At 36.1% G+C, this 122,792-nt stretch overlaps 15 protein-coding genes and 1 long non-coding RNA gene across 42 annotated transcripts in view; 8 read left to right on the forward strand and 8 right to left on the reverse strand.

Annotated features, from left to right (window-relative positions):
* LOC108975818 (intraflagellar transport protein 140 homolog) overlaps positions 1–4,459 on the reverse strand; it is a 9,063-nt gene extending 4,604 nt beyond the window's left edge. Inside the window, exons 1-6 of the mRNA XM_018944553.1 lie at positions 4,354–4,459; positions 1,813–2,057; positions 1,158–1,753; positions 922–1,079; positions 444–518; positions 1–375 (exon numbers count right to left, since the gene is read on the reverse strand). The exon at positions 1–375 is cut by the window's left edge and continues 2 nt beyond it. Coding sequence (XP_018800098.1) covers positions 1–375; positions 444–518; positions 922–1,079; positions 1,158–1,753; positions 1,813–1,959 — 1,351 coding nt within the window. The 5' untranslated portion in view covers positions 1,960–2,057; positions 4,354–4,459. The remainder of the gene's footprint in view (positions 376–443; positions 519–921; positions 1,080–1,157; positions 1,754–1,812; positions 2,058–4,353) is intronic.
* An 87-nt stretch (positions 4,460–4,546) lies between these two features.
* On the reverse strand, positions 4,547–5,939 carry LOC108975824 (translocator protein). Its single transcript, XM_018944562.1, has 3 exons — positions 5,480–5,939; positions 5,050–5,248; positions 4,547–4,955 (listed from the first exon to the last, which is right to left on the reverse strand). The coding sequence occupies exons 1-3, from the start codon at positions 5,795–5,797 to the stop codon at positions 4,945–4,947; spliced, it is 528 nt and encodes a 175-aa protein (XP_018800107.1). The 5' UTR covers positions 5,798–5,939; the 3' UTR covers positions 4,547–4,944.
* Positions 5,940–6,786: 847 nt separating this feature from the next.
* On the reverse strand, positions 6,787–11,435 carry LOC108975819 (mediator of RNA polymerase II transcription subunit 15-like). 3 transcript variants are annotated; one of them, XM_018944556.1, is made up of 3 exons: positions 10,852–11,435; positions 8,634–10,798; positions 6,787–8,576 (listed from the first exon to the last, which is right to left on the reverse strand). In XM_018944556.1, the coding sequence occupies exons 2-3, from the start codon at positions 10,744–10,746 to the stop codon at positions 7,282–7,284; spliced, it is 3,408 nt and encodes a 1,135-aa protein (XP_018800101.1). In that variant the 5' UTR covers positions 10,747–10,798; positions 10,852–11,435; the 3' UTR covers positions 6,787–7,281. The 3 variants fall into 3 exon arrangements, with proteins under 3 accessions (XP_018800101.1, XP_018800100.1, XP_018800099.1); XM_018944555.1 differs by having other exon boundaries at positions 6,787–10,788; positions 10,852–11,433; XM_018944554.1 differs by having other exon boundaries at positions 6,787–10,798; positions 10,852–11,433.
* Positions 11,436–11,684: 249 nt separating this feature from the next.
* Positions 11,685–12,564, reverse strand: LOC108975823 (GRIP and coiled-coil domain-containing protein C27D7.02c-like). The gene is made up of 3 exons (XM_018944561.1): positions 12,394–12,564; positions 12,036–12,334; positions 11,685–11,976 (listed from the first exon to the last, which is right to left on the reverse strand). Exons 1-3 carry the CDS (start codon positions 12,455–12,457, stop codon positions 11,800–11,802), a joined length of 540 nt encoding a protein of 179 aa, XP_018800106.1. The 5' UTR covers positions 12,458–12,564; the 3' UTR covers positions 11,685–11,799.
* Positions 12,565–12,696: 132 nt separating this feature from the next.
* LOC108975822 (protein Notchless) lies at positions 12,697–14,906 on the forward strand. The gene is made up of 3 exons (XM_018944560.1): positions 12,697–14,180; positions 14,233–14,710; positions 14,815–14,906. Exons 1-3 carry the CDS (start codon positions 13,214–13,216, stop codon positions 14,825–14,827), a joined length of 1,458 nt encoding a protein of 485 aa, XP_018800105.1. The 5' UTR covers positions 12,697–13,213; the 3' UTR covers positions 14,828–14,906.
* On the reverse strand, positions 14,748–17,597 carry LOC108975821 (pseudouridine-5'-phosphate glycosidase). Of its 2 annotated transcripts, XM_018944558.1 has the most exons (2): positions 17,077–17,597; positions 14,748–14,896 (listed from the first exon to the last, which is right to left on the reverse strand). In XM_018944558.1, exons 1-2 carry the CDS (start codon positions 17,347–17,349, stop codon positions 14,867–14,869), a joined length of 303 nt encoding a protein of 100 aa, XP_018800103.1. In that variant the 5' UTR covers positions 17,350–17,597; the 3' UTR covers positions 14,748–14,866. The 2 variants fall into 2 exon arrangements, with proteins under 2 accessions (XP_018800103.1, XP_018800102.1); XM_018944557.1 differs by having other exon boundaries at positions 14,748–17,597.
* A 94-nt stretch (positions 17,598–17,691) lies between these two features.
* LOC108975852 (COMM domain-containing protein 3) lies at positions 17,692–18,524 on the forward strand. Its single transcript, XM_018944620.1, has 2 exons — positions 17,692–17,902; positions 17,960–18,524. The coding sequence occupies exons 1-2, from the start codon at positions 17,779–17,781 to the stop codon at positions 18,421–18,423; spliced, it is 588 nt and encodes a 195-aa protein (XP_018800165.1). The 5' UTR covers positions 17,692–17,778; the 3' UTR covers positions 18,424–18,524.
* Positions 18,525–18,530: 6 nt separating this feature from the next.
* On the reverse strand, positions 18,531–19,904 carry LOC108975851 (methylmalonic aciduria and homocystinuria type D homolog, mitochondrial). The gene is made up of 5 exons (XM_018944619.1): positions 19,732–19,904; positions 19,417–19,663; positions 19,193–19,359; positions 18,964–19,128; positions 18,531–18,905 (listed from the first exon to the last, which is right to left on the reverse strand). The coding sequence occupies exons 2-5, from the start codon at positions 19,619–19,621 to the stop codon at positions 18,621–18,623; spliced, it is 822 nt and encodes a 273-aa protein (XP_018800164.1). The 5' UTR covers positions 19,622–19,663; positions 19,732–19,904; the 3' UTR covers positions 18,531–18,620.
* Positions 19,905–19,915: 11 nt separating this feature from the next.
* LOC108975850 (probable RNA-binding protein 19) lies at positions 19,916–23,276 on the forward strand. Its single transcript, XM_018944618.1, has 6 exons — positions 19,916–19,995; positions 20,135–20,332; positions 20,394–21,788; positions 21,863–22,698; positions 22,759–22,875; positions 22,940–23,276. Exons 2-6 carry the CDS (start codon positions 20,297–20,299, stop codon positions 23,256–23,258), a joined length of 2,703 nt encoding a protein of 900 aa, XP_018800163.1. The 5' UTR covers positions 19,916–19,995; positions 20,135–20,296; the 3' UTR covers positions 23,259–23,276.
* Positions 23,277–23,448: 172 nt separating this feature from the next.
* LOC108975848 (active breakpoint cluster region-related protein) lies at positions 23,449–35,395 on the reverse strand. Of its 9 annotated transcripts, none has more exons than XM_018944612.1 (14): positions 35,245–35,395; positions 33,934–34,449; positions 29,692–30,356; positions 29,011–29,629; positions 28,631–28,914; positions 28,440–28,560; positions 27,863–27,883; positions 27,398–27,496; positions 26,327–27,340; positions 25,861–26,244; positions 25,622–25,791; positions 25,422–25,561; positions 25,107–25,356; positions 24,837–25,026 (listed from the first exon to the last, which is right to left on the reverse strand). In XM_018944612.1, exons 2-14 carry the CDS (start codon positions 34,252–34,254, stop codon positions 24,837–24,839), a joined length of 4,278 nt encoding a protein of 1,425 aa, XP_018800157.1. In that variant the 5' UTR covers positions 34,255–34,449; positions 35,245–35,395. The 9 variants fall into 9 exon arrangements, with proteins under 9 accessions (XP_018800159.1, XP_018800158.1, XP_018800160.1 ...); XM_018944608.1 differs by having other exon boundaries at positions 35,232–35,395; XM_018944611.1 differs by having other exon boundaries at positions 35,214–35,395.
* Positions 35,396–35,833: 438 nt separating this feature from the next.
* LOC108975929 (60S ribosomal protein L7a) lies at positions 35,834–37,273 on the reverse strand. Its single transcript, XM_018944770.1, has 4 exons — positions 37,147–37,273; positions 36,879–37,002; positions 36,448–36,818; positions 35,834–36,253 (listed from the first exon to the last, which is right to left on the reverse strand). Exons 1-4 carry the CDS (start codon positions 37,159–37,161, stop codon positions 35,948–35,950), a joined length of 816 nt encoding a protein of 271 aa, XP_018800315.1. The 5' UTR covers positions 37,162–37,273; the 3' UTR covers positions 35,834–35,947.
* Positions 37,274–38,833: 1,560 nt separating this feature from the next.
* LOC108975777 (protein deltex) lies at positions 38,834–42,490 on the forward strand. Its single transcript, XM_018944494.1, has 6 exons — positions 38,834–39,017; positions 39,078–39,364; positions 39,420–39,594; positions 39,653–40,821; positions 40,904–41,046; positions 41,117–42,490. Exons 1-6 carry the CDS (start codon positions 38,834–38,836, stop codon positions 41,415–41,417), a joined length of 2,259 nt encoding a protein of 752 aa, XP_018800039.1. The 3' UTR covers positions 41,418–42,490.
* A 5,364-nt stretch (positions 42,491–47,854) lies between these two features.
* On the forward strand, positions 47,855–105,905 carry LOC108975828 (smoothelin-like protein 1). Of its 11 annotated transcripts, none has more exons than XM_018944570.1 (18): positions 47,864–47,944; positions 53,618–53,682; positions 71,646–71,985; positions 72,155–74,884; positions 74,940–75,128; positions 75,657–82,958; positions 83,027–83,223; positions 83,283–83,493; positions 83,556–83,822; positions 83,912–84,105; positions 91,617–91,730; positions 91,830–91,905; positions 92,686–93,147; positions 101,584–101,661; positions 101,744–101,849; positions 104,047–104,200; positions 104,815–104,966; positions 105,046–105,905. In XM_018944570.1, the coding sequence occupies exons 2-18, from the start codon at positions 53,626–53,628 to the stop codon at positions 105,167–105,169; spliced, it is 12,753 nt and encodes a 4,250-aa protein (XP_018800115.1). In that variant the 5' UTR covers positions 47,864–47,944; positions 53,618–53,625; the 3' UTR covers positions 105,170–105,905. The 11 variants fall into 11 exon arrangements, 10 of the variants coding, with proteins under 10 accessions (XP_018800116.1, XP_018800111.1, XP_018800113.1 ...); XM_018944574.1 differs by having other exon boundaries at positions 47,878–47,944; positions 81,399–82,958; XM_018944572.1 differs by lacking the exon at positions 92,686–93,147 and having other exon boundaries at positions 47,865–47,944.
* Positions 85,420–86,644, forward strand: LOC108975830. 2 transcript variants are annotated; one of them, XR_001993898.1, is made up of 2 exons: positions 85,420–85,502; positions 86,552–86,644. It is a non-coding gene; the product is annotated as an uncharacterized LOC108975830 (long non-coding RNA). The 2 variants fall into 2 exon arrangements; XR_001993897.1 differs by lacking the exon at positions 85,420–85,502 and adding an exon at positions 85,760–85,808.
* A 3,049-nt stretch (positions 105,906–108,954) lies between the features above and the next one.
* On the forward strand, positions 108,955–110,969 carry LOC108975791 (E3 ubiquitin-protein ligase MARCH7). Of its 5 annotated transcripts, XR_001993893.1 has the most exons (5): positions 108,955–109,542; positions 109,600–109,909; positions 109,970–110,203; positions 110,272–110,321; positions 110,384–110,969. XR_001993893.1 is itself a non-coding variant. In XM_018944517.1 (3 exons), exons 1-3 carry the CDS (start codon positions 109,297–109,299, stop codon positions 110,110–110,112), a joined length of 699 nt encoding a protein of 232 aa, XP_018800062.1. In that variant the 5' UTR covers positions 108,955–109,296; the 3' UTR covers positions 110,113–110,969. The 5 variants fall into 5 exon arrangements, 1 of the variants encoding a protein (XP_018800062.1); XR_001993890.1 differs by having other exon boundaries at positions 109,970–110,321; XR_001993891.1 differs by having other exon boundaries at positions 110,272–110,969.
* Positions 110,970–112,898: 1,929 nt separating this feature from the next.
* Positions 112,899–118,116, forward strand: LOC108975808. Its single transcript, XM_018944540.1, has 7 exons — positions 112,899–113,273; positions 116,020–116,378; positions 116,440–116,667; positions 116,728–116,829; positions 116,930–117,425; positions 117,498–117,675; positions 117,766–118,116. Exons 1-7 carry the CDS (start codon positions 113,130–113,132, stop codon positions 118,038–118,040), a joined length of 1,782 nt encoding a protein of 593 aa, XP_018800085.1. The 5' UTR covers positions 112,899–113,129; the 3' UTR covers positions 118,041–118,116.
* Positions 118,117–122,792: the final 4,676 nt, after the last annotated feature.

Genomic DNA, 122,792 nt, shown 5'->3' on the forward strand with positions numbered 1-122,792 from the left:
TGAGCACGTAAACGTTTGAAATGCAGTTGATCAGCATACACGGCTTGGCTAACTCATTGAATCCCCAGATGCATTGTTTAACGGCACCACGTACTGTTGATATGTTAGTCAACTGCCACGAGTCCTCAGGCACATCGAAAACGCCTAAACGCCGCTTCCAAGTGTAAATGTTGCCTTGATTGGTACCGGCGCAAAGAGTTTGGTTGCTTGTGCTGTACGCAAGGCAAGTAAAGAGCTCGTTTGTCGGTTGTATGAATTTATGCAATTTACGGCTGTTTAGTGTAGATGAGGACTTTTCGCTCGTGTCATTGCTGAAAACATTTGTACTGGCAGAGTTACCGTCGAGACTAATCGAGGATCCTAGTACGGAAATCGCTATAATCAGAAGATTAATGAAAGTCATTTGAAAGTTTCAAAAATATTTATGTATGAATTTATATCACCAGTACTAGGCAAGTCCATTTTCAGTAGATAGTTATCGCTTTTTTCGATATCCCAAATCCGTACGCTTAGATCACCTGCAATAGTAGTTTATAATACATTTATAGACCGTTAGCAGATATTGAACGTTTTAGCACATATTGTATAGAATATATATATTTTTTCATTCAACCGTTCTATCCAATGCTTAAAACTAATCGACGTAGCTGGAGGATTCTATATATCAAAACTATCAGAATGATCGGAAGATACACTTAATATAATGATGATAAATAGTTAAAGATAGCCTGCTAAGTAGAATCGGTTCACAATTTCACCAATGTAAATCTTCATTCCACCTTTTTATAATAAAGTTTTGAGGAAACATGTAACGATATCTCACGTCTTTAATTTGTAAACTTTCAGAGAATAAGTTCGTTCTCACTTTCTCCAACACAATTAAAAAATTATATGTCTGTCCATATGATTTATGCAACTCACCCGTTATAATTGCCAAGCTATTTCCCGCCCATGAAATAGCACCACCCTTACCAACTTGCCCGCTCAACTTAACTCGGTCCAACTCAGTTAATATACCCGTCGACTCCACCAAATATAAAGCAATTGTCATATCCTCCATCAAGCAAATAACGGCATCTCTAAAACAAATATACATAAGTATGTATTCAGATATTCTAGCAAAAATGCATATAATGACTTTTAAACCGAAATCTCACTTCTTAGGGTGCCACAGCATTTGCATGATGGGCACGGTGTTATTTTTGAGGACTTCTGTGCAGACGCCACCCTGATTTATGTAGTACATTACACCATTTTGCGTACCCACATAGAAACAGTGGTTATCTTTGACACCAGCGTGAATCATACTCCTCGCCGCTGTCCGCGGTCGCCAGTTGGTTAGCGTATCGAGTGCCGCATCATCACCTGCTACTGCCGCCTTAGCTAAATTTACTATTTCCTCACGCACCTCACTCTCAATGGTCCGTCGAAAGGTGATATGCAGCAGAACATCACGCAAATCGTGTGAAAACATTGTTAAAAATTGATACTGACCATCGCAACGCCAACCCGTAAGCAGACCCATCGAATCGGCGGTAACCATACGCCCACCTTGTTCGCTAAAGTCCAACAACACTATGGGCGCTTTATGTGGACCGTGAACACTAGCGAATTCACGATGGCCCGCAAACCAAACATGTATATCACCATTTTCCCAGCCGGTGGCCAACAAAACTTTTTCAGGATGCCAAGCTAGTGCTGAAACCTGCGATGTCGGATGTACCGGATAGGTGACATCGCGTTGAGGTTCACCCTATAATTTAATTGAGACGTAATATTGAAATAAAAGTGTAAATCGATATGTGTGCTCACCGAGTCTGTGAAAATGGTTATAGACCCGCCACGCTCCTGGCTGTAAGAAGCTACAGCAAATAGTGGTTCAGTGAGGTGCCAATTTCCGATGGTGCTAACTGCATCGAAGTCAAGAAATTCCACTTTGGTGTCAAAGTAAAGCGTCATTACGAGAGTTCAGAAACAAATTCCTTTTGGTGGCTAGTTTGATATTAATCGAACGATATAAAACGAACAAATTCGGTTGCCATGGGACCTCTGTGCTTCTAAATGGAAAGAAAACAAATATAAATACAGGATAAATGGAAACTCAACAAAAGCAGCTGACACTATAGCCTTTTAAAGGATGACTACATTTATTTCACATTTTTTATTTATTTTTACAAAACAAGTATTATTGATGAATTTGTTTCTATCAGAAATGTTTACAATGAGCAAAACATTTATAACAACTTAAAACTATAAACTAAATAACTTTGAAAATTGTTTAAGGTTAAATTCCCAGCTTCAGTTTGAGGATAAAAAGTCGTACAAAGAGTGCATTTGAATGGTATGTCTTCATTTTATATTATCATATGTATGTATATCATGTTACAAGTTTTTCTTATATATGCCTAAGTGAAATTCACATATGTAGATAATTTCGCTATATCAATTGCAGTTTAAAATACGATTCCGTTTAAAAAATAACTGTTGATTCAAAATCACAGTAGCGTCATCTATTTTAGACGAGTGGATTGAAAACCAACTTGAGTTCAATTTTAAACGTTATAAGCTTACAAGAAAAGGGCGAAGATACCAAAACCTAAAATAATATAATATGACGCAAGTAGGCTAACACCGATTTTGAAAAAGAATTTTAAGTCATTTAAAAATATATAAATAAATATCGTCAAATTCGTCATTACAGACAGTCCTTATACCCTTATTCGGACACTTCCCATAACCGGACACATTTCATGAAAACAACGATTATATTAATATTTTCATACAAAAACAAATTTTTTTAACCGGATATGAGTGCGTTCTAATGAAAGGACAGGAACACTAATATGTATATAGATAATATTTCGTTCAAATTAGCAAATATTAAATATGCTAAATATTATACACTTTTGAAATAATTTGCTAACGCTCAGAATTTTAAGTGGGTTTTAATTAGCTTTTACACACACTTTCATCGATACATACGTATGTATTTATGTATGTATAAGTGTAATATACATATGCATGTAGATTAATTTAAACGCTCTTAATTTATGCAAGTTATACAAATACATATACATATATATATATATATATATATACAAATGTTTGTACGTATTTTCGCATAGCCTAGCATAAATTGCACCGGTAAATACTATATATACATACATATGTATATGCAAATTTTCATATTCCTGTTTGAGAAGTGATCGACCCATTTGAGTTTAATTTTATATTTCACCACAACAGACTAATTGCTATATACATAACTTATATTTGCAAGAAATTATATAATATTTACATATGTTTGCATACATATAAATAAATGGCGCAGATTTCCTATTCCTGGAAATACAGATAAAAATATTTATTACAATAAAACAGACACAAAACAATAGAGAATAGTGTACCCAAGTACATACATAGGTATGTGTGTATATTAAGCACGTCATTTATTACTTATGTGTGTTATCTATTTTTTATCTATTATGTATTTTTTTTAAATGCAATGTGCTTTTTGATAATTACCGCTTTTAAATGGTTTTGATTTTGAAATTTTTCCGTACACGCAGGTAAGCAGTGAATGATTACTAAATGAGCGCTATACACATAATTGCAAAAAAAGATAAATATGTGTATGTATGTATATCTATTTAGTAAGTTAATATTTTCAGCTTCGCATTTCCTAAATTACTTTTATTTGTAAATTTTTTTTCGAAGCAATATTGAAATATTTAACTTTTTGCTTTATAGTCCATGATTGATTGTAGATCTGTTTAATTTTCGGTCATAGTTTATTACATACTGTAAACTATGGTACATAATAGTTTATAAAACTTTTCCAAGAAAAAAACGAAATTCGAAAGAATTTTCTTCACTCATGTTTTCATATATCTTTTGTAATCATAATATTTATATGTACATAATATTAAATTAATCTGTGTACGCACATGGTTAAAAAATCCACTTTCGAAAATATCTTATAAATCTATACACTTGTGGTCACAGCACCACTTTTGTAGGCGATCCTCAGCTTTAGTATGACTGTGAAACGAGAGATAAATTATTTTTATATGAAATTAGGTTGCACACTGTTCAGTTATAGTCGTGTTTTACACTATATGACCAACCATATAGAAATTGCTCTAATATTCTAATAGTATAAACAAATTACGCATGTGATCTTATTTGAATTATATTTGGTGATTCGTTTTTGTTGACCGCAAGGGTATGTATTTATAAAGATTTTATTCCAACAGAGTCCTCACCTCCACTGATTTATCAAATTTTTTTGTTAATTATAAATGACAATTTTTAAATTAATATATTATATATGGTAATATGTAGAATATTTACTATTCAGCAGGATGTAGTAAAGTTTCAACACGGCAGAATCCCGTAGACGCCAATACTAGCCGTTCATAAGTGTGTTAAATGTAACACAAACCCATTAACCGGTTATTTCCAAGATTCATCTTACATACCGAAGAATGACCAAACTTACACCTCGAATTTCAATCTTTGACTTAATTAATAAAAGGCTTAAAGGTGATTTTTATATCAATTATCTTTTATTAACACGTTTTCACAAAAATAAGCGATTTTCGAACTTTACAAAAATGTTGCTCTTTTAACATTCCCTGCTTAACATTTATAACATAACCCACATGGTATTAAAACACCGGCAATTGTAAGATTTTTTAGGCAACTTGTGTGTTATACATATGTACATATAAAAAAAAGTACTGGAATTATTTTGCGGTAGTGCGCATATAGATTTTCTTAATACAAATTGACATCGATCTTTTAACATGTTTATAGCTAATTGTTATTTTCGAATAGTTAAATTAATTATTTTAAGTTGTGGAACATGTGTACTGCATTAAATGCATTTGTGAATGAATGGTGTTGCCATAATTGCAGCGGTTGAGGCGCGGTAAAATGACATCATACGACATCTATGAATGTACATACTCATTTGCTTTAAAACAATTTATACTTGCATATGCAATAAAGTGTAGTTATTCATTGTGCTTGTATTATTTTACTGACCCTTTTTCTCCTCAGCGGCTGGAGCCGTCACAGCCTTACTCTCAGGATTCAATTTGTACATGGCATGATTAAGCACCGTTGCGAAGCTCAGCCAAGCAATGTATGGAACAAACAATAGACCAGCCACTTTATTTACCCTATAGAAGAGTATACCACAGGCTGTGGACGCTGCAGTCAAAGCAATGATATCGATGAGCCCCTAGGTGAAAAGCGAGAAACATGTAATTATATATTTTAGCTATGAAAATTATTAATAATGAGTCCAATCTTTTAGAAACCACTTTTTTGAACTGTATAGTAAATAGAAACTACTGGTATATGTTAAATGCGCACTTATAATTAGTGATATGCAATGTACAGTTCTAGAAAATGTTCTTTGTATAGTCAGTTAGACTTTTTAATACTCAATTTTAAACGTTACGCAACTTACGCCTTTGATATTACGTTGTCCAAAGAAAATTGGAGTCCATGCCCAGTTGAGTGCCAACTGTGTACCGTACGCAATGAGCGGTAACTGTGCCTCACCGCTGAAGCCGCCACCATCGCGCCACACCAGATATGAAGCATAGCCCATGCCTGAATAAAGCGATGTCCAGACCGGTGCAAATATCCAGTTTGGTGGCCGGTATGATGGAAAATTCAGATTCTTGTACCACGTTTGTATATTTTTTCGAGTTATTATGCCATTTATGACACCACCAACGTTTGGGAGCACAACTGCGCCTATGATTTTCAGCACATCACTCATTTTTCTGTAGTTTTATGAAATATTTTTGTTTTATTTGACACTTTTTTATATTTTTAACCTTAAGCCGCTTGTTTCTTTAGCTGCTTTTCTTTGCGAATTACCGAAGTGAACTAAACTATCAGCTGTCGGTTTCATACTTCACGCGGTGGGTTGTCGTTGTGATATGCCTACGAGCCCACCGCCCCGTCCCTCCATCTGATAAACTTGAAAATCTCGGTTTTTTCTCTCTCTATGACTGCTTAGTTGGTAAACATCTTCGTGTCTACATATATACATACATACATATATATGTATGTATGAACAACTCTACATACCAGAGATCGGGCCATAATGGAAAATGTTATAAAAAACGCTTATTTTGAGGCGCTCTCACACTGGAATAAGTTGAACATCCCTTTATTGCTGCTACGTACGAATGTCTATCAATGTACACGCTAACGGCGGACGCACCTTTTTTGCTTTGGTTTTATATTTCCCTACATACATAAGTATGTTGACACAAATTTATCGCCTATAATCTCAATAATAGTATTTTCCCGTTTGAAAAACGGGTTAATATTATTAAGAGCTATATTGCATATTCTCTTGTTTTTCTCCTGGAATGACTTTAGTTCAAATTCCACATTCCTAATTTCTTTAATTTTCAAGAGTTTGGAAATATAGAAAAATTTTAATAAATCTCCATATGTACATATCAACAATGCTTATAAGTTTGTATGCCTACAAAGGGTAGTGTTCTTGTCAATAAACAAAAATTATTATTTGTACATACATATGTCTGAATGTATGTAACTGCTCTTGTGTTTAAGCCGTTATTAATTTTGATAGCAACAATTAGTGTCGGATTAACATATAAAAAAACACTAAACGGCAATATTCTCTATACAAGTATGTTCACATTTTTTAAATCTAATGAAATCTTTCCACTCCAATCTATGAAGAACTTAAAATTTATGCTTAGAAAATTTATAAGCATATAAACACTAAAATTAGTTTCAGTAATACAATTTATTTTCAGTTATTAATTTAGAATTACATTTTGGTTCTTTACAACACCTAAAACTAAGCAAAGTATAAACAACCAAGCATAAATCTAAATCGATGTCCAAAAATCAAATAGATGAGGAATCCATTTGAAAACTATATGTTTCCTTCTTGCTTCGTATATTTACTGAAACATTTTCTTGTTTTTATTTTAAGAAACGCTAACTTTAAAACGGTGTTAGTGGTGAAAACTGTTTTATCATGAACATATTAGTATGAATATTTTATATGTATGTGATGTAAAGTCGTTTATGATAGCAGGTTAGTATAATATGTTGAAATAATGTTTAAGAATAAAATAAAAATTCACAAAATGCAAATGCAATAGCAAGTTAAAATATTCATTGAGAGTAATTCATAAAAGCATGAATGAAAGTAAGAACAATGCAACATAATTAAATTCAGCTAAAACTTCTCATCATATTGGGGAAGAAGTTTTACTATTTCGAAAGGGATGGTTTGTTCGATGTAGCAGTATTTTCAATTGTTGGTGACAAGGTTGGTGGCGTTGTTGGTACTGATTTCGTTTCTACCAAAGCTCGGGGTTGTTCAGCTACTGTTTGCGTACCGGACACCGTACCTTTCACATTCATTTTTTGCTGTTTTCCACCAGAGTTTGCATTTGTTTTACTTGCTGCTGGCGGTGTGTTTGCCTTCTTAGTAGTGCCAGGTGTTGTCCCGGTATTTCCAGTATTAGGTCGTGCAGATTTAGTATTTGCTCCCAATGTTGTCTTGGATTTTGCTGATGTATCCGTTTGTTGTTGTTTTTGCGGTGAATTTGCCTTTTTTGCTGCTGAATCAGGAGTCGCCTTTGAAGCGGGAATTATTGGGTGCTGTTTGTCTGTTGTTCCTTTTTCGGGTGACAACTTTGTCGGTGTGTTTGGCATTGTTGGCGTTATTGGGGTCGTTGGTGTAGATTTGTTGTTATTCGTTGACTTTGATTTGACTTTTGATGTTTGTTGTTGTTGAATAAGTTGTCCCGGTTGCGGCTTCGTTACTAACTTTAATTTAGCATCGCCTGCTGTAGGTGTCTTTGGCTGTTGTTTCGACGTTTCGTTCGAGTTCTTAATATTTGTGGTCTGTTTTGGCGGTAACGCCTTTTGTTTGGGGCTTATTGATATGGGCACAGGTTTTTCATCAACAATTTGATGCTGAACTGATACATTGCCAGTCGATGATGTTGATAGTTCGGGGGTAATAGATCCTTGGTCTTGAGGTTGGCACACTTTCTCCTCTTCGACGGTAGCGCTTGAATCTAACTGTAGTTCTTTTACATCTGCTTTATTCAATATCTCTGACTTCTGAATATCCTTCACTTCCACATTTATAGTATTGTTTGATGAGAATAAGACTGCAGCCGGTAGTGTTATGGGGGGTTGTGATTGTAGTTTTTCGGCCATTGATGGCTGCTTGCTTGCCGAATCTATAGCAATCAATTTTTCATTATTCACATCATCGATCTTATTATTATTGGCAGGTATTTGCGATGTGGGTAAAGGTATTGCCGGTGGCAGTGATTGTACTATTTCAGCCAATGTAGGCTGTTTCACTAATTGTTCACCTAAAGTGTCGCCCTCTGGCGTAGCAACATTTTGCGATTCAAGTATCTGCACATTAGGAATCTGTTCCACTACTGTCATACTTGTATCATTGTTTTCGCCTACTTTCGGAAGAATTTTATCTGTGAATGATGGACTGTCTGCAATGATCTCTTTTTCAGCACTAGGTAAATTTTCTGTAACAATAATAACACCCTTTACATCTGAAACTTTGTTTAATGACTCTACCTTACTATCAAGACATTGAAGAAATTCCAGGCTTGTTTTAGGCAATGGACTTTGGGACTTTTGATTATTCGTATTCAACTCTTTCTCTTGTGTTTTTTTAACAGATGTGTTTGTAGCTTCTAGCTCCTCAGTTAGCACGGATTCAATCTTTTTTTCTACCCCTTCCTGTTGGTCAGATGGAAGTTCAGGTAGCGTCTCCTTTTTAATAGTTTCCTCTGACAGGTTGTTCAAATTTTCTATTAGAATATCTTTAGCAATTTCATTTACTATCTGCATCATTTTCTCGCTAGATTCTAATGATTGTAAAGCAACAGTTTTGATGGATAAGTCTGGTGGTTGTATATCCGTTTCGGCTGGCTTTCCGGTTTCTATAGTGGGTTCTATAGATAATATATCTTTGTAGGTTTCTTCAACTTGTTGACTTTCAGGTTTTTGCTTATCTACCTCTTCATTATCATTAGCTACAGAATCAGATTGTTGTTGCTGATTCTCGTCCTGCTTAATTGATTCGGGAAGAGGTTCAGCTTTTTTGTATTCTTTGCCATCATCTGCCAAAACTGTCTTCACTTCTTGTGAGCTTTTAATTTGAGCGTCTGACTGTTTTTGATTACCTGAAGCCTCTTTTACATTTTTTTTGGTGCCTTCAGATTGTTTTTCACTCTTGTCAGCGGGCCTTTCTTTGGATGATTTTAATATTTTTTTTTCGTCCTGCTTACCTGATTTTGGCAGAAGTTCCGCCTTTTTCAATCCTTTCTCAGTATCCGTTTTTCTCTGGATTTCTTGATTTTGTTGTTTTTGTTGAGGCTGTTTATTTTTTTGTTTTATTGGCGATTCATTCTTTTGTTGTTGTTGTTGCAGGGGAAGTTTTTGTGCCTGATTTAAAATCGACTTGGTTGGTTGACTTTCACCTTGTTTTTCGATATTTTTGTCTTCGTTTTCTTCAAGACCTATTTGTTCTTGCTGAGAGTTTAATTCTGGTCCCATTTGTTTTTCCTTCACCTTTGTTGTAGTTGGTAGTTCTGGTTTCGCCGACAATTGCTGTAATTGTTTTGTTTGCTGGTTATCCCCATTATTCTTTACATTTTTTGATCTTTCAGTTATTTGTACTGGCTTTTCCGATTCGATGACATCAGTAACATCAACTTTACTAGATTCATCAACTTTTCTAATGCCGTCTAATTTTAAAGTTGAAGTTTTCGAAGAAATTTCATCAGGTTTCTTATTAACTTTAATGGAGTTTTGACTTTTATTTTCAAGCTTAGATTTTTGCCTGGAAAGTTCCTGTTTTTGTTGTGATTTGTGTTCATTCTTTTGTGTCCCTTTATTTCTTCCTATATCATTTGTTGATTTTATATTTAGCTTCTCAGTTCTATTTAAGTTTTCTTTTTCTGGATTTATTTCCTGTTTTTTAATATTAGTTTCATTTTCGTTCTGTATTTCCAACTTTTCGTTTGATATTACATTTAAATTTAAACTTTCCAACGGTTGCACATTGTTTCCCTTTTCATTATCCTTAGCTTCCGATAAGAGTGGTAACACTGCAGCCGATTCTCCTTTGGTTTCGGTTTTTTCAATTGCCGGTTTTTCGTTAGTAGTAGTAGTTTGCTCTCCCACTTTCATTGCCTCTATTTTAGCCACCTCATCGAAGTCACTCACCAACATAGGTACATCATCTTCCTCTACAACGCTATAAAGCATATTTGTACTTGCAGTCGCATCACTACCGTCCATAGTTCCCGCCGCTTTCTTTGTACCCGTCATTGAATTAGCGAACATGCGCAGCTGCACCACCGTCTCTTGACCCAGCTGTGGCAATATCTCCGGCAACATTTCTACAATTTTCTTTGTCTCTCCATGTCCGGTAACAGAGAAAGTATTTGCAGAGAGAGATGCTTGCGCTTTTGGATTATTAAAGTGAATAACGGTTAGATCGTCTTTAATTATATTCACTTCTTCAATTCCCGGTATGGTACTAACGGATAACTTTTTTAAAGAACTTTGCAACTTTTTATCATCCGTAGTGGCAGTCTGGTGCATAACCTTCTTCTTACGACGGGCTGAGCCCTTGCCTCCTATCCGCACTTGCGATTGCAGCCGCTTCAATTTTTCCACATTCATCTTATATGAATGCAATTTACGTTTGAATCAAGTTAATACAGTCTGAAAACGCCTACTTTTAATTAGGAATTACATAAAATCTGACATTTTTTCTTCCAATCTTACCCTCACACCAAAAATATTATTTTGCTGCTGTAAAACTCGTGGCTGCAACAACGACTGTGGTATCGACGACTATTCAGCCAAACTCAAGGCCCAAGCATGCAAATGGTCGAACATTTCGAATTTTGCATTCCTATACACACAGTTCGGCAATTGTTGCCGAACAATACATCTGCCTCAGAGTAGCAGGTATATTAATATCGCAAATTTCTTTGCAAAAGATATAAAAAATTCTCACATCACATAGCAGACATGCACACATCGTACCGTTGTGCGCTTAAAAATAAACATAAACCCCACCAAGAACGGAGCATTTTAGCAATTATTGCCATTAACCATGCGACTTATTACATATTGTGTCTGTTTGAGACTGAAAAACAGAAGCGACTGACAAAAAGTGCACCGCAACATAGGATAGAGTGGGTAGAAATATACAACAAAAGTATGTTTTAATGTGCTCATAGTGGAAAAGTGGAAGAAGACTTTTTGTTGCGTATAATGCAATTGCAATGTGAGAATTTTACATCTCTTGTAGATGAGTTGTTGCTAACTTTAGAAAAATGCACGCTTTATCTTCATGGAAACAACCTCAGTTAACGTGTTCGTGTAGAAATTTTTTCAGAAAACATTTATTTTTCTTTTTTGCAAATATTATTTGTCTTGTTAAAAATCTTCATACCAAATTCATATCTATGTTTCACCAGATCGACCTGGTGCACCATGCAGAGTACAGACAGAAATAAACTGTTCCCATAACCAAAAACTTTCAAAAACTAGTTGGGGAATGTTTTCTCTCACCTATACCTTCCCATTTATATTTATGGCCATTACTAATTTCGAAAAACAATTGTTGTGAATTATCAAAATATTTTTTTTTATTTTTCAAAATCAATGCCTGACTTATTCCCCAATTTAATCATAAACAGATATCATTAATTGCAAATACCTCTTCTATTGTTCCAAACTTTCAGTTTCTTTAGCCAAATGTTTTACCTTCTCCCATTGGGATTCCATTAATTGCAGTGCCGTTTGAATTTGTACTAACAATTTCTCTTCATTGTTCATCTCTACGCTTGCTTCTTCATATTTTGCATTTTCAATTTTCAACGACGCTATCATTACAGAGTTCTATTAGGAGAAATGAGAAATTCACAACAATATTTAAAGGAAATCAATATCCAGCTCACCTCAAGAAATTTTTGTTTCATGTCTGCTAACTCTTTGTCTGCATTCATTTCGTCTTCTTCAGTATATTGCTTGGAATGATCATAATCTGTTGCCAACAGGACGTAATCCGGTATAGAAAAATTCTTTAAGTCCATTTTTTCAATAGCAGTGAGTTTTTGTTCCATGTCACTAAGCATTTTACTTTTCACTTTTTCTTTCTGCTCTAGTAAAAATACGGTTGTATCGTCATTACCCATGGATAATTTGTTCACCATTGATTGAAGTGTCAGTGATAATATCTTATTCAAATAATGCCGCCCTGTATATGCATAGTTGTTCGATATGATCTTAATTTATTAAATAGATGGAAATACTTACTCTCTAACGAAAACTGTTCTACAGAGAAATTGAAATGCTGTATTTCATATTCGCTTTTTTCCATTTTGCGTTATTTTGTGAAATACAAATTAAATAAAAAACGTTCTTAATTTTATTCTTAAAACAACAACAAATCAAATGTTGTGACCGTTCAGTGGATGCAAAGATGAGGTTGTTTAGTTCAAGATCGATAATTGTTTGATATATGTATAAGAAAAGTTTCGCACATCTATAGATTAAAAATCTCAAATTTAGAGACTTGAGACTGTATCAGTAATTCTAAAATATAATAAGATCACCAATTGTTTTTTTCCAAAAAAATTCTCTATCTGTTAATATTTATAAACAAGTCAAATAAGTGGTACATAGAGTAGTCAATTCCAGATGAAAATACAAAATAACGAAAAATTAGGTTTACTAACATACTTATACGAAAATGTATGTTAACCACCAATCCAATAAGCGTATTGTTAGTTATTTTCATTTAAATGTTCATGATTTTTGGGGCCAATGTGGGAAACGTCGGAACCAAAAGAAAACAATCACAATATCGGCACTAATGTAATAGTTATATTTAATTTTATTGTAAATATATCAAAAAAAAAAAACATTCGAATAAACCTGTTCTGAGTTAACAATTAGTTTTCAACACGTCATCTTTACATTAGCGCACCCTAATGGCACTACTGAAATGCATATTATTGAATAAAATTATGTGGCATTGATGTTTTGAGTCCGCCGGCACGTGTTTGTTTGATGTTGACAATCACTCCATTGATGAATAATAAAAGTACAATTCGATTAATTGTTTTATAAAAATATGTCCAAACGACAAAAAATAGAGGAAGCAGCGGAAGTGGACGATGGACGTACAGTTCAAGCACGACTCGTATCAGACACTGGCGAGGAGGCAGGTCCTCCAATTGATTTACCTCTTACAGTCACCGTAGAGCAGCTGGGTCTTATTTGTAATGCGTTATTAAAAAATGATGAACCGACACCATACCTTTTCTTTGTGGGAGAAGAAGAGATTAAAAAAACTCTTAACAGCGCATTGGATTTAAATTCAATAGACACTGAAAATGTAATCAAAATTGTGTATCAACCGCAAGCTGTGTTTAAAGTTCGTCCAGTAACACGATGTACAAGCTCAATGCCAGGTCACGCAGAAGCTGTAATTTCAATTAGTTTTAGCCCAGACGGCGAACATTTGGCCAGTGGATCAGGTGACACAACAGTGAGATTATGGGATTTGACAACCGAAACACCACATCATACATGCTCGATACACAAACAATGGGTTATGTGTGTTGCTTGGTCGCCTGATGGAAAGAAGTTAGCAAGCGCTTGTAAAGCAGGAAATATTATATTATGGGACCCAACGAATGGCAAACAAATCGGTCGAACATTAGTCGGTCATAAGAAATGGATAAACTGTTTGAGCTGGGAACCATATCATCAGAATCCCGATTGTCGTCGATTAGCCAGTGCCGGTACGGATGGAGATTGCCGTATTTGGGACACCGTGTTGGGACATTGCATTCTAAATATATCAGGACACTCTAGTTCAGTAACCGCTGTACGATGGGGTGGATCTGGGCTTATTTACACTTCGTCTAAGGATCGTACAGTAAAGATGTGGCGGGCAGATGATGGAATACTATGCCGAACATTTTCTGGACATGCTCATTGGGTAAATAATATTGCGCTGAATACGGATTACGTTTTACGAACGGGACCGTTCCATCCGATAACTGATCGTAAAAAGAAATATTCAGAAATTGAGAGTAAGTATGAATATATTAAAAAAATTAAATGAGTGCAACCATATATTTTTAGAGAATGAATTGAAAGAAATGGCTTTACAAAGATACAATCAAGTGTGCCCCGATGGTGTTGAATCATTAGTATCGTGTTCCGATGACTTCACGCTTTATCTTTGGCGTTCAAAGCAAAATAAATGTGTAGAACGAATGACGGGTCACCAAAATGTGGTCAATGATGTTAAATACTCACCTGATGTGAAGCTCATTGCATCCGCCTCTTTCGACAAGTCTATTCGCCTTTGGCGCGCTCAAGATGGCAAATTTATAACTACATTCAGAGGGCATGTTCAGGCTGCTTATACACTGGCATGGTCAGCAGACTCGCGTTTGCTGGTGAGTGGTAGTAAAGATTCAACTCTGAAAGTATGGAGCGTTCAAACGAAAAAGTTGGCACAAGAATTGCCGGGTCATGCAGATGAGGTTTTCGCTGTGGATTGGGCTCCGGACGGGACACGAGTGGCATCTGGTGGCAAGGATAAGGTGGTGAAATTGTAAGTTTAAGCAAAACTTACTGTCAAACAGTAACAGTTTAACGTTGAATGCATACTTTATTATTCTTATTTTAGACCTTATAAATTCTATTTATTTTTTACAGATGGGCTTATTAGTATACATCCAGATGAGGTATATAACGTGTATAAATTGTCTTAATAGGAGTGTTCGTATCGTAGCAGTTTCTATAAAAAAATAAACGTTTTATTATAAGTTTAAATAAACCAAATAAGAAGTTTGTTAAATTATTTTTTACACAAAATCAATAATTTTGTTTCAAAGATGATTTTAATTTATATAGCTATGTCGACTCTTTAACAATGCACAAAAAGAAATGCTCAATTATATATGGATATTTACCCACAAAATTTTTTTAGAAGATTGATACATACTCGTATTTACATATTTTATATATTGATATAAATGTGATTATTGTTCAAGGTAAACGTTTTTTATGGGTATAAAAGTATGGCTCCCATAAATATGAGTTAATAACGTAAACTTACAACGACGTTTCCTTAAGGTTTCTTAAAACTGATTCTAAACTGACAGATTCTTCAATGTCATCACTGAAATAGCGAAACGGTACTGCCGCACGTGATTGCAGAGCCCGTTCTGCCGCCAGAAATCCCAACGCTACACAACTTTTCATGTCAAAGCCTCGTAAAAGTGCTGTTATGTAACCGCTTGTAAAACTATCACCTGCCCCTGACACATTTTTAATGTTTTCTACCTTAGGTGCTTTGTAAAACCGTAGTGCGTGAACATTTTGTTTACTTTCAATCATAGGTAAATAAGAACCAGTTTTTACATCAAACAGTGGTTTACCAGATGCAGCTAAGTCGCCATTCAAACTAAGTAATACGCCTTCTTGTCCAAGCGTTAGAACGATACAATCGAAATGACCTCGGACAAGTGCCAGTAGGTATTTGGCTTTCTCCAGTAAAGTCTCTACTGTATCACTGTTGTTAACTTTACTTTGTACTGGAGTTCCCGTGATAGCTTCTACAATGGTATGCAATTCATAAATATTTGGCGATATAATTCGAATCTGTTGTGTAAGACTCTTGGGTAGAGTAAACGGCTTGTGAGCAATTCGCATATCCGTTGGTTCAAAAAACACTGGTCGCCGATGTTTTTGAGCAAGACGCAGGACGCATGCCATTGCTTCAAAAGAGAGATTGCTATCTATTACAATTATTGGAGCGGAACTTATCTGCTCCTCATATCGTTGAATCACTTCTACCGTAATATTTTGATGAATCTCCATATTTCCTAAAATGATTTTGCAGTCACCAGTTTTATCAAAAAGTAGAGTGCAGAGGGAAGTGGCACATTCTTCATCGACCATTACAGAACTTCTTAAAGGCCTAGGAATCATTTTTAATAAACTTTTCCCGATTTGGTCGTCACCGACAATGGAAATAAAGTTTGCTGCGCCGTACAATTTAAAAATTCCCTCGGCAATGTTGCGGCCAACACCACCCGCTGATTCGGTTGGTTTTGCACAATACGTAGCTCCGTCTAGCACACTTGGAATTTCGTCGACCATAGTTAATGAAAGATCTAAAATTGAGGCACCAATCACTAGGGGAGAGGAGACGGATTCAGGTATAGATTCACCTCTCAACGTATAACTTTTACTTCTCCTGGATAATTCCCGGGATATTTGAGCAGCAACAGTAGCATTGTTTTTAATCAACGCAATATTTGCATCTAGACTTTCTCCGTGTGTTATTTTGGCTATTGCGGCTAGCAAATAAGGTGTTACTTGTTTGCCATAAATTCCCTGAAGTTTTGCTTCACACGTTGCCTGTTCGATTGCTGCTTCAATCATTTCTTTATTCGCTGCAAATTGCTCAGGTACAGGTACACCAATCAAAATTCCTGATTTTAAATCTAACTCTTTCAAAGCTTTTATTAAGTTAGCAGCTTCCAATGGCCCATTTAGGTTATATGGAACCTTGCATCCACTATTACGTGTATAAAAATCAGGAAAAGTGCAATCCTCAATTCCATAACTCGCAACACATACTCCTTGGGTCTCTAAGTACTCAAGAGTTCGAGGTATATCTAATATAGATTTAATTCCACTTGACACTACCGTAACTGGTGTTCGTCCTAACTCCACCAGATCTGCTGATATATCCAATGTAACATGTCCATCGCGGTGAACTCCACCAACACCTCCAGTAGCAAATATATCTATTCCCAACATGTGGGCTATGATCATTGTAGCTGCTACAGTTGTGCCTCCACTTCCCCCTGTAGCTACCAAATAAGGTAAATCACGTCTTGAAATTTTCATTATCTCATTATGGTTTTTCTTGACTATTTTTTCCATTTCCTCTGAGGTAAGACCTACCTTTATTCGACCGTCAATTATGGCAATTGTTGCTGCTAGCGCACCATTTTCAGAAACAAGCTGTTCCACCAATTGTGCTGTCTCAATATTTTGTGGATAAGGCATGCCATGCGTAATGATCGTCGATTCTAAGGCCACAACTGCTTTTCCTTGCTTAAGTGATCGTTGCACTCTGGGATGAACGTCAACCAGTGCTCTAAAGTTACGAAGCGAAGTTCGAAAAACATATTTTGAGCATACATGCAGAAATGGAGACGTAATGGCCAAAACCATTGTACAAAACACTTGTTTTCTATTTACTTCTATACAATGCTAAACAATTAATGTGCACAAACTTTTACGTACTACAAATACCCTTTATGCAGAGATTTTGTGGCTAGGAATATATAGACATTGTTCACTTTACCGCCTTCTGTCAAAGAAAGTTAATTGATATTTTACGTAAATTTACATTGAACAACCTACTACATCAATTTATGATCTTCATTAACCTTTAAAACTAAACTGTACTCTAGCACACTTGTTACTCCTTAAAACATTTTCAGATAATTTTGAATCTATTATTTATCGATAACATGTCTTTAAAGTCGGTATATCATTTATATACGTCAAAGTCAAAAGTYAACAGAAGGAATGTAAAAACAACTCGATGATAAAACTTGAACTGGAGAAATTTAAGTAAACAAATAATATTGTACAAAAATGGCTCTTAATCTTTCCGATCCTGTGATAAAGGGTCTTCAGCAGTTGGGCACAGATATAAATATAGACATTTCGAAAAAGCTAATAGCAAACACACTGAAACATACACTTTCTCCCGAAGCAAGTGAGTATGTATTACTTGAAATTTAACAGTATTTACGGAATGTTTTCTTTGATAAAGGTATTCCATCCGTACCAGATATCTACGTAACGAATGCAGATAAAGCGAAACTTAGTGAATATGCTGTAGTAACATTACTAGCGATAGCTACTAAACACGGAACTGATGCTGGGAGTTTGCGAGCATTTTTGGAAAAATGTGAAATCCAATCAACCATATTAGAGGAATTGGTCCACACCTATGAGGATCATCGAAAAGAGCTAACCATTCGTCAATTGCAAATAGGAAGTGATTTTCCACATATTACTGATGTACAATGGCGCATTATGTCGGATGTTCGTTCATCTACTTCTGATTGTAGTTCAGGCGAAGTGAGTTTTCATGTAAATCTTGGCCGTTATAATGAAAACAATGGGGAACGAGAAACTATTGTTGAATTCGTATGTAGCACTGAGGAAATGCATTTACTAATTAATAAGTTGAAAGAAATCGAAAGACACTGTGAAAAAGTGGCTACAAAATAAACCCCTAAATTTATGGACCTTGATACGGGAAAACTGTGAACGATTAAACAACGAATAAAACTTTGCAAAATGATCACTATAGGTGATTTCATTCCCATAAACAGGTGTACAAATTTTCATTAAAACAAAATTTTATTTCATTCAATGAAATTTATAACAATTTTGAATTTACAGTTTATTAGGGCAATGATAGCCTGCTATACTTGTTCGTCAATAAGCGATTTGATTTGCAAATAATCACATGGCGCATTCGTGTATATGACTCCAGAAAATGTAGCATCGCCGTCTTCGGTGCTAATTACAGTGCAGTGATTCTTTTTTATTAACTTCATATTAATCCCTCTAAATCGTTCGTCAACTTTATACAGATTTTTTCCGTTTGCCCAAGAATAAAAGGGTTTGCCGCTGAATGGATTCATAAAATCAGCCCAATACCCATGTAAGCGAAGCCTTGACGTAATTTCACGTGCCGCCAAAACAAACTGATCAAACGTTATAGGATTTCAGCATTTTTATATTAATAATCATAATTTCAATTACCTTTCTTGCTCCTTGCTCGTTATCACCTGAAAAACGCAATGTCATTAATGCTAATTTCTCACTAGAAACTACCTCAGGAGCCGGAAAAAGTTCGTGCAATGACTTTCTTATTAGTGAGGGGCATTCACCGACAGTAAATTGCAGCATAGCAGTTTGTTTTGCATTCTAAAAAATATTTCAAATAAAGTCACATTTGACTGTCTAAATGGATATATTCACAGCTTGCTACCTTTCCATCGAAATCGACAATGGACTCCAGTGGTGCTTCTAAATTGATGGTTGTTGATGCACTTTGCCACGCTGGTCCAACTGCATTAGGAAAATAGAAGCGATTCCCCCGAGGAGCAAGCAATTCCCAATTCGGTCCACATTCGCCACCAAGAAAATCAGAGTCATCTAAAAGAAATAAAAACTTGTATGTTGTCATTGGGATAGTTCCCATTTTAATATCACCTTCAACACGCGCCTTAGACTTTACCACCTTGAATACGCTATCAAGGTTTTTGGGGTCACTACGCCGCGAATAATGTGCAGTGCTTGAAACACCTACGATTGGCGTTGGCGACGATGGTGGCAGTGATAGCTTAGTTGCGTTATTAGTGACATTTAAGACCCCTCCTACCCCCCGATTTAGACATCGCAAAAGCGAAAGTGACATTAAAATATTTGTTTCGGCTATTTATTGCGTAGCGTTTGTTTTCTTTTCAAAGCATTAATATAAATTTTATTATTTAACTTCTATCGTGACGTTACCAATAGAATCCTTACGATTCGCAATCACTTGATTGTCGTTATAATCCAACAAGCCTTAACAATTATTTTCGAAATGTGGACGAATTACCCAAATCCTGGATATAATATTGCCCTACCAGGCGTCAAGGATTTCAATTAGTTCTTTAAATAAACACACAATTTAGTCTCGAATATAATTTCGTACTTCGTATTATTTTTTCTTTCGCGAGCTTTTTTCTGTCAAATCAAAATTTTCTGATCAGCTGTGCAAAGGGTTGCTAATTCAAATAACCAAATAACGTATTTTTCTCAAATTTACAAATTAAAAATATTCGTTTATGTATTTTCGTAGGAATAAAAAATGTTTTTATTTGTGTATAGATATGAAATATCTTATTTAAAATGAACAGGATAATTTTCTTCTTCTTCTTTCTTCTAGGTAAGTTTTGTCCATTCCTTAGACAATTTTAAGAAAAAGTTTTGGCAGCACTAGATTATGACATTTCCTTTCACGTGCGGTGCATAATATAAACAATGCGGTTTTTGCTTATTTTATTTGTACTTTTAATTTAAAATATTTGATTTAAAAATTGAAGAGAAAATGTCACGAATTATAGTAAAGCAGTTACCAAAGAATGTAAGTATACAATAAGTTATTAAATGAGTATATTAATCCTGTAATACACTTGCTATGTTAGATCAGCGAAGAAAAGCTGCGAGGTATCTTTGGTACTAAGGGTACAATCACTGATATGCAGCTCAAATATACACCAGACGGAAAATTCCGGCAGTTTTGCTTTATCGGATATCGTAATGAAGAAGAGGCACAAGAAGCTATAAAATACTTCAATAACATATGTATTCAAACAAGCCGTATCAAGGTCGAACTGTGTGCCGCGCTTGGCAGTGAGGATAAGCCGCTAGCACGTAGTAAAAATGCTCGAAAAGCTGAGACACAGACTATTCAGAAAGAATTACAAAAAGAAAAGGATGACAAAAATAACAGAAAAAAAGCTTCAAATGTGGTGGATGAAATTATAAGTAAACATAAGGATGATCCCGATTTTCAAGAATTCATGAGTGCACACGATAAGAAACGTACTTTATGGGCAAATGACGCCGGAAATACAACTGAGGAAATCCGTATAGAGGCGAAAGGAACTGAATGTGTCGAAGGTGAGGATGAAAGCAGTAATAAAAGTGGAGATGGAGATGAAGATGAAGAAAAATTAGCAGAAAAGCCAATCAGTGATATTGATTACATGAAAAACCTTATGGCAAAATCAATGAATGCGAATCATAAAAAAGATAAAACGAAAGCTGGGCTTGATTTGTTTACTATTAAAATACACAACGTTCCTTACAAGGTGAAACGCCAAGAGATCTTGAAATTTTTTAAACCGTTAAAACCATATTCTGTACGGCTACCTACAAATGTTCATGGTTTCTGCTATGTCGGCTTTAAAACGGAAAAAGAAATGGTAAAAGCTATGCTAAAAAATAAAAGTTTCATAAAAGGAAAACAAGTGTTTTTTTCCGATTTCACCGAGAAAAACAAAATTACAAAATCAAAAGGAGAGAAGGGAGAGAACACAACGGATCTTCATAAATTAAAACCAACAAACCCGAAATGGGCTCAACAAGAACAGAATACACAAAATGAGGAGGGAATAGCTGAATCGGGTCGTATTTTCTTTCGTAACTTGGCTTACACAGTTACAGAAGAAGATCTTCAAAATTTGTTTGAAAAATTCGGACCCATTGCTGAGATAAATGTGCCCGTAGATACCATAACTCGTCAAATAAAGGGTTTTGGCACAGTTACATTCGTTATGCCAGAACATGCCTTGCAAGCTTTTAACAAATTGGATGGCACCGATTTTCACGGTCGACTATTACATCTAATACCAGGAAAAAGCAGGGATGACGACCCAAAAAGTAATGAAAATGACCCAGCTCTAACGTTTAAACAAAAGAAAGCTTTAAAGCTGAAGAAATCAGCACAACAGAGTGGGAATTGGAATACATTATTTTTAGGTTCAAATGCGGTTGCGGAAATTTTAGCTAAACGTTTCTCCACCACTAAAGAAAAGGTAACATACGGTTATTTATGCTCCAATATTTATTTCCTCTTATGTTGATTTTTTCTTTATTTTATATACTTAAGGTTTTAGACACAAGTGAGGGTGGTTCCAGTGCGGCGGTACGTATTGCCTTAGGAGAAACACAAATTGTCATTGAAATGAAAAATTTCCTTGAAGAGAATGGAGTGCGGCTGAGTGTTTTTGATGCCCCTACAATGAAGCGTTCTAAAACAATTATCTTAGCGAAAAATTTACCAGCTGATACGACAGTGACAGAATTAACACCAATATTCGCGAAATTTGGCCCAATCGGGCGACTCGTTTTGCCACCCAGTGGTGTCACCGCACTGATAGAGTTTTGTGACCCATCTGAGGCGAAACACGCTTTCAAAAAATTAGCGTACAGCAAATTTAAAAATGTGCCATTATACTTGGAGTGGGCGCCGGAACAAACTTTCACGACAATGTTAAATGGAGAGCCTATTATTCCAAAACAAGAGGAAGAAGTTAGCAGTCATAATGAAACGATAACACAGGAAGCATTAAAATCTGAATCAACAACACAATTAAATGTCGATGGAAACCTCGAAAGCAAAACAGCTGAAGATGAAAACTCTAATATTGAGGAAGATTTAGTGGACGAAGCTCCTGAGCCAAATACAACACTCTTTCTTCGTAATTTGAATTTTAAAACCGTCCCAGATACATTACAAAGTCATTTCAAGCACTTAGGACCAATACACACTGTAGAAATAGCAAAGCGGAAAGATCCTAAAAATCCACGTATTCAAGTTTCAATGGGTTATGGTTTCATACAATTTAAATTGGCTGCAACAACAGAGAAAGCTCTAAAGGAAATGCAATTTACACAAATTGACGGCAATCAGGTGGAACTGAAGCGAAGCGATCGAATACTAAAGTAAGTAATACGCAATCTTTAGTTTTTAGCCATTCAATATTGTTGTTTATTCATATTTAGAACTTCGTCTAATATGCCTCGTAAACATTTGGTGAAAACACAACAAACAGGCACAAAAATGCTTGTACGTAATATACCTTTCCAGGCGAAAGAAAAGGAAGTCCGCGAAGTCTTCAAGTAAGAATAACAAACATTTGTATCAATGCACATACTCTAATGAAATCCTTTCATCATTCTATAGGGCGTTTGGTGAATTGCGTTCTGTGCGTTTACCAAAGAAAATGACGCCGGGCGCAGACTCACATCGTGGTTTCGGTTTCGTAGATTTCATTACAAAAAGTGACGCCAAAAAGGCATTCGAAGCGCTTAGCCAAAGCACGCATTTATACGGCAGACGATTGGTGCTGGAATGGGCATCTCCCAATGACGACGACGTGGAAGAAATACGCAAACGTACTGCAAATGAGTACTATGCTAGTACAAATAATGTCAAACGAAGTAGAAAATCTGTGTTCAATACTACCGAACATTTGGAGGATGCTGATGAAGATGACGAATAAACAGAAGGGAATAAAATTCGCCATGAAATTACTTTAATAAGTATGTTTAATAATAATATATTTGTTTTTGTATAACTGCACTACAAAATACATATTATATATTCGTATTTAGATAAACTATAAAGTAAATAAGCATCATATAATTTTACATACAGGTAAAAAATAAATTAAATTGTTTTAGCCTACGTCATTTTTTTTTTTTTGTTTTTTTGTTTATTTAGAATTAATATATTTCTTCGCATCCTTTCAAAAGGGTCGATAAGTAACCATTATAAGGTAAAAATGTAAGCGACCACAGACTAAGTCATTGTAGTACATTCATTGCTTAAAAATTATTGAAACTAATAACGCTAGATGATTGCCGGAAAAGAGGAAGTGTTTTAGTTGAACAGCAGTAAATTAAGGAAAAAGGTTAATTAACGGTGGTGTCGAAATATACACACTCATTTACTGTAAGGTATTTAAACAACCTAATATGGCAACTGTTCAGATCGCTATTTTTAAATACATATACAATTACTATTAGTGTTGTTGTAACAACTTAAAATTGTTTAGAGAAATGCTATTGAGGTGACAAGTCTGACCGGCTATATATCCTCCGTTTATACATGTAGAGACGAGTTGTGTGGAATTTTAAGTTTATTATGGAAACATAATAAATAACAACATGGTTTTAGAAATCAATTAAATTTAAGCTAATTCTTGAATACTTTTAATTGTAGAAACCCCTGATTTTCCAAATAGAGAAATGAAATAAGTATTTATAACATGGAGTACACGAAGATAATTGAGTCTGGTAATATGTTACATGCTGAATCATCTGCTATATTTATGGACAAGAAAGTTAACGTTAAATTCCCTCAAATTACGTTCCTTGCAACTTCATGATTATTTCATTTACACAGGGGTAAATAACTGTATTTCAGCGTTATATTAAGTTTTTTGTTTTTTTTTTTTCTTTGTTTGATAATGAAAATTATTAGTAGAACGCTTACTGAGCAGCTAAATTTATTCCTGTTTAAGTATTGTATTAATGTGTATATGTTCTATTGTATTGTTTTTGTAAACTGACAAAATTTTAAATTTTGTCTAACTTTTAATAAGCTTCCGTGATAGTATAAGCTGTGCAAATCTATGGTTTGGAGCAGTGTAGATAGATATATTTATAATAATTCGATACTTCCAGCATCATTAGAGTGCGTTTTAATCAATACTTTTGTTTTGTTTTGTTTCTTTTGTTAATAATGTATATGTATCGATTATAAAAATTATATTTTTCGGGAAACTTTTATCCGCCATACAATTGCAATGTTCTTAATTTCTTTGATTAATTTTTTTTGTTGCAATATTTCGTAAACTCTTCGGCTTCTTTCAGCATCTGCGCAATAGCGAAATGTCGGCGTTTGCACCGTTTTGCATATGCCTGTATAAATACAATGGAAGCTACGTAGTTATAAGAATAATTTCTCTCGCGCAGGTTATGCGTATGCATACAAAGGCCCTTTGCTTGCTACAAAAATATATGCATTTTACAATATTTCTGATTAGTCACTTTCACTTTGCCTATGAGTTAATATTTTAATCCTTTTTAATACGCGCCTGCAGGAAGCAATAGAGTATCCCTGCTTGGGCCATGACATCTACGGTACTGGAGGCTAGCAAGTCTTTCTGTTTAGCTTGCGTTTGACCGGGCCGCAATAACGTTGGACCGAAGACCATAGCTAAATTGTGCAGCGACATTTTGTTGTCGGCCTCCTGATGATGTACCCTAAAATTGAAGAACGCAAACAATTATTGAGAAGACATATAGATATGTTTAAATATTGTTTTCAAAATGACTGTATATACCGAATTAAGTGATCCAATATATGATTTATGGACGCTTTATTAGCCTGTGGCAATTCTTCAAATACTTTTATGAGTTCATTTATACGCGCCGTCTCGTTGTTGTTGCTAAAAGCGCTGAACGTTTCAAAAAATTTCGGATAGAGAGCATCGGTAAATAATGCCTCGGGTAACTCTCGCAGATATGACTTCAAAATACCCGTCACTGAGTGTATATCCACATCTTTCAGCAGTTGTTCGGCTTCATAGGCATCTTAGAAGAAAAGCAAATATAATTAGCAATAGTTTTCAACAAAATTGGTATTAGAGATCACATACTGGTTTCGAAAGACTTCTTCAATTTGGCCAAATCGGAAGCGGAGCCACTCACGCGATAAATTCCCACTTCAGACATGCCACGTCGTTCTACTTCACGGATGCAGGCACTGATAATGAATGGAATGTCTCGCTTCTCACGCCTGTGTTAAGTGCGAAATCGTTATACTGAAATATTACTGAGCGCAGTGCTTCCTACTTACTTCAAAATTTGACTCATTTTGGCACCAAAGAGCGCACCCGGCTTTGAAGTTGGCACACGTCGTAAAGTCACTTCGCCGGGTACAAATCGGAGTGTGGTATTCAGCGTTATGGTCTCGCCAAGTTTTAGTATACGCGGCAATGGTGTCTCCTGTAGCCAGCTACGACTAAGCTGTAACGAAGTTCGAAGCAAAGATATAAAGTCAATTTTCTGAATAACTTAATAGCTTTTATGACTTACTTTTAAGACGTGCTTGGCTCGTAACTTAGGACGTTCATGCGCTTCATACAACAAAACTCGTACATTCTGGCTACCCTCAAGCTCTAATACAAAGCTTTCATTCCAAAGTGGGCTCAAGCTACGACACACCATTTTCGTGGTGGCTTTGCGGAAATAATGACCATACGAATCCACTTCTATGCAAATGTACAAATCGGCAGGCTGGTCAAGACCCGTCAGACCATGCACTGTCATATGCAGATCGCCCACTAGTAGACTCTCGTCATTGGTATTTCGCATCAGATATGAACCCATTTCAGTCTTCATACCTTTCTGCATGGCAACGATAAAAGCGTGCACCTCCAAAGCGTTTATCGTGTTCGCTCCAGGTATGTTGCAGGTTTGCTAGAATGCAAGAAAAGCCAATTTTAAAATATCAAATTGAAATATGTATGTATAAAAACAAGTACATTTGTGCTTTGCTAACCTTCAGCGACAGTATAGATTCAATCCATTGCGTGCGCTCGAAATCAGAACTCAAAAAAAATGTTATTGTTTTATTGGTTGCTTTATTGGCAATGCGGAAGACTAAATTCGGCGAGGCCAATACCAGCTGCGACTCTAGGTCAGCCAATTTACGCCGATATTTATCACCCGAACGCAAACCATTGGACTTTCGTCCTTTATCGTCTTTCTCTTCGAGCAATAATTGATCACGTACTGTGCACGCTTGCGTTTTCAATTGCAATATATTTGCAGGACTAGATTCTTTGAGGTCAGCACTAGCGTCTGCCTCTTCGAACACCACAACATCTTTCAGCGGTATAAACCATTTCAGCTCATAGTCAATTCGATCACGTCCGGATGCCTTGTACTTGGCACAGGCGATCACATCATTGAACAAGAAGAGATGTCGCAACTTACGATGCCCATCCACCAGTTCAACAATGAAAGAATTCTTCACCATGCGTCTCAGATTTTTATTAGATTCGGTAGACAAACGCTGGTTCACCACATTGAACTGTTTCAGGAACAAATGTATGGTCTTCTGTGCCTGTCGCAATGGCTGATGATCCGGATGATTGGGTGGTGTTTCGCGCAGCAAGTCATTGAAAACTAATGCATTGATTTGTACACGCGCCACAGGTTTATGCAACAAATCCTCCAGGGTAAGCGATTGTTCAGTATGTAAATTTACGACAATCGTTGACACAATTTGCTTAAATTGTGGATTATTAGCGCTGCACTTCTTTACTGTATCAATTGCTTGGCCGTAGTTGTGCAGGAAAGCGCTATACAAGTTAAAACTGTCTGCGAGACGTTTGAAGGGTTCACCAATAAGAACGTCTCCTCCTTCGTGCGCCGCTATCGTTTTCAAATCGTTTAGAAATTGTGTGTGCACATCATAAAGTTCGTCGATTTTAAAAAATATCGTATTCTCTTCTTCCTCCTTGATCACAGGCTGTGATGTACCCAGTGTGGCATGAATGGCTCTCTTATACTGCGAAAAATAATAATTAATATGGTTATATGTTAATTTAGTAAATAAATTTCACACCTGTATCATTTTGTTGAGGCATTCCACGTATATTGTTTCACTTTGTATAATACTACTCAATATAGAGCGTATTTTAGCGCCTCGTGCGTTGCCAGAGACCTGGAAAAGTGTAGAGCAAGTTTCGTATTACCGACGTATGAGCTAGTGTATTGTTGTTTACTGTGCTTCTGTTTATATTTTTGCAGTTATAACCGTAATATGAACAATAATTTTAGATTATCACAACAGATCTCACCAGCTCTTTTGTGTCAATTATTATTTATTAATAAATGAAATGGACTTTATATTAAACTTAACCAGTCGAGAGTGATTTATTAATTTTAAATTAAAAATTTCAGTTAGTACATTTTTCAAAATAATTCTATTATTGTTTTGTTTTTCAAGTGAGAATGACAAAGTTACTTATGTATTAAACATATCTAATAATTATGGCAATAATCAAAATTTTGCACATTAAATACTCACTAGTATTGCTGAAACTAAATTCTGTTGGGGAAAAATTTTAGAAATAAAATGGTAAATCCAAAGTTAGTAAGTGTAAAGAAATAATGTTCAAATGTTAAAAATATTTCAATTTTAGTACAGTAAGTATATGTTCCAAAAATACTAGATCAAAAACTTGATGTGTTGGATGTAATATTCAAGGTAGTAGGAATAAATAGAAAAATAAAGGCTGCGACGGATTTGCCTTTATATGAAATTATTTCTCTAAGTTACAACATAAAGAAATTAATTGTTAATATTGCAAGTTTCGAGTATATGCGGTAATCATAAAAAGTCTGCATAAGTTTCGAATTTTCTGTTTACTGGAATTGTTTGTTTACAGTCAAAGGGTGAATGTGCGTTAATTTGTAAGTATTGGTTAAACATGTAGGATTCATCTATATTTCTAAAATTAATATTCGATCATTTTTGGAACATATACATATTTTAATAACAACTAATACATGTCCCGATATGTAAGTAATAATAAGTGTATATATGAGCAAATATGATGTGAACCTTCCATATTGATAATATGAATGTGAACAGAAATGATTACCTTGCGTAATGCACTAGGGGTTTGTGAATTTTGATCGTCGTGAGAAATAGTTCGCATTATTGGTGGCCCCTCGTACTCTCCATCGCTGTCCAAAGAGCTTGAACGTGTTTCATTGCTTTGACTACATCAAAACAATATTATTTGCTATTGTGAAATGCGGTACATAGTAGGGTTATGTCATTTTTACTTACTGCAGAAAATAATCAATGTTTACATAATTTGAGCTGCGTCCAGGTGATTCAGGGTCTGTCACACTCGCTTGACTGCTTAGGTGTGTGGCAGATCCGATTGGAAGCGTACTGCCTGGTGTAGAGAGGTCATCGCGACTAGACGAGGAACCGTTACCACCTGGTTTGATGTAAACATATTCACCTTCGCCGTTATCTAGCGGCACTGTGTCATAATACGGTTCATTGTCCACTGCAACCTTTGCACAATCAGAGCCCAAAGATGAAACTGATTCATAGCTTTTAATCTGGTAAAAACAAAATGGTTCAATTACAAATGTTTATGCAATTTACAAATAAATAATTATCAAATAAGAAACTGACCAAACAAATTTTTTACTCACAATTTCAGATATGCCTTGTGATGCTAGGGATTCCTTTGAACCCACAACTTGAGTTTGGCTATTTTCTGCGTCAGCCGCCTGAAGTGAATAATGTGATTTCTTTTCCAAGCTATTTGTTGAAGAACTATCTGCTACAGCTAGCTTTGAAGGTTTACTCAAGCTTCCGGTGGGTGATACACCCACCGCAGTGCCACTGGTACGACCACCTGTAACGTTTCGGTTTTGTATAGAAACTGTTCGTCCCAAACTGCCAGTAGGGCTTTGTGTTATTGCCATATCCGATCGCTTGGTTTTTTCAAGACTTTCCGATTTGCCAACTTTACGTCCCAATTCTTCCATCAAATCAGGCGGATTAAACTTCCCCAAATCCGATGTCGTTTTCCTGTTGGATGTAAGCGCCTTACCTTCCATAGATTCTGGTGATTTTTGCCGCAAAATGGCTGATGGTTTTAAATTGCGTTCAAGTGAATTCCCAGGACTATCAGATGACGACAAATTGCCAGATGCGCTAGGTAAGGGCATACTGCTACCAATATAAGGTGTATCGCGTTTTGGAGATGACGAAAGTTGGCCAGGTATAGTGGGTGGCTCGACGCGTCGGATATTCTTGGGAGGCGGTCTGAAAAAAAAATTAAATATAAAATAATAACCATAATTTAGTGTAATGCAAATAATTCATACCTTGGCGGCATTTTCTTTTTATTGTCGGCATGTGTTGCATACGATGATGCTGTCATTGAAGGCGACGTTAATGCAGGGGATAATGGTGGCGCAGTCGGTTCAACTTTGGTTGAAATTTTACGTTCGAAACTACTCAGAGATGGAGTCGTTGTGCTCTGCACTGACTCACTTCCTTCCAGTCCACTGTCCAAGTCGGCATCCATATTCGTTTTGCTCTCTTTCACCTCGATTACAGTAACAAAGTGTGATGATGCCTTCTGTGCATTTGTTTTTAATGGTTTCTGTACAGTTTCTACAGAAGATGCTATTTCAGATTCTTCAATATTTTCCAATGGTAAGTGACGAACTGCGTCATTATCGCTAGTTGTAGAATTTGTTCCAAACGAAGCAGCCAACTCATTTATACATTTATGTAGTGCACCATTCTCGTTTTGCTGACGAGTGTCCTTTTCAGTGCCCATATCCTTGTCTTCTTGTTCAAAACTTTGTTTTTTGGTACTACCGGCACCGGTTTCAGCAGATCCCGAGCTGATTTTGGAAATGCTACTAGTGTTGATACTACTGCCGCTGACACCCTCAACATATTTGTTGTCTGTATTGAGTGAATATCTGTTGCTTTTGTCTTTGTTGTCATTGCTGGCTTCACGTAAATTTAAACTAGATTTCTGCAAAGGAAGGAAGAGTTATCATAAGAGTTTATTTGGAAATTGAATAATATATTTTTCTGCAGAGGTCGAAGTTAAGAACAAAAAGTTTATATAAATTTAGTGATCATATCAGAGTATAAAATAATCATTTATATTCTATTAAAATAAAAAATAATTAAAATAAAACTTCACACATTTTGTTAATTTATTATAACACAATAACCATGAAAATTTAGACAAATGACTGCATCAAAGGATTTTGTCTTTTGTCATGGTAAACTGCGGAGGTGGTTTAAACATTGTAGAACTCCCCAATTTGTCTAATAACACTTGAATGCATTCCTAATATGAATTTCATATGTTTGTGGATACAATAGAATAAAAAAATCAACTTTATTGAGTTCTCCATCCCAACAAGTTGTTGACTCTTTATCCACAGCTTTTACTTATAAAATAATTTCAAGCTCTAGAATATTTTTCCATGTACTCTGCTGTGCTCTAAGCAACTTAGTGGATATGCTATGCGCATGCTATCAGTTGCACATAAGCCATAGTGTCCGACATGAGAAGCCAAGTATAAAAGATAGCTTAGGCATTGGAGTGTAAACAATTAAAATTAAAAAAAAACCCTCATAAAAGATTTTTTTTTTATACAGAAATTTAGCGTGGTCACTCGGCGCACCTACCATACATTTGACATAGCTAGGCGAATGCATAAAATTAAGTATGGAATTAAAAAGCACAACGAAATAACGAGGAATAAACGAAAGTCTATTGAAAATTAATTTTTATTAAATGATTAAATGCATCACACGATTTTGCGCTGAAGATAGCAGAGGTATTGACAGCTAGTACGGGGGCCAACTATTACAACTAACCGATCAGTATTAAATATTCGTGTATCTTTAAGTACATATGAATAGGAATATATGTGAGAATTATATATGTCTACAACTATCATGTGAAATAAGTATATTACTTTGTTCAATGTGCATACCATAACTACCATTTACAAGGAACGAAAAATACACGTTAAATACTTACATATGTAGACTGACACATATGTATATACATACATATGTATGTAGACACGTAAGTGTAAAATATAAATGCACGGGATGATGTATAAAATCATCAAAGTTAATAATAATGCAATAAAAGTTAATTAATGATAAGCTTTAGTATTTTAAGAACTTTTGAAAGTATAATGGTCACACACCTACTTATAAATCCTTAAAGAAATCTTGCATAGGCTTAAGTCATCACGGCTTTCAAGCCGAGTGTCAATTAATACCTTCAATTCAATGAGGAATCCTTATTTTGAAAATCTAATTGTGATGAAGGCATACGGCCAGAAGTATAATACTCAAATAAGTAATATATACTTATTATTAAATAAGTAATATGTAAACTATTCTATGAATGAGTGAGCAAGTATTGGCGTTTATTAAATGCTAACGTTATTGTGATTCACAAAGCGAGCAAGTGACTGGTGGCGGCTAAATACCGACACTGGCGATGAAACGCCTATGAATATCGTACAAGTATATGGTAGTATATCAGTACACACTCATGCAAGTACATTTCAAAGTACCTATGTATATTTGACGTTCAAAACAAAGATAATGAAATAAATATATACATACATATGTACATATGGGCATGTATTATAGTCTATAATTTATATGAACTGAAAAAGTATTGTTACAAACGATTTTACTTTTTTATGCCCTCTTCTACATTGCAAGTACTTAATGTAATATCTTTTTCATTCTAAGAAAGTAGTCACATTTATTTTTCATTGAAAGAATCGATTCAAAGTTTACCCCTCTTGTCCACAGTTTAAATTTTTCCTTGAAGGATGACATTGCAGCAGCTGCACGGTACAAACACTATGACTAGTATATGATTTAAAAGTAGGCGTCTTTGTCTTTGTATGCGTTTTCGATTAAAACTTTTTTTAACTTTTATTTTTACTGGTTACTTTCTGTTTCTTCTTTTCCGTAATATTAGGGAGTTGGCTTTGCACTTTGTGTTTATTTCTCTCGTTTCGAGTGGTAGATGCGCACCGCACGATACACCCACACACAATTACACGTCCAGCGACACTGCAAGTTTCATTGCCCAACGCCCTTCGCCCCTCAACAAAAACTAAATTGTTGAGTTAAAAGTCACTGTTGGCGTTGCAACACGCGCTTTTACGTAATTTCTGGATTTCTCTCACTTCTTACTACGTCACGTTGTTTTCATAATCGAGTTTTTGTTTTCATTACACTTTTTTTTTTGTTTTTGCCTGTTGTCAGGCTGACACAAGTTGCAAATGCACCGAAAGCCTTGTAAAGTTTTTCAATTTAAGGAGCAATACCTAGCGCACCGTGATGCCTCTTAAGCAAATAGGAGTGCGTTTTCGTACGCTTTTGTAGGAATCAGAGTTTGCGATTAGTGCTTTCTTATAGATAAAACTGAAAAATACGTGACATGCTATGTATTGGTATTTTTGGGAAAGTTCTTTGTGTCTTAAAAACTATTGAAACGTTTTTTGTAAATACGCGCTCCGTGTTTGCCTTTCGCCTACTTTGCAGACTATTGCGCTACTACTACAATACTCTTTTTTGTGGTGGCATAGAGTGTGGGCAGTGTCGGGTGGTTGATCTCCAGTGTTGAGTGAGTGTCGTGATTGTGGCACTGGTGGCCGATAGCTGCTTACGCGTTTGTTGTGATAAGATAACAAACTTCTTTTGCCATTTTTGATTTGTCGTTGTCGTGAAATCGCACCGTTATTGCTTCTGCTGCTTGTGAGCGACTGCGACAACTTTTTATTAACATTTTTAGCGAAAATTATGAGCTAAACAATGTTATATTTTTAGCGTTTGCGGTTTTTACTTACTACTTTTATTTGAAATTTTTCATCTTTGCTTTGCCTTGCCTTCGGTTAAGTAAAGTAGTTCCAGCAATATAAAGGGAACAAGTGCTTGATGTTGATAAGGAAATATTCTCTGTATAAATCACTTGCTCATATTTTCTGCTTTCCTATTTTTGCCAGTTTACTTGAATCCAACAAGGGTTAGAGTATGTAAACCAAATGTTTTCATAACAATGAAGAAGTTCATATTTCTATAAGTCCTAATCCCAATTTCTTATAATGACTAGTGCTGTTCACGGGTAATATATTTTATAAAATACATGTGTATTTATATATATGTACATATATATTTTATAAATTACAATTCTGTTATTTTAGATTAGCTATGTATACAGTTTTTAAATATTGCAGTAGGGTTTATTTCAAAATTAACGGATAATATGTAAAAATACTCGTTAGATTTAAATTTCTAGTTGGAAAGAAACCAAAAAATAAGCAGTATTCCTTTAAGATTCTTTTCGTTTCTAATAAAAATCACAAACTAGGTTTGATGTTCTGAGCTTGAGAAATCAGTGTGCATTATTTATTACTTTTTTACTATTAGATCATAAAATGGCACTGTTTAGAATTTAAACCTTTTGAAGTTCTCCTAATTTAACATAGTGATGTCCACATTTTGGGTATATGTATATGTATTAACATATCATATTTTTGTATAATAAATATTCTTACCGATATATTAATTGCACAAGCATCTTCTCCACTAAGCTGGTTTGCATCAGTATCGGCTTGCAGTGTTGTATTAGATGTGGTAGCAGCTTCGAACAAAGAAGTTGGATCTCCTCCAGATTCACGAAACTTTTCAACGTCTGACAGTAAGCGCTCCAAATATTCGACATAAAGTTGCTCTTGCTCCAATTCTTTTGTCAATTCAACAATTTTTAACTTGTGTCGTTCTAAGCTGGCTCTCACATCTTGCTCCCACGCATCTGATAGTGAACTTTGTGGAAAACGTTGCATCCACAATCGTTGAAAATCATTAAATACACTCATTATACTATTTTCGTAGACCTTTTTGCGATATTATTTTATTTATTATTATAATTTTTTTTTTTTGAATTGTAAACCAAAATTTTAATTTATTTCTGTAACAAATTATTTGCAAATCGTTACAGTATTTATAATGTTAGTGCTTGTTGTTGGCTTTGTATCTCTTAAATGTCTCTCTGTGCATCATACTGCTGCAATCTATTCAAATATATATGTCCATTCGTAAACAAAATAAAATATTTTTTACAACCGAAGTGTTGTATGTAGGTATAGGTGCTTATATACTGTTACAAACATATGTTTGACTGCAAACATAAGAAAGATGATATGCCACGCATAAGTCATAACAATGCAGCCAAAATCTTCTTACAAGTTTTCTTTCTTTTTCAATGACGCCCACATGTAGTCTAGCAAAAGTGGATTGCAAAGTGGCCACAGATGCTGCGCTTTGCTCATTGACCACTGTATTGCAAATACATTCAACAAACATGCAATCAATCCTAAACGGTCCAGTTTACTAATTTATATAAAAGTTCACTGCCACTTTCTATGCGCCCTCCTCCACAGCAAAAGTGAAAATACGAAAAATATAAAAGACAACAAATTTCTTTCTAAAGTAACTCTACACCCATTTTTAGAGAACCAATATATACCTAAGTAAATGCACTTATAGAAAGGGGTATTTTCTTGCACGTCTTGTACGGCTCCTACTGAAAACCAGAAGCCATGTATTTCTTAATTTATTTGTTGTGCTAATTATCGTAAAGCGCTTATGTTTCTATTAAATTATTTGTATCGTGTCTAGTTGAAAATAGAAAAAAATTAAAGCCCGAAGTACGACTCAAATCGAAATGCAAATTGCCAACCACGATGAACGGTTCCAGCCACCGAATGAACGAATGGTTGGCTTTGCTTTGTGTTACTCTTCGCCGACTTTTGCTTAGCACTCCGTTTTCACACACATTTAGCAAAGCACATACCGAATTTCTTCACATTTTTTGAACTTTTTCGAACAATCTTTCACTTATTTTTCATAGTAATATGATTATATTTAACACTCTATTATTTTTAATAGCTGATTGAAAATCAAAGGAATAACTTAAAAAAAGTAAGACACTCCCGTGAAATACGCAACTGAATGCATTCGCTTCCGTATCTATTGTTTTGTTGTTGTAATACATCACAGAGTTGCATTCGGATGTAGTAGGATTACAGGTGAAAAGACCGGTTACTGAAATCGATACTTTTTGCCGATATCAAAATAGTGATGATGTTTGAGATCAGAGGGAGCCGGTATTCATAAATCGGGTTTTTGTTAAACCGATTTTTTTTTATTACTTTAAATCAATACTTAAATTAAATAAATTTATTCTCGGAAAACTATATCATTTGAACGATTCTGTCTTCAAAAAATTCAACATATTGGTAATAACAAGCTGGTGATTGCATATTCTTGGAGAATTTTTATGAGTACATTTCAGGAATTTGTGGTACTTGCATTCTTATAAATTACCAATTAGCGGTGTATTTAATTTCCCCTCCTTTTACACCCAACTATATTTTTACATATAAAACATACTGCTTCATGGAAGTTCAGTACAAACTATTTTATTTACTTTTTCATTTTGTCTTCACATCCCGATGTTTAACAAAATCCCATAATTAAAAACATTTAACTGATACAACCATCAGCTATTTAGCCTTGTTTTTGTGCCAATTCACGCGCCTTAGCACGTTCCAATTTAGCAATACGAGCCAAACTCTTGGAGCCCAGGACACCACCACCCCAGTGTTTACGGATTTCATCATGGCGGTCATTGTAGTTAGTCTTGATGGCCTCCAGAATCTTTGCGAAGTTCGCCTTATCGTTGGCCTCCACATTTGTCAACGCCAAAGCAGTGCAGGTCTTACGGCGCACCAACAATCCAAGGCGAGCTTTGCCTTTGACAATGCAATAGGGAACACCCATTTTACGGCAAAGTGCAGGAAGGAAAAGTACCAGCTGTAGTTAAAAATATATATTTATAATTAATTCATGGCTGTGCTAACATCACTCAAATAACTATAGCCAACAATTAATCAGTATGTCAAGTTTCCACATTCAATTGTTAATTACAGAAAAAACAATTTCAGTTGAAGAAATTCAAGTTAACATCATTTTTAAAAGTTGGTATATATTTATTTGACACAACTTACCTCCAAGGGGTCAACGTCGTGAGCGATGACAACCAATTGGGCCTTCTTCTGTTCAACCAACTTGGTTACGGTGTTTGTACCAGAACGCACAAAGGAAGGCTTCTTTTTGGGTTGGACATCTTTACCCTTAGCTTTAGCTTCGGCAATTTTCTTCAATCGTTGCTTTTTAGCCAAAGCCGACTCGGGGCGGTACTTTTCCAACAACTTGAATGTCTTCACTGCTGTGGTTTTATCCAGAGTTTGGGTAAACTGGTTAATTGGTGGTGGCACCTTCAAACGCTTTTGCAATACAGCTTTTTGGCGTTGAACACGAATGTATTTGGGCCATTTAACGAAACGAGATAAATCACGTTTAGGCTGCACATTCTGACCTATAAAGACACATAAATATTAATAACAAAATACAGCTTTGATGTAGTTGTTAAAATCACCAATGCCAAAGTTCTTTGGGCGCTTTTCAAAGAGTTGGTTCACCACTTTCCTTACTACTGGCTTCTTCACGGCCAATGGTGCAGGAGCAACCTTCTTGGTGACTGGCTTCTTCTTTGGCCTAGGCTATAAGAGGAAATTAGATCACTTTTAACACGACATATAAAAAAACAAAAACATTTGCTTGCAATGATTGCAGTAATTCATAGCATTTTAACACTTTGCATATTGCGTACACAATTAAATAATTCACATCACATTACTATTTACCTTCTTCACAACCATTTTCGATTTTTTTTAAAAACGCGATGTAATTGAAAAAAGCAGATTATAATAGCGGCCCGAAAAAAGAGCTGCTTCTACGTCTGCCTGTCAAAAAGGTAAAGGAATCGAGACAGCGGAAATCGCGTCGATGTCAATTAGATGTCAAATATCATAAATAGACAACAGCGACACCTTCTGGTAAAATCATTGGGGCACGTTCGCACACAATAACTAAGTAAAGCGTTTCACGCAATAGTGTATTATTTTCAACAAAATGTTTTGCTGTATAAAATGTGTATAATTCATTTATATATTTATTGCATATTGGAAGACTACATTTCCTTAAATCATTTCAGATGCAGAGTTTTACCAGAGAACGTAAAGTCAGAGAACTTAAAACATAGAGAAGGAAGGAATTTATAAAATTGTGATACGGAATTTCACCTCACAATTACAGAATTCACGCTGTGAAATGTCTGGGAGTATCGTCATGGGCATGAATACATAAGTATATTTATGTCTCTTTATATTCTTGGGTATGCGAGACAGAGAACACAATAAAAAATGTCTTTATGTTCTTTGTGTGAGAGGTGTGTTTTGTACGCATTTTTCGCTGTTAAAAGTGGAATATCAAAGAACTTATTTTTCTTCAATATTCTCTGCTTGGGCATATATGGCATGTCATTATAGGCCGAAAATATATATTATATGTTATAAATATCTGAGAGTTGTACTCTGTTTGAGTATGTGAGAGAACTGTTAAAAATGTTAACATTTCACAGCGTGAATTCTGTAGTTGCGAGGTGAAATTCCGTATCACAATCTTATAAAATGTTCGACATCTCACCTGCACTTTCTCTATGTTTTAAGTTCTCTGGATCATATGTATATAAATTATGGTCGAGTCGGTTGCTTCTAAGCGCAATAAACGAATCTCTAGGCGTAAATTTGTTTACATTGGATTTAGCATTATTTTTCTCAATTAACACTGAAAATGCTCAATTCTGCTACTTTCGTGATGAAACACGCTTATAATTTGTCTGTGGTGAAACTCCTCCATCTCGACCGAGTTAGCCAAAAATATTTTTACGATCTCCGCGCCGTGAACCTTCTCTATGATAAACGTTCTCTGGTAAATGTTTTAAATTCTCTGACTTATCGCATTTTGTTAGCTTTTGACAGTTTACACGACTGTCCGTTGTTTGATCTTTTTTATAAATATACGTTCTCTGCTGTTAGATCACTTTGACAGTTTTCTTTTGAACTCCTTTCCTTTCATTCTTTTTGTAGTTTTCGTATAATTTTAATTAGGATCAATTGATCTGCTCTGATTTAATTGTAATGAAATGATATTTATACAAAAATTTACATATTTGCAAGAAAAGTGATTAGCTAACTATGGTTGTTGTATATCCGCTTTCAATTGAAAAGCAAGCGCTTTGATCTATAGAAAATGATTACTTTCGTGTGCAAGTGAATGTAGAGCCACCATTTTTATTTTTGTGTTTATTTTGTGATCGACATTTAGTGTGTGAATTGGGAGCAGATATATCGAGTGAATAAATGATCGTTTTGGATTATATTTGTTTCACAAATTGTCAATATAGTAATATAAATTGTTTTGCGCTTTGAATTGGTTATGCAGCGGTGAAATAAGAAATAGACTCTCCGATTTTGCGGTTAGCTTTCGCTAATGGCAGGTCACGGTTGCGTTGGTGTTGGGAGTGGGGGAGGTATTGGTGGTTGCGGAAGCGGTGTAGGCGTTGCAAGTGGAGGTTCTGGAAGTGGGGGTGGTGCAAATGCAAACGTGAACACCCACGCAGTAGTCGTTTGGGAGTACGAATCCAGCAATAGCAAGTGGCTACCCTACAGTCCTGGTAAATAAACAATTTATAATATATTTTTTAGATTACTAATTGTATTAATTTCTTTTTTAGATGTCTCTCAACATTTGGAGCGGGCACATGCCAAAAAGTTGACGCGCGTCCTTCTCAGTGATGCCGACCCACAACTTGAACAATATTATGTTAATATACGGACTATGACTCAAGAGTTAGAAGAAGACTCTGGGTTTTCCACCATTAATGTTCGTCGAATGTTTTATGTACCCAGTTCTCCACCAGGCAAGGGTACCAAATGGGAACGTTTGGGTAGCGCGGGGCCCGGCGATTGGCATCCGTTCAATATGCATTTACAGTGTATAATAGAGGATGCGTGGTCTAAGGTGAGTTTTTTTAATTTAGTGTGAAATGGAATTAAAATTTGTTAAATGTTTCTAGGGCGAACAGCGGCTGGATCTATGCAATACAAGATATGGAACACCCTACATAATAAATTTTTGTAATCTAACGCAAATTCGTCAGCCGAATGGACCAATCCGTAGCATTCGCCGTACACAACAGGCACCATATCCTCTTGTCAAATTAACGCCTCAACAAGCACAGCAACTTAATGGTATTGTAATAGATAAATAATGAATATCACTCACTCTGTTTATACATATATTTTATAGTGAATTTCTATAATGACTTCTGTACTAAACGAAACAACACCCTCCCGAAAACCTCTGCTAAAATAAGTGACACAAAACAATTGCAGCAGCGTATGTCATCCCATAATAATGGGCTGGCAACGACTTCGATGTCACATGGCAGTCGGCAACCTCAGCCGTTGCCTCCAATGGCAACAACATCCAGTCAGCATCTTCAACATGGCCATCACCAACAGCAACCAATTCACCATCATGGCAATTCTCACCTACAAACGAGTTCGCATGCGCATACACAACACCGCAGCAAGTCACACAAGAAGAACGGAGAAATGTCCACCACTAATTTGCGCCATATACTAAACAACTTGAATATATTCGGAAGTAGTACAAAAAGTGGCAACCCCCATTTGAACAACAATATGCCGCAGCTTGGACATAATTCAATGGCTTCATCAGTAAATCACTTGAGTATGCCATTTTCACATTCAAAAACACCACTGACTGCGTCTATGAAAAGCCACCACAGTCGTTGTTCAGATGGTTCTCTACAATCTCAGCGTAGTAGCCGTTTGGGATCGCACCGATCACGTTCACGCACTCGTGCTTCGGACACTGACACAAACAGCATGAAATCGACAAGACGCCCCAGTGTAGACACTGTTTCCACCTATTTATCGCACGAAAGCAAAGAAAGTCTTCGTAGTCGCAATTTCGCCATATCTGTAAACGATCTGCTAGATTGTTCGTTAGGCAGTGATGAGGTTTTTATACCATCACTGCCGCCCTCCTCTCTAGGTGAACGTGCACCAGCACCCCCGCCACTTCCGCACCACGCGAGTTCGCTAAATTTAGCGCCCTCTGTTGGAACAGCAGGAGGCTCTGTAACCGTTGGTTCCTCTCTTCACAACATCAAGCCACATCAATCTCAACAACATATATTATCCTCGGCACAACAATCGACCATTGCCGGTTCCATAGTGGGCGTGGATCCGGCGAGCGATATGATATCAAGATTTGTCAAGGTTGCCGAGCCGCCGGTGTGGCCCAACGCGCAACCGTGTCCCATGTGCATGGAAGAGCTGGTGCAAAGCGCACAGAATCCGACCATAGCACTGACGCGCTGCCAGCACTTAATGCATTTACAATGCCTGAACGGAATGATTATTTCGCAGCAAGGTGAAATGTCTAAAGTAAGTTATAGCAATCGGACTATGTAATATACATATATAGATTGCAATTAATGCTATTATACTCACAACTTTCCATTTCTAGAACCTCTTTATTGAGTGTCCAGTATGTGGCATTGTTTACGGCGAGAAAGTTGGCAATCAACCTAACGGCACCATGTCGTGGAGTATTATAAGTAAAAGTTTACCCGGACATGAAGGTCAGAACACCATACAAATTGTTTACGAGTAAGCGAGCGCCTGCATTTTAAGTTGCCACAACACAACAACAATGATATTAAATAAAAATTACTTGCAGCATTGCATCTGGCGTGCAAACTGAGGAACATCCCCATCCAGGTCGTGCATTCTTTGCCGTTGGTTTTCCGCGCGTCTGCTATTTACCTGACTGTCCGCTTGGTCGCAAGGTATTACGATTCCTTAAAATCGCTTTTGACAGACGTCTTCTCTTTTCCATTGGCCGTTCGGTGACCACAGGGCGTGAAGACGTGGTCATTTGGAATAGTGTTGATCACAAAACTCAGTTCAATATGTTCCCTGATCCCACATATTTGCAGCGTTGCATGCAACAATTAGTACACTTGGGTGTCACCGATTAATGAACACACGCAAACTCGACCGATCTAAACATATACATATATAACAAACATATGCATATGTACTTATAAGTCTTATTCATTATTATCATAATTTAATTAAGTGTGCAATTTGAAAGTGTTTCAAAGAAAGTCGGGTTTGAGTTGCTCGAACGTTAAACACCCAAGTGGCCTTTGCATTGCGGTAACCGTAAAGTACAGAAACGTGATGGTTGGTGAACTGTAACAAACGCATATTTTCATAAGCTTTAAAAGTGTAGGTTTTAAAAATTTACAAGACTTCCTTGAATGTTCTTCCATTTATTCTCTATTTTTTTTTTTTATATTTTAAGTAGTTTTATTTTCATATACACACATACATATACATTTGTAAGTTTTTGTTAAATTAGCACAGTAGCACAGTAATTCCAGTGCATCGCTTAGAAATTAAGCGCCAAAAAATGCACATAGTTAAAATGTGTGCCAGAACGCCAGTATAGATAAACTTTATAACTGTATTAATTACAACAGGATTACATATATGAATAGAACTAGTACCTCCCTTTCAATGTTTTTTTTTATAGTGCAAAAGAATTTTTTTTTATAGCAACTGCACACACAAAATTTTTGTAATTTGGTAGAGAATACGATTTTAAACATTGCAACGAAGTTTTGTACACATCAAGCATACAATTCTCTTTTGCGTATCTCAAGTATTGCCAAACGAATAAATTGTCTTTGATATACATATGTTTATAATACCATAAGACAATAGTTTTTGTAAGTTGAATTTTTAAGTTTTAAGAATCTCCTCCTATATATGTATGTAGGTGTAAAAAATTGAATTGTGTGATCCATGGCATGATTTTAATGGTTTTTGTCTGTTTTTCTAGTTAAGAATATGGTATTTTTCTTGTAAAAGTATTTTATATAATTTTAGTGTGCATTTTTTATTGATACCTATAATTTTGTAGGAAAATGGTGTACAAGTGGAACTGATAAGTTAGTTTTATTAAGATATAGCCGTACAGGTTTCATGATCTTTAGTGTAGATTTCAATTTGCAAATAAATGATTTTATAATATATGTATGTAAAACTGTCGACGTTATTTGAGCTGAAAAGTTTTGTATTGCTTTTACAGATATTAATAAAAAATATAATACGAATTAAAACAAACTTCACTTAAATACTTACGCAAAATTCTTGTAGTTGCAGCGACATCAAATGCTCTCCAAATAATTATGGTAAATGTGGTTACAAATAACGGCTGTTTTTGGAACGGTGTTGTATTATTCGCTTTGGTAGCCAACAAATGCAATTTCAGTTGTTAATAAGCTAAAGAAGTCAAGCTTGGTGACCGTACTATTTTACGTAGACACCGCTTATGCGGTTATAGCGAGTGCGCCAGTCGTTTCTTCTTTTCGCAATGCGGCGCCAATTGGAGATTCGATGCGAAGCCAGGTCTTTCTACACCTGTTCTCTTCAACGAAGTGGAGGTCTTCCCTTCCTCCTCTTTCCCCGGCGGGTACTGCGTCGATTACTTTCAGAGCTGGAGTGTTTTCATCCATACGGACAACAAGAGCTAGCCAGCGTAGCCGGTGTCTTTTAACTCGCTGAACTATGTCAATGTCGTATATCTCATATAGCTCATCGTTTCATCGAATGTGGTATTCGCTGTTGCCGTTGTAGAACCTTTCCTTCGAAAACTCATAACGTAGGCTCATCAGAAGTTTTCATCGTCCATGCCTCTGCAGCATGTAGCAGGACGGGAATAATGAGTGACTTATAGAGTTTGGTTTTTGTTTATCGAGAGACGACTTTACTTCTCAATTGCCTACTCAGTCCGAAGTAGCACCTGTTGGCAAGAGTAATTCTGCGGTGGAATTCGACACTGACATTGTTGTTGCTGTTAATACTGATTCCAAGATAGACGAAATTATCTACGACTTCGAAGTTATGACTCTCAAAAGTGACGTGGGAGCCTACTCACGAGAGCAGCGACTGTTTGTTTGATGACAGGAGATATTTTGTCTTGCCCTCATTCATTTTCAAGCTATTAATTTTAGAAAGAGTCGAGTTTAATCGTACCCGAGCAAATGAATTTCTCAGAAGAATAACAAGATATTTCCTGTGAGCGCTTGAGTGGTCCTTATCACGAATAACAGCAGTACTCGTTGATAATGGTGATTACATCGTTACAAAATTCAGCTTCCACGACGAACTACCGCTCAAGAGCCTTGTTATATTCACCATATGTAAGTATCTACTAGCTACTTTGCTAGTTCCACTAGTAATATATTTGGGTATTTTCGGAAACCTACGATCACATATTTCTCTTTTCCATAGAATTGTTAAAGAAGTTAGAGGAATTGGTACATTGCTGAATGAGGCCTAAGCGCTGTATTTATTGTTATCAAGCAGTCATAGCTGTCAAATCTTTACTCTGAAATCTTCGCTCAAAATCAGCTTATAATCATCTTCGACATTTTTATATAAACATGTACATATGTATCTATTTAGGAATCAGCATACAGCTGATAAAGAGGATATTCGAGTCTCAATCACTGCGGCAGTATCGCAAGGCATCATATTCGACGCAAAGATGTTGCAATATAAGTATCAGCAGAGTATCTGCAGAAAGACAACACTGTCGCAATATTGCTGCAGTTATTTGCTTGCTCGAACATCCCCAAACAAATAAAGTCAGCCTTAAAATAAACGTTAACTTTCTCGAGGAACTACTTTGTTCTGAGAATATTTTTAAATTTAAAGTCCTCCCTCGAGGAACTTCAATAACAACATATTATAAAAGATACAGAAGAGTAAACAGCGAAAAAACCAGAATAGGCAGCTCTCAAAGTGTTCGAATACTGAGTTCTTTGTTCTATTAATTCGAATTCAAACGCAAATAGATATTCCTTAGCCTTATTGTCTAACGGTAATTCAGAATCAAAGCATCACAAATGGATATGCATATAGATTATAATTACAACAGATCTGTTTCTAGGGTCTTCTGGCTTGACGGAGGAAATTTGGAAATGTAAGCCGGTTACGACCCTTCACGCTATTGTTCCACTTGCAATATTTTGTAATACTTCCGAAGTTGTAAATTTTAATCCAATATTATACAATTTTTAAAGATCTATAATAAATTTGTATATGTATAAGTTTATAGGTGCATATGTATGTATGTGTGATAACAGTATGTATGATGTGAAGCGGTTTTGCTTCTTCCTCGTAACAGTGTTGTTCACGCCGAATATGGAGCGATGAAGGAGTTTCAGGTGAAACAACATTGATCATTACGCACTGCCTAGTTTTTTAACAATTTTTCCATTTGTATGTGTAGCACAACTCCACATATGTAAATACATTGTTGTTACAATGCAATAAATAATGTCGTATGTAATATTAAACTATTTATGGCACACACAAAACCAACACACTAACAAATGTATGGATGTGCCTGCCGGTCGCAACGAATGGTGATCTTCTCGTAGGGCGGTGACGTCACCGCTACACATAACTCTGCGCCCACCACAGCGCAAGGACAAACTTATTTAGGACGTGACAATGTGACATTACCAAATTTGGTGTGAATAAGGTTTCGAACGATTATTAAGTGTAGCCGATTTTTAGTGATGGCATTCAGTTGTAAATTCCCTTGAGCATTTTCCAATGCCTTTTACTCATACTTTTATTTAAGTAAAATGCTTCGCTTTCAGCTTTTGTTGTTTGACTGAAGTTGTGCGTTATATAAGGCATACAGTAGCGAGAAAAATGCTAAAAGCGATTTGGTTTATGGACATTTGTTATAAATATACTCTGCCAGTCGATAGAGATCACCTCTAGTCTGTGTTGCATTAGAGCGAATATCGAAGTTGTCAATAACTAAACGCCATTAATTCAGTCGTGAAAAACTTGACAATTCCGTGAAATACAAAAGGAATGAATGAAATTAATTTTTATTCGCAATTTAAATAGTCATCCAAAACAGTTAAGTCCTCTTACTTAAGTACATATATACACACACTTTAATATACACAAGTGTCCACATTTGGATTATACTGCATTTCAACTTCTTCTTCTTTACTGGAACCTTTCTTTCGAAAACTCGTAACGTCGACTCATCAGATGTTGTCATCGTCCATGGCTCTCACTATATATCAGGACGGGAATAATGAGATACTTATAGTGTTTGGTTTTTGTTCGTCCAGAGAGGACTTTACTTCCCAATTGCCTACTTAGTCTGAAATAGCACCTGTTGGCAAGAGATATTCTGCGTTGGATTTTGAGTCTGACGTTGTTGCTGGCGTTAATGCTTGTTCCAAGGTAGACGAAATTTTCAACGATTTCGAAGTTATGACTGTCAACAGTGTTGTGGGAGCCTGGTCACGATTAAGATGACTGTTTGTTTGATAACAGGAGATATTTCGTCTTCTTCTCGTTTACCACCAGACCCATTTGCTTCGCTTTCTTATCTATTCTGGAGAAAGCAGAACTAACGGCGTGATTGTTAAGGCCAATGATGTCAATATCATCGGCGAATGCCAGCTGCTGTAGAACAGAGTCATGTGAAGAAGCAAGTGAGGAAAGTTCCCTGATCGTCATTTTATTGGGAGTGGCCACGATTTCCGGTGTTAGACCAAGTATCCTTTGTATTCATACTTGATTTTGATCGGCTGGTTTGCATGTTAGCCATTTCGTCTGAGAATATACCGCCGTTTTGGATACTAATATATGCCAAATTTCGTGAAGATATCTTGTCAAGTAAATAAATTGACTCTATAAGAACTAGACGCTGATCGTTCGGCATGTATGACAGCGAAATGTTAAGTTGTCCGATATAGCGGTTCCGACAAAGGAACCGTTTCTAGAGGCGAAAAATAAGTATGCGAAATTTCAAATTAAGATACAGATAGACCAAAATGTTTAAACGACTTAGCCATATCATTTACCATATAGATTGTATATGGTATACAGTATACGGTATAAAGTATAAGGTCTTCGACGTCTTCCTCTGGGTGTTTTCAGTATCGAAAGAATTTGGGTCTGTCGGCAACGTTCTTACCAAATTAATAAATATGGCAGTACTAACTCCTTAGTCGTCAGAGAAATACATTTGTTTTTAATTTTCAATTAAATTTCCGGTTTTCTATTAATATTAGAGCAATTTGTTTGTTAAGCAATATAAAAATACAAATTGCAACAATCAAATAAGAACAATATTTAGTTGCAATTATTTGTACATCAATCAGTTAAGAAGAAATGCACATTCATCAGCGTGAGTTATCACTGCATTGACAAGTTTGTGCGAAATGCACTGCTTTGCTTTTATTGACAGCTAAATCTGGAGGTTAGCCTGTTCGGTGTCTCCAGCTTGCGTCTCTCGTCCAGTCCAGTCCGTCTTTGCATGCAATTGCAATTTTGTAGTTGTTATTTTTTACGTTAGAGCTCGATATTTATTCTACTTATTGATTCCATATGACTGTGATGGGGCTGTGCTGCCTGCTGCAATGTCTAAAGTGATATCGTGAAGATAATTGCAATTGCAACGTTCAGTTCATCGTGTTAACTCGATAACGACGGTTGTGTGGCTGCGGTCATAAATAGCTCAAAAAGTTGTCTCAACGGTTGTGTACCCAGTGGCTTAAACAAAAAAAAAAAAAAAAAACATAATAATAATAAAAAATAAAATTTTCAGCAAATTCAAAAGAAAAAGCAATTTCGATTTCAAAACACTTTTGAATATTTTGGGCCGATTCTCGCCCTCTGGTTGGTGCTAAGTGAGTTTACTCAAGACTTATACCTATGAGTGAGACCTACTTCGAGACAAATTTTTAAATAATTCACAGCAAATTTGCTTTCAAAGTGCCAAACGTGTTGACTTTGCAGAATTGTATTGTACTTTTTGTCATTCAATAGAATCGCTAAATATATGTACATATGTACGCTTAAGTATTTCTGTTGTTTTTCCCACCAGCCTCAGCGCCGTGCAACATTTGATATACGCCGGTAAGTTGCGAGTTTGTGGCTAAGCGCTGGTGCTGGTGCTTGTTCACCAAAACCACAAATCAATCAAAACATTTTTTGCGCTCTGCTCAACCGCTTACTGCTCTGGTTACTCGCCTCTGGTACTCGCCTCTATTGCTTTACCAMAACTGTTTTGGTTGGTTGTTCTTGTTGCTGTGGATGGCGCTGATGCTGTCGCGTCTGGAGACAAACGTCTCATTTGTGTGTAATCTTATATCTCGCTAAAAGCGCGCTTTGTTCGCATTATTCAATTATTAATAGCCCTTTTTGCAATTTTTCTTCTTTTTGCATAATTTTATTTCCACATACAAGCACATACATACATACGAACATATTTGTTTATGTTAGATATATGGACATAAGTACCCCAGTTTAAGAGTTATTAACTACAATCGACTTCGCAGTGGTATTTGGAGCAGTAGTTCTCTACCCCACCTGTTTATGTATATTTTTCGAATTTCTTGAAACAGAGCACTTCCCAGCTTATAACTCAACAACGAAAAGGAGCAAACTTAAGGTATGTCAAAATATATTAAACCATATTATGCCATGTGTTATTATTGAGAAAAAGTTATACAGATGTATGAAAATATGTACTTGTGTACATGACTACATATGTATGTATATAACCAGACCCAACAAAATTTTGTGAGCTAAAACATTAAACAACATAAAAATGTTTGAAAACTGGAGTAGTTCTGAAATTGAATAGTGGGAGGGGCACCAGACACTATTAAGAGAGCATTTACATATGTACTAAACTAAATCCTTTACCAGCTTTTGAATGTTATTACTTTTTTACAAAGAAACTTTAAACTAAAACAAAAATATGACAATTGAATTTAATAAAAAATAGTACCCTTTTTATGCGGCAACCAGAAATGGCTAAGGCTGTCTACAATTCCATCTTGTATCTGTGTACTGAACATGAGGATCGAGATTCTCTTACGACTAATATTATATGCTACGGCTCGCTTAGTATATAGGATAGACGAAAAAGTCTTTTCGTATTTCTAATCAAACTTCAAATTATTATTATTTTTATTTATATTGAACCTCATACATATGTGCCATTTTTTCGAGCACTTTTTGGCATTTTTCCACTGGATACATTATTCCAAACAAGTAATTTTCACAGGCTTCTCTTGAAACCAACTTTATTCCATTAAGGGAATTCTGCATGACAGTCCGATAATGGAAGGTCACGGCTATATGGTGGTGCTATATGGTCGTCCGACCAGGCTGGACCAGCTTATAGTGGAATATTTATTTCCAAACCCTCCAAACACTCAGCATAAACTATCGAGGCGACCATTTGTTGAGCTTTACCATGCTTGGACCATGATCTTTTTCGTGCAGTATTGTCGTATTTGATCCACTTTTCGTCTCCTGTTACCATTCGCTTCAGAAATGGTTGGATTTCCTCTCGTTTCAGCAAAGAATCGCATATGTTTATTCGGTCCATTAAATTTTTCACAGTCAATTCATGAGGTACCCAAACATCCAGTTCCTTTTTATAGCCAGCCTTTTTAAGATGGTTCAAACTGTTTGATGATGAATCTTAAGTTTCTTAACGATGTCATGGCTGCTTATGTCTCGGTCCTGGTCAATCTTTTCCATAATTTCATCGACATTTTCAACGATAGGAGCGTGGTGCATCTTTCAAATCCAAATTTCCAGAACGGAATTGAGCGACCCTTGTTGAGCTCAACGAACTGATACAGCATCGTCTCCACGAACTTCACAAATTTCATTGGTGGCTTGCGTGGCATTCTTCCCTTTTTTATACAAAAATATCTTAATTTTTTATCAGCTGTAACTTTTCCGACTTTCCCGAATTTACTTTTTTTTTGTTAACGAAGTTTAAAATCGCACCTTTCTAATACTATATGGTATGACACAATGTGATTGGAGATATACGACTGCAACGACATCTATTGACAAAATACGAAAAGCCTTTTTCGACTTATCTCTTGGTAGCAGACCGATTCTTTCCTTTCCCTAATTAGCATCTTATTATATTTTATTTTTGGATATAGTGGAATGTATCTCAACAAACCCATATAGAAAACCATTGGGATGATATTTTCGTCGGACGACGAACTTATCTCGAAATATTCATTCACATTCGTTCGTTCATAATACCATTAAAATCAATGTTCTGCATAATCCTAGCCAAAATCTAAATTATGATAATACGTTTTATAACAGCGATCACTATCTAAACTTACTGATGTGAAAAGGTTTTCCAGTAAAGCAATCACTTTTTAATGTCATCAAGACACACCACAATTAAATGAAGAAAGACGGTCCTTCTTATTTCTATATTATCTAATCTTACTAAGAATTAGGTATTGATCGCATCACGAAGCAAAGAATTCTCATGACGTGGGAGATAGCTGTTTTTTATTTTTATTATACTAATAAATCTGTTTAAACATTGGAGTTAAAAATTAAGGTGTAGTCAGTCTCTTATTCATATTTAAATATACACATACACATAAAAATGTCCCCAAAAAAGTTCAACGAAATTACCTTTTACGAATTTGCGATGCTCGTGCTGTATCACTAAGTAAAAAAGCCGGGTTAAGCTTAAAAAATTCGCAGTCCAAAAGCGCTAATACAATTATTCCATTAGAAGAGTTATGGTCCATATGAAATATGGACTCTTTACCTAAAGTCTTAAGTAGCACTCGTGCTCGGCTGTATCTAAAAAAACTGCAAAATTAAGAATAACCAATTAAGATTTAAAGAAGGTTGAAAACAGTACATTTTTTTAAGCGTTTTGTTGTATTTTAAATTTATAAAGTACACGCATATATGTAAGTGTTCAAACATATTAGGTTTATCATTCCGGTGTTTACAGATATTGAGAGGATTGTAAACATTAAAATTATTGTTTTAGAATGATGAATTAACCTTAAGAGACCGGCGAAACGAACAAGAGCTTTATTGAGTTTTTCACACACTCTCTTTTTATGAATTTAACTACATAACATTACCTGGTGACCGAAACTGTAACATACATATCTAGTAAAGAAATGGTGAATCGAATGAACTTTAATTCATTTTCTAATCCTTTACAATTCGACCAACCTAATGTCGATCACTATCCACATAAAACCTAGCGCATAAGCGTGTTGCAAGTTACTTTGTCGCTGTACGCATGCGCGCTTTGTCAGTCAAAATTTGTTGTCTACTACATTCACTCGTTACCAGCTTCACTACCGAAGTCGAGTGTCACGCAGCTGGACGCAATGTCATAAATGCTTTATTTGCGATTGTTTGAGCGGCCTATTTAACCATTTGTGGGGTTTCCACAATTTAAATTCGATTACGCTCTCCTTCGAACCAATGGGACATGTCGACGTCTGGCACCTTATATCACAGTTGACGTTGCTTGATTGTTCGCTTAAATGCAGCATGTGCTCGTACACATGTGTGCTCCATATTCATACACAAATGGTATATGAACGTCAATATATGTTCTTATGGGTGTTTTAAATACAGGGTTCATGGATTTGTTTGTGAAATAATACTAAGATCTTTAAGACTCCATCAAATGCTAATGTTAGTACACAACAAGAACAAACGTTAACTTCGGCAGTACCCTTCACATGTGCATTCTTTTAGTAACTATGTGCTCAGTTTATATGGAAGCTATATGCTATAGTAATCCGATCTGAACAATTTTTTCGGAGATTATATTTCGTGAAGACACTACGTCAAAATGTGAAAGTTTTCCATACAAGAACTTGATTCCGATCGTTCAGTTTGTATGGCAGGTATATATTATAGTGGTTCGATATCGACAGTTTTGACAAATGAGCAGCTTCTTGAAGATGTTTGCAAAATTTCAAAACTATAACTTAACTAAACTTAGGGACTAGTTCGTATATACGAGTATACAAACGGACAGACAGACAGACGGACATGGCTAAATCGACTCAGCTCAACATTCTGATCTTCTATATATGTACTTTATAGGATCTCCGACGCTTCCTTCTGGGTGTTACAACCTTCGTAGCAAACTTAATATACCCTGTTCAGGGTATAATAAACGCCAGATAGGCGGAGATTAACTTCTTAGCACTTGAAAGTGAATTTTCTTGTTGAACTGCAACAAAAGTTATTCATTTGGATTTCGAAGTATTGGATATATGGTCTAGTCTGATTGTAAAAAAACATTATATCGAATACCTAGATCCACCCAAGAAGGTAATATATGAAGGCATTGCAAAAAATTCCTAATCAATGGCGTTATTGGTTGAAGGAGTTCTTGGGATATTCGAAAGAAAGATTCTGTGAAAGTTTGATTTATTGCAGATTTTATATGCAGAAACTATGTAAAGTCGTTAATAGAATATAGTGAAGAGTACAAGTCGTCTGCCAATAGGTGCTACTTCGAATTGAGTAGGTAACTGAGAAGTTTAGTCCTCTCTTGGCGAGAAAAGACCAAAATGTACTATAAGGTGCCCCGGCATGGACGATGACCGGATGAATGATTCTGCGGAAGATTTATGGACTGATGAGTCGTAAAACAATATTGTCACAGTTCAGTGACATATGGATGAAAACGCACAAGCTCTGAAAGTATTCGACGCAGTACCCGCCGGGGAAAGCAGAGGAATAGAAATAATTCCACTCCGTTTGAGAGATCACGTGGGGAGGACTTGGCTGCACTTAGTTTCTCGAATTGGTGCGAAATTGCGAAAAGAAGAAACGACTGGCGATCTGTTGTAAACTCGGCTATAACCGCGTAAGTAGCGTCTCCGCCAATAAAGTAAGAAAACGAAGATAAGGCGTCTGAAATTGAAGATATTGGAATCGGAATTAGCTTCGCACATTGCCACGAATCGTCGCCAATTTGTGGTTGGTACGACTTACTATATCGAAGACTCTCGAAATCGTTTATACTTGTATGCTTGTTGGAACAATTAGGAAGAATGAGGCTAATACTTTTAATTTTGTACTCTAAGGGAAGCATTCTTCTCGCTAAAGATTTTCAGAGCTAATCACAATAGTCTTTAAATAATTTTGAGGCTACAAAGCTTTACTGCGACATTGTCTTTTTCCGGACCTTAAGTATAATTATAAATAAGCATGTTTCATTACATTTTATTTATGAACACCCTCTAAATGTACGCAGAATTACGCTTTCATAAATAAGTCCGTTCGAAGTTGTCCATATGTCAGGCTGTCAGCGGGCCTATGCCCAGAATTTCAATTATTTCGAGTTCGCAAATGAAATGACCAAAACGAATGACTTAAAAGGCGCATACATGCATTTAACAAATAAATAATAATAAAAGTTAAATGTCAAGCAATAAAAAAGAAAATTTGTTGATAAATTTTACCATTTTTGGAAAATGAAAATGTAAACTTGTTACTGCCGTCTCGAATGCGAACACAAGTGCGAGTGCAAGTGCGAATGCCACTTTGTCATTGCGAATAACTTAAATGACGAGTATAAAACATATGCACATATGTACATATGTGTCTATGGAGAGTGTCGGTGCGAATGTGGCAATACATAAATAATATACTAATTTATATATAAACGCGCTTCATTATGCAATAATTTATAGATTTACTCGGTTAATGCAAACTACTGCTCCGGTAAGCAGTGGTTGCGAATTGATCGGCGAGTGTGTGAAAATTGCGGGTGTTTTAGAAACGGAATTACATCAGCATGAAGCTATATACTTATAACACGACTGTCTACGAACCAAATATTAATGGTTATTATTAAAATTGATTGCAAATGCTAGCGTAACCCCCACACACGCCACGCTGTGTCAATTATTCTCCATGCAAGGTGACGGACAGTGTCAGCAAATCTGTACCCGAACGCATGTCAGCCATACAAATGTAGTCGCACTCACTTTTGAGTTAGTATCCACATCAATACAGGCAACTGTTATTCTGGAATCGACTAATTGTTTTAAAAGCAAATCAGCTCAATTTGTTTTTAATGGACAGACATGCAAGTGCACACGCACACACTCGCATCTGTTACACACAACGCGATTTTGCTCCGTTGTTTAACGATCGTTAGTGCCATTAAAACTTCTCTTTTATTTCTGTTGAATGCGCATGAAGTCATGCCACCGAAATATTATATCAAAATCAATTAATTACCTTACTAGAGTGTATATTTATTTATTACAGTATGCGTTTATGTTTTCAGGCTTCAACATGGAGCTGGAATGCGATCTGAGTGCAATCCAAAATGAGGACTTGCTGCGGCGCATGGTAAGTTCGCTTTATTACTTTATTATTGAATATGTTGTTGCTGTAGTAGCAGAAAACGTTCCTGAAGTTATTTGTCCGAATACTGGCGGTTTGACAGTCCATGACCGGATAAAAGTCCAGGTGCGTTCCGGTTTCGTAGACCCGACTATCGCGGGAAGGGTGTTAAAGAATATAATATGGTTAGATTCATGTTTTTAAATTAGAGGATGTGAAAATTAAGTAAGTTAAAAAATTGTCTTGGTCTCTTCTTTTTCTTATTCTTCTTTATTGGCGTAGACGACCTTAACGCGGTTATAATCGAGTTCATAAAAGCTCGACAGCTGCTCTTCGCTTTCGCTGTGTAGTGCCAATTGAATGTTCAGTCCTTCTCTACCTGGTCGCCGGAGTGGAGGTCTACTTTCCTTCCCCGGCGGTTACTGCGTCGAATACTCTCAGAGGTTGAATATTTTCATCCATTCGTACGACATGACCTAGACTGGGTAGCCACTGTCTCTTAGTTCGCTAAACTATGTCAACGTCGTCGTATATCTCATACAGCTCATCGACTGAGATACTCGTCGATGACAATGCGCAAAGGCCCATAATCTTCCGCAGAACTTTTTTCGAAAACTCGCAACACCGACTCATCAGATATTGCCATCGTCCAAGCCTCTGCGCCATATAGCAGGATCGAATTGATGAGTGACTTGTAAAATTTGGTCTTTGTTCGTCGAGAGAATACTTTACTTCTCAACCGCCTACTCGGTCAGAAATAGCACTACAGATATTAAGCGTTGGATTTCGATTCCGTCTTGCTTTCGTTCACTGCCAGACCCATTTGTGTTGCTTCTTTGTCCAACCTGGAGAAAGTAGATCTAACGACGTGGTTGTTATGTCCAATGATATCGATGCCATCGGCGTACGCCAGCAGTTGTACACTCTTGTAAAATATTTTACCTTCGCTATTCAGATCTGCATCCCGGATTGTTTGAAACTTTATTTGGTATCAAACGGCTTGGAAAGGTAGTTCCCGATCCTGACGGAGCTTTTGGTATTGTTCAACGTCAGTTTACACAGCTGTATTAGTTTTGTGGGGATTCCGAATTCAGAAAAAGCGGCATAAAGGCAACTCCATTTGGTGCTGTAGTAGCTTTCTAATCGACGGAGAGGTGGCTTGGGTGTTTTCCAAGATTTGGAGCATGGTGAATATCTGTCCAGTTGTTGATTTTCCAAGCCTGAAAGCACACTGATAAGGTTATTTTGTTGACGGTGGGATTTAATCTTTCACACATTATGCTCGATAGGACCTTATATGCGATGTTGAGGAGACTTTAACCCACGGTAGTTGGCACAGATTGTAGGGTCTCTCGTTTTGTCGATTGGGCAGAGCGCTCAAAAATTCCAATCGTCGGGCATGTTTTCATCCGACTATATTCTACAAAGAAGATGATACATAGATGTGGTCTCAGTAGCTTCTATGATATAAACATTCTAGAGAAATGTTTAATGAATTATACTCAATTTCTTACCAATTCCAAACTTTTTTAAATCCATAATATAAACATTTATTGTAAATCGTAGGATCTCTCATCCATAATCATAGTAATAATATATATTAAATATATTTGCAGCGTTTTATAAAAATTTTACAATAGATCTGTATCTACAAACATAAGCAAGCAAAATCTAGAAAGCCCAGTTTAAGTGATTAATTAAGATGACAATCATGAATTTACAACTAAATTGGGAGAATGAGAATGAATCCGCATATGTCCATACACCTCCACACATTAATGCTTTATCGATTGTAGACACTCGGGCGGGCGTGCAACCGCGTTTATACGCCTGTAGGTATATATGTAGATGTGACATTTAAAATCGTTAAAAATGAATAAATTGTTCAATCAGAACATCTGGCAATTGTCTGCTATTATTGGATGAGACACATTCCACCAACGCGCTGGCATTATTGTCACACAATGGCGGCAATAATGTCAATTCGCTCTAAAGCTTCGTCTCCATTTTTTCCAAATCAAATTCTAATTAGTTTACGATTTGCTGGTGAAATAAACAAGTTGCTAAAGTTAAGAATTGAATATCCACCAAGCTAAATTAATTGTTTGGATTTGAGCACAGTTGGTTTATTATTTATTGGTTACGCATATGTACATACATAATTAATTTATTATTTCATGCTAAATATAACGCCTGCTAATAGTTATTTATAGGCCTATTATGTGCCACGATCGTACGATCAACTGAGGATGATCCACAAAAACTGATTCGGGGGGCACGCGCTCAGTTATGCTACTGCACACAAAATAAACGCAAAATATAAAATAAAAAAAGCTGTATATGTTCATACCATACATACATACATATGACTCTTGACTACATATACGATGTTGACTCATCGCCGTTGCGCCGACGCATACTGCCAGGCGCATTCTATCGTCCAAACGAATTGCTTGGATGCATAAATATTCGCTTATCACACACTTACGTGGTTATATATATATGTACACATTCGTTCGTATCTATGCTCTGTAAGTGCCTACAAACAAGCAGTTGCGCAGACTCGTAGTAGCGCCAAAGGCGTTGGGGTAAAGATTTCATTGCATCATTCAGATTTATGTGAACTCAGCTTACAATTATGAGAATGTGTAAAAATCTACATAAATATTTATGCTGTATATATACATATGTATAGCATGTATATACTTATGGGTGTGCGTCTGTTCGACGGTGGTGTTGACGCTTCACTGCTCGTCTGTGTGAAGCGCGCTGCCACAGGTAGTCGTCGTTTGGAATCGGCTGCTTGTCTGACACTTCCCATCGACAAGAACGCAAACGCTATGAAGCATGAAAACTATGCAGCGACGAAGATCATACGAATGCTCTTGAGTGTGTGTGTGTGTGTGTGCATATCAATAATCACCGGCTCCAATAAATTGAAACGCCAAAGGGCGAAACATAAATTTCTGTGGAATAATACGCAAAACGAAAGAAAACTCGCTTAAGTTGCTAAATTGGCCATCAGATCGACTCGTATTCGCCTCAACAAAGCTAGTTTGATATCAGGAGGCACTGGAACGGCTGAGCGCCTGGCAATCGGTATCGACAGTTGGTGGTTGGTTATTCGTTGTCACATTTTGCTTTCTGACATCCACAGTTCTAATTGTGTTTTGGGTGTTTGTGTTCAGCATTACAATTAACACCATTAACCAGTTTTGGTTGCTTCTCGTTTGTTTTCTATTATTTGGCCTTTTTGGTCGCTACTCGCAGTGACGTCATCGTTTGTCATCGATGACTACCAAACCAGCTAACTGTGTAGTCAGCTGTGCCACGGCTGCAACGCCGAATTCTATTTCTCATATGGCCACGATCACTTGGGTGATTTGGTTCTATGAGTGTACGTATGTATGTACATTTCTCGTGGGCGCACGTCTCAACATTGTTCGAGCAGCTTTACTTGGCTCATGTGTCTATAAACTTGACTCTGCTAAACTTCTCTGGAAATTAGTCGTTGGTGTTATTATTATTGTTACAATCAAATAGTAGACGATGTCATTCGTAAATTCATAGCAACTTGTTTATCGAAATTCGCATGAGTCGCAGTAGAGACATACCTACATATGTATATATTGAATAATGTAGTTGTGGCTATTTCTGTAGATCACAATGTCTGTGGTAAGTGCGTGGGTGCAGGATGATGAACAGTGTAACTAATGTCACATTAATACAAATCTCCATACTGTAACCAAATAGCCACACAGACGAGACAATAGTTCTAATTAAAAAAGTGTTTTAAAAAAATATCAGCCCATCAGAAAGCTAAAAACGAGCGAGTGAGTTTCTGCCTTAAGCAGGAAAGATTTGGTAAAGTAGATTGATAGGTGACTTTTGGTTCAACCTAAGGTGTTTCCAACGATATAGCTTTTTTGGCTTCAAGGATACCCAAACTTCTTTTACCCTATGAGTCATTCTTCAAACAGCAGAAAGTCACAGGGAACTCAAACCGGTTAATTTGTTTGTTGTTTTCAGTTTTCTAAAGATTACAAGTAACCAATCAGTGATCTGCTGCATTAACGTGTTCCAAAAGTCATATGTATGTATATACCATATACCACACCTCGATGGTTTGGTTGTAATGCTTCAGACAAAGGCCTCATAATTTCAATACCATATACCATACCTCAATAGTTAAAGATTATAGTAAACTTAACCTCAATATTTCACCAAAATTGTTTTATCACGCAGTCGAAAAAGTATTTTCGTATTTCTAATCAATCGTCAACATATTTGTTTTATATTTATAATGAACCAAATATGTACTATTTTGGTTGACCACTTTTCGTCATTTTTCCATACATTTTCATAATGGATTATTTCTTTTTAATTCCACCAAACACTCATGATATCCTTTCGAACCATCAATCCTGGCTTTGCGACCGTTTATTGAGCTTTACCACGTTTGGATCCTGATTTTTTATTCTCGTATTTGACTTTTTGTCTCCTCTTACTATTCGCTTCAGAAATGGTTGGATTTCATTTCGTTTCAGCAAAGAATCGCAGATGTTTTTTCATTAAATTTTTCATGCTGTACCCAAACATCGAGCATATTTTTGTAGTCAACCTTTTTTAAATAGTTCAAAATCGTTTGATGATGAATGTTAAGTTTCTTAGCGATGTCATGGCTGCTATATATATGGTATGACACAATGTGATTGGTAGCACTGCACGTCTGCAACGGTATCTATTGACCAAATACGAAAAGACTTTTTTGACTATAAAATATTTTTGGTCATAGCTCCTCTCGCCCTCTTTCAATTCACATTAAATAAATAATCGACTATTTTCATTTGGATTAAATGGTTTTAAATAGTTTTAATGTTAAAATTCTTTTTTTTTTTTTTGTTGTAGTACCTTATTTATGATAACAATCTTCCGACTCATTTAATTCACGAAAGCAGTGGCTTTCTAATTAAAATTGCGCTCACATATGCACATATGCATGCAACTATTTTAATGCATTGAGACCCACAGTGCTTCACAAATAGAGCAGAGGCAGCGTTGATAATATCATGATACATACATACAAAATACTATCTACAAATTTACATGGAAAATCGCATTTTGTTAGACAATTTTAAATTTTAATAACAACAATAAAAATGAAAGAAAACCAATCGTTGTGGTGTTTCCTACTCATGTTACAGCTTACTCTGTGCTAATGCGCATGCGCGCCTGCTCCCTACCTGTAAAACCCGATAGCCAACACATGAAGAAGAAGAAGAACACATGCCAGACCTGACTGTCATTTCGTGGGCTTTTTAGTGTACATATATATGTATGCATGTGCCGTTTTCATCGTAAACGCATGTAAATGTATTTTACTTCTCATGTTCATACATACAAGTATGTACCATACATATGGGCATAATGGCAAGACAGTCGGCGAATGTGTTGAACGATATACAACACACTCGAATTGCTCGAATTTTGCCGGTTTGCGCAGCGAAGTTCGCTAGATTTCGAGGTAGTACGGCTAGCTTGTCTAGTGGAAAAACTAGCCAGTAGACTTGGTCATAACTGCTGCTCAACTGCTGATGTGTGTGCGCGCGTGCACGCTGCCGCCGAATGCATAGTTGATCTTACCGGCTGGCTGTCATTGATTGCTGGGTTCTGTACATACAAATACATATGTATGTATGTATATAGATATGTATGTATTGAGGTGATGGCTATTGTATTTGCTTTGGCGTCGGTGGTCTTGTCGATTGGCGATTTGCTTATAAAGTTGTTGGCTGCTTTGAAGTCGACGCGCTGTGTCACTACCGTTCGCTAAAGGCTCATTTGAAGTAGCGAAACTTGGCTGCGACGCTGTCACCACGATTGGGCATATGACATGAATCTAAGCAATGAAAATGTTTATATTAACACATACACAACTTATTCCTAGCACATACATATGTATGTATGTGTCTAACATACATACACGAAAAACTAGAACGCATCTTGAGGTTAGCAGCGTTGGTTCAACGCCTTGGGGGCTACTCAACCACGGCTATTTGCCGGCCATTCGGCGGACCGGCTTTGCCATAATCGAATTTCAGTTTTACTTGCCCCGAGTGAATTTCATTTACATACTCACATGCATATACATACATACATATGAATGTATGTACATATGTAAATATTACGCATTGGTGTATTCAGATTAACGTTAGTACTTACAGTGGGCCAGCGATAGCGGCTTCGTCCATAGCATGTGTGGGAGTAGCTGTTGTTGTTCACGACGACGCGTCATGTTCCACGCCAACGATCGTTTGTGCGATATGTGCCATTAATGTCTCAAATTATTTGTAATTTTTCATGACACATTTCTTTTTCAATTTTGGTTATGTTGGGCGTTGGGAGTTTTTTTGCTTTACTTTGATCGTGTTTCACTGAATTTGGTTCAAGTTTTTTCTAAATCCTTATGCGCTGACAAAGATGTTATTTGCTAATTGTTTTGTTTACCCATATGGATGAGATTTGGCTTGAGTATGGCCTGTCTTCGGGTAGTTCATATTTGGGATGCTGTGTTAATGGGGTTATCGCTTGTGTGTGGGCTAATAGTATATCATAATCTGTAATAAAGCATATGGCAAAGTATTGATTTTTGTTGTTGTAGAATAGTAGATCTACGTATTCTGCAGAGAACATTAGTGGCGTTTAAGAAGTTTCATGGTATATACATGTGTATATATACATATGTATACATGTACAACTAATTGCCACTTAACGGTTTAATAGAAAGCATTCTGCAAAAGGTATTTTGAAGAGACACACTTATGGTTTATATATACACTTGAAAGTCAGCACAAATAACTTAAACCGATATATGGGAGCTAGGAGAGGATATAGGTCTTCACTATGACTGAGTAACTGATTGTAAAGTTAAATAATCTAAGAGGTGGGGTTTTTCCGGAAAGTAACAAGAGTGAGTCAACGAAAAAAAGATATTGAACCAATCGTTATAATTATTTAAAAACTTTCAAAATAGGCTCCTTCTGCGTCGATGCCTTGAGAGCCGAGGTATATGCTGCCTTTCATTGGCCTTTTCAGCTAAGTAAACAAAAATTTTTGGGGGGCCAAATCTGGGCTGTAGATGCCTGACTTGGTTAGGTAGCTGTTCACAAGAAAGGCGGGTGAGCCGGGGCCTTGTCGTGTTGTAACTTTCAATCGGGGGCAATGTCCTATCGGACCCGATGGACCCTTCGTTTGAATCTTTTGAGGACTTCCACGTAAAACTTGGTGTTGACGGTTTGTCCAGGAGGAACCAATTCATGGTGGACGATGCCTTTGATGTCAAAAAAAAAAAGGCAATGAGCGTCGTCATTGCCTTTTTGGGCGAGGGGACGCTAGCGTGAGCCACGGGAAAAATTTTCTTTGTCTCGGGATCATACTTAAGTCTCCATAACCCGTTACCTGTGATTACGTTGTACAAAAATCGGGGGTCACTTTCACACATGTTCAAAGTTTCTTGGCACACTTCCAATGCATTTTCAGCTTGCACCACTCAGAGAAATACCTCGCGAGAAAATGTTTTTCCTGACTCTCCAGGTGCTTGGAGGCAACTGACCAGCTGCTCGTTCATTAGCTAGGAATGCTCTCTACCTCAGAGATCTACTGAAGTTATGGTGGTATCTACTGATGTATATGTAGTGGTCACGTTTAATGTCCTCAGGTTTTGCCGAAGCGGTCGTTTGAGTTTGCTGAATAGCTAAAAATCAGACGGAGCTAAACCAGGCGAATGCGGCGGTTGCAGCACGATATCGGTTGAAAATTTGGCGAAGAATTCAGGAAGAACGAATGCAGTATACGACGGTGCATTGTCGTGGTGCAAAATCAATATTTGTTCGGCCACTTTTTACGAATAGCTGCGCGCAAACGACGCATAACACTCAAATACTATTAATTGTTGACAGTTTGGCCAGTTGGAAGGAATTTAGAGTGCAACATGTCTGTGAACCTCTCATTTGTTTAAAGAGGTAATAACAAAATTATGATATAATGTACATACCATTATTCGTTTAATAACGATAACCTTAGGAATGAAAAATTAAATAAAAATATATTTGTTAAATTAGGTGCTTTTGGATATTCATATTGGAGTTATATAAAAAGAGAAAATATGCATGTATTTTAAAATTATTAATTAAAAAATTCAAAAAATGTTATTATACTTTTGTTGAGCAGTACTGGCAGCTTCCGCTGACCGTGAAAAAATTCGGTAATTGACATATTATACTTAAATAAGTAGATGTATATGTAAATCGCGAATATGGACACGTATGTATGTATTAGCTTAGTATATATAGTATATATTATATCAATGTTTTAGCAATCGACATACGTGTGTACATATATATTTTTAGACATAAAATCTGTGCGAATATTCTTAATTTACCTCTTAACCTCAAACTAATGAATAATTTAGAAAACTGACGTCATTCCAGAAACGGCACCATGGACAAAGCTCTGGAAAACGGTGTGAAGGAGAATGTCAATTTTCTTTTAGTTGCAAACAAAGCGATTTTATTTAACGATTCCGTCATATTGTGAATATTAATTTATCATATTCGCTTATAGTCGAATTTCTGGATTTCGAGCGAAAACTAGTTTCCAAGCCATACGAAAATAATAATAGAAATTAATGATCTTAAGTAAATTTTTGTTCTTACCTTTTCATTACCGGCTGAGTTTGTTCGGTGTCTTGATCATTTAGCGTGTGTGTTAATAGCGAACGCCTCAGTCAATTCTTTGCTCGGAGTTTTTGTTTTGTTTCAGTGTTGTCTCTTTTTGTGGGCATTTGTTTTTGTTCAAAATACTCCCAATATTATTGGGTATGTATGAATGTGTATGTGTGGAAGTGGCGTTGAAGTCGAAGTGCGGCGGACCCAGACGCCCAAGCAAGATTTCAAATCGATCGAGCACGTCACTAAACTAGCCAATCATATACGATTCGGCATCGCACAATTTGCTCTCTTCGGTTGGCGATTACTGGCGATCACCACACACAGTTCTGGGCTCAATAAGCGGCATCTTGGAAGACACCTTTGGGAACATGTTTGAGCCTTACATATTCGGTCAAAACAACATCATCGCGATACCAACACACATGTACGAGTATATGACTCAAGTGTATGTATATATTTGTATGACACCTTCTCGTGAATGCTTGGCCTCATATACATACATACATTTGTACGTGTACTTCTAGTTGTGTGTAACTATTTACCTTCTCATCCGCTGCACACCGGCTCGATCGGCCGGTGAATTGCTCCGCTCGCGCGCCTGATCAACTTGTCTGCTCGGCTCGTTGGCGAGTGAAGCGGAGTGGAGCTAAATGAAGTGGCGCAATGAGCACGCGATCGGTTGCGGCTTTTCAATAGCTGCCAAGTCGCTAACGCTTTTTCGCTTTCATTCATCTTGACTTTGAATCAGTCTGTCTTTGGCGCTCGATCGAAACGTACGAATAACTTCTTCGTTGGTAAAACTCAGAAAGTAAAAATTTTATCAAAATCGAAATATAAGAGTAACATAAAAAAAGTGAACGCAAGTGAAATAAAATACAAGAAAAAAGGACTGTGTTGCTTATCGCGTGAATAAAGAAACTGAGGTGTACTAGCTAGAGATAATATATAACAACAAACAAAAAAAAAAAAATATTTGGCGTTTGTGTAGCGTCCGGTGAGAAAAAGTATAACTTTTAAGTGATCAACATTCATAGGAATCTAGCTCAATACCAACATATATTCGTGCGCGGATTTGTGTTTTCTTTGCAACCTACCTTCTTTGTGTTCTACGCCCCATATCGATTGTAGCGAAGTACTAAGAACGCTTTCCTGCTAAAAAGGTTAGTATGACTTTGTGCACACATGCATTAAGGAACATACACACACACTTGCTTGTAGTCATGAGCAAAAATGTAGGTGTCACATCGGTGCCTTTAATTGTTAACTCAAATACGCTTATGTGCATGTGTGTGCGTGTGTACTTTCGCCCATTTTTTATTGGTTTGACGTGTCACCTCGCAGATTCATCTCGTCCATAACTGGCGATGATGTGAATCTCTGTCTCTGTCTCCGTGTCTGTGTATGTGTAGATTTGTAGTCACCGTTTGACTTTGGTGACCAATTACGGTATTCCATTGGCGAAATGTCGACAATATTCCAGAGAATTTCAGTTTTTTGCACATTGAATTTGCCATTTTTATACAGACTTCGAATTTTATGGCTGTAAAATGCGAATTTTACATCAACCACTTGGTGCGATTGAGGATAACAACTATTTGCTTTTGGCATAATGACCAAAGTGGTTGAACGCTATTGAATTTAGATAATTTTAAGATTTTTACATTTTAGGAAAAGCAATTAATTTGGAATTTCAATGAAAAACCTTAAGTGAAATTTGTATCTCCTGACAATTTTTCCAATTAAATAAAAGGAAACATTTTTATTTTCTTCAATGCAATGTTCAGTCGTTATTGGTCCTTAATAGTTTAACAGCATTCGACTTTTAAGGCATTATTAACTTTTTGCAAATATAACTCAGTTCAAGTATCTGTATCAGTATCTGCTGATACCAAAAATCGATTCCATATAGTGAACTAATTTGAATAGGACAGACTTTAATCTGGAGACCTAGCACTCTTATACCTAGTGACGCTTTCCTTTGTCGGATGCTTTATCAAATTTCTTCTATGATTTCAAGTAAGCACTTGATGCTTTTAAAACAAATGTAGAAGTCTACAAGTTTTAAGTAAACTTCTAAAGTTTAATGCTTTTAGATAGAAAAAGAAAACAGGAACAAAATATGTGATTAGTTTTTTATACTTGTGAAGATTACTCATTCATTAATACTCATTAGTCTTGTGATTTTAAATGATGGAGTAAACTTATTAATTTGAATAATATAATAATGTGTAATACAAAAATTGTTTCCATATAGAGAAATCGGCTTACCACATATTTTGTTTCTCATACATTGTATATGATTCTCATCTATTATATGCACAATAAAAGTAATAAATTATTGGGTAGTCGAAAAAGTCTTTTCGTATTTCTAATCGAACTTTAACTTATGATTATTTTATTTATAATAATAAATAAACAAACAAATAAGTACCAATTTGATCTACCACTTTTTGCCATTTTTCCCGCTGGAGATATTATTCCATCAGTATAAAACTTTCATCAGTGTAAATCAAAATTTCGAAAATTCCAGTTCGGTAGCGAGCGAACCACGAATCCATATCGTCTCCATAAACTTCACAAATTTCATTGGTGGCTTGCGTGGCACTCTTCCCTTTTTATACAAAAATTTCAAATTATAACTAATTTCTTCATTATTTTCATTCATTTTTGAACAGCTGTAACTTTTTTTCAACTGTCCCGAATAAGAAGTCAAAAGCTATATATGTGTATAATTTTTCGTACCAATATTTGTTAATATTTTATTTTAGAGTTTAAAGTTGAATTCTCCATGATATTCGATTTTTGAAACTATATTTTCTATGACTAATCCACGTTTCCACGTATGATCCTCGCATTAATGTTAGTTATAATTGAATTGGATCAATAGTTGCTTGTAAAATAAATTGTGTTAATTATTAAACATCTGAGATTCGCTTAATTACCCAATTATTAACCAAGTTGGATATGATATGTACCTATACACCTGTAACTGTACAGAAAGCTGGTAACGTCGACCATAAAAGTCTTATGCAATAATGACTATATAGAGTCGCAATAATTAATATATTCACCAAATCACTAAAACGAAATATATAGATTAAACGAATTTGTTTAGAAAGTAGTTTATGTCAGTTAATTGTGTTAAAATGCTAATGAATGCGGAGAAATAGCAAATTTAAATTCGTTCATTTTACAAAAGTACAAACATGCATACATACAAACGCATATTGCTGTTGGGAAATTGTCAACAAGTTATGTGATGAACCAGGACCTGTTCTTAAACATAGATTTTAAAGTCAATATATTCAAAATGTGCCGATAAGACATCCTCACCTCCTCCATTGCGCGGATATTTGTATATAACTTAGTTTTTGCTAATCTCCACTGCCATAAGAATCACAATTTGTATGATCATATTTGCTAATTTCATTATTGTGTATGCATGTACATATGTATGCGTTTGCAAGGTTTTAGAAAGCATCTAATATTTAAATCACTACCTGCCTGTTTTTAATGATTTTTATTTGGTTTTAAATTTTGCGAGAGCAATAATAGATGGCTCGACGATTAAACCGTCAGCTCATTTGTAGATTCGTTTCACTTTAAAACTGTGAATAAATGTGAAGCCGCGTATATTATTAGCAATAATTAAATTTAGACAAACACACACATACATACATAGGTTTATATGGTATCATTTTTCGAATAAAATGTTTTGCGAAAAAATATAAAAAAAATTTTTTTTGTTAGCTTGTAAATAAGAAATTTAATTTTTGAGATTAATTAACTACTTATTATTATAAAAGAATCGTGCTATGAGCAGCCTGGAGCTTTTTCACCTTTTATATCTTAAAAGCATCAAAAAATCTGCAATTATTAAATAATTTTTGTACATTTTTCCCGCAAACACAATTGCATTTTTCGCAATTAGGTCGTCGCAATTGTTGTTATAATTATTTTTTAATTTTTTCACGTTCACCTCGAACTTGTATCTACAATTATTAACAGCAATTTGTTATGGAGCACTTAAAGCACTCATTTTCCGCGTCGCACATGTACCCACGCTTTTGTATGCATGTACATATACATATGTATGTATGTATATGCATGTTCGCTCTAACAGTACCTTTGTTAACCAAATGCGAGCTGACACTGAAGTCTGGCTTTAACGATGACGTAGGTGTGCTGCCGCTGTTGCAGCCTCTGTCGGCGCTATTTATTCTGCCGCCGATGTTATTATTACTGACATAATTACGGTCTTGCACGTACAGAAATATACATACACAAATTTTTACACACCATAATGTGTATTATGGCAGGTGCCATTATAAGACCAATTATTTCGCACTTAATACATCTTTGAGTCTGTATGTACTATATGTTCATATAGTAATAATAATAACAAATGCACAAAAAGCCAAAAAATACCTTCAAACAATTAACTTCGTTGAAGAATATTAAAGTAAATGAAATCAAAATTCTAAATAAAATAGGAACGAAATTAATAAATGCCCGTGTTGCGTTGACCTCGAAATGACACGAAAGTCCTCATCAGAATATAAATACTTTATCATTTAAGCAATTTAGCGCAGCGCAGCGGAGCAATTCATCAACGCACTGCCATCACAAACAGCAGACAACAGGTTGGCAGCGCAGGTTCCGTACCTCACACCTGCGGCTCGACTTAAGACTTCTTGCGAGCTTTGCTGCCAATGCGACGCTTCGCTTGTTTTTGGCACAACTATATACATATGTGTTTATTTATTTATTTTGTGCATATTTGTTTGCTTTCATGTTGTTGAGCGAAAAGCGAAATTTTTAGAAATTACGTCATTTTGCAAATCGTCTGTCGGCAATGGCCATGCTCAAGCCGGAATTTTTTGCAATAAACCGTGTCAAAAAACACAATAATCGAATTAAAAAGATTTTTTTTTTTGGTGACACACTTGATTGTACATTAATTTGCACTCACATACATACATATACTGAAGCATGCTTTGCCACTGTGAACATGCATACATACTTACGTTTCTAGTGTCTTTATGAAAAGGCGTTAATTGGGGAATGGAGTTATTTTAACATTTTGAAGATCTTTATTACATTTATGTGGAAGTATGATAACTTTCAGTTTACCTTTAGCTTATACATTTGTAAGTAAGTAAGTAAAAGTGATTAATGAAGAAAAAAACTTTTTATGAAGATTTTCATCTTGATTTTGATGTGTTAGTTCGAATAGCAGCCATGTGCAAAAAAGCAAATTTCGTAGTTATCTTGTTTGCATTTGTATCGATGAGTTCAGATTTACAGTTATGTGTGTAAAATTTCAGATCGATTTTCTATAAACTGAAGGACTATACATATGTTGATAGACATATGAACAAGGCTAAATACATATATTTACTAAATAGCCTCATTTCGCCACGCTGATCGTTTGTATACTTGTTGATTATCCGACATTTCCTTCTGGGTGTTACAAACTTTTTGAGAAACGTAATATGTTTTTTTAAGACTATAAATATTCTATTGGAAGGGTTTTAAGGTATACTACATAGCATAAAATTGCGTTAAATATGAGTTATATTATTACTATACAGAGCATGTTTCTCTGATACTGCTGATGTTATTGTAGAATTTTAAATATTTTCCGAAAAGTTGTAGATGCTACCGTCGAATTGGTAAACCGTGGCATTTGCAAACCTTGGTTCGGTTCTTGGTTTTGGTTTTCTTTGGAAAGCACAATTGTCATTGTCAACAATAAAAATTTAAATATATTTAATTTTTAACTAATTGATTTTGGATCTTGGATTCACAGTTCTTAGAGCATTTATGCTTTGACATGGGTTTCAAAAGGAGTTTGAGTGGCTAAAAATGTTTCATTTCGAAAACCTTTTGTGATTAACTGGCACAAATGGCATAAATACCGGTTTAGTCATATTTCTTAAATTCTAAATTAATTGCCCTCCCAGAAATGAAAAATTTTAAACTTCATTTCGTAATTTCAAGTCTAGCTGGACTGGTTTTTCAGACAGGTAAATAAATTATAAAAAAAAACTAGTAAATACATAACTCAGAGCGAATATTAAATAAACAATAATTCGCAGAAATTTACCGCCTACAAGCTTGTCCCTGTCCGTGCGTGTATATGTATCACGATATATGTATATTGTATAGCAAAGAAAGCTGGTTTGCACTTTTCACTCTCCATTATGAAGGTTGGACTTACTGTTGTTTCTATTTGTTTTTTTGTTTTTTGTGCAAAATTATAAATATTATAATTTTAGTTGCTTTTTACGGCCGAGATTGCCGTGAATTATTAGCTTCGCATGGAGTTGTCGTGTGCGTTCATAAGCTTTGCGTTTGCTTTTTTACTTTCACAACATATGTGTATGGTACATACATACATGTATATATGTGTATGTATGTGTGTCTGTGTAGTCAATATTTGCTTTTGCATGAACGGTGATATCATTTTTGGATTTGCGTCTACTAATATTTGTGCTCACAGTTAAAAAATAAAAATAATAATAAAATGTTTGTATGTTTGTACGTTCATTCATATGTATATAAATAAACAACTTCATAGAATAATAATTTTCAAGTTTAATTAACGTAAACAAGTAGTTGTGTCATGACCGAGCGGTCACCTACACCTACATAACGATTATGATGTTTAGTAAGTCATAACTGAGAGCAAAATCAAATAACTCACAAATTCGCTGGAACGCTAACACTCTCTGATTTTGCTCTCTTGTGTAAATAAATAATTTGTTTACCTTAGTAATTTTTATGACAATAGCCATTATGTATGTATGTATGTGTGCAAGTGAGTATTTCTGCATTACAGTTATCAGTGACCTCTTAAATTTATAAATAAATGAATACATCATCACTAAATTGCACATTATCGCCAATGAAGCACAATATGAAATGTACGTACTTGTATATAATATGTACATATGTTTGTATAAACAATTTGTATACATACATATGTAAATTAAAAAATATACTTAAAAGTAAAAGGAAAGCAATAATATACTTAAAATTGCCAGATACTTTTCTTTTGCAACAGCTGATTAAATATAGGGTCCTATCGTCAAAAAGAAAAATGATAAGACTTCAGGCTGGTGAGTATATTTGGAATTTGACTTCGTTTGTTTTATTCATTTAGATATTGACTGTTGATTGAGAGAGTTTCACGAAATTTTGTTAATCAACAGGCAATAATAACATTATTGAATTAAGTAATTCATTGTTTTCAAACCAATGAGACCCAATGCGAAATTCAGTCAATACAAAAATAAAATAAAGAGCAATATTAAATTCTTTGCCAACTATATGAGCAAAAAATAGTAAAATTAATCTCCTTTTAATGGTTTCAATTGACTAAAAACGGTTTCCCAGGAGTTTGCCGAATAGCCAGAAGTCACAAAAAGCTAAATCATGCGAATATGGTGGCTGCGGCACAATATTGGTTGATAATTTGGCGAAAAACTCACGAGGCATCAATGCCGTATGTGACGGTACATTATAGTGGGGCAAAAACCAAGAGCTGCCGGCCTCTTTTTACAAATAACTTCACTCAAACGACGCATAACACTTATATAGTATTCCCTGCTGACAGTTTGGCCGGTCGGAAAGAGCACCACATCTCGATAATCGAAGAAAACTGCCAACATAATCTTGATTTTTGACGTGATTTCACTTGATGTTTGCGGCCTCGGTTGAGCTTTGCAACGACATTCGACAGATTGATAGTCTGTTTCCTGGTTGTAAGCATAGATCAAAAGCTTTTCCCTAGTAATAATAGCTTTCCTGACATCCTGATAGGTTGTTGTTTACAGACGTTATCGCGACGCTGTTTTTCTAAAAAACTTACCTGCTTTGGAGCCAACCGCGTTTTCACTTTTCTTAGACCCAAATGATCTTTCAAAATGGTTTTTGCTAATCCTTCCGATATTCCAACAATGCTGGTAAGATCTCTGGTCATTAAACGTCGATTCTCAAGCACCAACTTATTTATTTTATTGACGTGTTGATCATCTGTTGATGTTAATGGCCGCCCTGGACGTGGTTCGTCGTCAACGCGTTCTCACCCATCTCTGAATAATTTGTACCAATCAAAATTATTTGCCGACATTTTCAAACATTTGGAACGTTTCGGAATCACAAATGTGATTCCGCACACAATAAATAATGGAATTTCTTTGTTGAATAATTTCATTTATCGTGAAAATCGACGAATGAACTTAATGTACTTCAGAAAGACAGGCTTATACTAAATACTATGATTATTTTGATGAGATATTTAGTAAAGGTGTCACTGATAATCATACCAACCTAGAAATAAAATATTAAAGTCTTACTAATTTTTGCCCACAGCTTATTTCTGTGTATAAGTACAATTAGGCTGTGCAGTTTGTACAATTAAGTAACTCTAATTCCAGACACGTTTTAATAATTGTAACAATGCTATAACCATAAGTAAGTACATATGCTGTCTCTTATACACATCTAGATGTGTATAAGAGACAGCAATTAGGCTGTGCAGTTTGTACAATTAAGTAACTCTAATTCCAGACACGTTTTAATAATTGTAACAATGCTATAACCATAAGTAAGTACATATGTATGTATGTGTATATATTGTGTTAATTGAAAACGGTGTAGGAGCGTCACTCATGTGGCTGTTGTTGGCGGCGGTGGTGTTGTCGGCGATGCAACTAATGCATAACCAAGTATGGCGGTAGTTTACTTGGCGACAGCAGCAACTTTTTATCGAACTTTTGACAGTTTATTATTTTGCAGTTTTTGTTGCTTGTGTGGGACTTATCCAGAAGTAATTTTACTTTCAGTGACTGATGTAATTCAATAATTAGATCAGTATCTATAGAAATATGTACATATAACAAATATGATTATGCAATTGTATGGGAGAAGAGAGAAAGATAAGATCGCCATTATAATAATGATTGGTATGAAACAGCTTCAGACCCAGAAATTATTTATTTTGTAATAGTTTAGCCTCTCAGAAGACTTTGTTCTCAGCAAATTGCTTACGCGTTGAATTTCCTGCACTAATTCGATATTATCGTCTATACACACAGATGAATGAATAACTAAACTATTTTAGGCCACTTTAAAGAATTGCATTTTCATTGAACAAAAAAAAAAATAGTTGCTGTTTTCATTTCTCATAATTTCCGAACTAATTTTCTTCATATTTGTCTTCTCATATTCCAGTGGCAGCAAACACCGGACATCGATCAAAAGAAGGAAATTCGTTCCCACTTATATAAATTGCGTGAATCGCGTTTACGTGACTTATATCAAGGCGAAATCATGGCTGGCAACTACGCTAAAGATCCGTTGAACTCGTCGCACGGCGATTCTTTGGTGGGTCAAAATTTTCAAAGCTTGAAATCAAAAGAAGTACGAGATTCAGTGAGTCCCATAAATGATTTGAAATTCCACTCCATGACCCTGAATCATCCCAATACAACTGGTTGGGACGTTCAAACTTCGTCCGAGGTGAGTCCAGATGGACGCGCATATCGTACCGAAACCTTGGCTACCACAGATGGTAAGTACACTTCTTTTATGACTGCTCTTTATGTTCTTCTATTATTCCATTACTTTACCCAACCATTAATCGAAGCAGAAATAAGTAAATATAATTTTTAAAAAATATATACTTTAAATATATTTACATATATGTATGTGTGTTGCCCTCCTTAATTGCATGCTTACAGGCGTTGAAAAGATTAATGGAGGCACCGCTGAATTCCGCGGCCGAAACGAGCAACGCGCAAGTGCTTCTCATCAAGGGGACGATAAGAACTTCGTTAAGAAGGCATCGGAAAGCTCCAATACTCACTTGCAAGAGCGTGTAGTGGTTGGCGATGAAAATTCCGGGCGCACTGAGATGAAAACTAGCTCAACTACAACATCTTCCTCATCGCAGGTGACATCCTCGTCATCCACTATCGAATATGGTGGTGCCGATCCAAACGATGGTCGATATCTTATGGATAATACTCAGAGACAACATCAAGATCATCAACGACTCACGCAAGATCAATATAATCAGCAGATTCGACAACAACAACAACTACAGCAGCAAGAATATGAACAAAACATACAACACCAACAACATCAGCAACGTGTCCAGCAACAACATCAGGAATTCAACAGTAATCGTCAAGAATCGTCTACAAGCCGTAATGTTGAGACTCAACAGACGAAGGAGCAGAACAGACGTGTTGTAGATATGGATAAGGCTTCACCTGAATATCAGCAACATGTCCAGCATCTTATGGCACAACCTGGTGAGATTATCTCGAACACGGTTGAGTATCCGAAACCGAATGTTAAGATGATCACTACCGTTAAGCGTTTACCTGATGGTACTATCGTCAAGAATAAACGTTACGAAACGGAAGAGTTACGTCCTACAGTGGATACTCAACGTCAACGTACGACTTCTACTACGAGCCAGAGCAGCACTCAACATAGAAACGAACAGCAAAGACGTGAGCAGACCGAAGATAATGTATACAATCGTCAACAAAACGTGCGCAATAATGTGTATTCGAATAATACTCCAAGACGACCTGAACACGATGTCGTCGATAACGCCGAACCTTTCTTGCGCAAACCAAACCCTCAAGATTTAGCGGTTTCACATCCGGCCGATCATTTTGTGGATGAAACCACTAATGTCGAGACTAAATTTTCATCGGTGAAAAAATCAAGCCGTAAATTCTCCACTGAAACGACATCAGAAACTATTGAGGAGTTTTCGGATCAGCCACCCTCTTCACAGGCTCCTGGTATCAGAGGTAAGCCGCCGAGTGGTCATTTACCTAACAAGGATTTTTCTACTCATGGATTTCCTTCAGTGAAGCCGAATAAGCCCACTCAAGAATATCCTTCTGAACGTCCACATATCGGCTCACAACCTGATTTTAGTACTCATGGGTTTCCTTCGGTGAAATCAAATAAACCAACGCAAGAATACCCAAGCGACCGTCCACGTCCTTCTGAGGTGGAGCGTATAACACAACGAACTGTGACTCCCACAAATAAGCCGAGCACAGATGCACCACATGGATTTCCCGCAGTAAGACCAAACACAAATATTACTACCACCAAGGATGGTGATGTGATAATTGTAAGTTCTGAATCTACGCGCAGTTCAAAATATAAGACCAATGCAGAGCGTGTTATCGAAACTGAAGTAGTAGTTGATGGAGATTCTAATGTTCGTCCTGAAAGTTATCCTAACCGTGGGTTTCCCGCAGTAAACGAACCATTAACTGGAGGTAGAGATTCGCCAAGATATGGTGCCCCTATTAAGGAGTATCCGAGTAGTCCGATAAAACAATCACCAGAATACTCCACAAGCGGATTTCCATCTACCAAAGATGTGGCTAGACCGAATTCAGGACAACCTGTGCCTTCAAGAACCGTTGACCAAGATGGAAATGTTATAGTAGTGAGCTCGGAAACAAAGAAAGTGATTAAACATAATACAAACAGGGAGCATATTATTGAAACAGAAATTGCTGGTAATTACGATCATCATACACCGTCAGGCTTACGCCAACCAGACAAAATTACTTTTCCACCTACTCCTCAACCAGGGGATTTCAGCACACATGGATTCCCATCGGTAAGAGACTCTGCACCCACCAATGATGCATATCGTCGACAGGGCACACCTACACGTGATTATCCCAGTAGTCCCCGAAAGGCCCAACCATCCGAAGATTTTTCGACTCACGGTTTTCCCTCTGTTAGGGAGTCGGCACCAGTTAGAGGAAGTACACCTTCTCGAGACTACCCGAGCAACCCAGGTCAACATCAGCCAAAAGATGATTTTTCTACACATGGTTTTCCATCTGTAAGAAGTCCCAAGAAAACTGCACCGGATTTCTCAACACCGTCAGGTGGCTTCCCATCAACTAGGGATACTAACGCTCCCAAGCTTACGCCAACTCAACCACAAAGAATACAACCGAATACAACACCCACAAGGAAACCTACGAGTACGACAGACTCTTCTCAACGCCTGATTTCGAAGGAGAGGGATGTCGACGCCACCCATCGTGCCTTTGCCGCTTCACTACGATGTTCGTCACCAGTGGATAGTACAGATCATCATCGGACCACACCGCGTTCCAGCGTTTCATCGACCAGGACATTCCGACGAGATGGCCGAGAAGGTTCCCATGACAGCGAAACAAGTCGCATCAGTTCAGGCACAGTTACGCGTTCTTCGCCAAGTAAGAGTGTTGGTAAAACTGTCGTTACAAAGCAAACTGTTGTTAAAACTCGTAACGTGAATGGTTCTAACGAAACAATTGATTTAACACCCCAGCAGCGCCCCACAAAGTCGCCGTCTCCCACAAAGACCATCACAACGACCACCACACGCACCACAACAACTAGAAAGAGTCCAGGAGAAGTGCCAAAACCAGGTACGAAGTAAAATATAGAAAGCACATTACAACTAAATGGCAGTCTATCCTTCAGATAATCAAAAATCTAAGAAAGCCGAAAACACATTTCCTATTATTAACGAACCACTAACCATCACAAAAACCCACTTTACCGCAAATGACGCCAGCTTCCTCGGCAACGAGGTGGTCGAGGAGCCATGCTTAAAAAAACACTTTTACAAACTCGGTCCGTCCGACAAAGCAACACCAAACAATGTTGACGGTAAGAAGATATAAACATTCAAAATTTGCTTGCCAATACAAAACAAAAACAATAACGCAGAAAAACAACACTATTACACGAGATTTTTAACATAATTCTAAATTCACAAAAAAAGAGAAAGAGACATATCATAAGAAGTACTTACCATAAACAAAAATAAATTGACACATGTACTTACATACATACATACGAAGACTTAAAGGTCACGATCTATGAAAAAATATCAAAAACCAATTCAACCGAAACAAACAGTTACAGAGGAACACCTAGAAACTTCCAAGACAAAACGAAGCTTAAACACCTAAAGCATGCGACCGATGTGACTACATATAAAATAAAATAGAAGTAAAGGTTGCATGGTAAGCTTTTATTAACACCATCAGCTAAAAGTAGAATACAAATTGTTTAACCAAGAAATAACACGATCGTAGAGTAGTTTGGAAAATATGACTAATAATATGTACTCGTATCGTATTGTAACATCACTGACAAAGTGATTAATGCTTCATTCGCTGTAATTTTCAACAGAGAAGTCACCATATTCACCAGCACCAAGTAATAACATACATCGCACTCATCCCAAAACAACATCCCCAGTTCGGGATGATTTCGAAGATGTTAACCACGAAGAGCCCATCCATAAACAACCACTAAGTTCATACGTAATCGAACCTAAACAACGTAATCGTTCACCATCAGGACCACTTCCAAGTGGTAGTCCGCAAACCATTTGTCAACCAAACAGAAAAGAATCTAGTGTTGGGCGTAGGACTGTTGTGAGAGAAAGTGAATTTGAAAATACAGATTGGCAAAATACAATTCTAGATTCGAACGAACGACCCTATCCTGTAAAGGATGGATCTTCAAAACCGCGAGAAAACCGTCCTAAAGATGATGATTATATAAAAGAAACACTAGTTGATACGTCTGATTTTCCGGTAATTAGAGAAGAAACTATTAAACGAACAGATCAAAACAGACAGAAGGAGATTGTGGCCATTAAAGGTACGAGAAATGAAAAACTGCGATCTAATGAAAACAATTTTGTAACAATTGAGAATGATGTAAGAAAGCCGAATGGAAAAGAACCTTCCGGACCGGTCGGCAAGAAACCTACTTCGGCAAAACCACTAGATTCAACGGACAGGAGACCTAAAGAAAGAAAACCATCTGATAAACATCCCATTGAGTATACGGAGAAACCTAAAAGTCCAATTCGAAAAACTTCCGATTTTACCTCTTCAAATAAATTCGATACCTCCGTAACAACAAAAACTACACGGAAGGAAAATTCAAATGTTATTGGCGATGATATCGAACCACATCAAAGTATTCCAAAACAGCCATCTGAGAGGAAACCAAGTGATACAGGAAAATTAAAACCGAACGTCGTTGATCGCAGTCCGATTAGAAAACCAACGAACTCAAAAACTCTCTCAGATATAACTTTGAAATCGGTCTGTAAAGAAAACGATGAACCTGTGGATAGAAAACCAACGGGTGCATCCCTAAAAGAACCTGCTTTTAAGAGACCAACAGGAAAGAAACCTGAATCTAGTCCTACACGAAAACCGGAGAAAGATACTTCAATTACTTCTGAAGACAACGTAATCAAAACCAGTACTATTACTACTACGGTCACGAAAACTCGCAAAGACAACGTTTCTCCTACCAGACCCAATAATAAAACTCCTGACGAAGATAGACCAACAAAATTGTCGCAACAAAAGCCGATATATACCAATACTTTAAAGCACGAACCACGCGATGAGTACCCCGCACCTACTGATAACAATCCAACAAAGAAAATACCAACAAAGGAGAATCTTAAGTCAACAGAAATTAGAGTTACTAAAACACAAGTGGTAGCATCTACCGATAAATATCAGCCTGGTCCAAAAAGAACAAAACCACTTACTACAGAACCTTCCAATTCAGAATATGATGATGATGTAAACGAGAGTGAACATGAACAAAGTAATCCTCTCAGGACGGCACCATCTGAGCCTGAAAAGGTCACACCGGAAAATACACCAAATAATACTCAAGAAAGAGAAGACTTCTCGGACACTGAGAGCACAAGCTCATCATTTATTACGACAATAATCAAAAAGGTACGCACAGATGAACCAAAAACAACTCATCAAACGATTACCGATGAGACGAAAAAAGTTCAAGAGCTTTTCAATAAAACCGATAAGACGAAAATAACTAAAAATGTAAATGAAGAATTCATAACTTTCGAACAACGGAAGCGAGAAAGAATTCCAGTTGATGATACTCCTACAACAAAAACAGAATTACGAAATAAGGAAGCGAATAAACCAAGTTTTGAACCAATAGATAATTATTCGAAACCCAATGATACAGACGATGACGAGCAATCCTGTACTAATGCAAATACTTTGAAAATAAGTTCAGTTAGAACAACTTTAAGAACCTTTGCTCAAGACAAGTCGCATTCCCCCGAATACCAACCCAGTGATAGGGAACCCAAACTGGTGCAGCCATCCGTTATGGGCTTGAGTAACGACGATGAGGTCCCACAGCAAACAATTGAATCGACAAACAAAAATACTCACAAAGCTAATTCACCGAATTTCACAGATGGTGGAAAACCCAAATCTGATGCTAAGCAGATTTTGCCAGACCATAACGTTAAGGATCGCATTCCGTCCACAAAACCAACTGGACAAACTTTTGATACTATTATTTCGACTACCACTACTAAAATTTCCCAAAACTTACCTGGCGAAAAAACAACAGCAAAGCCTCGAGAGGCTTCCGATAAACTTGTGCAAACCACTTTCGATGAAACTAAAAAAGTTGAAGAACTCTTTAATACTAATAAATTGGCTCATACAAAAAATACTATTGAAGAGTTTATTACTATTGAAAGGCAAAACAAAGAAACCCCAGATGGAGCTTTTATATCGAAAGCACCTGAACCTGAACCAAGTTCTCCAAGTTTTAAGAAAAAAGGTGTTAGTCCAAGAGAAACCTTTGAAGATCGTTGCCGTCAAATCTTAGGCATGGAAAACTATGGAGACACTCCTGGTGTTTATAAAAAGAAACCTGAAGATATATCCGAGCTAACTGAGTCAGTTACCGTTAATGTCACAGAATTGGATGTTCAAATAGAGGACTGTGAAGATGATGAATCCACTTATGTAAATAATATTAAAGATTCTGTTAAGCCTCAGAAACCACAACAACCCAAAACCGGCAATACTCTTGATGATGAGATACTAGAAGAAGTGGAATGTGTTCCTAAAGAAACCGTTGTACCATTTAAAAGAAGTTCTCCAGATACGGAGCCCTTGACTGAAATCTGTCGTAAAACAACTTTGATTTCTGAAACCGATTTAAATAAAGAAGAAGATGAACAAACGGTCTCTAAAAAGTCTTCTAAAATAGTTACTAAAACTTCCAGTCCATCACCGAAGAAGGTAAAATCCCAAAATGAGGAGCCAGAAGATTCATCAACCACCGATTCAGAGTTTCCGGAAAAAGAAACGGACGAAGAGTCTCAACCGGATACTATAGTATCTAAAAGGGATATGCAATATACAGAAGAAGTAGAGAATGTCTCGAATGTGGTTGAGGTTACCAAAAAACAAGTAACGAAAGAAAAACCTTCTAGTCCTAATAAAAGTCCGACCAGAAAGCCATCCGAGCCTCAAGTTACTCGTAAAATATCTCCCGTCAGACAACATCCTTCTGGCTCCTCCACGATAACAGAATTGAAAACAATCGAAACAAAGACTAAGTCGCGTGAACCGAATAAACCTTCAAAAATCAAAAGTGAAACTAAGCTTGTTGACAAGTCAGCGGAGAAACCGGATAATCAAAGTATTGTTGGAAGAGATAAACCAACATCAACAGCGAAGTTGCGGTCAGAACGTATCAATAAAGTTGATACCGATAAAGGTCATCAAAAGCCCACAAAAGAGTCTCCAACTCACACAATCAAAGACCGCTTACGTTCTGCCACCAGAAATAATAAGCCTTCCGAATCGCAATCTGACTCTTCGCCTGATGTTAGTCCTTCACGGTTTACAGAGCGAAGACGTTCGAGTAATATTTCCGTACATACTGAAATCATAATTGATCATTCAGGACCAAAATCTCCTAAACCTATTGAAAAGAGCCCTGAGAAACATGCACCACAGACAAAGAAAACCAGTTCGGCAGATAAAACTTCACCAAACACAAGACCGGTTCGGAGACTTCCTGTAACCGAACGAAAAGAATCTGCGCCGGTTCCGAGTGTTACTCGTAAAGAAAAGGATGCAAAAATGACTCGATCAACAAGTGAGAAAGTTATGAAAATTACTGATAAACCGCTAAAAGAAACTGTTGTGAATACATTGGCACCAAGCCCCACACCGAAAGGTGATCGTCGACCTAATAAATGCTTCACCACCAAGACCATAAATCTCACTACTACAGATAAACTAATAAATAGCGAGGAAATGGAGAATGTTATAATAGATATTCAACATGCGAAGAGTTCTCGTGAGCCATCACCAAATAAAATTGTCCCTACGCCAGTACCGGTGCATTTAGATACGGGTAGGCCTCGTTATCCCGACGTTGTGCAAGAACCTGAAGATGAACCTCGCAAAAAACCGGTAATCACAAATATTCCTATTTTTGAAGAAGAATCAAACGAATATATCAAATGCCATATATCAGAGGTGAAGACAGATAAGATTTCGAAATTGGAAGGCTTAGATGAGAATGATATTCTGGATAACCCTATGATTGAAGCTCCAAAAAGTCTTGATTATCCGTCTATCGATAGACTTGACGATGACTGCCTTTTGAGCGTTCATGAGAAGGTTTCCAAGTTCACACATACAGCTGAAGAAATTAAGAAACCCAAAGCATCTAGCCCATTCAGTAGAGAGTTCGACAAAACACCCAAAGTACCAGAAAATGATGAATGCTTATTGACAGTTGATGAAAAAGTTAACAAGTTCATTAAGACAGCAGAAGAGGTAGCGAAACCCATCACACCTATACGGGAGGTTGAACGCCCCACCTACACTGATTTGGCCGAAGAGTTACGAACAGATGATTGCACTTTGTCGGTGTCTCAAAAGGTGAATAAATTCTTGAGTACTGCAGAAAAATTGGCTCCAACTGCGCCGCAAAGGTCCCCTGAATTGGTAGCTAAGATCGAAAGGACTATTTCCAAGCAGAGTGAGCCAGAGTATCCCGAAGATCTTAGTGATGATGAACTAACGCCTTTTTCACAGAATCATACTCTCGAGATTGAGAAAAGACGTCAAAAAGACATACTCTCTCGACCAACTGTATTTGAAAATACAACAAAAACTGATCAGTATAGTGATTACTCAGAGGTAAAACTTACTACAACCAAAAATAATACCTCACTAGAAGAACACGAGGAAGTAATTCCTCATACAAGAGATCATACAACCAAACTTGAATTAAAACGACAAAAAGACATTTTGTCCAGACCTTCAATCAATAATCAGAATGTGAAAGGAAGACCACAATCGCCCAATAAAAAGGAGCCCACTGGTCCAAGCAAGCATCCATTAACGAATGTTAAAACAAAGCAGATGGAATATACAACACGAAAAATAAACAGAGAGGATAGTGATAAAATTGAAATTAAAGCTGAGCGCAAACCATCCACTCCGGTGTCCAAGCCTGATAGCCGTAGAACAACAATACCACAAGCTTCGTCAGTCGCTGTAACCAGATCTCGTTTTGAGACCACTGATATGAAAAGGAAAATACCAAAATCGTCTGTTGAACCGAAAGCAAAAATTATTACTGGTCGTAAACCAACGAGTGAACCCAAGACATCTGGTAGAAAACCATCGACGGAATCGATCACTCACTCTTCTTATCCCAGCAGAGGTAAGCCAAAAACTGAGCTTGATAGTCAATTTGATGGCAGGAAACCATCTACTGAATTCGAAATCAACGTTCATGATTCCGAAGCCGTCGAGTCCGAAACGGAGTTTACATCAACATCACGTCGCAGAAGTTCATCAAAAACAAAAGATTATTTAGAGACGGTACAAACAGAAATTGAACGGTTTTCTCCTACTCAAAAAGAATCTCCAACTCGAAAAACTTTCCTGATGGAAAAGAAAACACCCCAAACTTTCTCTCACAGCCCTATTCGAAAAGATACCACTAGCACTACCAATGTTATTCACGTAACCGAGCGCACAAATAAGCACAATTCAGATTGTTCCGATATTGAAATCGTTGAAACTGTTATAGAGCGCCCCTCACACGTAAAGACGCCAACACCTACACCAACAACCGTTGGTCGTACTCGCATAACATCAGATACTGTTGCCGCTCGCCGCAACATTTTCGAAACCAATACCACGCCGAAGGGTCAAAGTCCAGGAGAAAGCAATTCGCCCTCACCTGTTGGTAGACGTCCATCATATATGGATCACACAGTTAGCTCTTTAGAGCACAGTCGTCGTGATTCACTAGAAGTGAATAAGCATAACTATTCACGCAAGTCATCGGTGGATTCGGAAATCAATTATGAGCGTCGACCAAATACTGCAGTGAAATTTGATGTGCCACATAAACCGCAGCGTACTGCTAGTATTCCTGAGGATATTGATGTTGAGAATATTTTCGAATTGGAAGTATTGGAGCGTCTTTTGGAGACGGTAACCTCATATGAACTGAGACGCAGGATTCGCGCCCAAATACGTTTGGTTAAGAAAAACACACTCAACACTAATGTGGTTGACAAAAGGAAAACAGAAACTAAAGCATCTAATTCCATAAGATCAACTCACAAAACATCTACTTACAAATCAAATGTACATCAAGAAGAAACTGACACCATTAATGAAGTCGTAACAACGAAAGTGCCATATGACAATAAAGGTAGTCCAAAACATCCGGTTCAAACACCAAAGATGGGTAGGGCAACTCAAAATGCACCGCGAAAATCCCCATATGGTACTGAAGAAAGCCCAAGGTCGCACAATAAACTGCACAGCGAACAGAACGTTACTACAAAAAGCACATATGATACTAAAACTGCAAATGGTCGCACAGAAAGCCCTGAACGTCCCAGAAAATTGCCCTTTGAACGCGATCACAGTCCCGAAACAAAAACTTCTCACGAACAAGTAAAAGAAATACGTCGTATATCTGGTTCTTCGAAGTCCTCACATAAAGAATATGTACATAGCGAGCAGACGGATTACTCGGAAGAGAATATCAAGAGCTCCCGCCGCCATGTTGAGCAGAGTTCTGAACGTTTTGAAAAAGATCATAGTCGTGAACGCAATTCTAGTCCGGAATCTAAGAGTCCTGTTAGGGACGGCAGACATAGTCAAGATATTAAAATAAAAACTTTGCCTAGCACACGCATCAGAAGTCCTGATGACAGAAAGTCGTCATCGCAACGCACAATCAGTCCAAAAGGAAGAACGCCGAAACAACGTGATGAATTATATAACATATCCAAGGTAACGACAGTTAAAACCACACGCTCACCCGAACGTAAATCTAGTAAGCCGAATGTTGACGAAAACGTCCCCATTTGGGCAGATCGTAAAAATCTGCTCAAGAGTCCAAGTAATGCACCACGTAAAGTGACAACTACGCCGTCAACACGAAACACGGCAACGAAGGTTACAACATCGAAGACAACCAGTCAACGCCAAACTCAGAATAGAAACTTTGAAGAAGATTCAATCACCTCGAGTTATGGCATTGGACCGACAGACGAAAATGGTTTGCCTTTATTCGGCATTAAGGCGTTGAAAAAGAAGAAGCCGAGTCAGCCCTGTGAAGCAACTGAAGGTAAGGCTGGCAAGCAACTAAGTAAAAACAAAAATTGTACATTGATTGTTCTAATTTGTGTTCCGTAGAAGTCACAGGCTATGTCATCGAGGAGAAGTATTATTCAGATAGTAAAACAAAACCGAAAGTTGAGCGTAAGGAGTACATTTATTCAACAAATGCCGATGAACTCGAAGAAATTACAAAAACTCTTGAGCAAAGCCGTAAATCTTCAGAGGATAATGTAGATGTCATCAGAAAAGTTGAGAAACTCGATAAGGATTACGTTAGTACTACATAATGAAAATTGTGATATTATGATAACCTATGTATTATTTTCGAAAGATTTTTGACAAACCTGAAGCTATTATGCCAGACACAGAGGACTTTACTACAACGTCCAGCAAATATGTTCGCCGTGGATCAGTGAAGGAGCTAAGTGAGAAATTCATACGAAAAGAGTCTTCACAATCAGTAACAGAAAAATCCGGTGGCTACCCAAAGGCCGGTTTGATTTTACGTACCCGCCGTGGGTCGTCATCAGAACCAAGTGGAGGTAAATAAGAAATAAATGAGATGATTATCCATCACATTTGTTAAAAACATTCGCTCATTTAGATGGTTATGAAATAACTACTGAAAAATATAGCACAACATCGAGCAGTCATGTTCGCCGCGACGATTCCGATGATGAACAAAACGTGCAGCTGCGTCAGAAACAAACGCGGCGTATACTCACTGACTACGACGATAACGACGCAGACCAATGTCACTTGAGTAATCGTTCGTCGACGAAGTCCACACGCTCGTTCCTTAACAGCGGCGAAACTAAAGTGGTGACCAGCGTGGATGATGCGCTGGAGCGTATGCGTAATGCAGATTATGGTAAGTATAATGCTGAGCGCATACAAACCATATTATCACATGTTGTGTTATATAAGAGTTAAATGGTCTTAATATCTCTTATACCACAGTTGTAGAGGAAGGTGATACGGCAGAGGATCGCGAGGCGCGTTCATTGTTGAATAAATTTCTGGGTGCCAGCGTTATAATGAAAGGTGTCGAAAGTGTTTTGCCAACAACCAAACAAACAACAACTACTACCATTACCAAAACTTCATACGGCGATGGGGATGATGGCGACAGAGACCTACTGAAGAATAAAGCGGTGAGTCCATAGAAAGAAAAATATTCTTAACATTACTGTATTACACTTAGCTAAGTACCAGCGAAAAAGATATGGCACTTACTTGAGGGAATAAATGAGACACGATTTCCCTAAATAAATAATAGAAACATTGAACTTTCTAGACACGGCGTCCCAGTTTTTCAACTTTTTTAAAGTGACAGTACGAAATTCAATTCTGCTGTTAAAGTTAATTTTTATTTAATTTTTTAAATAATTTATGTCAATTAATGCTTTAAGTTGTAAATAATAAATCTATACTTCAATGTTCACTAGTTTGATCCATTTCAATCACGATCATAATAAAACCCTAAAAGGCAGCTGAGAAGCCACATCTTCCTTGCAGTGAGAACTCCCACACTCTCTGCTCTTTAATTTCGCTCAGCGCATGTACCAGTTGTTCATAAATTCATATAACTGAATGTATGTAAATGCATATGTATGCATTTGCCCACTGAAATATGCACATACGCTAGCACATTTGCGTATTGGATGTATTTATATATTCTTATTTATGTTCTGTACATATGGCACGAACTGCTTTGGTGCCGCCGGATACTTGTGCTTGCCAGCTTCCTAGCTTCCTGCAACAATTTGTGCTTTTCGCTGATTTAGTACACACTCGGAGGCGGAATCGATCACTTGTATGTCTCAAGTGATTAAGGCGTAGGTTGCCGGAAAATAAATTGACCAAAAAGTAATTGAAAGATATACATACATATATGTATATTAAATATTAAAATTATATAAATTGCTGCATAAGTGAGATTTAAAACAAGTGACTATGCAGCTAAACAACCATTTATATGTATATAAGTGCCATATATAACAGTTTGTGCATATGTAGTGCTGTTATAAAGTGAAGTCGTTGCGAGAAATGTGTCAAATGAGTAACTGTATAAAATCGAATTTCGAAACGATTATTTAATCATTTGTCATAAGGCATATGTATATGTATCTCTATATGTTTATACAAAAGCATATATGTATGTACATCGCGAATGCAATTAGTGAACTACACCTTTGTGCAACGAGCCTCTACGCACAAATATATATATATATATATATATATACATATGTATATACTACATATATGTACATAAGTACACCTGAGTTGAGCCCGTCGAGGACCAGTATTCCCTCTCGGCACCTTTTCGGCGAGCAGCAACACAGCGAGACAGCCAACGAAATGCTCTAATACGAGACAAAAATAGCCATGATCACACTATTTTTATGTTTGAAAAATTTTCGAAAATTTTCAAATCATTCTTTTTTAGTTTATTTTCCGTGGAGAACGCAACATACACTGTGTGCTAAAAGTGTGCGTCGATAAGCGTGTTTATTTAATACCAACCGCAGTGGATTTTGTTTTTGTCAAGGTTTACAAAGTGTTTAAATTGTTTCACGAGAAAAATTATAAACATTTTAAAATTATTCAATTATGTCGCTGCAATATAATAGCAAATTTACACCCACCAAGTTTTATGGCTCGCGTTTGTGAATACTGCAATTATTTCCGACAAAAGTGTGCGCACAGCCAAAAGCGTTGAAAATATACATTTGTCTGTTTGTATTGTATATTATAATGTGCGTTTCCAAAAATAACAAATGTCGGAAACTTTCTTCAGGAGAATCTGGCCAGTTTATTTTCTGCTGTTGCCGCTGTCGGTGCCAACTTGCGCCGAGTATGAAAGCGGAAAATTACAAAAAATTAATTAATATTTATTTAATAAATTTAAAAAAATTAAAATTAAATATTTTAGTTTGAAAGCGGAAAATTACTAAAAATTTATCAATATTTATTTAATAAATTAAAAAAAAATTCAAATTTTAATTAAATATTTTGTGTAATAAATAGATACTTTTGCGGCAGATATAAAACGGCATTTGTGAAAATTAGTGATAACAATACATATATGTATATGTGCATATATATATAATTGAATGCAATAAGCCAAAAAATCGTGTTGAAAGGAATTACAAATTTTTGTATGTATGTATGCATGCATGTAAATGAAAGTTTTTTATAAATTAAAATACAAAAATTTTCAAAACTTACGTTTCTGGTATTTAATTAATTACATACATACGTACAAATANATATATTATTTTATAATAAATATTTGAATAATATTTACTTACTTAAATAAAAAACAAAAAAAATCCATAAAGTTTGCATACAATTTCTTAATACCACGAATTAAATTTTAAATTGCGAGCAATTTTGATTAAACAAAATTTTGATATCAACTGCCAAACAAATCTGCGAAGAATATGGAGCACTTGCATATACTCGAATGCTTCGCATACTTCTGAGCAACTACTAAAGCAATTACCACACCTACACATACATACATACATACGTGTGCTCAGTCAATGCACAAAAATGTTCTAAAAATTCAACGGTGCATTTCTATTTCTTTAACAGATAGCGTGTGATAGTGCGACGTGCCAAAAATCTTAAAAAAATTCAAAAAACAGCTAAAAATAATAGCTAATAACTAAAAAAGCAAAAAAAAAACAGAAACTAAATTATTTTTGGTTTGTTCAGTTATTTTGAGCACACACACACAAACACGTACGTACGTACGATCAAAAGTACCTACAAACGTTTTTGAAAAAAATTGGACGTGCTGCAGTGGCTGGCCTTTCAAATACGCACCGAAACGCACAGGGAACGCAAACGCGCTGCACAACACAAAATTCGTGTCGCGAGTGTGCAAATATTCCGCCTCGAGTTGTTGCACTCAGAACAATTTAGGCCGCTGCCACTTCCGCTGCCAAACAGGGTAAGCACAGTGAAAGCATTGCAATTTCTTGCCGAAAAAGAACAGTTGCTTTTTTAAGTTTGCATAATAATTCGTTCCAGCATGCTACCGTTATTTTTCTTACAAAACTTCGCTATTTCAAATATATTAGTTTTAAATTTGCGCGTTGCTTTCCCATTTGGTCTTGCTCAAATCGCCGCGGTGTGTCTAAAAATATTGCAATGATTTTGTTGTTCAATACACCTTCGATACGAATTATTTTTTTAATTTTCAAAAATTTTCAAAAATTTTCAAAAATTATAAAAAATAATTATTTAAAATGGGGAAAAAACTAATCCAACTTGGCTTAAGACGCTGCGCAGCTGTTGATTTGACCTTGCTTTTGGTTTAGTGCTGCCAAAATATGTATATAAATCCCCCGTTCTCGTAGGTGTGAATATAATATAATTATTTATACATATGTGTACACATGTCTACACATATAAATCTGCGTTATCTCGACATAACGACAAGTGTGGGTGGCTATGCAAATTCGCTAAAATGCTAAAATAATACAAATATCTAATTATATCATTTTCTAAAATTTGTTTTAAACTCCGTCTATTTATTGCACTCCCTGTGGAGCTACCGTTAAGCCAAAGCGCGTCCATTATCTATTTTGTTTGATGTCTTCCCCCTAGATGTCAGCGACTCCCAATCGCAGCTTCCATTGGTCATTATCTGCATGGTACTCATATACATTTATATACATTCATACACTAGCACCTATGTGTGTGTGAGGCTATGTAAAATACGTCTAAGCAGATTTAGCCGCGTATCAATTAGAATTACTTTGGCTCGGTCATGGCGATGAGTTGGTATTTTGCGTCAGTTCAATGCCAATGACTTTTATTTACGCGCAATTTCTTCGTTGTCTCCTTAAATAAATATTTACAAATACATATGTATGTCTATGTATTTTTATATTTGTATGCATTAAATCTAATGCTGTTCTTTGTTGATCTATAGCTTCTTTCATTTAATGCCAAGTACACGGAATTTGACATCACAACGCAACTTCCTAATTCAAATTAGAAGAACGTTACACTTAGAGAATATATGCATTTACATACATATGTATTTAGAAACGTAGAGAATCTAATTAAAATTACACATATGCTTTGTTGTTTTTATACCCTAAACAGTTGGGCGATTCAAAAATAAACATTTTTTTTGTTTGATACTCTGAAAAATGGGTTCCTAGACACCTCTAGGGAAGCCTCTCCAAGAATGAGTTCTTAATTGTAACGGGAAGGTCCTCCCACTTACAATTTTCTATTTTTTCTTAATATCATATAGACAACTTTATATCTGGCTTCCAACTACTTGAAAAAATATTTTGTTCCTTAGATTTTGTAGGAAATTTAATGCTCTACAAAAAGGTCTGTACGATTTTTTCGTAAACCCAACCGTTTAAAAGATATTAACAGTTAAAGTTTGATTATTTTTGGGAAAATTTTTTATTTCTTTTGAATTTTATAATTGAAAATAGATGAAACTACTACTACTGAACAGGTTGCCACAATACTTTTGACACCCAAATGGAAACGTCGGAGACCCTATAAAATATATATACTATATAAACAGGCTGATCGTTGATCGTCGATATATGTATGTATATTCACAAAATGACATGGGTTATTGTCCAAAACAAAGATACAATATTCGAAAAAATTTCAGGTCTGAATAATATAGCATATACAAACTGATCGATCAAAATTCAGTTCTTGTATGAAAAACTTTTTATTTGAGAAGATATCTTCACGAAATTTGGCATGGATTATTGTCAGAAATCATAATCGATCAGAATATTGAATGTAGACTAAATGTCCAAGAAACAAAAAAAAAAAAAAAAAAAAAAAAAAAAAAAAAAAAAAAAAAAAAAAAAAAAAAAAAAAAAAAAACCAAGTGCAATGTAAACAAAGTTTGAAACCATTAACTTGGTATTTAAAGTTGATCCTATACTATATATAACTCATATGATGACAGACATATTCGGTAAAAGGCTTCTTAGAAAAACGAAAAGCATTATATGTATTATATCTGAGTTATTTATTAACTATTATCATGTCACATATTAAAAAAATGTTTTCTGGATTTCATTAAGGTACCTCACATACAATCACCAATCATTCATCTTTAGATACTGGGGTCTTTGTTTTGGACATATTCAGTACCTAGGTGCTTGAACAGTTTTAAAGGAATTATTAGTGCAAAGTTTTATCCCGTTATATTAATTATTTATTGATTTATATACTGGGAAATGAAAGTTTCAATTGGAATTTAATTTTCGCCCCATTTTTTACACCGGCTCCCATAAAGCCTTCTCATACCATCTCGGAGGTAAATTTAACGTCTCTGGCGTATTCAATTATTGATTTGTCGCGCTTTTAGCAGTTTTAAACCGTATCGGGGTTATAATCCGATTTACTCCATTTACACACTGTCGGTAGGAGTTCTTATAATACTTGAGCTGGGTAAAACTGGATGTTGTAGCTGTAGTGGTTTAGGCGATATGTACATTAAACTTATTAGAAGGCGGCGCCACGCCCACTTTTTCAACATTTTTTGCTTACAGATGCACCTTGCTGCTTACCCTGGACCAAATTACAGTTTTATATCTTAATTTCGTGCTTAGTTAATTCCGTTAACATGGCACTTTGTGGGGGTGGCAATTGCGTGTAACTGTAATGTAGAAAGGGTTTTTGTCTCGTGGTATTCTTAAGAACGGGAGTATACTAACTTCTTATACACTACACTAAATAAATAAATACTCATATACATATGTGCTTCGTTGATTTTTATCATTTTTTTTTGTATCAACTGTGATCTCAAAGTGCTTAAAATTGGCCGCAATGTTTAATTTCTGTGCCAAAAAATTTGCCAAACACCAAGTTATGTGTCAAGTTACTCATCAATTATTTTAACTCACACATACTTATTGATACAACTTTTAGAATGGGAAGAATACCTGGATATAATAAGTGTCTGTAGTGACAACGTAGTTACTGAAATACTTCTGAATGGAATTTGCAGTGTTCTTGCTCCTTTCCTAGTTTTTAACTAACTCATTGAAACGAAAAAGTTCAGTTAGTGGTTAGCAAACCGCTGCATTTCATATATTGTAGTTTAGTGCAACTTTTCAATAGCCGCTGATGCCTCTCAAACACATTTGTTTTTATAATTGCTCGCAAACATAGACAAACACTAGCAGCCAAAGACGAGGGAAAATAAAGCATCACAATGTTAGTAAATGCAGGTGAATTAATTGATCTCTATAAATAAAATTAGAACATGTGAGACACTATTTGTTTTGTTTACAAAAATCTTTCATTTCGAAGACTCTTATGCTCAGCAAGAAGCGGTGTATTTAGAGCATATGTACATTTACTCGCATTTCTTTGATTTGAATTTCTGAGAACAACGGCCTCTACAGCACCATTGGCTGGCATTGCTCTGTATGCTCGTTGAGAATTTTGTTTAATGTTTTTTTCTGCTTGTTTTAATTATCAGTGTATGTCTGCTTGTGTTACGTAGTAGCATACGTACATTTCTATGTACTGTGAGGCATTTCTCTTCAACGTATTGAACATGATTTACGTCCAAAAATAGAAACGCGTGTTGCGGCTATTTGTTATTTTTCAAAAATTCGAAAATTTGAAAACGTCGGAAACTTTACGACAGAAATAAATAAAAATAAAGCGAGAGAAAAAATATTTTGCCATGTGGCCGTTCGCTTGGCTGGCTGTTTGGCGTTCGACCGATTGTTGTTACCAAAAATGGTGAAATTCTTGGTTGGCCGTATTTTTGTGGGAAATGTATGGTTCACAATTTAAATTGAAATAATTATTTGTTTCATTGTTTTTTTTTCTCTGAAGTACTCGAGTATAGTATATATGAGGTTGTAAGAAATCATAAAAACAAGAAGTTGTTGAAAATTGAGCGCATTAAATGAAATTTATTAAAATGGGAAATTTAAAAAGTATATTTAGTAGCTTCCTTTTGAAGCTATTTATTTTTTAAATTTTTCTTGGAGAGTCCTACAAGTTTTTTGTGTTTTTTCCTACACATACAACAGTGTGTCTATCTACATACATAAGACGACCATGATTTGTGTTTTTGTCTTCCAAAAGGCATCAAAATATAAAAGCACTTAGTTATTTTTATTAGAAAATTTATTTCAAATAAACTGAAAAATATTAATTTACGAAATCACAAATTTTAAATACAAGAGTATGTGTGTAATTAGGCAGAGGAACAAAGGAATAAGTTTTACGCCTTGCATCTTTTCACATTGTTGCAGTTTTAATTCACTACGCAATAATTTTCTTATGAAAAAAGAGAGACAAAATACTTGTATAAGGTCATTTGCTTAATTTAATGGAAAATGAGTTCGTTTACCTTCGCACGAGTTTAATTAACTTCCGAGTTCTGCTATTGTATGAGGCTCTTCATCTACATACTACACATACTATGTAAATGCATACACCCATATGTGGATCAATTTGTATTTGTATTTATAATAGTAAATAAGCGTACTACTTAATTTTAAATATTGTAGAACTCTTCATAAATTCATGCACACATATAGAAATCTTTGTATGTTCATTTCATTTAGTAAATATACATAAGTCTGCCTCGGTCCACAAATTCACTTACTTACTTTACTGTTGCCTTGAATTGCAGGTGAAAACCACTCGCATAACGAAAACGACCAAGTCTGGAAGCTCTTCAACACCAGTTACCCGTACAACTTGTGATATCGAGGAGATCTGGGACGAAGAAATCTTAAAGGAATTGGTAAGTGTGCCACGCAATTTTATTTCGCCTCGTTACAGTCATTTTGAAAATTTGAAATTGAAAACATTCCATAACTAAAATCCATGAAATCTCGCACAGCTTGAACAGGCCACAACATACGAAGAACGCCGGAAGATACGCGCGCGTCTACGAGATTTAATGGCGGAACGTGAAGGTAATGACAAGATGCATTGAATTCTAGAAAATGTGGGAGCAAAATTATTTTACAAAATTTGGTGTTTGAGAATTTCAAAAACTTATTGATCAGTAAAAAAAAAAATAAACCTTTTGGTAATAGCGGTGTTGGGTAATTATTAGTCCTCACAAAACACATAAGTAATATAAAATATTGAAACACCTTTACTATTTCGGCAGTAGTTCCTATTGAAATAATAATTACCTTTATTTTGTTTCTAGATTGATAATAAGCTAGGCAAGACTCTGTAAATCTTGATTTGGGTATCCAGCCAATACAGTATTTTAGGTACATACTTAAGCGGTTGGTATGCGTTTGAATGTGAACGTTTACATATAATGTTTCCATTATCCAATTTATCTTCAATTTAGTTGTTGTTTTATGTACCGCGCTTCATACACTTCAGCTCATACGTCTCTACTTTCATAATACCGCCATTTGCTGTCAACTCTTTCATATGGTTTATATCATTGTGCGTTTAAAGTAATTGTATATTCATGTGTTGTACCGAAGACAAGTGCTCCACTTTCCAAAAAATGAAAAATATTATCTTCAATACACAGTGCCTGTCAGCAAAAATTTTTGGATATGTTTCAATTGATGGGTTTCCGGTCAAGTGTATTGTCGATCGTTTACGTTTCAATTTGGTACATTACACCCGAACTGTCAAAAACCTTTCCAAATTATCATTTTTGAAATCGATAAGTTTTTGTTAGAGCAAAAAGTCTTACGCTTTTTTTGTATTTGTACTATCTTTAGAGAAAAAATACTTAAAATCGGGTGATATATCCGAAAACGTTCCAGAAGTCGATGAAAGCAGTGCTAGCGAGTACGAGGAGATCATTGAAGAGGTTACTGTAACCGATTACAGTGATGCTGAAGCCGACCTAGGCGAAGAAGAAGTATTTAAATCAAGTCAAAATATAGCTAGTGAAACTAAAGAGACCACAGATAATATAGAAAAGAAAGGAGAACAAGCAGAAAACTTTGATAAAGAAAAAGTTACTAGTGTTACTGAAAATGTAAAAGAAGAGAAGGTAAAGCAAGTAACTAAAGAAATTGAAAAAGTAAACTTAAAAGCAAAAGAAAGTGTTGTCACAAAAGAAACAAACGAAGAAGCTGACGTTGCAACCGATAGTAAGAATTCAAACTCGAACGAAGAGACTGTAGCTGAATCGAGTGTCGATAAAACCGATTCGAAATCCGTCGATGACGATAAGGGTGAGTCCCTAGTGCCGCTATTGCAAGATATTTTGCAAAAGAGTTTGCCAAACGCAATTGCCAACGCACGGAACTTTCAAGAAAGAGCACCGAATGCGGAGCTGAATCTACCTGCAATCACTAGCACACGTACAAATAAGGGCTGTAGTAGTAGTAGTATTAAGATTAGTGAACATAGTGATTTGTGTACTGTTAATAATTGCAACAACAATAACAATACCACCAACAATAACGAAGACAGTAAAAACCACACTGACCACACAAACGTAAACCACACACACAGTGACCCAAATATAAAACCAGCACGTGCAGATTGCACGAACTCTGACCAAACCTTAGATTCAAACTCGTCTGAAACAACAATGACACGTGACATTGTAATGCCAAAGAGAACCGGCAATAGTGTTAGCGCTTCCCAACAGAAGCAGCTGGATAGGTTAAGCGTTCCTCAAAAGGAGGACTCAGGTACGGAAAGTGGTGAGGACTTGCGTCTCATTGCGGCAGGTTTGCGTGATAGTTTGCAATTGCAAAGTGATTCCAATTTAATTGAGGAGGTCACAACAGCTCTTACACGTCTCGAGTTGTCACTGAAAGAAGGCAAAAACATACCGGTTGATGGTAGTAAACGTGAAGCGTTGTTGGCTTTGGTCGCACGTCTTCAGAACGGTCTCACTTCACGTGATGCAGCAGTAAATTTGTCAAATATGGCCGATAATGGTGGACAGTTTGATGAAACTTCTTCACCGGAGGGCGACGGACAACGCGCGAATCGACAACGCTTTGCTCGACGACGAAATCGTAACAGCCGCCATACGGTAGGTGTTAGTCGTGAAGAATTAGCTGATGCCCGTCGCTACATGGAAGATATGCAGTTGATGGACAATATATCAAACTGCACAACGCCAGAAAGTGGCATGACAGCAAATCCACTTACGCCACCACAATGGTTTCCCATCGAGAAGAATCCTTCGTCGGGTGCCATAGTCACGAACAGCTCGTCTTCTACACTTTACCGCCCGAATCAATTTGTACCGAATCAACTTAAGAACTCTATAGAATGTTTGAATGGTGACGCGCATAGAACCCTTAGAGAAAATGATGGCCAAAAGAGCAAACGCCCCTTGTCAGGTAACTTTTCGGTAAGCTTTAAGCCGAATCCCACCTCTAATGATCCTGAACCCTTTGTTAATGACAACCAAGAAGAGCAGAAGGAGTTTCACGTAAATGGAAATATTTCGCCTGACTCTGTCTATAAGTCTAACCGTTTCTCAAGCAAGAGACAACTTATGAAACGCGCAAACACCATTGATATACCAAAGACTAAGAAATATAACCCAGATTTTGACACAGATTCGGAACAAGAGGAGAAAACGCCTCAACTCGGTTTGAAACGCACTCTGCAAGTTAATGTTAAACACAAAGTGCGCAACGCTGTGCCGCCTTTCGTGCCAAAGACCGAAAATGATCACAAATTTCTAGCCTTCATCAATAAGCAAAGCGCTAAGCCTGGACTTGGTTGGACCGGTTCGCGTTCTGTGTCGAATTGGACTAATAAGTTCGGTAATTTAAAGCACACGTTTGAGGTGGGTGCTGCAGCACAGGTCACCACGGGCAAACCACCCCAAGCACCTGGACATGTGCCACACAGCGCAAGTAAGAGTTACTGGCAGAAGCAAGTGGCGAACCAAGAACATAATCAGCATCAACAACAACAACAACAACAGTACTTACAATACCAACAACAACAGAGGCAGCAACAACAACAACTGGCATATCAGCACCAGTTGCAGCGTAGTCAGCATGAGGAGAATGAACGTTTACGTCGCATGGAGAGAGAACGCCTCGAGCGTGAACACATTGAACGTGATCGGCAGGAGCGTCAACGTTTAGAGCGCGAGCGTCAGGAACGCGATCGCCTGGAACGTGAGTTCTACGAGCGAGAAATTATGGAAAGAGAGCGATTGGCTGCGGCACAACATGCTGCCATGCCGAGCATGACGGTGCCCAAACCAGCACCGGTGAACAAATTCCAGCATGCTCCTCAATCCGTTTTTCGACCCATCGAGAACAACGACGCACATGGTCATAACATTTTCAAACCCATACCACAACTGCCACAAAAGTCAAATACTTGGCAACCACCGTCCATCACCAAGAAACCACACTCAGCACCTGTGCAGTCGACATCTGCCTCACCGCAATTCCTGACTACAAAACCGTCAGTGAATGGCGCTCATGTAACATCACCCTCATCTACGACTTCATCGCCCATTGGTCTGCCTTGGGTTGCGAAGCCCGCAGTAGACAATAGTGATTTCAGAAAGAAAGCGCATACTTTCGAGGAGCGTTCACAAAATGATAATCACCAACATTCATATTTGCAGAGGCATCATTCATTACGTTCGCCAAAGGTAAGCCAACCACAAATGAATGAATACAAGAAACGTCCTTCGCTGCCAAACGCAGCCGATCCATATACGGCTGCTCAGAGTCAATATGTGCCACAACAGCAACAACCATCACAAGTTTACGCATCAACAACTAACATATACGCAGCTCCACCACCGCCAACAAATATCTCCTTTACATATGCCGACTTAGCCCGCACTAATAACTACAAAAGTTATCCCTGCCTTCCATCGGCTGTAGAGACGTCAATAACTGCGGAATATGTGCGACAGCGCGAAAGCTCACTGACCGATCCTCATGCAACACCACTGGTTTTAACCAGTTCCAACCCAACCTATGAGCCGCCTGCAGAAAATCAAGTATTCTACAATGATGCACCATCACCAAGACAATTCGATTATGCGAGCCCAATAGATAGTGCACCAACAAGTCCCAGTATTTTAGCAATGCCACCAACTGATTATACTGATGACGATTTGGACTCGGATAACTTAATGGAATATCGTGCCGAAACTCGGGTAATGGGTAAGCCACAAAGTCAAACTGCAGTTACAATACGGGACCGTCGAACGGCGCATGCCAGTGACGATGAAGTCTTCGGCAAAAACTCACGCAGCGCTCAAAGCCTATTGCAGACAATGAGAAATGTTGGTAAAAGTGGAAGTAATATAACGAAGGTTAAGAAAGATCCTGTAAGAAAAGTGGAGTCACCAAAGGTTTGCTTATCTCCAGATGGTCGTTCATACCAAGCGCCAGTTGTCGAACCTTTATTTCCTCAAGTTACCAATTTTGAGCCTAATCGTATCCCAGAATATATTCAGAATCCAACAAAGGCGGCAGCGCAAAGCAAACAAAAGAAACCGAGACCAAAAACACCACCAAAACCAAGCCAACAAATGGACCGAAGTTTGCAATTGGCGCGTACCGAGCAGAAACACCGATTTGAGCAGCAGTCGAACATGGATAGGACAAAATATTCAAATGAAAATGAAGCTCCGGCTCAACAGCAAAAAGTACAGTATCAGACGGTTAGTGTTTCTAACACTTCCTCCACCAACTCAGTGCCATACACAAGTGAAACCCAAACTGCTTATACGGTAACTTACCCCACCGAAGCCATCCACGAAAATCCATATGCTAAGCAACAACCGAATGCTTTACCTCTGCAGCGAAATCGCAATTCCACCGAGAACTTATCAACCATTTCGTCAATGTCACATAACTTACCTTCACCAGGCACAAGTTGGACGCCGAATCCTATTCACTCGGTAGATGAAATTTTGTCACAACCTAAGCAATCGAAGAAAACTGTGGACGTCCAAAGTTTACAGTCAAACACTTATAACCCACATCCATTTGTGGCAACGCAGACACAACCCATGTCACAAAGCAACTTACAGGGTTCAGCACAGCCAAAACCCCAAGTGGCCCCAAAGCCTGCGGTAAAAGGTGTACAAACTGCACCACTGTCAGAATCACACCCAAATTACCAGCCACAATATGTTCATACACCCAGCCAAAAACCTCCTCCTCAGGCTCCATTACAAACAAAACTGCCAGCACAAGAAAGACTTCAACAGCCACCGCTACAAATCACACAACCCAGAGCTAAACCCACTCCCAAATTGACCACACGTAGTCAGACTTTGTCGTCATCATCACAAAGCCAGACCTCGGAACAACACTACGCGTATCAGCCAATACAGCCGGTCTCAAAAACGCGTGCCTTCGACGCAGCAATGACGCCTCTGAAAACGCAGAATCGCGTGCTGTCACAACAGTCGCTGATCTCTAATAAGCAACACCAGTTCGACCATAAACAGGAACAGCAGCTGCAGTTGAATGATCTGCGTCGCAAAAGTCTTGGCAATGTCTACGACGTACAGCAGCAGCAACGCAAAGCCGCCTACATGTCGGAGACAAAGACAATAGTTAAACAGGAGTATAAGTCGTCGGCGCCAGCAGACACGCCAGACATCGTAAAGTCATCACTGCCCAAGGAGGATATGCCCATACTGAAAAAATTCGGTCCACCACAACGCCACCATTACATGCCCAATTCATATCAGAGTCCCACAGCTAATACGCAAACCAAAAAGTTCGAAAGCAGCACTAAGGTGATAAAGAATACAAAACATCAGATTGTTCAGCACTCAACGCTGACGAAGAAACCCTCTATTGTGGAAATCCCGGCCACACCGCAGCCGGATGAAGACCTCATACCGCGCAATATTGTTTTTAACAATATTAGCGCATTTACGTCCATGTCGCGTCGCCAGGAAGATCATGAGCACTCGCATTTTAACGCACACCCACGAACGAATCGTTTGAGCAAGAGTGATTCGTGGAATCAGATTGTACAAATGCAAAATCAAGCCAATATCCAGCAACCAGCGACATCGCCGAAGTTCGGCAACAGCGGTAGTGAATTGCGGCGCACCAAATCCGGGCACACTTTGAATGTGCGCATGTATGAGGCGGGCATAGATAAGACGGAGGTCGGTGAGAAACAGCGCACCGTGGCGGCTTACTTCACAGGCAAAAAGTCGCCCAATCAACTTGGTGGTGGCGAAGCAGTGGAAATGCGTTCAGCAATAACAAATGCAACAATGTCCACTGCAGCGACGGGAGCAAAGAAGTCGACTATTAATCGTCATAGGACTAGTGAAAAGATTTCGGCGAGTCGCAAATCGTTGACTGCAGTGACCAGTAACGGTATGCCAGCGCCTGCACCAACTATATTGGGCGGTGGGTTGACACGTAGCGCAACAATGCCGCACATAGCTAGTTTGAATCTGCTCGACGAGAGCAACGTTGAAGACGCGTTCGAGCAGCTGATGATGGGCTCGTAGGATGTAAGGCTTGCACGCTGAGCTGGGGTCACACGTGTGCCAACCATTCCAAATTGCAAAAGCGAGCCAACATAACATAAACGAAGTGCATAGTGCCTAAGAAAAAGTTTAGTTGGAGTTGTCAAGTGAACTCAAACTAAACCTCTACATTAAAATTAAAAAGTTACAATACCAAGTTCACGTTTACAGGCCAGTTACTGCCGGGTAACTCGCCGCGTTTCAAACGTTGTACAATAACAGTATAGTCAATTAATAATCTTTAGTGCGTTCCCTCTTGCCATATTTCTCAGTCTTCTCAATTATTTTACGTATTGTGACTGTTCTGCGACTCTGTACGTATTGACGTGAAGGAAAATGGAAGAGGAGGGACCACATGTTGTTTTATTATTGAAACTTTAACGCCGATTTCAATTTAACATCAATACACAGTCGAAGGCTAATATCATAAACCAAACAAATACCATTACACGCACAGTACACTAAATATTTGAGTGCACGAAATGGCTCAGTGACCATCGGAACTCCGCTAATGCCCACTTGGGTCACTAGCGATTGCATTAATGCAATGATGTCGAAATTGACGGAATGCCTGCCAGAAAGATTGCGCCCAGCAGCATATGTTAGATCAACAGCTTCATTTAATGCAAGAGGCCACACCGTTTATCTTGAAGACGATATGTTTGGTGTGACCACCACTTCAAACTTGAACTGTGCTCAACCTTCTACATATCTACTCCATTCAGTGTGAGTTCATCTGCGTTTTTCATGTGTCTCGCTTTTCTGACCTTCTCCACAACATTACAAACTGCTTTATCAGTGCGTTGTTCCAAACACTAACCTAAATAAAAAACGATACACACACTGTACTCGTACTATGGTATTTTTTGTTCAGTTTTAACGCCGTTACAGACTACAATGTTGACCCCAGCTCCTAGCCACGCCCAGTTTCACGCATAGCCCACAGCTCACAGCTCCAAATCCACCTGCCAGCTCGCCTGACCGCCTGACCGCCTGCCTAATAGTCAGCTCGCTCACTTACACGCTCGTTTACTTATCAACTCGTTGATTCGCTCGTTGGCTCGTTCGTTCGTTCGTATTCGTATACTGCTTGAGATATATCTTAACAATTAATAATGTTTAAACGAAAGTTTATCAGTGATTGATTTGGCTAAATCGATACAGCTACTAATGTTTAATCATATGTTTTTTGTAATAATAATTCAACCATGTTGTCCCTCCTTCTGTAAATACACATAAACCATACACATACGCGCGCATACTTGTACATATGGACGGCGTATCATTACTGTACGAAAGAACTTATTTTTACACGTGTACATATATACATACATACATACATATATACATTTTTGTTGGAGAAAATGTTTGCAAATGATAGGGTGAACGAGTGTGGACCCCGACTGACGATTGGCTTGGAACGCATGCATTTTTGAATACGCAACGAGTGCGAAGCGATGTTCTGTTTTCTAGAATTACTCGTTGCGCCTAAACTCGTCTTTTTTGGCTTTTCCTTTATATGTTATTACATACATACATATGTACATACATATGTGTGGCGCATACATTTGCACATTGTTAAATTACACATTCGTTGATTCGCGCGGTTTTGCATGCGATTTTTCTGTTCAATTTATATTTCATGCTATTTATTGTTGGGAGTGTGAAGTTTATTTACTTAGTTTGTGTGTATGTTTTTGGTTGCTTTTCGGAAACGTGATGGAAAAAAGCAGGAATTAAAAAAAAATATATATATTTAGGAATATAAACCACATTGTTTAAAAAATTGGTGCATTTGTATCGGGCTTTTGTACGTAAAAAAATTTGACAATGCTTCTTTCTCATATTCTTTTATTTTTGCAATTTTGTTTTGTCATTTAAATTTTTATCTTCATAATTTATGCTTTTTTATGGATTGTAAATATTTTTGTTTTTGACAAAAATTAAAAAAAATTGATATGATTCCAAAAATTGTGAAAATCCTTAAAAATCATTTTCTAAGTGATGCCCACATGATATTTTTTATTCTGATTCATTTTTGCTTTCTTATTTCCATAATTTCTTCTTTTCTATTTTACATAAGACATTATATTGCCTTTAATTTGATATACGAGTATTACTGCTTTCAATCGTTTCTAATTTGAAAGGTCTCAGAGAAATTGTTATTTCTTGAGATGTTGGTCTTATCTTCATTGATAAGAAAAACGTGAATTTGGATATCGCTCTATATACATATGTATATAAATCTGCCAAAATACAAGTTTAAAAATTGTGGAAATTTGTCAATGCGACAACATATTTTACATGGAGGTTCAACGATTTAGTTTCTGGATTTTTTTATTTGCAAATAAATTGAAATTACATTTTGAACATGGTAAAAACCTTTTGGGGTCAGAATAATGCAACGTTTGCAATCGATTTATTTAGTTGTGCTTTATTTAAACCGTTTTGAAATGGGTTTGCGATCATCTATTATTCAAGAAGACTTTGAAAAAATGAACGCGAGAGTTTTAGCAGTTTAAATATAAAAAACCTGTAAAATAAATAGTGTGTATGACACTGATAAACGATCGTTTTTTGTACAAAGTGTTTTTGGAGAATTATATGTGCATATAACTTTGTGTTTGTCCATTTAGAAGATCCTAACTAATTGTTTATTTAAATAGAAAATTGTTTTGTCCATTAGATTGTTAAAAGTAGTTGCAATAAATTGGCTTTTGTTATTAAAGAATAATACTAAAAATGGTTGATATGATTAAATCGATTCATGTATGAAAATTGGCTAATTGCCTTTAATTCCTAATTTAAGTTTGAGAATATACTATGTACATAAGTGCTAATACATTTTATGTATTAGTAGTTGTACCTTGTACCTTGAGCTATTTTCAAACATGAATCGAATTAATTATGGTGTATCAACAGAGTTTGTTGATAACTTTTGTATATGAAATTTGTTTACACAAAATATATGTATGTATATAGAATACAATGTATTTAATTAACGCATGCTACATATTTTTGTTCTCTTTTTTCTATATTTTTGCAATTTTTGTGCTTTACAAATGCTTCAAACCGACATAAAACAAAAATAAAAACAAACAATAATTCCATGCAAAACACAAACAAATATAATTTCTTCAAATACTCACCTCTACAGAGCAACAAGCTACATCCACCACTGAAAAAACAGAAACAAAGGAAAAGGATGGCGCCGTTGTAACCACAACAACTAAGGGTAAACATTTTTCTAATATTTTTTAATTTATTGTTGTTTTTTTACTTTTTTACTAAAATTCAATTTAATTTTCTTTTTGCAGTTACAACACGCACAGTAACTGGCGCTGGAAGCACAGCAGCGAAGCCAGTTTCACCATTTGCGAAATTCCGTCAGCTGGACAAACAAAACTCACAACAATCTCCAAAGTAAGATATTATTTTTTACATTTTATTTTCTACACTATGATAGCCACTAAGATAAGTCTGTCTCATAAAAAAACAGAAAAAACAAAACAAATTTACATGCATACATGCATATGTACCTATGTATGTCTCACAAAAAACTATTAAAAAAATACAAACATACATACGTTTACACAATTAATTAAATACTGCAACATAGAAAACATTGTACAAAATAATCGGTAGTCGAAAAAGTCTTTTCGTATTTCTGAACTTTAATTTACCAAATATGTACCATTTTGGTCGACCACTTTGTGCAATTTTTATCGCTAGAGACATTATTCCATTGGTGTAAAACTTTTCTGGTTTCACGACGAAAAACTGCGGCAAGTAATTTTCACAGGCTTATCATGAAGCTAACTTTACTCTATTAAGGGAGCTCTGCACTGACCGAAATAAATACTCGTATTAGTCCTATGGTGCAATGTTAACTCGGTCCATTCAATTTTTCACAGACAATTCATGTAGTACCCAAACATCGAGCTTCGTTTTTTAGCCAGCTTTTTTTAAATGGTTCGAAACCGTTTAATGATGAATGCTTAGTTCCCTAGCATTGTCATGGCTGTTTATCGATATTTCATCGATTTTTTCAATGATAGGTCGACCAGAGCAAGGTGCATCATTCAGATCGAAATTTCCAGAACGGAAGCGAGAGGACTATTGGTGTGCTACATGAACTGATACAGCATCGGCTTGCGTGGCATTCTCCCTATTTTTTACAAAAATTCCATAATATAGCTAGTGTCTTCATTATTTCAACTCACATTTGAACAGCTGTAACTTTTAAACTTTTAAACCCGAATTTAATTTTTTTTGGTTAAATGAAGCTTAAAGCCTCATCTTTCTAACGCTATATGGTATGACCCAATGTGATTGGTAGCACTGGAGAGATACGACAGCAACGATATCTATACAACAAAATACGAAAATACCTTTTCAACTACCCTATATATTGGTTCTATAAATTATATATATTATACATACATATATAAATATAATCTTGACTATAGAACCAAAATAACTGTAAAAAAAATCAAAATCATTTAGGAAGAAATTCCAATTACTTACACATATCTAAACAAGACAAAATGTTAACTTCGGTTGCATCGAAGCTAAATACCCTTCATAGGTGCATTTCTGTTAGCAACTATGAGTTCAGTTTACTTGGAAGCTATATGCTATAGTAATCCGTTCTGACAAATGAGAGGCTTCGTGAAGAGAAAATGACGTTTGCAAAATTTCAAAAGGATATCTTAAAAACTGAGGGACTATATACATACTTCGTATATATACAGACGGACAGACAAATGGACATGGCTAAATCGACTCAGCTCGTCATACTGATCATTTATATGTATGTTCAGCTTATAAAAATACATATGTGAATATCTGACTAATAATTTCGGCAAGTCGAAGGCGACGCATGTACGAGTACATACCTTTTTATGCTATTTCACGATTTGCGGCGTATATTGTTGAAAACACTGCTCCGATTATTATTATTAGTTTAAATTCTCATATAACTAACATTAGTATTTCAAAATGAAAACAGAGCTCATTTGACATGATTTTTAAATATGTGAACTAAACTCAGATGGTGATGGAAATCTCTATCTCACATACTATCTCTCACTCTTTATTTCTCTACCAAGAAGTCTTTATTTTATACTAAAATTAGGGTGATGGTATCTGTAATTATTATTATAAAACTAAACAACTCATTATCAGCAATAATTCTAGTATTTGTGAAATTAACTCTAAGCTAGAACTCACGAAACATTAACGTCGAATACCGAAATTTACTGTTTTTTAGTTTAATTTTTCAATTTTGCATACAACAAACCAACACAAGAACTCAAACCAATTAAAAAGCGTTGACTTTCAACTTCAGACCCTTCTATGCTGAAAACACTACTTCAAAGTATGCGCTCGCAGCCAGTTAAAATTTCTAAAATTCTACAAAACACGCTCACAACTTAGTGCCAGTTTGAGTAGATTTTCTATATTGAATTAACTGAAGCATGAAATATGCAAGAAATAAAATCGAAAATTTTAATACGGTAGTCAAAGACGAAACCAACCAACAAAGTAGAACTAATCCCTAGCGAACAATTTCAATTTGCTACAATGTTGCTTAAAAACGTTAAAACCCTTTGTTCAGATCACCGTCAACACCCACCACCCCCGGGGGCACAGCCTCATCTTCTGGTTCCGCACGTATATTCCAATTTACTGATCCGGCATTAAATGCACGCGCCGCCACTGTGAAGGAGCAACTTCTGCAGTGGTGCCAATCGAAAACACAGGAATATGAGGTATCACTTTTAATGTCAATGTCAAAACCAAAAGTAAAATACATAGGCGTTGCAATCATATCAATATTTCTTGCTATTTGTTCTACAATTTTTACTAGCAACCAGCAATTATATCGCTAAGGAAACGGCCAGCTAACGGTCGCTAACGAAAGCTTAAAAAATTGCAATAACTCTGCAGGCCTCTTGTAATATGTACTACAACTAATACACTAAATTTATACAGAGAAATAGTGTAAATACATACTAATGCTGTATATAGTGACCATCCTCCAGCTTTTCAATTACGTATAATTGGAGAAATGCTTCTGAGTCTGCTTTGTTCAGTTTTATGCCTTATCTTACTCCTCTTTAATGTACTATATTTTTGACATAGATTTTAAAATTTTATATTTTTTCATCCGTTTTATTAAAAAAATAATATTTATTTTACATTTATTTTCGCATAACTGCTGTAATATTTAATTTTAAATATTTTTTTTTTACCTTTATTTTCATTTATTTATTTTTGACCGTGATTTTAGCGCTAATTTGCTCTAGTTGTTGTTATTGTTTTGTGTTTCTATGTTGTCCTGCCATGTAACAGTTTTATTAAAAATATTTCAACTCTTTTGCAGAACGTCCAAATAAGCAACTTTAGTGCCAGCTGGTCAGATGGTTTAGCATTTTGTGCGCTAATACATCATTTCTTGCCAGATGCCTTCGATTATAGTAAATTAACACCTCAAAACCGAAGACACAATTTTGAATTAGCTTTCACTGTGGCCGAGTAAGTACAACAAATACACTGCACCTTCTATCCACACAAATTATATAGTGAAATATAAATATTTGTCTTCAAATTGCAGTGAGAAAGCTGGCATAGCGCCACTACTCGATGTCGAGGATATGGTAGAGATGAAACGACCTGACTGGAAATGTGTTTTCATCTACGTGCAAAGCATCTACCGTCGCTTCCGTAATTGCCAGTAAATGCGACTCAAGCGTTGTAAAAATCAAACATAACAACATCTTCGACATCCACAACTCTAAATCCGGTCACTACCACAAATAATCCACTCATACTAATCCAGCATTGCCTTGTCAACGCACAACAAAAGTGTTGACTGTACTAAAATCAGCCGAAATAAATGGTTAGGGCTCTACGAGCGTGTTGAACTTAAAAGAAAACTAATTGCTGTAAAAATTGAAATATTGAATTATTTTATTTATTGGTTATAAAAATGTTAACAGTTAAAAATGCAAGCCATAAACCATTTTTACTACTCTTTTGATCTGGTTCGTGCGTAGTTGAAGTCACAGTGCTTTTGTAATTGAGATCTACGCACAACAATAATGCAGCTAATTCGACATTAGCGACTTTGTCTAAAACTTTACTATGTATGTCTACATTTCTATTTAACAATCAATTATTGGTGGCACAGAAAAGCATGAAATTGTAAAAAAAGAAGTCTTCTTAATTGCGAAATGTTAAAGGAGCAAACTATGTTATTGATACTAAATATATTATATTTACTTTTATATGTATGTGCACACATACTAAGAATCTTATGAATAATACATTTGACTAAATACATACGTACGTTTCGATATACTCCAAACGGAACCATGCCTACTACATACAATATATGCTAACATTATGTTTACTGCAATAAATATACACACACCCAATACACATACATACATACATGCGAATGATTTTTTTATTTAAATTTGTCTATTGAAATGTGGCTGCATTGCATACACACACAACCATATACATGACATAATATACATATTCAACACAAAAACACTCACTAACTTAACAAGCGTAATAGAATTTATATGCCTGCATATTTATGTATGTATTGATATTACACATGAACTCATTTTTATTCGATTCAACAAAATTTCTCAGCAGAATTTGATGTGTGTTAAAAATTGTGCGATATTAAATTAAAGCAAAACAAACAAAGATTATTTATGGGAGTCTAACTTTACAATTTTTATATTATTTGTTTCAAACAACATATATATTTGTTTTTGTATATACTAATTGTTGCTATGAAAATAAAAGAATTAACATTTTCGAGCTACAAAATCTGGAAACATAGTTCTTCTTTAAGAGGAAATATTCTCGATCACGTAAGTGGATTCAAGTTAATTATTTAGTACTAACTATTTCAGCAAATATACGATGAAAACGAGTATGATTTTTATTAAAGAGAAGAAAAAGCATTAACTTCACCTGCACCAAAGCTAGAATACCCGGTTAATTTTTACAAAAAGTAAACATCAGTCAAAATATTGGGTTGTCGAAAAAGTCTTTTCGTATTTTGTCAATAGATGTCATTGCAGTCGTATGCTACCAATCACTTGTGTATGGTATGACACAAGTTGTATTGGAAAGGTGAGTTTTTAAGCATTTTTTCATTTAACAAAAATAAATTAAATTCGGGAAGTTGAAAAAATGCTACAGCTGTTCAAAAAAGAGGCATAATGAAGAAATTCGCTATATTTTGAAGTTTTTGTATAAAAAAGGGAAGAATACCACTCAAGCCAGCAATGAAAGTTGTGAAGTTTACGGAGACAATGCTAAATCAGTTCGCGTATCACAACAATGATTCGCTCACTTCTGTTCTGGAAATTTCGATTTATAGTTCACTGATGAAAGGATGTCTTCAGATGGTACATACATATGTATTTGTTTATTTATTTATTAGTATATATATATGTATAAAAAGAAGTTGAACTTTGATTAGAAATACGAAAAGACTACCAATAAAAATGAATATTATTTTTCTTTAAAGAGAAGAAAAACGTTAGCTTCAGCAGTACCGAAGCTAGAATACCCGAGTTAGTTTTTACAAAGAGTAAAAATAAGTCAAAAAGATATATTTTTGTGAGCTGGACCGAATTGTGCACTCTTTATTAATACTCTTCAGGTGTAACTATTTACATGGGTCTTCATTCTATTTATACTAACTAGTATGTTTACTTATTATTACTAGTTGAAGGTTTGTTTAGATAGAATAGATTGTTTGTTTAGGTTTGTTTACATAAATCTTAGGGCTAATTATACCTGTAGTATTGAGATGCCGGTCATTTACTAGTTGATAACAATTTGCATTGTTATTGTTTGTTGCGGTGATAGTGCATTTCTATTGTTCCAAGATAAGGTTGTTTCGATGTATTTTTTTTAATGATATTTTATATTTTTGATATATTATGTTTAAATTATAAGGACTACGTTTCCTAACCACCGTCACTTACATTGTGACAAAATAGGTACTCGGAAATGGTAAATAAAACGCAAAATGTTTAATTATTTCTCAATATTTGTCTTCTCGTCTCATCCCAAATAGATGTAAAACACTTATTTTTGGGATGGCCTTAAGCTTTTTCATAACATTTTGTTTTAACTCTTTCATCGACTGAAATTCAGGGTTCCACGGAAGGACAATTTCAGTTTGGGGAATAAGAAAGACACATAAGATGGTTATCAATATATTCTTTGCACTTTTGGTCACAATCGTACTTTTTTTGAAAAAAAATTCAGCTTTATCGGAACGAGTCTAGCAAGAACTCGTTTCATACCCAAAATTCCAAAATATCCACCAAAATCATTCGAACGGACTCGTGAGAGATGTCGAGCTCTCTCGTCATCTCTTTAACACCTGCCTTACGATTTTCCTGCGACATATACTGCACTTTTTTAATATTTACATCAGTTGCAGAAGGTCGTCCAGAACGAGGCATATCTTGTACGAACCCTCGACCGTCTTTGAAGGCTTTTTACCACTCGTAGGCTTGTGTTTTTGATAAATCTGGATTACCGTAAGTCTTTTCCAACATTCGCAGCGATTCGCAAACGAAATTTGTTTAGAAATACAAAATTTGAGACGAATTCCTTGTTCGATATTTTTATCCATTGTAAGAATCGCAGAGCTCTACGGAGCCACTGCAGCTCCTATACGTTAAAAAACTGGTTGAAAGACAGCCCTATCAACACAGCAAAATACATTTTTCCAAAAATCGTTTATCCAGTATGAACAATTTGTTTAACATTGACTTGGAAAATAGTTTATGCTAAATTTTGTGATGAAAAAGTTTTCCATACAAGAACATGAGTGCGATCGGTCCGTTATATGTACGTATAAAGAGTCCAATGTCGACAGTTCCAACAAACGGGCAGAAAATTTTAGACTCTCGGTTTTTGTTTGAAACTTTGAAATTACTACTTGAAGTGTCTGATGTAGAGTTGTCAATAAAAATAATTTAATATAAATAGTTCCAAATTGTAAACCAAATTATTTGTTTAAAAAACGGTCGAACAAATTTAACGTATGTACATATTTCTCATTGGAAAGCTGATTTTAACTTTCAAATTATTTTTGGAAATTTATAACTCCAAAAATATTCATATTCTGTTGGAATAACAAAAGATGTGTTCAATATTTTACAAAAGAGCACAAAAAATATATTATGATCGAAAAACATGTTTGAAGTTAATTTTTGGATAGATTTCTAGAAATAAGTAGAATGAATGAATAGATGAGAATCGTATAAAGAGCTAAGGGCTATCTCAAATTTCGATTTTGAGAAGTCTTTCAACGTTATCTCTAGAAGTATCATTAATAATATAAAATATATTCGAAAGATGGCAGTTCAAAAAGTTTAGAACATAATTTTTTGCCACTTGATAGCATTTATGTACTTCTCACCCACAAAGGCCTACTCCTTACAATCCAATGTCAATTCGAAATTTTCGTGGACTCTGAAGCCGAAAATGCTGTCACTTTACTTCGAAATAAATGAAAAAATATATTAAAAATAGTTTCGTATGAGAATTCCAGAAAATTCAAACAAAATTGTTAGTTGACCAGGTAGAGTAGTTCTTTGAAAGCCTCAAGCTGCAGCAGCCAGCGCCTCCAGACACTTCGTGTTCTTCCGCTGTCGCAGTTTCTCAAACATCGACTTCAGTTTCGATACCACCAGCACCGCCTCCGCCGCCTCCACCGCCGTCATTGCTGCCAAGAGCCCGAACAACGCCATTCGGCGCTCTGTCATCGCTACCATCTACGTCAACATATCCACCACCAAGACTACGGACGAACGGCATGCAGGGACTATCGGAGGCGACGGCCATACGTTTATTCAACAGTGTTGTGACAACGGAACAAATAGCTGGCCCGACAACTGCGCTTAATGTCAATTCCATAACGTCGATCAATGCGGTAGACGAGTGCAAATCGATCACAACCATACAGTCTACGAATGAGTTCGGCAATGCTTGTCGCATTTGCCGTTGCAATCGGAGTGACATGCAATTGTCGCGTTGTCCGTGCCAGTGTCGTGGCAGTGTGGTAAGCGCTCTTGTAATACGCGATTGAGATGAGCTGAGTCTAAACGTTCTTCTTCAGGGGTTCGTGCACATGCCGTGCTTGAAGCGTTGGATTTTGCATCGGCGTGACACGCGCTGTGAAATATGCAACACACCGTTCGATGTGCCAGATGAGAAGTTAAACGTGCGTCGCATGCTGAACGCGCTATTCTGTGCGCGTTGTGGCGGCGCCATCATAAAGCACCTGCTCTTTAGCGTGTCCCTGCTGCCGCTGGCGCATGTCGTTCTGCAGCAAGTACTCATTTGCATGGACAATATTAATGCGAGCCCCAACGAGCATTTGACGGTGCAAGAAGTGATGGTGGCTTCATGCGCGCTCTTGACATCAAGTATTTAGCTAAAGCTTACAATTCATTTCTCAATATGATTCTCTTCTCTTTTACACTTAGGCGCACTTTTCTTCCACTTCTTCGAGTTTATAACGACGCGCTTTCTAATTATTCGGAACATTTTGCATCAGTGGTGGATGTTTGGCAATCAGGAGAATTTCACAATCATCGAGGTGGACAGTGAATATTTCGATGTCTTCTAAGTTGTCACCAACGCAATCGAATTGTTTGACGGGCCAAAAATTTTAAAATATCCAATGTATTAGAAACAATTTATATACGAAATTAGAAAGGGTAAATTATTTCAAATAACGGAAGTTAAAGCAGAAGCCGCTTGATAAAATTGTTACTTCCATTTATAGCACACATTTAGGCGCAAGTTTGAACATTTGTCACTTATCGCATGCGATAAGTAATATTGAAATTTTGACACCTAACAGTACGTATTGAAATTTTGTTTTCTCATTTTTGTAGCTTGAAATCTGAGCATTGTAAAATGAACTGAAAAATACTTTGAGAGAAAATTGAATGCTCAACATGAACAGACATAATAATAAATAATAAAACAATTTAATCACGATCCCGTGGAATATAAGATAAAGCGTGAAATAACAAAACGCAATTGAAATCAATTTATCAGAAAAAAAAGAAGTAACATTTTGAAGTGACCGGTTGATGTATTTGTCTCGAATCTCTATTAGGTTATTGTACCGATATACCTATAAAGAATGTCATGCCGCCACCATTCACAATGAAGCCATAATGCAATTGTGGCACCAAAAGACGAACTCATCAACGAAGTATTCCCAAACATTATTACTAACCACAAAAATAATGAATAGTTGAGAGAGCGAGCAATCTTGACGGCTAAGAATAACGATTTATTTGATTTATACTTACATAATTCAGAATGAGATCATTGGTACACTGCATTCTTTCAAATCAATTGACCGTTTAAGAAATGAAGATGAAGCTGCTACCTATCCAATTAATGTGCCAGGCTTACCACCACACAATTTACGACTAAGTAAATAAACAAATTACCTTGATAAAACTAAAAGTCTGTTCATTTATTACCCCTAAGGCCGGGTCAGTTCGCCGAGTATTTTAAACATATGCTGCATATGTATGGTTTGCATCTGGAATATCCATGTTTTTCCTGGCATTTTAAACACTTGGAGGAGAACACAATTTTCCAAATGTGCGCAAACTATGTGAAAAAGGAAGTGAAGCGATAAAGGTTGAAGTGGAAAACACTTAAAATGAATTGAAGGTCATTTGAGAATCAGCATTTAATTGCATTGAAGATGACATAGCCCAGCTTTGTCGCTGTCGGGGTGAAGGCATTTTAAAATATCAAATACCACCACTATATAAATATGCAAAAATTTTTGATACGAAATATTAAATCTCTTTTTTTAACTTAGGGTGAATAAACTACCAAAAAAGATAGCTCGATTATTATGCATATCACGTGATGATTCGTTAAAAAAATTATTTGTTGTGGTTTCATTGATTGTTTCAGCAATATTGCGTCGACATGAACTATTAAAAAAAAATAATGTCGAGAAAATTTTCATTTTTTTTTGTAAAAATGTCTGCTAAAAATCCAATTTTCAGTTTTTCCCTTCGCCCAAGTTCTAACATAAGGTTTTAACTAAAACACATATTTTTCACTTTAGATGATCCTGTAAGGAGTTATCCTGCCAATGCGGGCGTATATTTTTTCCGGGAAGTCACCGGAAATGGCGTCGGTATAGCCGAGTTTAGAATATTGTTTACCAAAACTTTCAGAATTTCTTTGTTAGTAGTGTATGTTTGTAACAATAAAAAATCATAATAAAATATTTCTTTTTTATAAGAGAGAAAATTGTTGCAAAAAGGCTGTAATTTAAAAAAGAAAGTTGTATAAATATGACATATCCTAATACAAAAAGGTCAGGAAATTGCGTCGTTGTTGAAATCTTCAGGTAGACAGATTTTCTTTGTAGTGATAGAAAACAAGGATAGCAATGGAAACTAATCATGTGCGGACTGTACCTTTATAAATACATATAATTTAAATACTTTAAATTTAAGTATTTATATGTATATATTTGTAGACGTATTTTTGTTCTATTAAGGCACAAAAACTGAAAAAAATTTTCCCGGAGCATGTGTTATTCAAAAATAAAAATGAAAATTCATATGTTTGTCGCAAATGCAAATCTCTATAATAGTACAAATATTTAAAGTAAAACTATATATTTTTATCTTAACAATTTTTAGTTTATTAGTTCATTATCAATGCTCATACTAAAATTATATTGAAAGGGATTTTCAGTGTGCAAGCGCCATTTAAACTATTGTTTGCAAAGGCACGCAAGTCTTTTATTTTGACTACCTGCTTTCGGTAGTGAAATCAAAAATACCTACAGTTATTTCCTTCACTCACACATCTACTGTGAGTGAAATTTACACCTGGTTCGTGTCATATAATATATGTTAGTATTGGAGAAGCTTAGTTTTTGTAGACTTTTGGTATCGGTTAGCACAGTGGTAATTTTTTTGTAGAGTGATTGATTACAAATTTAAATTTTTTATATTTTTTTTAATCATTTTTAAAATTTTAAAATTAAATTAGAAATATTTCTAACACGATTGTTTATTGAAATACATTAGAATAAAAATTGCAGGTATTGAAATATTATATAAGAAAATAATGAAAAATGTATACATAACATAAATTCCATATCCTCATATTTTTTTAAATTAAGTATTTTTACTAAATGCTGCGTTATTTTTATTTAAACACACATAAATATCAAATTTGATCTAGAGACAGTGCCATGCGCTAAAATATTATCCAAAAATTTCTTTATAACCGGGTGGCAAGCCTACGCGCGTATGTGTGTAGTCACATTACATGGCATCACTACCACTGATGACTCTCCACGGAAAAGCAATCCTCTTCAGTAGTCTTTTGACGCTTGCTTGCATCAGACGCACAAAATCGAAAGTTAGTTTGAGTGTTTCGAGGTTGTGTGAATAGTGTTGATCTTCGCGTCTTAATAATTCTGAAAATAATAATCAATAGTAATGCTCTTGATAATTAAAATCTGAAGAACGTAGCTCGAACATTTGATCATAAAAGTATATTGATGCAAGTCTTAAAAACTTTGAATGTAAGCAGAACTATTTTGGCGGGAAGTGAAGTGAAATTTTTAAATTTGTACAAATAATGACACCGCGGTTCTTTAAGAACACTCCTACATTGTACAAACAATGCATTAATAGTTTCCTAGATAATCTGCAACTGAAACAGTTAACCAGTCGGCAGTTAGAATTTATGCCAATAGCACTTGTTATTGATATTTTGCTCCATGTAAGTACCATCCATATGTCTTCTAAAAATAAAGTTTTATGTACGCGGAAACCACAGCAGTGAAATCCTCTCCTGAATATTTACTATACAAAAAGATCGATGGTTTTTCCCTTTTCTAAGATTTGAATTGGTTTTAAATAAACGACGGATAAAGAGTGAAAAGAAGGTTGGTTAGATCTATGAATTTAAATAGGACTAAATTCTAAACGCACAATTAAAAAATCGTTATCATTTATATCAACCTATATTAATTTATATAACTGTAATTAATTTGTGCATTTCTTTCGCATGTGATCTTCACAGAAATGTTTGTAGGTACAATAAGGTTTTTGTAAAAACTGCTAAAAATAGAAAAACTGCTAAAAAATAGTATATAAATAAACGCTTTATCCGATGCTGGTTGTTACTTTTCATTGGGGGTGTTTTTTTACGTGGCGGGTCCTAAACCCAGCGCACAACCCTATGTGGGGGATGTTTCGCCTTCAAACGGATGTTCTTAGGCTTGGTCAAAGACCGGAAGTCGTGAGCTGCTTGAGTCATAAGTAAAAGAATCGTTTCTGCCCGTACGAGATATACGACGACATTGATATAATTCAGCGAATTAAAAGACAGCGGCTAGATGATGTTGTCCGGATGGACGAAAACACTCCAGCTCTGAAAATAATCGACGCAGTACCCGCCGGGGGGAGCAGAGGAAGAGTTGGAAGGACCATGTGGGGAAGGACCTGGCTTCACTTCTAATATTGGCACCGCGTAGCGAAAAGAAGAAACGACTGGCGCGCTGTTAACTCGGCTATAATCGGGTAAGCGGTGTCTACGCCAGTAAGTACAGTACACTGGAGTCGGTATAATCACGTTTAGTTGAAATCACATATCTTAGGATCTAATCGACAAATCGACCACAACCACGTATACGTTCTATATAACACTATTTTAAACTCCCTTTGATCAAAAACTGTCAAAATCAGACTAAAACTGTAAAAGTCCTCAGATAACGAATAAAGGGCCCCAATTTCTATGGCGAACTTTTTATCGAAAATGTTGGTCAATACGTGAGATATACTATTGGAATTAGAAGTGATTTATGTTAATGAATTTGAAACATACAAGTATCTTAAGTTAACATTTTTGTGATAATTATTAGCATATTCATACATACATATCTATGCATTTATTTTAAAACAGAATTTAGTATCCTCAAACTGGTAAATTTTCATTATTCAAAAATGATTTATGTCTTGAACCATATAAAATAAGAAATAATTGTTTTCCAAAAACTCGTTAGTTCAAAATAGCATATTTTCTACTTTTTCCCTTTTGCTCTTAAACTATTGTCATCCTCATCAAATTTCGAAACGGCTCAAAAGTTCAGACATGTGCTTCTATGTATACTTCGAACTTGCCTGGAGTCGAAAGAGATATTTCTGAGCTGCACCGAAACTGTACTCTTTATTAATACTCTTGAGACTAACTTACTACATGGTTCTTGCTTCGATTGTATTTCTACTAACGAGTATGTTTTCTTATTACTAGTAAAGTTTCTTTAGATATAATATATTGTTTGCTTAGGTTTGTTTACATAAATCTTAGTGCTAATTATACCTGTATTATTGAGATGCCGATTGTTTACTAGTTGATAACTATTTGGGTTGTTATAGTTTGCTGTAGCGATAGGACATTTCTATTGTTACTAAGGCTGTTTTGATGTATTTTCTTTAATGTTTCTGTGTACATTCTGTTTATGTTATAAGGAATACGATTCTTAACTCTGGTCGACGCCATTTTGCAAATGATTGTTTCATCGTGATAACAAATGGCCACACATTCCCAATGACAATAAATTTGATAGTTTTAGCAAAGGCTATTCGAAAATCCAAAGAAATTATTAGGGTTAATGCTGAGACGCTGAGGGATGAACATGGATTCTTCAGACAGTTCTGATAAAACTGAAAACTCCTGTATTATATGGAGTGACCATCATAAGGTAGTCCAAAAAAATTGAAAAATAAACGGAAACAATTTTATGGATATGTCAGATGAGCTATCCATATATTTGCATACTACAGTTGGAAGGCTAGCATAAAATCCTCTTGAAATATGTAATGATTTACAAACAAAATTTTCTGAATTATGTAAAGTAGGTTTTTAATACTTAATAATTAGTTATGTCAGTTCCATCTGATTGTTTATGTTAGTTATAATTGAAAGACCGTGTTTTACCCTTAACAGTATACCTTTTTGTCTAAATTTAAAGATTTTATCCATAATCGGGTGAAAATTTGACCTAGCCCCCGTATAACTAATATCAAGATTTTCGAATATCTGGCCGACTTTACTACATATGTTGATTGCATGCGAGGAACTTTGATTAAACCTTGGGAACATTTTATTAGTCTGTTCCCTTCTGTCTGTAGTATTGACAAAAAGAGATCAGGTCAAATAGGGGATCAGATCAGGTCAATACTATCTCCTATATACCTCATATAAAATCTTCAAACTTTCGTCAAAATTAACTGAACGTATAATGCTAAAAACTTTGTCCTTCCTTATAAATTTACCTACAGGTAAACTTATTCAGATTTTAGTTTTAAATACTCTCAGTATTATATTAACTATTTCGAAAAATTAAAAAAATATTCGAATTGGTACAGTCCATAATTAATAAATTATATAATGTGAAAAATGTAACATGTTTGCGAATATAAATATGTTTCGAATATTTGTTTAATTGTACACAATATTTCAGATGGCCAGAGTGGACCGATTAAAAGTATTAGTGTTGGAGCCACTTTCTAAACCCTTTATTCTGGATGGCTTACTGCGACATGAGAACGCAACGAGTAAACTCCTTATTTGTATGGGTTTAGTGGAGGATATAATCCCAGCTTACGTAAAGAAATTGGTAGAAAATTTCATTTTACATTCGAAAAACCCGGTGGGTAAATATCCGGATCTTATCGACTTCGGATTACGGCTTGGTTCTTTTCTTTCTGACGTCGGTTGGATGCTGGAAAGTATACAAATATTTAACGTTGTGGAGGCGGAAATTCGTCTACAGGGTGATAGCGAATCAGTGACAATACAACTCGTAGACTGCCTGCAAAGGTAATGAGTGGATGGAAAATTACAAACGTATTTCATTAATTTCATTGTATATTCATTACAGGCGACTTCATTGCGAAACACTTGTATGGGAGTTTAAGGCTGGTAGAGCCACCATAGCAGAACTTTCGATATTGCTTCGTTCACTAGATTTTGAGAATGTACCAAAATATTTAGCTGTGGAAATATACACACGTTCGACGGAGTTTCATTTAGTGCAACACAAAATCAAAGAAGGATATAGGTGCAGCGCCGTTATTATGCAATATATTAGCGAATCAATGCCGAAAAGGTATGACGATTAGCGGAATTGATTCCAAAATAAAATACATAACTGTTATTTTAATTCCAGAACTTTGGTGCATGCGTTGCGAGTTACAGCGAAAGCATGTTTTTCCATACGTAAATTCGGACTGGCTAATGTTATGATACAGCAGGCTATCTCAATGGCAGCGTAAGTTTAATAAAATTCATAATAAATGTTCGGTTGTATTGGAACTTATTTTATTAGGATTTCGACTAATAGAAAAACTTGTCTCCCAATTCCTTTTTAGCACTGTGTTTGGACGTAATCATTTAATATATGCTGACGTTTTGTTTGATTATGCGTACTTCCTACTCCTTTTCGATAAACCGCAACATGCCATTAATATTTACGATGAAGTCCGCAAGATTAGACACCGAAAACTGTGCAATCAGAGTTTCCTCATCAGTTTGACGGATGTAGCATTTGCTAATGCGTGCTACGTTCGAAAACATAGATCGCTTAGACTCATTCAAAACGCGCTTCGTGTGTTGACAAGGATGCTGCCAATAAAGAACTTACTGCTTGCCTCAACCTTGCGTTTACATTTATTGATCAAGCACCAAATTTCAACCGATAAATATGCAAGGTTTCACAGGAATTGTTTTTTAGAATTCGGTAAGCTGGTGAAAATACAAACTGAGACCGTAAACATATGTCTGGATGTCCACGACGACAAGAACTTATTCACAGCAAAAAATTATTTCGAATTGGCGCGTATTTATCAAGCAGGAAAAAATTATCAGGTGAGTAAGAATGTCTACTTCAACTTTTAATGTGGTTTACGTTAATTTTAATGCAAATATTTTTAAATTTAGCATGGCAAGCGATACATTGCCATGTGTATATTGGTTACAAAAAAAGGCATGGGCTCTTCTAAGAAGGAAATCGACGATTTGCGTATTTTGGAAGGCTATTTAAAGAAAACCAACGAAGAAAGGGATATTATCCAAAAGGTTAAATTGGAACCGTGGTTACTAAACAGAATTGAAACATGTAAGTACTATGCTGAAATATTTTAACTACAAGTACGAAAAAATTAGAATATTACAACATATATTTGGTACCTACTGTTTTGATTTCTAGTTGACCCTGCACATGAACTAAAGAAGCCATTATCCGCACGCTTTTACGGTGGCTTAACCCGTTTGTACCCGCCAAATAAAAAATTCCAGAAATTTTTGATAAATTTAGCAACCTCATATAATTCGAAGGCCGAAAATTCCCAACAAAACGTTGACTTTTGGTGCATAAGGTTTCTTCAACTTATATATTTTACTGGCATGGCAGGGGTTCAGCTATGTAAATTGCAATCGGAACCGTCGTTGGACATCGAACCGGATCGGGAAACGGAAGGATAATCGACTGATTCAGATTTGTATTAAATTATCAAACTTTATATAAGTGGGCTGGTATTTGGGAGTTCACTTTTGAATCAAATTTCATTTATTGAATCTTCTTACTTATATACATTTTCTAAATTTATTTTCTTAACTATCTATATATTGTATATACATACATATTTAATTGTGCTGTTGTGTTGGTGCCAATTTCCATTTATTCAACGTCGAAACATTGATATCTATTGCCGAAGAAGAGGTGTATATTATTGGGTTTCCTTAAATTCCATCTTCCCACATTTCTCCAAGATTTGTGGGCCAGCTTCGTACAGAGGTATCGTTTTTTCGATAATTTCAATGTTACGATGATCGATGATTTGGGGTTTCTCAGTAAATGCTCCAGATTCGTTGTTTATATCCGTATTTGTAGTCAATACGGTTGGTATTTCTTCAGTTCAAAGCATTCCTCTCCAACTTCATTTTTTGTTCTGTCTTCCTCTATTACATTTTTGTTGCTTCCTCAGTTTGAGAAGATAAACAAAAATTGGAACTTTTGTAAATATTTTTTAAATCCGAGTCAAAGCGGTAAAAATTTTCCATTTCTTGCTCTCTTTCTTGTAATCTCGTTTTACATTATCAAAGATTCTGGAAATATCCAACCGTTATTTCAATGTACAATTTTTCAACTTCAAGAAAAATTTCTGTAAACTACTTTGTGTGAAACATTTGCATTTTAAGAAACACAAATTTCAAAAGTTTGATATGATCACTTTTCATTATTACTACCTTGTTGAGGTCATCCATTACTTTTTTGAGGTATTCAATTTTTCTCTTGAATATGGAGATTTTTCTCTCAATGGCTTTGCGGTAATAGTGTTGGACGTGCACAACACCTTTTCGCATAAATCCGTTTGGGCTTCAAGAATCTTTTTTCTATATATTCGGTTATTGTTTCTTCATTGTCGTTTTTACTATATACTTCGCGCATTTTTTGCCGTTTTTTTTTTCGTTTATGCGTTTTTTAATATATAATCTCTACTTTTTTTGTATTTTAGTTGTAGTATTGCAAAACTCCCTCCAGGTTTTGTTGAAGACGCTCTTTGATGTTAGGATTTGATTGAAAAACGCGTCGTCGGGTTTCTTGTTGGTTGCCGAAAGGATTGTTTTGTTATGTTATATTGATGAATTGCTTCAAATATCTGTTCATCAGGTGCCGAGCTGTGTTAATACGCCAAAAAATTTGGGAGTTCAATAATTTTGCTATGTGTCCGTTTTTTCAGAATCAGCTGTTGATTCAATTCTACTGGTATTGTCCGCTGTTGTAGGATTTATAATGTGTCCAAAAAATAAGGTGACATTGTATTTATTTTGAAAGTTCTTTATTTCCGTCTTCGCTGCGGCTTGAATGTCGTATAAAAACGGTGTCCCCGGTGCGGTCTTTTGAGCTTGGTAGCAGCCAAAGGTCGCACGGCGTCACATCAGGTGAATACGGTAGTTACGGAACGATATGGGTTGAGTTTTTGACGAAATGATCATTTGATGCAAATTCTTTGCTCAACAAATTTCGACATCGCAAAAAACGAAAAACTCACTTTTAGCGGCTCACAAAAGGACATGTATCTCAAACATTAACAAATATTTTTGACATGAAATTTGACATAAATGTGACTGACAGTCCAACTGACAGTAACCAACCTAAAAATAGTAATTCTCCAAATCCTTCGACTCGCGCAGATTAAATTCAAATGTTACTTTATTTTTTGGGCACAGGTATACTTCTATCCATTACCATTTATTTCTGAATTTTTCTCAGGTATTTAGTGCAAGACCTACTTCCTTTGGAATTTGTTTTTTATTGCTTTTGGAATGAAATCTGGCTTATGATAGCCAATAAATGTGCGGTTCCGATTGTGCCCTTAGTTAATTTTTACATTAAGTAAAAATGAGTCAAAAGATTTTCACTTTTTGCAATTGCAATATAAGGTCTGCGTTCTCAGTTGGGGTTTTCACTCCTGCCCTTTTTTCCATGTCTTTGGGCGGGCGTTCAATTTTGAACCGGTTGTTGTGATGAATAGAGTTGAAATCCGGATGTCTGTCTGTCCGTCCGTCCGTAAGTGCAAGCTGTAACTTGAGCAAAAATTGAGATATCATGATGAAACTTGGTACACGTATTTCCTGGCTCCATAAGAAGGTTAAGTTCGAAGATGGGCAAAATCGGCCCACTGCCACGCCCACAAAATGGCGAAAACCGAAAACTTATAAAGTGTCATAACTAAGCCATAAATAAAGGCATTAAAGTCAAATTTGGCACAAAGGATCGCATTAAGGAGGGGCATATTTGGACGTAATTTTTTTGGAAAAGTGGGCGTGGCCCCCCCCACTAAGTTTTTTGTACATATCTCAGAAACTATTATAGCTGTGTCAACCAAACTCTACAGAGTCATTTCCTTCAGGCATTTCCATATACAGTTAAAAAAATGGGAGAACTCGGATAATAAGGTTATATTGAAAATCACTAAAAGTGCGTTAACCGACTAACAAAAAACGTCAAAAACACTCAATTTTACGGAAGAAATATCAGAAAGAAGCTGCACCCAGGCTTTCTTTAAAAATTGAAAATGGGCGTGGCGTCGCCGACTTATGGACCAAAAACCATATCTCAGGAACTATTCAACCGATTTCAATGACATTTGGTACATAATAGTTTCTTAACACCCTGATGACATGTTCGAAATATGGGTGAAATCGGTTCACAACCACGCCTTCCTCCAATATAACGCTATTTTGAATTCCATCTGATGCCTTCTCTGTATAATATATACATTAGAAACCAATGATGATAGCGGAATAAACTTTATATAAATACGGTATTTGATGCGAGAGTATGAAATGTTCGGTGACACCCGAACTTAGCCTTTCCTTACTTGTTGCCTCTATTTTTGAGCTAGTTAATATCGTTTCCACGATATGAGTTTAAGAAAACAATTTTATTTCTATACCGAAATGCGTGTCTTTATTGATATTCTTAAGAACTAATTTTAATATAAGATCTTACAGCTATTTATACTAGTGAAATGCGGCTGCTGTTATCTGCTTGAAACTTCTTTGTTGTAATTCAATATCCGTTATCTTGCTATCACCTGTTTGTTATAGAAGTAGAAGAGATGCGGATGTGGTTATCGCAGTGGATTATTCCATTGCCAGATGTTTGTCGTTTATATGTTGAGAATGCATTTCTAGATAATGTATGTTTGCTTGGTATTGTAATAATAGTCCATTTCTATTGTTCGACTGATAGTGCATAATCATCGGTTTACATAGTTCGTTCGGGATGTTCTTAAAAGATAAGATGTATGTGAGTGTGTGTGTGTGACCCGGAGCGAGGCTATGTCGTTAACTAGCCTCTGTTAGGCTCGTTAGACTAATATACTTATATTGCCTGTATTTTTCTTCTTATCAGAGCTTACAATTTGGTTGAGTTATTTTATCCGACTCGAAGGACCAAATGATAACAAGCTGTTTCGGTTTTATCTTACTACTGATTGGGGACTAAATAGGGTTTCGGATTTAAAATAGTACTCAGCTCTGGTGGCCAGAGCTCCTTTATTTATAGATTTTCTTATCCTAATTCATGTATGAATTAAATAAATGATTAAACGCAGTGTTCTGCGCTCAGTGGTCAATTTATTCTGTTTTTTTTTTTCAAACTACTTCTATTTATACTTATGCTAGTACCGACGCGTAGGTCTGTTGTTTTCCAAATCTTATGTGTACCTATCTATTTCTAACAAAGGAAGGGAAATATTTATGGTTTTGGGACTATTTGTATTTACATTTTATTGTTCTGATTTTTACTGATAATCATAAGTATTTGTAGACATGTGTGACTATCTATAACTAGTACTTATGACTATACATAAATATTTATGTTTTCTCAGCTGCACTTAAGTTGTAAACAATGTATCTGTAAACATGTACATATAACCAAATACATGTGTAACTGTCTATAACTTATGCGCCACATGCAAAGTACATACATGCTATCTAGAGAGCATATTTTGTTTAATTCGCAGTCTTCAATATTTTTTTCTAATCCTGTTAATAAGAATTGAAGCCTGCGAACTAAACCAGGATTTGGAATGCATTCCATTTTGCTGGGAGCACCATTTTTTTGAATTATAGTTATCAATTCGCTTAACTTATCGTACGCTGTCAAATAAAGTGTACCTACCGTATACTTGTAGCAGTTCGTATAGCACAACCATGGTTCGCTCTCTATAATTTTTGCAAAGTTGCATTTGGGACTGCTACATTTTGAACACTTTTTAGTTTATCGTATTCTGTCTACTGTAGTTAGGATTCGGGAATGTTCATATTTATTTGGGTTATATTCTGCGTCGCTAACCCGTTGACAATTTGCGATAATTCYATGGTAACGGATTTTGTTATCCTCCTGTACAGTTAATGCCTTTTTTACTAAGGTCTAACAGAGAATTTTAATTCTTCTCCTGGCAGGATCGAAAATTAATGAGTACGCCAGATTCTCGTGATCACTCGTACATAAATATTTATTTGTAATATGATAACCGTTTATGTACAGATTTACAAAAACAATTAGCTTGAATATCTGAAGTTTTTTGGTTTTATAAAATTCGATATCTATGTATACACATGTTACAAGAAAATCGACTTTGAATCTAAATATAAGATTGTGGAATATTTCCAAACGCTCTTTGTTTTGATCTGTACGCTGAGACTTCACGTTTGACTCTA

This window comes from Bactrocera latifrons, unplaced genomic scaffold (genome assembly GCF_001853355.1).
Source record: "Bactrocera latifrons isolate USDA-ARS-PBARC rearing strain unplaced genomic scaffold, ASM185335v1 scaffold_7, whole genome shotgun sequence".
Classification (NCBI taxonomy): Eukaryota; Metazoa; Arthropoda; class Insecta; order Diptera; family Tephritidae; genus Bactrocera; species Bactrocera latifrons.

Excerpts from the sequence above, each read along its gene's own strand:
- LOC108975819 (XM_018944555.1), bottom strand. The coding sequence starts at position 10,746 with ATGAATGTGGAAAAATTGAAGCGGCTGCAATCGCAAGTGCGGATAGGA.
- LOC108975929 (XM_018944770.1), bottom strand. Across the intron at positions 36,819-36,878 it reads CCCAAAGAACTTTGGCATTG|GTCAGAATGTGCAGCCTAAA; the intron begins GTGATTTTAACA and ends GTGTCTTTATAG. Across the intron at positions 36,254-36,447 it reads ACGACGTTGACCCCTTGGAG|CTGGTACTTTTCCTTCCTGC; the intron begins GTAAGTTGTGTC and ends TTTTAACTACAG.
- LOC108975848 (XM_018944613.1), bottom strand. The coding sequence starts at position 34,254 with ATGAGTGTATTTAATGATTTTCAACGATTGTGGATGCAACGTTTTCCA. Across the intron at positions 26,245-26,326 it reads AATCTATACTGTCGCTGAAG|CAAACCTGCAACATACCTGG; the intron begins GTTAGCAAAGCA and ends CTTGCATTCTAG. Across the intron at positions 25,562-25,621 it reads AAAATGAGTCAAATTTTGAA|GCGTGAGAAGCGAGACATTC; the intron begins GTAAGTAGGAAG and ends CACTTAACACAG.
- LOC108975852 (XM_018944620.1), top strand. The coding sequence starts at position 17,779 with ATGGCTCTTAATCTTTCCGATCCTGTGATAAAGGGTCTTCAGCAGTTG. Across the intron at positions 17,903-17,959 it reads TACACTTTCTCCCGAAGCAA|GTATTCCATCCGTACCAGAT; the intron begins GTGAGTATGTAT and ends TCTTTGATAAAG.
- LOC108975808 (XM_018944540.1), top strand. The coding sequence starts at position 113,130 with ATGACACCGCGGTTCTTTAAGAACACTCCTACATTGTACAAACAATGC. Across the intron at positions 116,379-116,439 it reads CTCGTAGACTGCCTGCAAAG|GCGACTTCATTGCGAAACAC; the intron begins GTAATGAGTGGA and ends TATTCATTACAG. Across the intron at positions 116,830-116,929 it reads CAGGCTATCTCAATGGCAGC|CACTGTGTTTGGACGTAATC; the intron begins GTAAGTTTAATA and ends ATTCCTTTTTAG.
- LOC108975823 (XM_018944561.1), bottom strand. The coding sequence starts at position 12,457 with ATGGAAAAAAGCGAATATGAAATACAGCATTTCAATTTCTCTGTAGAA. Across the intron at positions 12,335-12,393 it reads AGAACAGTTTTCGTTAGAGA|GGCGGCATTATTTGAATAAG; the intron begins GTAAGTATTTCC and ends ATGCATATACAG. Across the intron at positions 11,977-12,035 it reads TGAAACAAAAATTTCTTGAG|AACTCTGTAATGATAGCGTC; the intron begins GTGAGCTGGATA and ends TTCTCCTAATAG.
- LOC108975822 (XM_018944560.1), top strand. The coding sequence starts at position 13,214 with ATGTCCAAACGACAAAAAATAGAGGAAGCAGCGGAAGTGGACGATGGA. Across the intron at positions 14,181-14,232 it reads GAAATATTCAGAAATTGAGA|AGAATGAATTGAAAGAAATG; the intron begins GTAAGTATGAAT and ends ATATATTTTTAG.
- LOC108975821 (XM_018944557.1), bottom strand. The coding sequence starts at position 17,349 with ATGGTTTTGGCCATTACGTCTCCATTTCTGCATGTATGCTCAAAATAT.
- LOC108975777 (XM_018944494.1), top strand. The coding sequence starts at position 38,834 with ATGGCAGGTCACGGTTGCGTTGGTGTTGGGAGTGGGGGAGGTATTGGT. Across the intron at positions 39,018-39,077 it reads GTGGCTACCCTACAGTCCTG|ATGTCTCTCAACATTTGGAG; the intron begins GTAAATAAACAA and ends TTTCTTTTTTAG. Across the intron at positions 40,822-40,903 it reads AGCAAGGTGAAATGTCTAAA|AACCTCTTTATTGAGTGTCC; the intron begins GTAAGTTATAGC and ends TTCCATTTCTAG.
- LOC108975850 (XM_018944618.1), top strand. The coding sequence starts at position 20,297 with ATGTCACGAATTATAGTAAAGCAGTTACCAAAGAAT. Across the intron at positions 22,699-22,758 it reads CGAAGCGATCGAATACTAAA|AACTTCGTCTAATATGCCTC; the intron begins GTAAGTAATACG and ends ATTCATATTTAG. Across the intron at positions 22,876-22,939 it reads GAAGTCCGCGAAGTCTTCAA|GGCGTTTGGTGAATTGCGTT; the intron begins GTAAGAATAACA and ends ATCATTCTATAG.
- LOC108975791 (XM_018944517.1), top strand. The coding sequence starts at position 109,297 with ATGCAGGGACTATCGGAGGCGACGGCCATACGTTTATTCAACAGTGTT. Across the intron at positions 109,543-109,599 it reads GCCAGTGTCGTGGCAGTGTG|GGGTTCGTGCACATGCCGTG; the intron begins GTAAGCGCTCTT and ends GTTCTTCTTCAG. Across the intron at positions 109,910-109,969 it reads ATGCGCGCTCTTGACATCAA|GCGCACTTTTCTTCCACTTC; the intron begins GTATTTAGCTAA and ends TTTTACACTTAG.
- LOC108975851 (XM_018944619.1), bottom strand. The coding sequence starts at position 19,621 with ATGTCACTTTCGCTTTTGCGATGTCTAAATCGGGGGGTAGGAGGGGTC. Across the intron at positions 19,360-19,416 it reads GTCTAAGGCGCGTGTTGAAG|ATGACTCTGATTTTCTTGGT; the intron begins GTGATATTAAAA and ends TATTTCTTTTAG. Across the intron at positions 19,129-19,192 it reads TTGTCGATTTCGATGGAAAG|AATGCAAAACAAACTGCTAT; the intron begins GTAGCAAGCTGT and ends AATATTTTTTAG.
- LOC108975828 (XM_018944566.1), top strand. The coding sequence starts at position 53,626 with ATGGAGCTGGAATGCGATCTGAGTGCAATCCAAAATGAGGACTTGCTG. Across the intron at positions 83,494-83,555 it reads GTCATCAGAACCAAGTGGAG|ATGGTTATGAAATAACTACT; the intron begins GTAAATAAGAAA and ends TCGCTCATTTAG. Across the intron at positions 83,823-83,911 it reads TATGCGTAATGCAGATTATG|TTGTAGAGGAAGGTGATACG; the intron begins GTAAGTATAATG and ends CTTATACCACAG.
- LOC108975824 (XM_018944562.1), bottom strand. The coding sequence starts at position 5,797 with ATGAGTGATGTGCTGAAAATCATAGGCGCAGTTGTGCTCCCAAACGTT. Across the intron at positions 5,249-5,479 it reads GACAACGTAATATCAAAGGC|GGGCTCATCGATATCATTGC; the intron begins GTAAGTTGCGTA and ends CTTTTCACCTAG.